Source organism: Scatophagus argus, chromosome 17 (assembly GCF_020382885.2).
Source record: "Scatophagus argus isolate fScaArg1 chromosome 17, fScaArg1.pri, whole genome shotgun sequence".
NCBI lineage: Eukaryota > Metazoa > Chordata > Actinopteri > Scatophagidae > Scatophagus > Scatophagus argus.
The window spans coordinates 15,513,628-15,646,651 of record NC_058509.1 but is presented as its reverse complement, the minus strand read 5'-3'; the positions used below and the strand labels follow the sequence as shown (position 1 = coordinate 15,646,651).

General features: G+C 41.0%; 9 protein-coding genes across 15 annotated transcripts; 5 read left to right on the top strand and 4 right to left on the bottom strand.

The window, feature by feature from the left end:
- Positions 1-24,020: 24,020 nt before the first annotated feature.
- Positions 24,021-39,514, top strand: mfsd2ab (major facilitator superfamily domain containing 2ab). Its single transcript, XM_046418520.1, has 14 exons — positions 24,021-24,281; positions 27,409-27,534; positions 28,506-28,630; positions 32,093-32,216; positions 32,699-32,777; positions 32,895-33,070; positions 33,235-33,325; positions 33,947-34,065; positions 34,636-34,719; positions 36,339-36,422; positions 36,598-36,710; positions 36,810-36,953; positions 37,367-37,543; positions 37,638-39,514. Exons 1-14 carry the CDS (start codon positions 24,192-24,194, stop codon positions 37,690-37,692), a joined length of 1,587 nt encoding a protein of 528 aa, XP_046274476.1. The 5' UTR covers positions 24,021-24,191; the 3' UTR covers positions 37,693-39,514.
- A 662-nt stretch (positions 39,515-40,176) lies between these two features.
- LOC124075109 (SOSS complex subunit C-like) lies at positions 40,177-40,861 on the top strand. Its single transcript, XM_046418521.1, has one exon. The coding sequence runs from the start codon at positions 40,401-40,403 to the stop codon at positions 40,710-40,712; it is 312 nt and encodes a 103-aa protein (XP_046274477.1). The 5' UTR covers positions 40,177-40,400; the 3' UTR covers positions 40,713-40,861.
- Positions 40,862-42,394: 1,533 nt separating this feature from the next.
- Positions 42,395-47,425, top strand: yars1 (tyrosyl-tRNA synthetase 1). Of its 2 annotated transcripts, none has more exons than XM_046418518.1 (14): positions 42,395-42,550; positions 43,220-43,286; positions 43,373-43,519; positions 43,612-43,787; positions 43,914-44,043; positions 44,276-44,356; positions 44,692-44,784; positions 44,872-45,007; positions 45,115-45,200; positions 45,317-45,452; positions 45,590-45,702; positions 46,045-46,238; positions 46,331-46,472; positions 46,614-47,425. In XM_046418518.1, the coding sequence occupies exons 2-14, from the start codon at positions 43,230-43,232 to the stop codon at positions 46,722-46,724; spliced, it is 1,602 nt and encodes a 533-aa protein (XP_046274474.1). In that variant the 5' UTR covers positions 42,395-42,550; positions 43,220-43,229; the 3' UTR covers positions 46,725-47,425. The 2 variants fall into 2 exon arrangements, with proteins under 2 accessions (XP_046274474.1, XP_046274475.1); XM_046418519.1 differs by having other exon boundaries at positions 42,404-42,550; positions 43,224-43,286.
- Positions 47,060-82,245, bottom strand: kiaa1522 (KIAA1522 ortholog). Of its 5 annotated transcripts, none has more exons than XM_046418512.1 (10): positions 81,714-82,245; positions 80,682-81,067; positions 54,827-55,006; positions 54,447-54,490; positions 54,174-54,306; positions 53,496-53,603; positions 53,237-53,403; positions 52,940-53,134; positions 49,313-52,808; positions 47,060-48,801 (listed from the first exon to the last, which is right to left on the bottom strand). In XM_046418512.1, exons 2-10 carry the CDS (start codon positions 80,911-80,913, stop codon positions 48,761-48,763), a joined length of 4,596 nt encoding a protein of 1,531 aa, XP_046274468.1. In that variant the 5' UTR covers positions 80,914-81,067; positions 81,714-82,245; the 3' UTR covers positions 47,060-48,760. The 5 variants fall into 5 exon arrangements, with proteins under 5 accessions (XP_046274468.1, XP_046274470.1, XP_046274469.1 ...); XM_046418514.1 differs by having other exon boundaries at positions 54,848-55,006; positions 81,714-82,244; XM_046418513.1 differs by having other exon boundaries at positions 52,940-53,131; positions 81,714-82,243.
- Positions 82,246-91,992: 9,747 nt separating this feature from the next.
- sync (syncoilin, intermediate filament protein) lies at positions 91,993-96,123 on the top strand. The gene is made up of 6 exons (XM_046417954.1): positions 91,993-92,125; positions 93,280-94,797; positions 94,892-95,106; positions 95,213-95,420; positions 95,594-95,718; positions 95,799-96,123. The coding sequence occupies exons 2-6, from the start codon at positions 93,343-93,345 to the stop codon at positions 95,845-95,847; spliced, it is 2,052 nt and encodes a 683-aa protein (XP_046273910.1). The 5' UTR covers positions 91,993-92,125; positions 93,280-93,342; the 3' UTR covers positions 95,848-96,123.
- A 332-nt stretch (positions 96,124-96,455) lies between these two features.
- On the bottom strand, positions 96,456-103,108 carry rbbp4 (retinoblastoma binding protein 4). Of its 2 annotated transcripts, none has more exons than XM_046417956.1 (12): positions 102,921-103,108; positions 102,145-102,292; positions 101,875-102,020; positions 101,347-101,520; positions 101,103-101,218; positions 100,777-100,937; positions 100,561-100,687; positions 100,029-100,106; positions 99,679-99,755; positions 98,445-98,502; positions 98,245-98,355; positions 96,456-97,756 (listed from the first exon to the last, which is right to left on the bottom strand). In XM_046417956.1, the coding sequence occupies exons 1-12, from the start codon at positions 102,934-102,936 to the stop codon at positions 97,694-97,696; spliced, it is 1,275 nt and encodes a 424-aa protein (XP_046273912.1). In that variant the 5' UTR covers positions 102,937-103,108; the 3' UTR covers positions 96,456-97,693. The 2 variants fall into 2 exon arrangements, with proteins under 2 accessions (XP_046273912.1, XP_046273911.1); XM_046417955.1 differs by having other exon boundaries at positions 102,145-102,295; positions 102,921-103,107.
- A 565-nt stretch (positions 103,109-103,673) lies between these two features.
- Positions 103,674-114,355, top strand: tert (telomerase reverse transcriptase). The gene is made up of 16 exons (XM_046418054.1): positions 103,674-103,965; positions 104,369-105,683; positions 105,771-105,960; positions 106,043-106,196; positions 106,309-106,476; positions 106,711-106,872; positions 107,225-107,326; positions 107,414-107,499; positions 107,843-107,959; positions 108,092-108,163; positions 109,874-110,062; positions 110,387-110,513; positions 111,666-111,727; positions 112,210-112,334; positions 112,434-112,571; positions 113,766-114,355. Exons 1-16 carry the CDS (start codon positions 103,750-103,752, stop codon positions 113,867-113,869), a joined length of 3,327 nt encoding a protein of 1,108 aa, XP_046274010.1. The 5' UTR covers positions 103,674-103,749; the 3' UTR covers positions 113,870-114,355.
- Positions 114,356-114,802: 447 nt separating this feature from the next.
- Positions 114,803-120,406, bottom strand: LOC124074788 (sodium-dependent neutral amino acid transporter B(0)AT3-like). The gene is made up of 12 exons (XM_046418053.1): positions 119,973-120,406; positions 118,888-119,028; positions 118,621-118,758; positions 117,083-117,264; positions 116,865-116,975; positions 116,655-116,767; positions 116,437-116,565; positions 116,177-116,333; positions 115,759-115,963; positions 115,503-115,662; positions 115,240-115,402; positions 114,803-115,077 (listed from the first exon to the last, which is right to left on the bottom strand). The coding sequence occupies exons 1-12, from the start codon at positions 120,112-120,114 to the stop codon at positions 114,865-114,867; spliced, it is 1,854 nt and encodes a 617-aa protein (XP_046274009.1). The 5' UTR covers positions 120,115-120,406; the 3' UTR covers positions 114,803-114,864.
- Positions 120,407-123,463: 3,057 nt separating this feature from the next.
- LOC124074882 (sodium-dependent neutral amino acid transporter B(0)AT1-like) lies at positions 123,464-132,136 on the bottom strand. The gene is made up of 12 exons (XM_046418213.1): positions 131,730-132,136; positions 129,660-129,800; positions 129,373-129,510; positions 129,095-129,276; positions 126,428-126,538; positions 126,230-126,342; positions 125,964-126,092; positions 125,574-125,730; positions 125,270-125,474; positions 125,020-125,179; positions 124,216-124,378; positions 123,464-124,043 (listed from the first exon to the last, which is right to left on the bottom strand). The coding sequence occupies exons 1-12, from the start codon at positions 131,926-131,928 to the stop codon at positions 123,861-123,863; spliced, it is 1,881 nt and encodes a 626-aa protein (XP_046274169.1). The 5' UTR covers positions 131,929-132,136; the 3' UTR covers positions 123,464-123,860.
- Positions 132,137-133,024: the final 888 nt, after the last annotated feature.

Below are 133,024 nucleotides of genomic sequence, written 5' to 3'. Positions count from 1 at the left end.
ATCAATATCAAGCTCATGATGTGGAGCCCTCCCTGTGAGAGAGTCAGTATGGAAACGCTCTGTGTCTGCCATGTCATGTGTGTCTCATCGACAGCTGCACACAGCACACGCAGACACACACGCACGCACACGCAAGCAGACACACTCTAACAACTGCTGACACTTGTCTTTCTTGCCATATGAAACCGGTTCGAGTCTTGCCTTTCTCCGAGCCATGAAATTATGCCGCAATAAATTTTGGCACACTGGCTCTTGAGGATGATGATTGAGAAACATCCTTCCTATAACTGCTCCTCAGAAGTTCCCCCTCCAGCTCGACAGCGAGGCAGACAGCGTGAAATCCTTGTCTGTCCACCTCATCTTCACACACACACACACACACACATACACACCCACCGCTTTCCCTCAACCCTATTTTCTGTCACTCATCCTCATTCTTCTTCCCTCAGTTTTACTTCTGCCTACTTTTCTCCCACCCACCCCCTTCTTGTGCTTTTATCCTCAGTCACCCCTGATCAAAAGGATTTTGACCCTACATGAAACGGGGAGACTTTGGAGGGTTATATCCTCTGTTTCCCAGGAGAGAGCCTACAAAGGCACAGAACTAACAGATTGGAGAAACAGAATCTTTCACTTTCCTTGCTTGTATCACTTTCTCTCTATGCCCGTCCTGCTCTTGATCCCTCTTTCTCATGGCTCTTTTATCTCGTCCCTCTCTGTCTTCTGCCTTGCTGCATACTTTCAGAGGCTTAATCTGCCTCTCTGCTTTGAATTAATCATTAAAAGTGAATGGCTGTACGAACTAACTCCTTCAAATGAAAAGAAAAGAAATGTCTTTTTAGATAAAGTAAGTAGATTAAGTGAGTTTATAGCCACCCTTCCCCTCCTCTTTAAATCATTTATATATACAAAATTATGCACTTTCCTGATCTGGAAATGGAAATATGATTCTGGAAAATGTTCTTTCCATGCAGATTTCTACATGAATGTGTTGTGGTGGGGCTCAGAGGGAAATAGCTAATTTACAGTAATACCCCAATGGTTTAGTGAGCCTTGTTTGCATGAAAATAGGAAGGGTAACTTGTGATGTGTGCTGAACCTCTGATCTTTCTCCTTCTATTTCTATGTAAGAAAACATTCATACACAGTACAGACATGTGAGAGACAGTCTCATAGGATTAGTGAAACATTATCCCTCATGAGGTACCAATTAAGTGGTATCTGCCCCCAGAAGCCAATTGTGTTGATCTGCATCATGCATATTAATATTTACCTTCTGGTACTGCTGATGTACAACAACTTAAAGGTCTAATGTTTAGAATTTTAGAGGTTCTATTTGCAGAAATTGAATATAATATTCATAGTCGTTTTCATTAGTATATGATCACTTGAAAAATAAGAATAATTGTTATCTTAGACCTTAGATTTTGTTACATTTTTATTTCTGCGGAGAGAGCAGGCCCTCTTCCACAGTGTCAGTCATGTTTTTACAGGAGCTCAGAATTGATGAACACTGGCTGCAGAGAGGCTCTTTCATGTTTTTGTGTTTTTGCTAATGTAGGTTTTCCGGTGTCATGGTTTTCCATTTGATAAGCCTTCAGATTCCAGGACATTTACTAATTCTCAGAAAGAAAGAAAGCGTATTTCCCAAAATTACAAGCTATTCCTTCAAGAGACAGCAGCTATGATAAAACCTAACTCCATCATCCATGACCTCAGTGTCCTGTTTGTACTGACACTGCCTTCAACTTTCTCCATTGTTTTTCACATATACACCCAAACATCTCTGGGGAGTTAAAGGTGGAGCAGCTCAGTTTTTCAGTGGAAAGAGAAATTTCCCAAAATGAAAAAGATTCTAACACTCTGTGTGTTTGAACATACAACAGTGTTTTCTCTCCACACTTCCTCTGCAGCCTTGAATATGACATGTTATGCAAGGAATTGTGTTTTATTTTAATGTGATTGCTTCTAATCATTGGATTAAATGGCTGTAATGAGCCCACGAGGGTATCACAGCAGCAGCAAGGTGCAGGATAGTTAGGCAAAGACAGAGACAAGAAGAGCAGTAAATATAAAAGAAAATGACCAAAACATGAAGGTTTATTTGAACAAACCTCTGTGTGCGTGTGTTAAATATGCATGTGTGCACTGATAAGATTTACACAATGATTTACAGCAGATGTTCAGAAATAGTTGAGCATACAAATCTGTAATATTAGCTCTCACCATGTTGTTCAGATTATAAAAGAAAAGTAGCATACAGATAGAAATTCAAATATGCAGAGGCTTGCTTTGATCACTTACTGAATATACAAATCAATTCATCGTCAACAGGAACCATAATATTGGGCAAGTTACTTTTTAAAATAAGCATAACTAAAAGCAATAATGTGCTGTTGCCTAATAAAGGCTTTCAGTCAGAAATACAGCCTCTGATTGGTTGACAGATTCAACCCATCCACAGTAGAGAGGCGAAGTCCCTCCTCTTCCAGTATCCCTTTTGGGACCATCCATCCATTTTCTGTACCCACCTTATCCATGCTGGGTCATGGGGGGGCTGGAGCCTGTTCCAGCTGACAGCTGGACTGGTAATGTAAGTAGCCAGTTAACCCAATGTGCATGTTTTTGGGGATTGTGAGAGGAAGCTGGAGCACCCAGAGAAAACAAATGCTGGCACAGAGACAACATGCAAACTCCACACAGAAGGGCCCAGACCAGGACTCTAATCCAGAACGCTCTTGCTGTGAGGTGACAGTGCTGACCACCACACCACAGTGCTGTCCATTATTAATAATAACAACAACAACAATAATAATACGTTTATTTAGATAGCACCTTTCAAAAATCAGGTTTGCAAAATGCTTAACAATCATTAAAAATAAAACTGACAAATTGTACGCTGAATAGAATGCAATAAACAAAATATAAATAGACAAATGGTGAAGGTTTAAGATTTAAGAAGTGTTATATAAATATATAGTAGATAAAAAGGAGATACATCATTTAAAACCAGTAATTTAAAGGGGACAACATCACGTAAAAACCAATCTGTAAGAGTATGTTTTGAGAAGTGATTTAAACGAAGTCACTGACTTTGTAAGCCTTCTGTCCTGGGGAAGGTCGATCCAAATCCGAGGGGCTCTGACAGCAAAAGCCCGGTCACCTTTAGTTTTTAACCTTTACTTTGGAACAACCAGAAGATCCCCACCTGAGGATCTCAGGCTTCAGACTCACTCATACGGGTTCAACAACTCTGTTAAATAAGCTGGAGCCAGACCCAGATGTGCTTTAAAAGTGATTAGTAAAATCTAAAAATCAATTCTAAAAATGGACTGACAGCCAGTGAAGGGAGGCTAGAATAGGGGTGATGTGACGCCGTCCATTAAAACCTGTGAGAAGCTGAGCTGCTGCGATACGAACTAGTTGGAGGCGTAAGAGGGACTTGTGGGAGATGCCGGACAGAAGAGAGTTGCAGTAGTCTAACCTATGGAACTATATATTTTAAAAAATACGCAAGGTTGTTAATGGCGAGAAACAAATAATATTTTGATTCCATTTGAACTGTATCATGAATTACACATATGATGTTTGTCAATTTAAAAGGTAATTTTGCAAGTCAAGAAAGTCACGGTTTGTCATAAAAATAGAAAAGTGTGAAAACAGTCAGTGAACTTCAACTCTTATCTCTCATACACGTCACCAACACCATAAAGACCTGGCACAGAAAAGGTATCAGTGTAAGTAAGCGGTAAGTAGTAATCAGTGTAAGTCTGACCATGCTGACAGCTCCAGCTATGTGAAAGGAAAATAAGAAGTAGATAAATGGAATCACAGAGGACATTCAGTGTTGGACTTATTATTATGAATTTATTTTACAGAGTCTCCAAACAGACACTGCAGTTCAAGTGCACGCCATTGTCCACAGCAGACGACGGAGCCGAGCGGTTACGCATTACTTGACATATTAAATGTAATAACATCAGCAAAATCCTGTTAGTATACTATTAGATTACTTTCTTACTGCTAAGAGTACTACATTACTGCGAGATGTTACTTTTACAGTGCGTTACTGCCAACATTGATTGCAGGTGCCAACTCACTAAAGAGGAAAAGAGCAAAGAAGGGATGGAGCTGAAGAGAGAAGTGCTGACTCGAGAGCATGTAGGTGGAGAGACGATGAGAGCCGCCCCCGCTCCACCTGACTCTGACCTTCCAGACTGATCAATGAACACCTAGTCTGAGACACACCCATCACTGTGTCTGTGGTGTCTGGGCCATCACAGGTTCACTCTGTGTAATCTGGGAGACTGGAGAGGACAAGTAACAGCTGCTACCCACTGGATGGTGTTGACCTCTGACTGACACACTAACCACATTCTCTCTCTCTCTCTCTCTCTCTCTCTCACACACACACACACACACACACACACACACACAAAGGGAGAGGATTGCCTTTCAGTCCAGATGCTCATTACATCCAGCTATTGCCCACTGAGCTGCACACACATATACACACACAGGTTCTGTTTCTCTCTCCAGCAATAGAAATAGTCTCAGTTTTACAGTTCAATAACTATTGCTCGGGAACAATGGACCATGTGGAAAAGTGGAAAATTGTTCATGTTACTTGAAGCTTTAATTGGAAATTGCTTGTTGTTGTTATGTTGAACAATCTGCAGAATATAATTTTCAGGAAATATTTCATTGGTTAAAAGAAAAAACATGAAAACAGTTCACAGCGAGTTACTTGGATTATCCAGAGTAAATGGATGCGTGTGTCGCTGCTATTTTGTAATCTAATTCTTACTGTGAACTTTACTTGTGGGGTCAAGCCAGAAATTGGAGAGATGAATATCTCACAACCTGAAAAAGTAAAACCAAAACTGTTTGTTTTATGTAATTTTGTTGAATTAAATCTTTAAAGTCCTTGAAAACCTACTTTCTCAGTCTGTTTTTAATGAGGAGTGGTGGAGTCCTACACACACTTTTCTGACGAGTTAGAACCCTTTTGAGTCTTTCATAGGAGAGATTTCTTTTCTTGTGCTTTTGCCCTTTGTCTTTTCTCCCTTGTTTGACAGGGCTCAGCTGGAAAAAAGAGATGTCACCTACCTTTGGTCACCAATCACCAAAGTTCAGCACACTTCAGTAAAAATCAATTAAATCACACACAAACAGTCCTAATGAAGTTCTTAGCTTTTACAATCAGCAAAAATATAGTATTTTTTTTTTAAATCTTTGATTGCTCCTTAATTAATTAATTATGAATACTTAATGCTATGCAGAAATATTTAGAATTTTCTGAAACTGAGCCAAGCTATTAAAATGCACGTCTGTGAACTTTCCAGTAATGTGTGTGAGAAATTTCCATTTAACTAGAAAATCAAAGCAGGTCATTCATTTTGACTGTGTTATCTGTTTACCTTCCACTAACACTCAGCGTCACAGAGCGTCATGTTTTCACATCTACATGTAACCACATATGTGGAAAAAACAGAAAAGAAAACAGCCATGTTTAATTAAATGAAAAATTGATTTTAATCAAACAGCAGCAAGGCTAATGATTAGCAGTTACAGAAAAGCATTAAGTTGGCAGAAAATCCATTCAGCCTGATGAGGATCCAACTGAACGCTGAATACTGAGACTGAACAAACCTCATTGCATTCACATGTAACAAACACACCGTGAAGTCCAGGCAGGTAAATCAGCATTCAAGTCTTTGAATGCTGATTGAAAGACAGAATCAGCATTCAAAGGCACACACACACACACACAACAACACTGATTGACAAGTTTTTGTTAGTCAGTTGCTCGTCTCCTTTCCTCAGTGACTTTTATTGCATTCTGGGCAGAAATCAATTCTGGAGGTACAGGCTGTCAGCACAGACTGTACCCTGGAGAGACAGAGACAGAGACAGAGAGGGGGAGAGAGGGAGCGAGAGAGAGAGAGAGATGGTGTGAGTGTGAGTGTGAAAAGAGAGGGGTGTGTGTGTGTGTGTGTCAGAAAGCAAGCAAATAACAAGTGTCTGCAGGAGAAGGAGAAAGGAAGAGGGGGCAAATTGAGGAGACAGATGCTGTGCAAAATAACAAATTAGGGGCGGATGTGAAGAATGTAAAAACAACTGGGGAAGGGAAGAGAAAAGGTATTATATACAAAAGGAGTGAAAGGAAAAGAGGGAGAGACAGAGGGAGGAGAAAAATAACAGCATGATGGAGATTTAGGGAGGTGAAGAAATAGCTGTTCACAAGAACAGACTTGAAGAAAAGATGCAATTACATAACTGATATTTGGCAGGACAATGTTACTGAGCATTCTTGAAGCATTACACACTGTCACACACACACACACACACACACACACACACACACACATACTGACTGATATGTACACAAACTCTGATGCACATTCAACACAGAGTACAGATAATCCCACATACATGCATACAGACCTGAGTAAATCAACACAACCAAATAGTAATAAATGCTGTTTTGCATTTATGTTGCATAACATAAATGCAAAATGTCTGGGAAATTACCTGTGTGTGCGTGTGTGCATTTGTGAGAGTGTCCGTGAGTTACAGCCAGCTGAGCTGATTGTTTTGAATGCAACAGCAGAGTCAGGATTTACTTCTGTTCTGATGGCAATCAGTGTTTTGCGTTGACAGAAAGGGCAACTCTTTTAAAGAGGACGCCATTTAATTAATGCCTCATACTCTAAAATGTGATATCCCGTTGGAAAACAAAGTTTGGTTTTGGTCATCAGGCCTTCAGGCATCCTGCAGTGTTAGTGATTAAAGATGATGCAATGATAAATATAAAAGGTGGGTTACGCACATGTGGCCTGCAGCTGGTGATGGTCAAAACTGATTGTAAACAGACAAACATTCAGTGATGTTTTTGTGATTGAAATGGACTTTTTCTCCCAGGTTTGCTTGCACCAACAGCCTTATTATAATGAAAATAAAGAAGTATATTTTAAAAATGTTCTCCATTGAATAAACTGAGCTATTCGTCCAACTTTGGAGCAGCAAAAGCAAGTTGCAAACACAACACTGACAACATTAACAAAGTGCAGTGGTTAGCACTGTCGCCTCATAGCAAGAGGGTTCCAGGTTTGAATCCCGGTCTGGGCCCTTCTATGTGGAGTTTGCATGTTCTCCCTGTGCCTGCGTGGGTTTTCTCCGGGTACTCCGGCTTCCTCCCACAATACCAAAAACATGCACATTAGGTTAATTGGCTACTCTAAATTGTCCCTAGGTATGAGTGTGAGAGTGTGTGGTTGTTTGTCTTTGCGTGTTGGCCCTGCGATTGACTGGCGACCAGTCCAGGGTGTACCCCGCCTCTCGCCCGTAGTCTGGGATAGGCTCCAGCTCCCCTGCGACCCTGAGGGATAAGCGGTATAGAAAATGGATGGATGGATGGATGATTGATTGGTGGGTGAAGTTTTAACCAACCACTGCATCCATGATAGCTTCAATTACAACAGCATCACCTCAAAACCAAATGTATATGTGTGTTTTGGTACATTGCATGAATCCCTCACCCACTCAGTTCTCTCCACAGCTGATCAGAATGTACTGTTCAGTAGTGAGACATCTAGTGGTGAGAGCTGATGCTCTGATTCCAGACTGCTTGACTGGCACACTAGCCTTGAAGGTGAAAATTCCCCAGAGACGCTAGCTCTGTTTCGTCTGTACTTTTCTTTTCTTTTTTAATTCATGCATCAAACTGCCTGTTCAGTCAAATTCTACAGCTCTGTGTCTTGTACATGATGTACCAACTGTGGATTCCACAAGAGGGCAAATAGCTGTCAAGGCAGCAACATCTTTAAAAAAAGTAATATTTCTCTTTACACACTAGAGCAAAAGCACTGTGCTAATTCAACAAAAAATTTGAACTGTAGCCTTGAAACTGTTCTCTGAACACTAACAGAACTGAAAACCTCACTTGACCTGTGAACACAGTGGAACCTTGACAGCTGATACTGAAGCTAGATAGATAGATATTTTATTGATCCCGAGGGAAATTCAAGAATAGGCTATTTATGTGCAGACAGCACAATGTTGACAAAGACTTTGTTGCAGAGCAGATGTCAAAACATCAGTTTTCAGCAGAAAAAGCAACTAAAATAAAATGAGCTCCATAAAATGCTACAGTACAAGTTGCGCTAGTTGTCTACTACTGCATCTCCTTTTGAGAATCTGGGACCTAAATGTCTCTCAGTTATCAGTTTGTAAAGACTGCTTTAAAAATGATAATGTTTCCAAGTGAGACTGCGCTATGAAAAAGCTGTAATTTTACAGATTTTACAGTAAACTGTGGAGAGAGTGTAAAATAACATAAACATCTGTAACTGTAAATAACCACTAAATTTTTTTTTCCACATAAACCGCAAAAATGCATTTACAAATCTATGTTATACTTACTTTTTATTTAATAGATAAACTGATAAATTCATGATAAGTTCAACCTTCAAAATACTTTTCTAAAAGTAAATACAATTAGTGGCATTGTTAATAACATAACATAACATATCTAATTGCAGTTTTCCCAACAAAGAAGATCAATAAAAGTGTTTTCATCAGTGTGACCTGGCTTTACAGAAACATCCCTGTCAACATTTCCTGTAAGATACCAGGGTCACAGGAGGCAGCATCAGCACCCTCTTGGACATTTCAGTCCATTAAAGTCTGAAAACAGACCGACAGGCCCCATCACTCACATTCACATTTACAGGCAGCTCTGGGTCTGGACCGACTTTCACCGACTGTTTGGACTGCGGCAGAACATACACTCAAATCTCTTTTGCTGTAAAGCGGCAGTGCTACCTCGGTTTGTGCAGGTGACACATTTAAAGTTGCACTAATCAATATTCTTATGTATAAGATGTCAACATGTAATATGAAAAGGATCTTTTGCTGTTTTCAGTGGCAGCAGACATCTTTTTTTTTTTTTACAGAAAAATGAAGAAAAATAAATAAATAAATAAAAAGATCAGATGAACCCAATGCCCACACAACTAATTTCTAATCCTAATGTCAATCTGCTGGATGTGTAAAATGGGAAATTCTTAGCCAATACAACATGTTGACTTCAACATTCTTTACTAAAAATGCATGAGGCCAAAGATGTTTAATGTAAGGGTTGAGGCGAAGGTTGGTTTCTTGTAATGCCAGTGAAGTAGTCAGGATATTCATGAGGAATGAAAGAAAGGTCTTCCTACAACGCTAAACACAGAGTCAGAAAAATTTAGAAAGATGGTGAGAGGTGTTTAGGGTTCTTTAGGAGATAAATACCAAAAGTTATTAGTCGAAACTAACTTTATTGGTTTCCAGCGTTTGTACCCTATTGACAACAAAAATCAGTAATGTATTTAATTAGCCCAAAAGTGTGGCATCTCGACTTTAGGAAGAAGCTCTTTCCTTTGTCACACCTGTAATATCTGACTCAGGTTGATAAGATTGCTGTATTTTTAAATAAAAGCCAAACTCTCACAGCTTTAAATGGAGGATGGGGTTGTTTAATATTGGTCCTGAGCTGCTCGTACAGCCTGAGGGCAGGAGAGACATGGATGTGTGGCAACCTACAGATGGGCGCCCAAACACAAACACACACTCACACACACACACACACGCGCGCACACACACACAAAGGGTCCTGCAGAGAGATCAAAAGAGTGAGCGACAAGCCAAAGCCACGGCTTGTCACCCGGGAAGACTGATAGATGCTGGCATCTGTGTTGATTGGAGAGGGGAGGAAGATGAGAGAGGAAGAGGAGATCTGTGCAATTAGCCTATCGTCCTTATTATCATTTCTATCACTCCATGCAAAACTCCATGAAAGGGCTAACTCATTTAACTAGAACAAAAATGACACAAAATAAACAATAAGCTCATGTGTTTTGTTTCCTATGTAAAAAGTAGATATAAGGGGTGAGATAGGCTTGCTTAAAGTCTGTCTAAATTACTTGTTGACAGCTTTGAGACATGCTATTTGTAATTCAAATGAACTAACACTGTCAGTGCAGATGGGATGAAAAACCACGTCTGTTTTCTTTCTCCATAGGTTCTTGTCAGAAATGTACAACCTATAAACATAGTTGCCCACACAACAGAGCAGGAGAAGTGGAGATGAAAGGAGGTGAGGGAGACCATCTCTCCTCATAATTATTCTTAATTAAGATTAATTGCCTTTTGGAGGCTGGGGTGATTCCTATTGGCCCTGTGGGTGTGATTCAAAACAAAACAAGACACAGACCGCCTCAGTATTTAGCACTGTCTCATAGTACAATGCCTAATTTATTTCAGTACGCTGGTGCATTAATCTCAGGAAAAACTCTGACAGCATTTATTTAACAACCAAATTCTGGGAGCATGTTTACAGACTGATCAATGAAAGGTAAAAAATCCTTTATTTGAAAGTAATGTAATCAATATTTTGGCCACCTATACTGCGCACACTTGTTTTGGATCGCTTTCACCCATCAGCCATCACCAGCCTTTTTTCCAGATGAAGCAGGGGGCTGCTTTCAGTGAAATAACGCCCATAAGCCCATCGTACAGTTATTGTACCGGTTATCTCAAAAACAAAAAAAGAAACAGAGCTAAAGAAACATAACATAAAAAAAAAACATAATTTCAAATGAATACTAATGTTGCTCCATATCTGCCAGACATTCAATTTGGTGACTTTTTGCTAAAAATTTTGCTATATTGCCATTTCAAGTTCATAAACACTGCAAAGAATAACCAAGATGATGTGGTGAGTTTTATTTTGCTTCTGATGAGTGTTTTACGATGATTTACAGAGTTTCTGTCAGCAGCTGCTTCTGAAGAATTTTACATTTTAAAGCTGGATCTACCTCTGTGCGGTTCCTTCCCATAACGTTGCTAGACATTTCCCTCAAGGATTACGTTGCAGCAATTCTGCTGAGGTGATGCACTGGACCATTTTTGTGTGTACGTTCACAGACACCAGCAGTAGATGTTTTTACGTCACACATTTTGGTGTTCTAGTTGCAGGTCTATTGCTTCCCCAAGATGTAACTCAGGTTTTCTATTCTAATTCTGTCCTTGCCCAAGCCTCTGTTGTAAAGTATGATTATGGCCCCTGTAATTGATAACACTTGTGCCAACAAGACTCAACTATGCAAGTAAAGTGTTATCAGGTTAAGACAGTTTTCTATTTTTCATAGATCAGAAGGCGATAGACCACCTCCAGTCATAGATGCAATCTCTTCTGCAGTGGAATGAGAGGAAAATGCAATTTTCTTTTTGTGTAATGGCAGGTGATGGTTATCAGGAGGATACTTATGTCATCTGTCTCCCAGACTAAATAACAGTGCTATGAGTATGATAATGCTTCCATGGTCATTATGATCACAAGTGCAAAGGGAGAGAAAATTATGATGTTGGAGGACTAATATGTACAGACTTTCTCTGCAACACATTTGATGACATAACTGAACTTTCAGGGCTCACCCAGAAGAATTGTGGGAATTTCTCATGCTTATTGTTTTTTGACATAAGGTCTCCTTTAAATGGCACATTGTGAGTGCTCAGTGCCCACACACAATCTGATGCTAAGGACCATATATTCATTGGGCCTTTCTGGATCCTCACTTTGCCACAAAGACTTGATGCTCTCGCTTCACCCCTCACAACCTCCTTACGTCCCCCTCCACAACCACAGAAACACCCAGTAATTGTCTCTCACCATTTCTGCTGAGGAAAGACACAATGGTTAACTTCTAACAATACCTCCTCCAGCTCCTCCTCATGTGTAGCCAAAGCGAGGCGGTCGCTGTGTGTATCTTCTCCTTATTATCTGAGGAGCATATGGCCTTCTGACATGTCAGACAGGAGGTCACTGAGTAAAAGAATTTGTGTCATTCTGGGAATCTTTCTGCCTCCTTTCTTCTTTAACAAACTTAGTTATAAGGCACTCATGCTTGAACGTGCAAGCACACACAGACACACACGCACAGCCACCATATGAAACAGATCATGTTTATCACCCCGGTGAACCTAATAAGCAGCCTTCTTAAACGAATACCATTTAATTACAGTCTATACACTGCCGCTCTGTATTTACATAATCCTCCATAGAGCGGTAGAAAGTAACTAAATACTCAGGTACTGTACTTAAACCTGCATTAACTGATTTTTAAGCTCAAAGTAGCTTATTTACACCTTGTGAATGTAAGTATTCTGTCCGCTGTTTATGGATCTCACAAACTCCTGAGGGAAATATCCGATTCTTTAGCTGCTAAATACTCCACAAGCTGAAGTCTTTGCTACACTACATTTTTTGATACATAATTACTTGGGAGATTGAGTCAGAATAAACACTCTGAAATTACAAGTTCATTTTACATTTAGATACAGCCCGCTGATGATACTTAATTCTTAAATAAAATTGGAATACATGACTTTTACTTGCAAATATGTGAGATTTCCACTGTAAATTAAGTAGTGTATCTAAATACCTCTTCTACCCTTGTCTCCCATGTGATCTCCAATACGAGCTTAAGGGTTTCCGAGTAAAGGAAAAGTTGAAAACTCAGTGACTGACATGATGACTTTTGTTCTCGGTTGCTTTCTGTTCACTTCCCTTTTTACTGACCACATGTAAATGTCAAGATTTTCAAAATAATTGTCAAGAGATAATGTACAAAATAAAACATAACAAAGCATGATACCCAAAGTGTGTATGTATATATTGTCGTATGTATTTTGCATACCATTACAATACTCCTAACACACACACACACACAGGGAGGGAGGGACGCCCTGAATGATACACACTGCCCCTATTGTAATGCTACTACCTTGGGGGGAAGGGATGAGGAGTTAAAGGTGGGGGTTGGAATGAAGACAGAAAAATGCAAATGTTTCTATAATCTTGGCCCATTGTATGTCTAAGAAACACATAAAGTAGGGAGCAGAGAGATGACAAAGAGGCAAAGGAGGGAAAGAAAGGAGCAGAAGTTTGGACCAGAAATGGTGACTTAATATGGTGACGGTGCTGTGCAAAGAGAGGGTGCACGTCGGGGCAGTGGGAGTGATCAGCCCCCAGGGACAGGCTCTGATGGTGGGCCGTGGTCTCTCAGGTGGCAGCCTCTTGCCTCTGGGCTCTGGATGGGCTTCCACATGTCAGCCGGTGACAGATGTGTGTCTCTCTCTCTGAAACAGCAATAATCCACCACTGATCAGCAGATGATACTGTAACAGAGGAGGAGGGGAGGTAATGGAGAAATACGAGAGGAGGGGGAAGGAGTGGAGTTCGTGGATATTCGGTTACTTTCCCTGAAAATGTGTGATGTAGGACTTTTTCTGTGTACTGCTCTTCTGGGTGTCTGTGCGCATGTTTGCACAGTAAATCCAACACAGTATATCTTTCCTCTCTCAGCTTACGCTCCACTCCTTGTTAGATACAGGGACCATGATGAGGTGATGATTACTGACCGTGAGCGCGTGTGTGTGCTTGTGTGTTCCAATCATGGTAGTAAATCTAACTACAGTCAGGCTGTTTTTATACTGCTGACCTCTGGGTGTATTTCTCCCATGCTGACGCTTTCTTCATCCACGGATGGGTGGGTGGGTGCTGTGATGGCATTTTTGCATGCTCATGTCTTTATGTGCATTTTTGCTTTTGTGTACACATGTTTGCAATTACAGTGTATGCGTTTATACATCCATGCGTGTTTATCTTTGTGTCCATCTGTGTGTCTTGTGGTCACATGTGCCTGTGTTTGATGTCCTCCAGGGCTGTTGATCCTCACATCAGTGAGTCTGTCAATCACTGTGATTAATCAGTTTTCTGCCCCTCCCTCCCTCATTCCAATTCAGCCCCCCTCTCCCACCCCCCACCCTTTCCTCCCAGCCCAAGCCCCCCTGTGATTAATCACTCAATCAATCGGACAGGTAGCTGTGACATCATCCAATACACCCCCCACCCCCACTTAAAGAGACACACCGAGAATCGGTGGTCATCTAAGTGAAGACAAAAGATCCATCGTGTCCCCAACAGTAATTGTATTTATATTAACTTCGTGATACAAGGATATGAGCAAGAATATAACTTTATTCCTAGCTTAGAGCTTAGAAGCTTAGAATCACAAGAATTTTGCAACCAAAAAATAAAAGAGAGAAGAGCTCTATCTATCTATCTATCTATCTATCTATCTATCTATCTATCTATCTATCTATCTATTGAGACTATAGACAAAAGTATTCAGTTTTGTTTAGGGGTTGGGCTCGGCCCCTCACTTCCGGTGAAGGGAAATCTTAATGCTTCAGCATACCAAGACATTTTGGACAATGCTATGCTTCCTACTTTGTGGCAACAGTTTGGTGAAGGCCCTTTTCTATTCCAGCATGACTGTGTCCCAGTGCACAAAGCAAAGTTCATAAAGACATGAGTTGGTATGGAAGAACTTGACTGGCCCACACAGAGCCCTGACCAAAACCCCATCCAACACCTTTGGGATGAACAGGAATGAGAATTGTGAGCCAGGCCTTTTGGTCTGACATCAGTCCCTGACCTAACAAATTCTCTACTGCATGAATGGGGAGAAATTTCCACAGAAACACAAAATATTGTGGATAGCCTTCTCAGAAGAGTGGAAGCTGTAAAGCTGCAAAGGTGTCTGTGTATTTAGAATGCAATTTCATAAAAGTTGGTGTAATGGTCAGGTGGCTCAATACATTTGTCCATATAGTGTGTCTGTCTATGTAGTGTAGTCTATCTATGGGTTGTGGCTTTCAGGGGGCACAGAGGTCAGACTCTTTGTGCATGGGGGACTTTGGTATAAATAAAATAAATAAAAAAGTGAACTCACACAATAACTTCTTACGGCTGGATGTATTTTTCATGTGTTTTACAAGATGTTAAATTTTACATAATAATATAAATATTCAGAATCCTGGTGGCAGCACCTTGCACGTCTTAAGCAAGAATATGTATCTATATCAGGTTTGCATATCTAGCATTGTACAAAGTAGCTGAAGTGAATCAGACTCATGCTTTAATAGTAGCAACAAACAGAATCTTACAACCTTGATGAGTTCCCATCATTCTCCAACCAAGTGTATTTCAGCATCAAAAGCACAACTTCAGTCCAAGGAGCAGGAAAAAGAGCACTTTTTGCAACCACCTTTGAAAAGTGGAGGAGTGCTTCTATTGTCACTGTGCATAAGAACTCCTTGTGGTGTTCATCTAAGCACTGTACACTCAGAGAGACAGGATGAACATTATAACTGACCAATACTCAATGCCCATTGCTCTTGTTTGTGTTAGAATTGCTTTGTGTGTAGTGTATAGGTCAGCCTCTGTGACACTGGACTGCCTGCTTGGTCACGTCATTCCACATATGAAAGAAAACATCCAATACGCACAAACACTACAGCTGGCAGCTTGTGCTCTGAAGGAGAAACATTTCCTGGAATAACTGTTTTACACATGAACGATCCCTACACTGCTCACCACGGCAGGAGCTTTGACTTGTACTGCTCCCTGCTGGGCATGTTGTTTTTCGGCACAGGGGATCAATTATCCCCCATCCCTTTGGCTAACATCCGAATGAGGTATCATTATGTTTCTTTAGTTCCACATCACAGCAAATTACTGTGTTGTTGCTTGTATTGCCTTCAGCAATTGGTTGCACACATTTCTTTAAACTGAGTTCAATATTTTTTTCCAGCTGTCCAATACAAAACACACATAACCTGTTTTCTGTTTTTCAGCTTGTATGTTATCTCGTTTTCTATTGCTGCTGGTCTCTGAGAGTTACCAAATATACTTTCATTGTATGCCTACAAAAAGTGGCTTATATATTCGTATTCCCTATACATGTAGGGAACACGGATGTCGAAATATACAACAGCAGCAGCTAACCTTTCATCTGCAGCCCTGTAAAGCAGTTAGTGCTGAGCCAAATCTTTCAACTCCCAAACTGCTCTTCATTTAGGACCTATGGAGGTACAAGTGAACATATATTTCTTAATTATTATTATACTACACCGTATAACTTCCAGCATGCCTTAATTTTGTAGTGTCTGGTAAAAATAATTTTATATGATGTAAAAACATCAAACAATATTATTGACACTGAATGTTCAATAGGATCATCCTATTATCTATCATTTTGTCTTCTACTAGTTTAATATATAAGAAAAGAAAAAAGAGAAGAAACAAAGGGCTCCCATCGTTCATCATACATACACATTATCAGCATTTATCATCTGTTGCCTCCAGCTGAATCATCTGACTATGTGGTAGTAAATTTCCTACCTTTTCTTCTTTTTTTTTTTACTGTTTTGAGTGGAAAATGTCAATTTAAGTCGAATTTACAGTAATGTATGATGTATGTTCAATGTTGAACATGTACATAAACAGGTGTAAAATGGACTGCAAACAAAGTTCCTACAATTTGAAAGATGTGATCATGGAACACATTTTGTGCCAAAGCAAAGAAAAGTTATTTGCAATTTCATTCCCCTCCATTAACCGACTGATGTGCCCTTGAGCAAGGAACTTAACCTCCAATTTGCTCCTCAGGCACCTGACAATGGCAGCCCACTGCTCCTGTGTGTTTCACTGCATGTTGCACGCTGTATGTGTGTGTGTGTGTTTCAATCAATGATGGGTTAAATGCAGATAACTAATTTCCCAGTTTGGGATTAATAAAGAAATATATATAAATAAAAATTAAAAAAATAAATTAAAATTAAATCCACATTGACTTCTGATGTGCTGACTGTAACATTTTGAAAAAGTAATCTTTAAACTGTAAAAATAAAATAAAATAGAATATATATTTACTGCTTGCTTGCCTGTGAAGCCCCTTCATCTCAGCAACAAAGAGACTGTAATAAAACCCAGTAGGTGGCAGCAAAGTTACAAAAATATAATGTCAGAGGAAAGGAGGAAAATACAAGGGGCAACGTCATCATTTACAGTCAGTGTACTGTATATTGTTCTGCAAGCTTTTACTAAGAGCTTCATGGAATTCATTGGAACTATTTCAGTCAGAAGAGTCGTATTTGAATGGGAAATTGTGTCCCTGGAGTCACTCCACATTAATAGAGCTGCTCCAGCCTTTCAAGCAAATCAAAAGGTAAAAGGTCGCAGCACTCATGAAGGTGTTCATTGTTGACACTTTACAATACAATTTTATAGACTTACATATTGTCCAACATCTGCCCTTTTGGTGAAATAAAACTTGTCCCACACTTCACCTCCTCTCTTTAGTGGAGTAAACCATAAAGAGCTATTAGAGGTCAGAGGGCAGGAAGCAATGACTGCAATATCTCCAGAGAGATAATTAAAAATAATGGATAACGATCCTAGATAATGGTTTACTCTTGGAGATAAGTAACTCGAGGGTGTGTTGATTGTTGAAATGTAACTGACTGCACTCATCTGAGATTTGTGCTTTACAAAACTACTTGAATGAACTTGTTACAAAACGTAAAAGAAAAGTCTATTTCCACAGATGAGCATGCACTGCCTGTGCTGTTTATTTAAAGCAACATAAACAGCACTACCTCTCTAAATACTGAGACGCTGTTCTGTATTGAGAGAAATGAGTGTGTATTGATAGATACTCTATAAATATTAGCATAAACATAGAAGCAGCAGCAGAAATGACGCACAAATCAGATCACAGAATCAATAGGCTGGCATTGAACTCATCAACTCCAATTTCCTTTGACTGCCCTTGTCTATTTTCTCCCAGGGGACACATGCCAGTGGGTGGGTGCACTTGACACACACTCAGTCACCGAGAAAGCGACACGCACGCTCACTCACACGTCACAGTTTCCATTCTAAACATAAATAAACCGTCCTAAGAGCATAACCATACACAGTCAGCTCTATGACTCTCCAGCTACTCCCGTCCACATGTTGTACAGCGTCACATGATGCGTGAGTCCCTCAATATTTTGACAGTGTTCTCTTCAGTAGCTGATACCAGCACATCTGCTGGATCACAACAAACAATCCAAGCTATTTATTGAACAACCAATAACAATAACAACACCAGATACTTATGAGAACATTTCACCTGAAACATTAGTTTCCCAATCAAAAGTAACAGTAACCTGAGGCAACATCCGGCTAAATCATTAGACAGTCACACCACAGTGACCTCTTACATGGCACTAAGCACATGATGATGATGAAAACATAACTGCATGGCATTACCAGTGAACTGAGCTCATTGTTAATGCGTGTGTGTGTGTGTGTGTGAAGAAGAAAAAGTTCAGTTTAGTTGCCTTGTTGCTTTGTATGCTAAAAATGAAGCTGTACACAACTGCTTAAATGTTTTTGAAAATGTTGATATATTTTGAATGCAAAAGTCATGATCTAAATCTAAAGTCCCCATCAACACAATCCAATAAGACTGGAACCTGCTATCATCCTCCAAATGACAGATCTATTAGTATGAAATTGCTAAAAACCTCCTTTAGTCAGGAATGTGCTATCATTTCTGATGGGCCTTCAGCCAAACAAATTCTTTTTCTATGGAGATCAGGTCAGACAAGTCGGGTGCAATAACTGGGAATAAATAACTGTTTATAGCTTTTATTTGTGTTGCTGATGTTTTCTTTCGGTTATGATCACTTTTACATTGAGCCTTTTTGTTTTATTTTATTTTCTTCATGTCAACATTGTCTTCTTTCTCACAAGTCTTCTGTTCTCGTTGTTTCCCCTCAGAGATGCATGAAATTCCCTGGAGTTTCTCTGATATCTGCATCGCCTCATCAAGATACCGTCTGCCGACACTCAGCCCTGTTGACATTAAAAACACATTTTGTGTTATGGATCTCTCTCATTGTGAGGTTTATATTATTACTGTATAGTTCTTTTCTTCTTTTCTTACCCACTTTAAGTACCTCGCTGTGCAGAGAACATCCTTGAAAAGATGTGAACTCTCAGATCACAACCCCCTGCTGTTGTGGGATGAGATTTTTCACCTTTCTTGTCTCTTTAACTTGACTATTAAGTTTCCGCTGAAGCTTTATGTTACTTGGACACTTTACATCCAGAGCTGCAACATTATATGTATGAATACATGGGCCCCTAGCTGTGAAAATTGCCTCATGCACAGGATTTAAGATCCTTTATATTCCCTACCCCAGTGACTTCAAGATACAAAAATTAAGTTCATTAATGTGACAAAATGATTATTTCTGGAAACTGAGGAACAAAGCAGTTTTAGTCAACTAGTATGCACGTCCCATATAGCATAACTTCCTGCATGAACTCACCTGAGGTCATCACAATCAGCAGATGTGAAAGCAGACAGACAGTAAACAACAGTCAATGTAAATATGGTGGCATCACCAGTGTGAGTTAAATGACATGATGTCAAAGAGGTCAGGTCACCCTGATAACGACAAGGTTCAATGTCTTTTCACTCCGAGCCACAGCGTCAAGTGATATGGACTTTGAAATAATTGCCTCAGTTTCCTCATTGTGTTGTGTTTGTCTGCTGCTGTGTATTTGCATCATGTGGGTTATGTGGGGTCATGGCACAGACAGAAGAGGAACAGGGAACAGCAGTGAGACAGAAAAAAGCATCCTTAACTGAAACACAACATGTTTGATCCTGCAGAGCACTGCAGTTGTAAATAACTTGATGGGGCACAGTCTTATCAACATTTAACTACATGTCTGTGAAATAAGTGCTATTCCACTTAATTTACTAATATGTGTGTTTAGGGTGGAAATTTCTTTTAAGCTTTGAAAGCAGTTTGTCCTTACCCCAACCAAGCAGTTTTGTCCCTAAACCTAACCTCAACCAACATAAATTTGAAAACTGAAATGTAAAGAAACATCAACTTTCAGCATATCATTGATTTTGCTGTTGCATAAAACTCATTCCTTTGGTGTGTGATGTAAGAAGCTACTTTAAATCAGAAGGTTCTGATCAACTCAGAAATGTGTTATGACCTGTTGTGGAAATTTTCCTCCTGCTGGTGAAGAATATAAATACAAATACACGTGAACAAATGGTATCTGGGTGAGAAGACAGTGAGTGAGGTGTTAATTCAGAGGAGGAAGTCATGACAGTTTCAAAGAGATTAAAATTGCCACTACAGACCACTCCAAATTTAGTGATGCATCTTTCTGCTGAAAAAACACTGAGAGAAATGAACATCAGCAAAATTTATATACCAAAATGTTTCAGTCAGCCAGTTCCTGTACTTTTGCTGAACATGAAGAATGGACGAGTATGCATTAATGGAAACTATTTGCACTCTCTGTTTGTTTCAGAAACAGCAGCATAGTGACATTTGCTCAATCAGCTTCAGAACCAACAAAGGTATTAATGTTTGGGTGTGGAAAGTGAATGAAAACAGCTTCTGATGCAAGTCACAACAGGTGCAGCTGTGATCACAGCCACAAAACCTGTGAAGTCAGATCTGTCTTACCAAGCTGGCAGAGGGCCACAGATATCATGTAGATCACATTTCATAGCTCAGAGGTATCTCAGTAAAAGCATGAATGCATCTTTTTATTTGTTTAGTCTTTTAAATGAATTGAAAAATAAATCCTCACATAGATCACAAATGCTGTCAGCTGGGTCAAACTTACCTGACAGAGTGACCCACAGAGGGAACAGCTGCTACCCATTTAATACAATGTCTTCTCCGAAACTTACTTCATGGGGAAAATACCTGACACAACAAGGCACATGACAGCATAACAGTCCCCTACAACTCCCCCTCCCCGAATGTGTGTATTCAATGTGTGTGTGTGTGTGTGTGTGTGTGTGTGTGTGTGTGTGTGTTGTATTTCCCTCCAACTGAGTTTCCACCCCACCTGCTTACTGCTGTGCATACCCAGCTGCCTGACTGACATGACGCACACAGAGTTTGACCTATTGGACGGTCTCTGCATTCACTGCATTGCAGACTTTCACACACACTGTGTTTGGTAACAAATACAGCCAGTCATGAAGCTGTACTCACACACACACACACAACAAATATATCCAGTCATACACAGTACAGTCGTGTGATGTCTATCAACAAGTAGCGAGACTTGAACAGCAGATGTCATTTCATAGCAGAGGTGGTACAAAGTACTCACATGTGCACTCAAACTAACATACACACACATCCAAAGTCCAGAAAAGCCTAAATGATTAAATCTAAGTATTGTAAAAATATCCATATAATTTTTGTTTATAAGTTCAGCATGGTAGAAGAACTTTGCACTAAATGTGACCATTTACAATGTACTTATGTAATAAAACTAGACGGAGCTTTTCTTTTTACATCTAAATACTTCAAGTTAACATTCTGAGCTCTTGCACACTGCCTGACTAGGCCCTGCTGTGCCCATGCCTGGATCAAGCTTTTCCAGTGTGACTCTGTCCTCCCTTGCACTCACTTTCCAACATGATATTCACAACACCACATGCCAAGTCACCAGACCGAAGCATTATTGCAGCTAATTTAAATATCTCTTCCGAGTTTAACACAGGGTCACAGCAGCTCCTTTGGGGATGCACATCTAACCATTTCTGGCTCTTTCTGTGGCTAAGCCAAAAGAAATGGGACAGGTAAGGTGATCCGTGAGAAAGTACCTTGTTGCATTAGGGTTAGGTCTCTCAGGGCACTGAGTGCCGTGTACGGTCTTTATCTTGCTGCAATAAAAAAAAGCATGGGACCTGGTTTTCAATCTGTCAGGACAAGCCCTCCTTGGTTTAGGTGAGCTTTAGGAAGAACAGCATATTCATTGTGTGTATTTACTAACAAGCAATACGATACCTCTTCCCGGCTAAGATGTTCAAATAAGTTCTTAAATGGTAGGAATTGAGCGAAAATGACGTGACAGTAACAGGAGAAGGGTAGATGGTGAAATAAAGCACTGCCACACACACTGCCACAAGCAAAGAAGAGTCATAAAATCACTGAACTGACTCATCTGTGTTGGTTAGACAACAATATTTATTAAAGTTAGCTAACATCAGATACGATGTAGACGTTTCACTAATATTAGTCCATCGCTCTTCATTTATTTGTACAAACTATGTTGTGAGACTGACTTGTACAAAATATCAGCTTCCCTAATCTGTTTCTTCCTTTCTTTTGTCCTCCTGGATAAGCACATCAGTCTCTGTCTGTCAGTCTTGTAATATGACCATCAGGTCTAAAAACTTGTGTCGTCCTGTTCAAAATTTGTCTCACATACAGTCATTACTTTTATTGGCAGATAATGAGATTACAGCATGCACACAACACTTTGCAACAGACCAATAAATCTTTGCTCCAGCTGTATTACAACAGATCCTTTCATTTTACTGAAATGAGATCAAAGGTGAGCAACTGTCACATGAGGGGACATTTTTTAATTATTGATTTTGTTTTAGACAGCATTTTGATGCCAACGAAGTATTTGTGTATTCCTTGCAGAGAACAAATGGAAAGACACACTCTCTATTCCGCAGTATTAGCGTCACCTAAATTTACCAACACAACTTCCATCAGGCCATAGCGTCTTATCTAATCTGCAGTATGTTGACACACATTGATCTGTCCCTACCATTACAAACTCACACTACACTACGTGTGCATATGGTCTAAACTTGACTGCACAGCTGGCAAGGTCATGGTTCAACTATTGGAAGTTTAATAATTCAGCTGGGAGGGGACCTCTTTGATTGATGATTCAGAGATAAATGTGCATTATCTGTGTATATTTAGATAGATATACTTTATTGACCCCATGCCGGGAAATTACAGTATTTAAGCTAGAGGAGGTGGCAGGTGGGTGTGCTCACACCTGAGGCATGTTTCACTATGTGAGAGGGTGGAAAAGGCCATATGACTGCATGTCCTTAAGTAAACATCGCACATATCTATATGTTTACTACTGGATACACTGATGCGTATTCAGACTCACCTCAAGAAGCTGTGTGTGTATACTGCATATGTGTACTGTAAGTTTAATGACATGTATGCTCAGCTAAAATAGGAATTTATATACGCACAGCCTCATTCCAGAGCAGAACAAATAAAGACCTCAGTCAGTGAGTTTGACTCAGGCGGTGAACTGGCATCACCCAGCAAACCGCAATGAGAAATGTTGTTGTATGTTCTACCACACATGAGTTATCTTGTGCATGCTTCCATCCAGCAGTGGAGCTAAATACGTATCCGTATTAAATGAAGTTAAAACGGTCACTTTAAGCATCCTCGGGGAAAGTGGTCACTTCGAGCTGACAGGAGTATGCAGGACTTGTTAGGGCTGAAATAAAGCATGACTGAGCAGAGAAAGCAGGTCACACACACGCACACCAAATGAATAAATAAATACAAGTATAGAAGGATTATAATAAGTGGAAAATGAAACATACATACTACAACTAACAAAACATTTATATTACTGAAAATATCTGTGTGAAAAGTAACAGCTGAATAGCCAAAGGACAAAACTGCAGAAATACTGAGGTCATGAGATGGAGCTGCCTTGGCGCACACCACACGGGTTCACATTTTTTTTTTCTTCTCAGTTAATTTTTAACTTGTGATTTCTGCATGTTTTATTTCACCACCTCAAAGTCTAAAATGCTGTTATTCTTTTAGTGGTACAAAGGTAATGGTCACATTCTGAACTTAAAAACAAAAAACAAAATCAACCTTAATTAACCTCCATATGTAAATTTGCAGGGAAGTGACTTGGGTGTCCTTAAACGGAAGCGGCAGTCCAATGGTAATACTGGAGCAGTAAGCTATGTATTTGAATATAAAGAGGCCTACGAAGCGTGTGACACTTTCAGTGACGGCGAAGCCATAACCGCCTCTCTATTTCTGACCGTCTAAAACGCACAGACACTGATAGCAGAGCTCAACGTTTATACTCGGACTGTCTTAAGAAATCTCTTCAATGAGAGATCTTATCTTTCCACGGTGGCGGATGCTCCGGGTAAGCGTGACCGGCTGTTCCCTCTGAGGGGCGGGGTCAAAAGTGGCGTGAATGGCACGTTGGAAGGGGCGGGGACCTCTCAAAATTACTACGTCCACCCTCTGTGCCACCGCGTCGCCACACGTTTCGAATAGTTTGTAAACCACGACGGGAAGATTGGACGTGTTTCTTCTAGACTCAAGACGTGTTCCAATTGTTTTACATTTTTCGTATCAACTTCAGACAAAGAAAAAACAGCTATTCTGCTATGGCAAAAGGAGAAGGAGGTGAGCAGTACTCCAACGCCAGTTTATTGAATAAACCGGGCAGCGCGGATAGCATCAAGCTCGCCAGGAAGGTGAGTTCATCAGTGAAATTCATCAATTCAAAATGGTCGTTTAGAGTCAGTTTCTTATCTAACTCAGTGCACCTGATAACACAAGGAGGAAAACGCTGCTTTAGACGGGAATTCATCTTGAACATTTGTGGATGTGTCTTGAATATTTGAATGAATGGAGGAAACCGACATATTTCCATTTCAGGGAGCGAGTCTGTCATGTACGTTAACGTAAGCTGTGTGCGAGTTTCTCGTTGTGATATTTCTAGGTGGGTGTTGACCGAAACATGTCTTATTGGCGACTCAAATTGTTAAATGAATGTAAGTGTAAGTGATATAATGATCAACCTAAGCAAATATAACTAATTTCAGTCAAAACTAACGTTGCTTTCAGCTCGTTTCCTCCTGTGATCTTCATCACGAGACATTCTTAAAATCGTTTAAATCAGATAAATCAAGGTTTCCGACGGTGTTAGGCACGGCTAAATACAGCAGGTTTTAGGCAGAATTTGTGTTTGTAAACTGTAATTATAGTGGTTTTCAGTGCACTCATTAGTCCAGCCAGATAAAGCTAAATTTAAACCATTAAAATGGTAACTAGTCGTCTTTCTTAACGACTGCAATTTACATATCATCATGTTCGTTTTATATTGGTTAGCCAGTCAGATTAGCCATACATGCTGGAATTTCTCATTTGCATGATGGATTCTACAATTATTTGAAATTTTATTAACTTAAAATTCCAGTGCCGTTTAATCAAATAGGAAATGTGAGTTTCAAAACCCGCTTAAGGGTGTTGTCGACTAATGTCAAAATCAGGAATTCAGGCTGCGTTTTTCACATGAATTTATTTGGATTTCAAATGCCAAATGTGTGTTTCAGTGCTGCGTTCAGGGACTCATCTGAACCCCACCCTCCACCCCCACAGCTGAGAAAAAGGACTCTAGTTCTCTGTTGGAATCTGCGGAAATGATCTAAATATCGAAACAAATTATTTATTGGTACACACCTTTTTTGTTTTTTTATTAATTGTAGTCGCAAAATGGGGAGCAGGAAAATTGCATCAGCATGGTGTAGTACTGAATTGTTATGTCGCAGCATGTCAGCATATCATCACTTTTCACTGTTATTTTTTTCTGTGATGCTTCCACTCGAAACTCTCCACAGTTGTTGTAGAAAATCCCCCCGTTAAGTAGGTTTTTCGAGTGCATTTTGTGGGTAATTCCCATATTTTTGGTAGCAATGAATGCAGCAGGAGGAACCCAGCAAGGCGACGTGTCAAACATCGAGGAGGCTGGCAGAGCTCAATTTCATTAAGAGCTCAAATAATTTCACATTTGTGTTTCTAATTCCAAGATTAATACAAAATATTTTACTACCTTTTGAATATCTGAAAACATGATTAGGTAATTTTACCCAAGAAAGTTTTAAGTCTGCAGTGGTAGCATATCATTACTGGTAGCACTGATAACAGAAGTAGTTTCCTTTGAGATAGTAAAAGGTTGCTAGATGTCAGGTTCACAGAACACTGTTGGATCTCCACATTAAATACTCTTTGTGTCAAGCAGGCTAAAGACATCAACAAGCACATTCCTCCTATACTGTAACTGATTTAGTTAGCGTGGTAAGGAGTGCGAAGAGAGTGACACTAATACGCTGTCATACGCTTTCCTGAAGTACTTGCATGACACAGTCGCTGCAAAGTCATGAAACTGGAAAGAGTAAAAATGTGTCTGATCTTATGTGCGCAGAAAGAACGGGTGAAGAATTACGTACAGTGAACAAGAGAAAAATGTTTTGGTTATAGAGCTTCATCAGGCGTGGACAGTTTTTCAGTGGCCACTCTGTGTTGTTTAGTTATTATGGTTTGAGGGGTAATCACACGGTGGGGTCAAGTTTGATATTTGTTCTACTATGGAGACATAACTAGGTTGTCCCAGGTGCTGTTATGGCGTTCATTGTGTTCTTTCACTGAAGTCTAAACAACTGCTTCTATATTTCAATGGCCCTGGTTTCTCATTTCAGCTAAAAAGTGTTTTGTCGCCTAAACAAAACTGGGTTGGGTGTATCAACAACACAGAGGCTGGTTCATGCAGTTGTAGTCACAGTGATGTTTTGTGTTGTGATTAAGGATGAGGCAGTGTCAGTTTTCCTCTCATGCATACTGTATACCCACATGCTGAAATGTGTGTGCAGTGCAAAGGTTACTTGTTATCTTTTATTTGGGACAAGTACAATAGCCTCTTTCTCATTCAAAACCCATAATAAAAAATATCTTTAACCAGCTGAAAAGAGGGCAAATAAGTCAAGGACTAAACAACAGCCTTTGATTGGCCAGGGAGGAGGGTGTGTTTTCATGCCTCTGTGGGTGTAGCGGTTAAACTGGCAGACATTTTTTTGGTTTTCAAGCCAGTTCAGCCTGCTGCCAAGCTGTTATCACACTGGCATTTGGTGTGAGTGACACCATGATGTTGTCATGCTCTGGCACTAATGTGGAGAGATTTGTGTCACTATTGGAGGATCTGTCTGCAGAGAAAATTATTACATCAACTGTGGAGAAAATAGAGAAGAATGAACTCTTGTCAGAAAACCAAGGGCTTCTTGTTGCCCAGTGAACAAGTTCCTGAACTCTGCCAAAAATGCTATACGATGATTAGCTTTTTGCCAGCTGAACCCTCTGTGATTAACACCATGGTGATTAAGGATTTAGGCCACATTCCTTATGAGGCGCTGAAAAATGTGTTGTTGTCTGAACCAAACTAGTGAAAATTAGGCCGAAAATTAAAGGAATCACAACTGGAAGTTTCCAGTTTATAAGCCTGGGTGATATAACTATATGCTGCTGTGTTGCATTCACCTGTAAGGATTAAGGACTTGGGGCTGTGGACACCTGAAAAGCTTCACAGATAGCTGTAAATACTTTGCCTTAAGGATGCTTTCTCCAAAAGTTGGTAAATGTTGACTGATGTTGAACATGATGTTACTTGACATACATTATCTTCTCAGTAGATAGACAGATCTCCTGTCTGCTATGTTTTCTACACTTGTGTAAAATTCTGTAATTCTGGTTCTACTTTTAGTGTTAATGTAGCTGATAATTTTACATGATTAACTGTTTTTTCCCTTTTCATTGCCGTTTTTTCCCCAGCATGAGCATAGGAAGAGGTTGTCAATCTGTAACAAGATATGCTATGCCATCGGTGGAGCACCCTACCAGATCACAGGATGTGCCCTGGGATTTTTCTTGCAGATCTATCTACTGGATGTAGCTCAGGTGAGTTGGTTGGTCTCAGACCTGTCCTTACATTTAATGCAATTTCCCAAATACAACTACCCTGGTGGCCTTTAAGGACCATCTCACTGGGCATGGAAGCATAATTGTACACCCACTACTGTCCTTCTGTGTCCTACCACAGTGTGTGTGGTGGCATTTACAGACTTGAGGACAAGGAGTTGTACATGATCCTTAGTGTGCCCTTAAATCACCTCTCTCATGAGGGCACACCCGGGATATTGTGACCACCAAGGCTCACAAACAAAGGGGGCGATTATCCTGGAAAAATGAAGAGGTGGAAAAAGTTTTTTTTGTTGTTTCCATTAGTGACTCCACAGTGGGGGTGCGCTGTATTGAAAAGCTTACAAGGCCTTGTTCTGAAAAAATGTTGAGGCGGGGAACAGTAGTTGCACAGTAAGGAGGGGCTCGCTTTAATGGGCTGTGACACTAATTTGAAGGTTAAGGCCAAAACAGCGTGTGAGTCAAGTGCTTCCCAAGGGTTTAGCTTTGTCTTGCTACCAAGGTTGTTGATTAATACTCAATTGGCTCACACAGCATGGCACAGATTGTACTGTCAGGAGTGGAGCCTGACTTCCAGTCAGACTTGTCTCCTCTGCACAGTGCTTGATAAACAGTAGACAGGCCAAACTGCCAAATTGCACTTTCACTATTTGACGTGATTCTTGCTAAGTGCTGCCTTTTGACTATCTACTTAAAACAAGCTGATAACTGCTCACTGGGAAGTCATGTTTCAAAGCTGCTGGCTGCCTCATCAAATGGCTCAACAGTTTAACTATAAAACCACCAGCATGTATAATTTGTTTGCTTGACATTTATCCATTCAGTGTGGATTGAGTACAGGTGTACATGTACAAAAACAAGATTGAATGTATGTGTGTTTTAAGCACAAAGAAGTGACCCATTGTATTGACAGCCAGTTATACTATTGCTTGTCTCTTCTCTTTTTGCAGCTGGATCCCTTCTATGCCTCCATCATCCTGTTTGTGGGCCGAGCATGGGATGCTATCACAGACCCCACAGTGGGCTTTCTCGTCTCCCGAAGCCCATGGACACGTATTGGACGCATGATGCCCTGGTAGGTTTAACTGCTAGTGAGCTACAGTCTGATACGGTTTAACTTAATGAGAAGTAGTGCTACGTTTTTCGAGCTTTTTAGTAGATCTGGGTGATTTTTCTTGAGAGCAGCCTCCTCCTCCAGCTGATGGAAATGTCTAATGGGCAGCTGCCGTCATCCCTCGATGAGTCAGAGCCATCAGTGGAAGTTTTTACAGTGTGCATATGTCGATGTTTTGGGGGCAGTTCGGGGACCGTGTCTGAATTCTCCAGGGGGTGGGGTGGCGGTGGTGTTATGATGATGCAATAACTGCTGCAGCACATTCACTGCCAAAAAGCGTCCATGTGCCCACTCACGATAACACACACACACACACACACACACACACTGCTATGCATGCAGTGCAGGCCATGAAGGAATTTAAACGGTGTACGGTGGTCCAGGCCAGACCGCGGAAGCCATAATGCAAAGGCGCTCAGCCTCTAACTAAACAAATAGAGGGGAGTCCTGCAGGCACTAGTCTTGCACATTTCCCACAGCATGGCCTTTGGTATGGCCTTGACAAATATAACTCCTGCCTGCTACTGAGCCTGCTTCTTTCAGCAAGCATGCAAACTGTTTTTCAGACAGAATTTCCCTGAGAGGTTTGAGATGCTTGATTCTTTGTATGCTCATTTTCCTCTGTTTGATGCTTCTGTTTGTACATCAAGATATTTTTTGAATTAGACATGCAAGACACCGTAAGAGTGATCCAGCTGAAAGGTGATGAAGCGAGAGAACGGCACTTTGACAGGATACATGTCTCAGGGGGTCTAAGCAGCACACATAATGAGAACCACAGGGAGATGTAGGGCGGAGGGTTTACACCAACTTATTTACTCCCCTGTCTGATTTAAAGATATAATCTCCCTAGATGCTGGTGAAATGGGTATACCTTGTGAAGGAGGGGGAGACAATTGGGAGATAAAGCCAGTCATCTGTGTTTTGTTAATATTCTCTTGGGTTTACACCTGCATAATTAATTTAGAATACTAAGGATTCACTGTTTGACTGTTGATTAGGATTAGAGGTGACAGAAAAGTATTCCTTTGATAATCAAATCAGGCTATGACAGTTGCAGATGTGCAAAACATATTGAAATCACATCTTGTTGTGCATGATGGAGGTTTTATTAGCAAATCATCCCTTTGAAAACTGCTACAAGGGATTGGAAAAATAATGATAGACTTTACAACACGGGGGCAATTTCATTCAGATAATTATTCATAAAAGTTATTAATATGCACAGTAGTTGCCGTGAACATTACTTTGAGATTTCTTCATGTATCTTCTTAAAAATTGATCATTTGATGCATATTTCTGGTTAATTAAAAGTATGCTGTTTGTAATGTGCATAACATTCTGTTGTATTAAGCAAAGCTGAACTAATGTTCAAGGGTAAAGTTAGTATATCAATGCAATTTTCAGCATACACCAAGATGCTGATGTTTGTTCTTAAAAGTGGGTCATGCCTGGTGCTGCTTGTGCAAAGCGAGATGCATCTTGACCATGTAATTGTCAGAGATGGGGTGTGGACAGAGGGCGTAGGAGTAAGGGAAGATGGGGAAATGACATGGCATGTTCAGTCACATCACGGTCACTTCAGTCGTAAAAAATCTGAGGAGACGAGTGCGGTTGCCTAAGAGCATGGCGGAAGTGGCAGCCAGGCTGCTGTATCTTTAGGAAGTGGAGGAGGTGCTCATGACAGGCTGTCCTCTCATTGGTCCAGCCCACACCACACCACACAGATCAGCCAATAGCATCTCAGAAAAGGGCCCAGAAGGATTTTTAAGGACTGGCTGAAGAATCCAGGAGGTTACTCCAGTTCAAGTTACGGAGCAGAGCCAGAATGAGCTGAACTTATGCTGCAGGGCTGCTGTAGCAGTCACAAGTGACAGACTACAGGTTTTGTGCTATTCCCTGAACACATATTTAAATTAATTTTTTCGGACAGTGACTGTTGCCCATTCGGAGTTCATATTTCTGTTTCAAAAGACACTGGCTGTCTCTCTTGCCTGATACTTCAAATTGAGTCAAGTAAGCTGAAGGCTAAGATGTGGGTGTTTTCCAGACCATTAAGTTACTTTATCACATAAATATGTGGGGGGGGGCTCATGTCATGGAGCCAAGGCCTCAAAGCCAGAGTCTTGGTTTCTTTTTTATCATTTATTACAGCTGTTCACCCACACAACCCAAAAGAAAGATGTTACATATTGCTGTATAAAACAGGTTCTCACAGCTGGTAGGCACTAGACTATATGCTGTCACAGGCTGTCTTGCTGAGATAAAATGAGCTCTCTCAAGTCAGCATGGCTATTTGGGAGGACATTTAAATTTGATTCCAGGAGGGGGTGGGAGTCTTGCCTGTACTTATATGGCCTACAGAATCACTGCAGCTCTGCAAGCAAGCATTAGCACTGACGAAAATGAAATTTAAGTAAAGGCATTTTCATGTATGGACACACAAAGTCAAAATTACCCTCCCTGTTTTAATAGGTGTTAGTCTGACTTGGCACAGAGGAAATAAGCCTTAACAGAATGCATTCCTCAATGCCCTCTATAGAGAAAACACCTGCTTTAACTTGCACACCACTCCCTACACTCCCACATTAACTCTGTCAAGCACATATTGTTCGTCTGAGTTTAGTTCAACACAGTAGATCAGGGGTGAGTCACCTGTAAAGCTGTTGAAATGCACTTTGACTGGATGTTAGTTAGCTGCTGCCACGGCGAGAAATTGCTTCATTTTATTCACGCATGTGATATATCACCTGCTCACAGTTGTATGTGATGTGATTATGATATCATGTCCTGTTTGGATGAATCAACCTGATCTAAAAGGGATTAACTGTTCCGGTAGAGACTAGATGGTCAATCGGGATGCCCAGGCTGATAATGATGAAAATTAGAAAAGAGACTAATGGAATTCTATTTCTTAGGATTTTTCTTTTCCTGTTAAAATGATGCATTGTGTAAATTACTGGAAGCTTGACAGACGAGGAGGAGGAGGAGTACAGGATGGCACAGATGTGTTTACAAAAACAAGTATAACATGTTCTTATTATCTTATCTTATTTGAACGTATGCGCACACATGTACACTTGCCTCATCACAGCATTTTTACATAACAGAATATTATCGAAGTGTCCAAAACCACAGATAACCATCAAATTGAGCCATACTTGAAGCTCGACCCGTTTGACAAACACAATGAACACTGTGTCTCCATTAATGAGAGTCAGCGTGAAGAGAAGTTGGCACAAATGGAATGAAAGCCTTCAATGGCCTTCAATTTGTTATGTAATGACTGGCCCCTCTCTTCATGAAGACTTGTAGTTGTTTACACAGTGAGAGTGTTTCACGCTCGGGTAGGATCACGTTTTCATCCACTGATGTTGTTGTTGTTGTCTTTCCCCTACCCTCCTGTCTTTTGTGCATCTGAAGGATTGTGCTCTCAACCCCTGTGGCTGTGCTTTCCTATTTCCTCATATGGTACGTTCCTCCCTTTGAGAACGGCAAAGTCATCTGGTACCTTTTCTTCTACTGCATCTTCCAGACCCTTCAGACTGTGAGTACCACACTCATGCACGCACACACTCCATGTGACTACTCTGTTGCCCACTATCGGGAAACCAAGCATTTGCATGACCCTGTATTGCACACGAGATTGTTTACCATTTAGACCCCCTCAATGACTTCATATTAGTGGTTTTATTAGTGTAAAAACAATAATTTCTTGGCGGAGAGCACAGATTTTCCTGAAGTCACTGCTAGTTGGCTGGTAACTGTTTTTCTTTTTTTTGCACAGCTTAAATGGATGAAATGTAGTATAATATTAACTGGTGAGCCTTGGTGTTATTGGTCAGAGCCAGAATTAACTTTCCTCCTCCCTCCTTTATCTAGTGCTAAGCTAAGCTAACCAGCCTCAATGGGAAGAAGCAAATTTCTCAGTGAACAATTACTTTCACTCGACTGTTCCTTTTTTTCATGCACAAATTGAAGAGCTGCATTCATTTTTCTCACCTTGTTCCTTTTTTGTCTTCAAATCAGTGCTTCCATGTGCCGTACTCTGCCCTCACCATGTTCATCAGCTCAGAGCAGAAAGAAAGAGATTCAGCCACTGCATACAGTGAGTGTCATAACCAGCATAAATTAATTGTTATCTAGATTAATCTCCTGACAGAAAAGAAAAGAGTAGAGTGTCTTCTCACCAATGACCAAACAACTCATGTTTCCCTCTGATCAGGGATGACGGTGGAGGTTCTGGGCACTCTTCTTGGTACAGCCATTCAGGGACAGATTGTGGGTATGGCGAATGCTCCGTGTCTTCCAGGACCCCGTGACCTCGCGGTAGAGCTGAGCAACTCCTCAATGTCTGTCGGACTCAATGACTCAGAGCCTGTTATTTCCCTGGAGCACACGGTAAACAGATGCACTCATTAGTCATATGTTTGATAGTAAACAATGACAACAACTTTATTGCTGTACTGTTGTAGAAAACGAATCAGTGAAAAAGCCAAAGTAGAAATTGTTAAACCAATGGCGTTTGCTAAACGCTGTCCATTTCCTCACTTATTGCTTTTTAGAAAGCCGCCTACATGATTGCTTCTGGAATCATCAGCCTAATCTATATCCTCTGCGCTGTTGTTCTCTTCTTCGGTGTGAGAGAACAAAAAGGTAAGACATCATTCGTTCAATCCAACTGGCTCCATCCTTCAGATTATTAGCAATTCCTTTAATAACCTCATTTAGTCTTGCATTCAAAGCCAAAGTGAGTGAGAGTAAAAGCTTTAAAAATGAGAACTAAATCAGAGACACTTTTGTTGATTATCACATTGTTGAGCCAAGCCTTTGAAACTGTATTATATACAACAGGAAAGTGTGAGTTTTTAGTTAAGTGGACCCGAGTCCATGGATTTTGTCACTATTGGACTTAAAACTGAAAACATCATTTTCTGGGTTTCAACTTCCTGATTGGATGCACACAAACACTTTGATGTGACTGAGTTGTATCGACATTTCCTCTCTAGGCCAATGGGAATGTGCAGTTCTAGCTGTGTGCTGTGGTGTGACTCTGCCCTGACAGGCTGTGTGAAAGCACGACAGACTTTGGGGTTAAATTAGAAACCTTGTAACCAGCGACTGGGCTAATAGAAATCCAATAAAGGACGAGCCTGAAAGGCCGCTCCTAATGTGAAATGAACGGAGAGAGGGACAGTAGTAATAAAAGAGCTGAAAATGTATTCAGTTGGGTCTAATTTTTTGCACATTTGCTCTTTTTTTCCTGCTTCCTTCCAGAGTCTTGCCATCCCAGGTCTGAGCCCATGTCTTTCTTCCAGGGGATTAAGCTGGTGATGGGGCATGGACCGTATGCCAAACTGGTCATGGTTTTCCTCTTTACCTCCCTAGCTTTCATGGTGCGTATAGCTAACACTGTGCTATATATCCTGTATGCAGGTCACATCACTTACAAATCTTTGGGTTGATGCATGTTGCACGGGAGTAGAGTCAGACAAGCTGGAAGAAGTCATGATCTTTATTCTTATGCTGCTTCTAATGTTGAGTTCACTTACAGTTTATCCTTCACATGCCCAAGTCTATGCTCAAACACACAAAACATATATAGTTTTTTATGATGCTGTTGTGTTATTATTAGAGATTGGTTTTGGTTTTAATAATTTAATTAACTGAAGTTGCTATGTTTCTGTAGCTTAGCTGAGCTACATTTCCACAAGGGGGGTGGTTTCAGTGTAATGAAGCTTCATTTAATATATATTTTCTGATAGCAGAGCCTCACTGTACTTTCTGAGTATCTTACCCAACACCTCTGATTTCATCTGGCTCATGTTAAATGTTGGGAGCCTCTGGTTGGGTTTGTGCTCCCAGCCAGAGTTTGCTTGGCGCCTGCATGATTGGCCCGAGGCGTATGTGTTTGTGTGTTTATGCAGGAGAATTTGACTGAGTGAGTCTCTGTGCTTTTCCCGTAGCTCTTGGAGGGAAACTTTGCCCTGTTCTGCAGCTACACACTGGGCTTCAGAAACGATTTCCAGAATATTCTGCTGGTCATCATGGTGAGTACACACCTCACGCACATAGAGGTGGCATCCCGCACACAGATAGGTGCACTGTTCCCATAGCAATGACCACATTTCCCTCAGTCTATGAAACTTTGAGCAGCCCATTTGTGTGGGATAAGTTAAGCCATTAGTTCTAGAGGGCAGACAAAAGCTTCCCTCCCAGGGCAAACACATAAATTGTCTTCAATTACAAGGCTGGTCTGTACTTGGTTAGAAAGCATTGACTCCTGGCTGCCCATTTCTGTGATGTGTGTCTACTCTGACTGAATGCCATCCCATTCCCACAGACAGTAAAGGAGCCACGTTTTATTATCCTTTCATTCATCTCCCTTGAAGCCTCCTCAAGAAAAGGTCCTTATATCAAAGAGTCACCTCCGATTCTGAATTAATCCCTAGATGTGCCTTCTGTATCACGCACAACACAGCTGTACAGGTTGAGAAAGTACGGGTTAGTAAGGTTGAAAAGATTACACACTTTGATCCTTTACTTCATGGAAAGGATTATGGAACCCAAAGCTGGTGACCTTTTGTTAAAGTACATTTATTTAGTGAAATTACTTTATAGGGACTTTCACCTCCTCATGAAGTTACCTGATCCTAATCCCCACCTATAATTAGATGAGATGCCAGAAGAATCCTGGAAGCACAGATCTTATTAGAACAGGGATAAGTCAAAACTAACAGGAATTATATAAGGACTTACAGATCAGACTGGGTGTCATTTAATGGTACTGAAACCGTAAAAGTCAAATGTAATGAAACACTGTGTGAGGGCAGCAGGGAGTTAAATGATTGTAAGACATGAGATTTACTGAGGAGATAAAGCCATATAATTGACAATTTTATTTGATTCGATGAAAAGGCTGATAAAGCTCACAGTGCAGACGCTGATGACTAAGCAATTAAGTTCACAGAGTGGTGGCTCTGAAGATGAAGTTCAGACACACAGCGGATGCCACACAAAACTAAAGATGCAGGTGGGAAGGAAATGAAATAACGTCACAGTGAGAAACCACATCAAACAGCTCTTGAAACCACAGACCAAAATTATTGTAACACACATGACGGAATACAGACAGAAATGATGTCTGTCAGCGTTTTGCTTATATCATGAGAAAAGGCAGGAAACTATCATTGCTCTGCAGTTTTGTGTTATCTTTACTTAAGTCAAACATGCAGGGGTCAGGGGCCAAACTGATCTGGAGGCCTCCGCCCCCCACCCCCTCTGTAGAGTCGTAGGATGACCCCTGTGGAAGTTTGTATCACTGAGTTCAGATTTTGTTTTGGGAAGAGCTGTAGAAACCATATTGTCTTCCAACGTCACTGTTGTGTTTGGCAGGTATGAGGGGTCAGATGTGCTCCTCTCTGCATCACCACACAGATGTCGTCAAAGCCACAAACACAGGACTGAAGCATTCTGAGAATGCACCTAATGTCCTATATGTTTACCGTTATGTAATGTCACACAGATGGTCCTCTTTTATTGCTCCTGCAAAGTCATATTAACTGGAAATAAACAGCCTTTTGTGGAATTGGTGCTCCCGTGGGTTTTGTGTGTCAAAACGAAACCATACAGCTGGTTAACCACACTTTGAATGTTTTCCCCTCCTCAGCTCTCCGCTACTCTGGCCATCCCCTTCTGGCAATGGTTTTTGACTCGCTTTGGGAAAAAGACTGCTGTTTATACTGGCACCTTGGTAAGGCTCACAATCCCATCCAACCTTTCCATCCAAACTTTGAAATCACACGAAGCCTGTAAGAACGACAGGAATGAAGTCGTTCAAGGAGTTGTAGGAAAACATCCCTGAGGAGACGTGTTTTGAGATGTAAATCGTGTGTTTTAGTGGTGTAATGTGTTTCTCTCCTCTCCAGTCTGTGGTTCCCTTCATAATCCTGGTGGTGTGTCTGAAGAGTAACCTGTATGTCACCTACGTTGTCTCCTTTGCTGCCGGAGTTGGAGTGGCTGCTGCCTTCCTGCTGCCTTGGTAAGTCCCCTGCTGGCTCTTCTTTTTTTTTCTTAGCAGGAATACGTCTAAAAGTATATACATGTATAACCAATCATAACACCAACTCGTGTTTTTCAGGTCTATGCTGCCTGATGTTGTTGACGATTTCCAAGTGCGTAACCCTGAGTCCACTGGCCACGAAGCTCTCTTCTACTCCTTCTATGTCTTCTTCACCAAGTTTGCCTCTGGAGTCTCCCTTGGCATTTCCACTCTCAGTTTAGAGTAAGTATTCACTTAAAATCCCACATAGCCAATATTGTGAGTAATTCCAGGAATTTTTGTAGGTATTTGGTTCAGTTTTTATCCAAAGGACTGGGATGTGATTAAGAAAAAAAGTGTAAATGAGGCTAAGCCAAATCTCTCAGTACCCAAAATCCCACATCAAAGCAAGGAATTCCTTTTGCTTTCATTAGATTAGGTACAGTAAGTCTGTAGTGTAGCATCACATGAGTGACTGTACGGCAGAGTGTTTGACCAGTCTTTGATCAGTGATTTGGTGCCTTCACATCAGTCTTGGCTTTACTAAAGAATGTATAAATATAGTAGATGTTTGCCTCAACATAAATGCTCTGCGATGCACAAATATGTGAAGTACTTCTGGTGTGAGTTTCAAAATTGTGTTTTGTCTTTTTCAGTTTCGCAGGTTACATCACTCGAGGATGCTCTCAACCAGATGAAGTAGACTTAACCTTGAAACTGCTGGTTTCCGCTGCCCCAGTTGCTCTCATCATAATCGGCCTGAGCATACTCTACACTTATCCAATCAATGAGGAGCGGAGGCAAGGCAACCGCAAACTGCTCCAAGAACAGCGGTAAGGCTGTGGTTTGAAATGTTTTACACTCGTGTGCCAGTGAAGCAGAACTCCAACTGAAGACCCTTTGCTGTCTCTTTTTTGTCTCTCACAGGATAAATGAGGCAGATTCCGAGACGGACTCAACAGAACTGGCCAACATGGTCTAGTACATTTTAGAGACTTACCAACCAATCGGGTATTTTGCACTGGGTGGGACCAACAGACTTGAGCCTGTCGGACCATACGGACACTGCCTTGTCCCATCACGCTGCTGCTGTTCCACGTCTACAACACTTGATGACAGAACAGTTCCCCGTGGCGTGAAATTTACTCCTCTCTTTTGTTCAGTCACATCTCAAACGCCTTACTTTTTCTAGAACATACTACATTTGAGTAATGCACACAAAAAAAACATCTTTTTTTTATTTTTAATTTGCACAGAACCATATGAGAACATGTTTCATTACTGCTGCCATTATCGGTGCTACTTGCCGGAGTTTTTGTCCTTATATGTTACACATCGAACATTAATGACCTTGAGCACTGTGCTGCAAACAAACCGATGGTTCTGACTGAACATTATGAGAAACTTGCACAAAGGGTGATGACGCCTTAATTTCAACCCCGTTTTGGGGTTAAATTCAAAACTGAAAAACTGACACTTGTGTCAGTCACTTGCTCTTGAGTCATTGACTTGGTGTTTATTTTGAACATGTTTAAATGTATTTTGTAATTTTAGAATTAATCCTCATAGTTTACCTAAAACAGTCAGCCAGTTTGTTTCCATCTTATTCCCATCCAAATTTTTTTTTTCCCTTACCTTAATAATGTGATGTTGGGACTAGCAGCTGAACAATAATGGTTGTGCACTAAAGGGCTCCTTCTAGTTCCCCACCAATATCCTTAGACCACTACAACAATAAAAGCATTTAATTCACATAAATAACTGCAGTGTTTATCCAGCACTCTTATAACCTCACACTCTATATAGGACAGCTTGTGAAGACATGAAATGCTTCTGTCCTCTAAATGTGGTCATTTCCATGACTACAGCTGGTACTAATTTAGCGACATCATTATTTAAATATTTTTTGGTTTTGTTTTTGATTTTACTGTTTTTGAATTCATGCTTCCCTGGAAAGTTGTGTGTCTTGCAGTAGTTAAATCTATTTAATGCCTGTAAGGTTCCAACTGACTTGGAAGTTTCGAAATGAAGAAAATGAGAAGGATGTCAAATTTAAAACCATTCACATGCCTTTTAATGCATGTTGCCATTGCTACTGTCTTTGCTCCTTGTGCATTCAAAAAGGGAAGCACTTGAGTATGGGAGGGGGAAGAGGATTGGAAGAGTTTAAGTGAACTTCTTGTTTCCCTCAAGTGTTTTTTTTTTTTTCCTTTTTTTGTATATATGTTTATTGAAAAAACAACCATGATGCTATGTGATCATCTCAGTCCCTGTCATCAACGTGTGGATTGACATGTTTCATATCCATTGATATGGAAATGTGTACATACAGTGTCATATGTTATACATAGTGTTACATCTTCGACATGTTGTTTCAGACAACTGTTTTGCCTATGTGAAAATTGTCAAATGTCATTCATTTAATTACTTCTTTCCTCCTTAGAGGTTCCTTATATACTGTACTTTTGTCATGCAATTTCTCAACACAAAGTCTGTAATTATTTAATGTCCTGTAAATGTCTTCCGGCCTTGTTTTGTCAGTGCTTTGTCTTTTATGGATCTATCGATGAACTTCCCTCATAACTTTTGAGGCTGCATCCAAATGTGTGAGCTTTAATCCTACAAGGACACACAGAAGCCTTGTGCTCATGCCTCCTTTGCATATGTATATATTGTATGTAAACCTGTAAATATCTTTGATATTTGTGGCTGCAAGTGAAATGAACTGATGTGTTGTAGTTATTTAAGAAAAGAAATGTTGAGATTAAAAAGATATTGTTAATAAATACTAATTGATAAGTGTACTGTGAAAGAATTGTCAACCTTTTTTCACCAACATATCTCAACTTTCATATAACACAAGTCTGAACTAATTTAAACAAGAACAAATGTGAGGATCAGATTTTTAATGTCTTCTAATGTCACAAGAGGATCATGTGGGAAATTAGCTGTAACCAAACACCTGCTGAAAAGATAACAGTATTTTAGTACGTACAAAACATCTGAAACTGTCCTCAAATGCACCTGGAGCAGGTTCTGAGAACAACAACAATTACTAAGTGAGCTGGTATAAGAAGCACAGTGATATTAAAAAGACTTAAAAATGGGCTCTGAAAACCTAATGAAGAACATAATGAAGAAAATCGCTGATTTCTGTCACTGCATCTACTAATCAAATAAATGAGGGAAATAATCTGATTATTACAGAGTTTAACACCTAGGAGCACTTCAGTTTACAGGAAATTAAGCACTGAAAATTAATCATAATGAACTACTGCCATCTAGCGTTAGGATTTTGTCATCATTTTATAATGATTAGCAAAAAACAAAAAACAAACAAAAAAAACTGAACTTACATCAAATGTGCATTACATCAAGTGCAATAAAGTTTTAATTATGCTTGTATTTTACAGCATAAGAAGAGGAGGAGGAAGAAAAATGAGCTTTAATTTACGTGCTTTTATTTTGAAGGATGTGCATTCAAACAGGAAGTGTTTACATTCCGCTAGCCTTCAGCAGCTAGTTCAAAGCGAGTTAATATCATAGCCATTTCTGGCTGCTTTTTTCTCCGTGTTTCTCCCAGTCTTAATCAGACTACAAAGACATTAGCTGGACAAGCTTGTTGCATAAACACATTGTTCATGGACTTGGCGAAACCTTTATTTTCTCCGCTAATTCTGTTTGCTTGACATGGCTGCTAACCCTCCCGGGCCAGGCTTTCAGAACAAGACAAGGGTGGCCATCCTGGCGGAGTTGGATAAGGAGAAGAGGCGCCTGATGCAGGGCCAGTCCATGAACAGCCCCGGAGCCAACATCCCTCTGTCGTCCAGACCCAGTCTAAAGGAGGCGAGGGACAGCGCGGAGCAGCAGCACATCGCCGCCCAGCAGAAGGCCGCTCTACAGCACGCTCACGTACACTCGTCCGGCTTCTTCATCACTCAGGACTCCTCGTTCGGGAATCTCATCCTCCCGGTGCTCCCCCGGCTGGAGCCAGACTTCTGACTCTGAACCTGTGTGTCCGGGCAAAGGCTGAAACATCCTCCATGTCCCATGCATCTGCTTTTGTATTCTTTGTCCTGTACTTACTTTAATATTGACGTAGACGTCCAAACAACTTTGTTTATAGAATAAAAATTGATATTTGAACGCGATCGGTGTTGCTCCATTTTTAGCAGGAGAGTAGATGGAGATTCATCGTCCCCAGAACGATCAGTGCTGTAAGCCCTTCTGTCAGTAATTATAGGTTTACTTATTTACTTTGTTCACTGATGATGGTACACATACGTAATGATATAAGAGTGCAGTAATTCATTAATAACATACTAATTGTCAAGCTTTTCTTAATGGGGACAAGGGTGGGCATTTTGCACCCTGAAAATGTGAATGGGCAAAGTCGGAGGATAGAGAGGGCCATTTTACATAAGACTAAGATAAACACATTTTATAGGAGACTGTATGTCTGGAGGGGGACAAAATTTGTTTATAATCCTGAAAGCTAAGGCAGGATTTTCAACAACTAAGCAAAGCACACAACTGTATCATGACACTGGACACTGGACTTGGGGGTTTCAAAGCTCCATGTTAAAGCTTTAAGGCAGTCTCTTCATTTTGGGTATGTTGACTAAATGACAGAAAATGACTCAAAGCCGCTTGACAAAATGAATGCACAGATTTCCAAAGAGCTGTACATTTGTAATTTGGAGTTTGCAGCAACATTTCTCTTTTTTCTTCTGTAGGTGAGGAGTGTTACCTTGAAGTGATAGCTTACTATAACTGAGCCACCTGGCCTCCTGTGGTTGGCGAACCCACAAAGGACAAGACGCACTGAAAGACATCTAAGATGCTTATATACTAGAACAGTTCCTGTCATAATGTGAAGCCATACCTGACACTGCACTACACAGCTGGCAGCACTTTAAAGAAATATATATATCTGCCTTTATTGCCAGTGTTAATTACCTAACATGATTATTCTTTTTGTGATATAAACAAAAGACTTAAAGCTTTATGTCCATCATTCACTATCCACAGGGCTATCTTTAAGCCAGTATGTTATACAGATTTCTTTTTGTTACACAGAAAAAAATACCTGTGGTAGATAGTAGTAGACCATAGGTTTCAAAACCGGTCTCTCACAGCAAGTTTGGATGCTATTTTCTTATAAAACTGATCAGCAGATGTGGTTAAATTAAAGTAAATCTCTGCTGCTTTTACTATCCTTTGGTTTGTCATCATTGTGTTCTTCAAACCTGCAGTTTTCCTATCATTTCTTGTTTGGCTGACAGGAGCCAAAACCCTGTACAAACAAAACTGGACCTTTGGGTTACGACATGCTGTGTTACCATACAGCAAACCATATTATTTCTCTGATATTTGCATGAAAAATTCTTTAAAAGTCACCAACACCATAAACACAGTGGAGAGGTCAAGTTCAGTTGTTTGAATTTGCTGACCTCACAGACAGCTAGCTAGCTTTTTGCAACAGGCTGTAATCATCTTTGCTTCTGTCAGCCTCAGGTGAGAATTCCATCACATTCCCACTAGAATTTGCCCACCCTCTCCAATTTAACAAAGAACCTATTTCTTTTCACGCATAATCCCTGGCTCACCACTCCAGTCCAGTTGGAGGCGGCATGGCGCCTCTAAAGTGGCTAGTAAACACAAAAGAAGATTTTGCCCGCATCATCAAATCGGCTCTGCAGTCTGCATTCGATTGCTTTAGCCTGAAGCCTAACCTGAATCGATAGCAGATGTGATGCTATCGCTGATGCAACACACTGACAGGTCCACTCAGCCGACTTTTCTCACACACGTCTCATTGATAGAAGCCAGGTTTTGAGGTGAGTAAGCAGTTTCTACAGTATGAATTGATAATAGATTGGTATCTCCGTCAAATAAACTGAAAATACGGTAATAATATGGTCACAGCTTTAATTCAAAACATCACCGGAGAGAGGTAACGTTAGATGCACATGGTTTTATTGCTAGCTTGCTAAATAGCTCTAGCTGGCTTGTTCCTTCATTAAGAGCGTGATGTTAAAGGTGAGCTGGCTAGTAAGGTAGCTAGCTTGATATCGCAAAGTTTACTGAATGGTCTATTCCCCACGTATGGAATGAACGGGGTAATTAATTGTGAACACATAGCTAACAGTAGCCAGTAGCTCCCCGTTTCGTGCTGTCTCAAGCAATTATTCCAAGCTCCTGGTCGGATTAACGTCAGCGTTACCTTATATCACTGGCTAACTTACTCAGAATACACCTTACACGTTAGAGTAACCGGAAAACTAGCGATTTATTTTTTCATTAAATGTCAAAAATTAGGATAGAATACCGCTGCTTGCTACCGACGTCCACTGGGAAATGTAGCAGGGTTGTCACTGCTGAGATGTTCAGGAGCGGCTAAGGGGAAAATAACACTGAAAGTGACCCAACAGATCTTGTGTTGTAGTCTAAAAAGACAAAATGAAATGAATTATTTGTGTTCAGTGCTTAAGCTCTTATATTCCTAGGCAGAAGACCATGGCAGATCAGCTAAGTCCGGATGAGAAGTTCCACCTCATTACCAGGAACCTCCAGGTGTGACACACAAACTAACAGTCATTCACAGTGTCAAGTCCTCCAGCAGCTTGGTCTCATTAATCTCTTGAACTTGTGTGTTGCAGGAGGTCCTGGGAGAAGAGACGCTGAAGCAGGTTCTTCAGGAGAGAGAGCTGAAGGTGTACTGGGGTACAGCAACCACGGGCAAACCCCATGTAGCTTACTTTGTCCCAATGTCCAAGATAGCAGACTTTCTCAAGGCTGGGTGTGAGGTGCGTAGATGTCATTGAGCATCTTATCTGTTGTTAAGGAATTATGATTACCAGTGGCTTACACACAAACACGTTTTCTTATTTTTCCTCAGGTCACTGTTTTGTTTGCAGACCTGCATGCCTACTTAGACAACATGAAGGCCCCCTGGGAGCTGCTGGAGCTCAGGGTAAAATACTATGAGCAGATTATCAAGGCCATGTTGGAAAGCATCGATGTGCCTCTGGATAAACTCAAGTTTGTCAAAGGAACTGACTACCAGCTCAGCAGGTCTGTTCTACTGATGGTACTCAGGGACTTCCTTGTTGTGGATTTACTTAACATTACATTCTCCAATTTGGATATGCAGCTTGTGTTTAAACTAATGTCTTATGTCTGTGTTGTCATGTTTATCAGAGAGTATACTCTGGACGTGTACCGCCTGTCCTCCATAGTGACCGAGCATGACGCTAAGAAAGCTGGAGCTGAGGTCGTCAAACAGGTGGAGCATCCACTGCTGAGTGGTCTGCTCTACCCTGGCCTGCAGGTAATAACACTGTCAGTCTATACATCAGACTTTCATTAAGGAGTAGTATAATTTGTGGTATTCTGGGTCTTCACATAGCCCCATGATAAAATTGACCATGGTTATAACATGTAATTACAGCAAAATGTTATGTCACGTATATTGACACAGATGCTAGAACCTGTTGTTTTTCATATTTTGGTATGTTGTTTTTGCTGTTATGATTTATTGAAGTGTTGATCTTTGTCCTCAGGCTCTGGATGAGGAGTACCTCAAGGTGGACGCCCAGTTTGGAGGAGTTGACCAGAGAAAGATTTTCACATTTGCAGAAAAGGTAGCGTCACCCTCCATCTTTGCACTATTTCAACCCTTCTCTGTCTCTCTCTGTCTTCTCTACATTACTGACTCCTTTCATTGTTAACACATACTTCATCCACACAGCTCTTGGGGAACTTAATCCTCAGTCTAGAAGCGGCTATGAGTTTGTTGATAGCACATGGTTTGTGTGCACTAAATTTTAGGTGTAGACATAAAAGAATTATGAAGATCATTTGGAGAAATGATGAAAAATTAATGTCACAGCAGGGTGGTCCTATGAAATATGTTCTAGAATAAAAATCTCAATGAGATTTAAAGTCTAACTAACATTTAATTTCATTTCGTCTCCAGTACCTGCCCTCTCTTGGCTATGCCAAACGCGCTCACCTGATGAACCCGATGGTACCAGGTTTGACAGGGTCCAAGATGAGTTCCTCAGAAGAAGTACGTCATGGTAAAAAAGTGTCAAGATTTGTGACATTTTCTTCTAATACTTGTGGTCAGTCTTAACATTGTATTTGTTGGTTGCAGGAGTCAAAGATTGATCTGCTGGACTCCAAAGAGGATGTGAAGAAGAAGCTGAAGAAAGCTTTCTGTGAGCCAGGCAACATTCAGAACAATGGAGTTCTGTCCTTTGTCAAATATGTGCTCTTTCCTCTACATGGAGGTAGAAAACTTCTCTTTGAATCGCCATCAGTTGTCTTGTCTTAATAATTCTCCTCCACTTCCTTCAGAATACAAAATGAGTTGATTTTTTGGATCATTCTGTTTCAGAGTTCTGCATCAAAAGAGACCCCAAATGGGGAGGAGACAAAACGTACACTGCATTTGAAGAGGTGGAGAAAGACTTTGCTGAGGAGGTAAAGGATAGACACACTTATTTGTATGAAGAATAAAATCCCTTCTTGTCCCTCCCTGAATCCTTAAATTCACCTTGTGCTGGGGTCTAACCATTGGTAATCTCAAACTCTTTTAGACCATCCATCCAGGAGACCTGAAGGCCTCAGTGGAGGTAACACTAAACCAATTGCTGGAACCAATCAGAAAGAAGTTTGAGTCTCCCGAGCTCCGCAAACTTACCAACTCTGCCTACCCCAGCGCTTCCAAGACGAGTCAGTATTTTTCCCATCATCCTCACTTTGTCCCTGTAATGGAGATATGAAGGTGTGACTAGCTCTGTACAACATGGGATGCCAACTAGCTCCATGGGAGGACTTGTCATCATTTATGTGTCTGTGTGTATGATCAGAAGGAGCAGTAAAGGGTGCCAAGGCCGGAGGAGGTGGTGGGGGTGGAGAGGATGATGAGCTGGCCCCCTCAAGACTGGACATCAGGGTGGGCAAGATCATAAGTGTGGAGAAGGTAGGATGTCAACATTCTCACTTAATGGTTGATCAAGAGATCATGAAATTGATGAGAATGGACCAGAAGTTGCTATTTTTATTATTATAATTTATTGGAAAACTAGTTAAGGAACAGCCTTAGAATTGAGCTTCAGATCAGTATCTTGTATCACAAGACAGAACACCTTTATTACAAGAGATATTGACACATTTTACTCAGTTAATTCATATACTTGTACAGCACCTGTACTGGATAGTTGTTTCAGCTGAGTACTCATTCAGCTCAAGTTGAGATGTTTCATCTGTTTTACAGCCCTCGTGCTCTGTGTTCATGTGGGTTTCTTTGTTGTCCAACTTTCAGCATCCAGATGCTGATTCGCTCTACCTGGAGAAGATTGATGTGGGAGAGCCGGAGCCAAGGACGGTAGTGAGTGGGCTGGTGGCCTATGTTTCACAGGAGGACTTACAGGACAGAATGGTGTTGGTGCTGTGCAATCTGAAACCCCAGAAGATGCGAGGGATTGAGTCTCAAGCTATGCTGCTATGTGCCTCTATGTAAGTGTTTATTCCTGTTCTGCACACAATAAGCATCCCTCAGCTTCATTTTTTCAAAATTCATCTACATTTTCTGATTGATTGATCTCTAGTGAAGGGGAGCCTAGGAGGGTGGAACCTTTGGACCCTCCAGAGGGGTCGTCACCAGGAGAAAAGGTCTTTGTCGAGGGGTATGAGACAGGCAAACCAGATGACAAACTCAACCCAAAGAAGAAGGTGTGGGAGAAACTGCAGGTATGTGTTGGACTTCACTGTCGCTCAAGAAAAGTAAACTCAAGTATGTTTTACCCTCAGAATCAGAGGAATGTTTGCATATTTCTTTTTCAATAATAAAAATTTTTTTTTGTTTGTTTGTTTTTCTTATTACCTCCCCAGGTGGACCTGAAGATATCAGACGAATGTGTAGCTCAGTGGAAAGACAAACATCTAATGACCAAACTAGGACAGATCACATGTAAGACACTCAAAGGAGGCAACATCAGCTAGATACACATAACTATCACCACTGAAGCTGCTTTGGCCAGCCACATTAAAACAAAACAAAAGAAAAAAAACCTCTTGTCTGCAAATCACCAAGGCAACCAACAGTGACTTCATCTGGATGTTTTCATGAAGAACAACATTGCTGCCAAAAGTCTGAGATGTTTGGACTGGTCTAGACAAATTCTGTTATCTTGTTGTCACTTTACTAGAAAAATAAGAGCTCTGTACAACAATTGTGTAACTAATATTCCTATTATTCATTACTCTGACTTTTTTTAAAACTTGTTCTGTGTTCTTAAAACACTTAAATATACAAATACAACATGACAGTGTTTCTGTAAAAGAAACACACAGCTTCACAGCTAATGATGGATTACTTTCTTGAATGTTGCAGTACTGCTGGTCCATGGTAGTTGCTGATAAGGAATCTCAGGTGTTTGAAAAGGGACTTAATGTTTCAGTAGTTTTCCAGAATAAAACTGCACTGTGCTGATTGCATTCACGGTAGATCTGCCAAACCTAATTAATAAGCGGTTTTATGGGTTTCGGGCATCAAATGTGTAAAAATATATCATGTATCATAAGACACATAAGACGGTTGTGTTGGAGGTAGTGTTGTACAGAAATAAATATCTGGACGTTAACTGTCATAATGCATAATAATGCATCATCTGTCATATGAAATAAACACTGGCTGAATTGTGGTCTGCAAATATACTTGTGGTAGATAAGATGCTGTGTGAGAGCTGTCTGCCACATCTTTTAATACAGAGATCAGGGAACCACATTTTTGATACACTTAAATTTTATTTATAGAAGTAGTAACTCTACATAAGTCTTTAAAATCATCAAGATGTTGATTTTTGACCCATTACAAAGAGTCAGTAAAATTCACTCACCAAAGATTTTGCTGGGGGAAAGCATTTTGTGCAAATAGTGATGAGCTGGGAAGAAAAGATTTGGGCCAAAGGTTTAGATACACTACATGTAATAAAAACACTGACCTTACACTAAGTATACTCCAGTGTATCAGTCATCCAGGGCTAATTGTCACATCCATAGCCCTAGAAGTGGTTTTCAGATGAAACAGACTGTTAAATATTTCAGATTTGGTGAGAAAAGGTGACTGACAGTGCTACTGGCGGTAACAACTATACATAAATAAATAGGGTACTTGTGTTGCTGTTTTTATGAAAACATTTCTCAGAATGTGTTGGGCTGACCTTCACAAAACACAAGAAGAGGATTGTGCTGATTATGTCGAAGCATCTAATTTACATTTTTGAAGCGGTTTTAACCAGATGCTTTTCTGAGTTTAGTCTCAATGATAAAGCACCTGTAGCTTTACAAAAGTGCCTTTGTCCTAATTGTCAAAATCTTCCTCTCATCCTAGTGAGTATGCAGTTTCCCTTTTTCCTCAAATATTATTCCTAATATGTCTACCCACACACTGAAAAGCAAGACTGAAACTGGCTGTGGCAATTTGTTTTTACTCAGATCCTTACGCAAAGAGATAAAATACTGATTTGTCCTGTAGTGGATGCCATTGTCAGCCTTTTTGGACAACACAGATCCCCATTACAAGTATGCTTTATATTACAACAGGGGAAAAAAGACTTAACAGTCAACCTCTGTACAGAAATGCTTTGTCAAGACAAAAAATTTTCTCTGAGCTGCAGTGACCACTACCTAATTCTGCCTCTGGGAGGCGATCTCATACAAACCAAATATTTACAGTTCAGTCATTGTACACCATTTCATCCTGAGGGGACTTAAAAGATCATCTATAGCTTAGAAAAATACTCCAGAATAAAGCTATCATAAGAAATTGGGAGCAACATATGATTTTTTGCATAAATATGTAGAAAGGCCTTTACAGGCTAAGGCTTTTGGAGAAGACTTAACACACACAACACTCTGATAGTTGAGTTCTACATCTCTCAGATATGTCAGTCCTTGCTGCTAGTTGTATTTTTACTTGCTTGTAGTCTTTGCTTGTTCCTCTGCCATTGTCTTTAGTTAATCACCCAAACACTCTTTCAAAACAGTGTTTCAATTGTGTCCGCTGTCACTCTTGTAGCTGAAGGGGGAGAGATGAGAAGAGGTTAGACATTATGGCATCAACCTAATGCAGTTACAGGAACACACGTAATGAGCATTTTGTCCTAATCTTATTTAGCTACTGAGACATGATCATGAGCTTCAGGTTATGGCTGACTGAAGCACATTTGCATATTTGACCAGAAAAAGCTATAAGACTTGCCAGAAGCATTAGTATACTTTTTGCATAGAATGGTGCTTGTGTGTGCAGTTTTCTCTTGTTAGTATAAAGCAAAAATATGCTCTCTAAGGCAATATTATGTCTTAGCCATTCAAGATCATGGTGATGCTAGAATTTGCATTCTGCTACTTCATGACAAGAGTGGCACATTAGCTATTGATTCATGCAGGCACTGAATCAGCCTTAATGAGTTCACACACTCAGCAGCAGTACACTGAAACACACTGATGAAGGCAGTGGCAGTCCTTCATGACTTTTGTAAAGATAATGACTGAAAAATCTCAGTTACAAATAATGTCGCTGCTCTTACTTGTTGTCTCAGGAGATGTTATTCCACTTGTATGGTGTCCTCCTATTGCTCCATTTCCTTCAAAACCAAAGTTCATCTTTGCTGAACAAACAGGACGATTCTGTGAAGGACTTAGGCTCCCATGGGGGGGTTTCTTAGCTACTGGTGGAGGAACTTTGTCAGACTTCATCCCACCATTAGAGAAAGCTGCGGCCTTTGAATGGTCAGACACCTGCATAAGCTCGGCTGCTAAGCTCTGCTTCAAACTTGCCTGAGCTTCAGGGGAGGAGGCAGCTGCAGACTCTACGACAACTTTTTTTGTGCTCCTGGAGAAGATAAAGCTGGCAGTAGAGGCTGGCGATTTGTGCAGGTCATATACTTCAGGTACTTTCAGGGACAGAGCCCCCTGTTCACTAACTCCACTGTAAGCAGATGATCTCACACCCAGTCGGGATGCAAGACCATCTCTTGAAGACATGGCTGCAGTTTTCATACGTATGGCTTCCTGTAAGCGCATGGAAGGGGTGTTTAATGTCACAGAGGATGTTTTTCCTGTCTGTGGAGGAGATTTTAGTGACAGAGACTTGCGGATGGGCTTCTGTGGAGTGTTCTGAGGTCCTGGGATTGAAAGTGGGCAGTTATCTGGAACTCCCTGGTTATCTGGAGCTCCCTGGTTTGACTTGTCCTCCACTGGAGGTTTCGCCTGATCATCAGTCATGTTAACTGACCTGAGACGAACCATTTGAAGCAGAGAGGGAGTGACTAGAGGTATATTAGCGTCTTCTTTGGGAGTGGGTGCACTTTTTTTGGAAAGGACCTCTTTGTTCCTGGCATCTCGATTTGCTACACTGGGCTGCCTTCGGAAGTTAACTCCATGGGATAAATTCTCTGCTGGTAAGGGGGGTGCTACTGGGGCAGTAACTGGAGGTTGGAAATTGATAAAAGGCTCAGAAGGAGACTGCTCTTCAATTTTCAGAGAGTCTTGCCTCAGGAAGCTGCTGGGAGTTACTGAAGCAGAGACTGATATTGGCTTCTCTGCTCTTGTAATTGATGGCAATAGAGGTGCCTCCGGTGGTGGTGGGACACTGTCAGAAACTGATAGGTTTTGCACTTGTCTGCAAGAAATCTCAATTCTGGTGTTAGCTTTTGCGAACTGTGCAACCTCCTCTGATCTGGTGTCGGTTACTGTTTGTGTAACAGCATGGGGCAAATCTGGCATTTGTTCATGTACAGATGTCCAAGTTTCACTTGAGTCCTCAGTTGTCTCTTGTGCGGGTCCTTTTGAGACACTCAGCTCTGTGATACAACTGTCCATCACATTTGGCACACTGTCTGTCTCAGCGGGTGGAGGAGGTGGGGGAAAGTCAACATCATCTCCTCCATCAAAGACAGAGTCCCCTTCCATAGGAGGGGGAGGAGGTGGCCAGCAGGAATCTACTACATAGATCTCCTCTTGTACCCTCTGTAATTCATCCGGTGGTGTAGATACTGATGAAGGAGGCGTCTTTCTTGATAGAGGAGGTGTAGGGTGGTATGCGGGAGGAGGGGTAAGTGGTGGGGAGCCCTTACAAATTTTGGGGACCTCTATAGAAAGCAACTGCATGGATGTGACTTCACTTTTGTCCATCTCATTCTCACCCTCATCAGCTAAGACTGTAGTGCCATTCTGTGAAGACAGTGTATGGTCCTCAAGTAAATCAACTTCTGTTGTTGTGGCACTACAACTCAGTTCCTTTGTCTGTTTGTCCACTGATTGCTCTGTTGACACTAATTCCTCTCTGTTCAGTACTGTCATGGGTTTCTTCATGACAGGAGGGGGATCTTTCTTAGGAATTGTCTCGTGACTCTTGGGGTCCTTCACTAAAGGAGTACTACTCAGCTCTTGTTTCTGAACATCTGCACATGCTTCCATCTCCTCACTGTTGGTAGCTGGGCATTCTTTATTCTCCAGCTCCTTGTGAAAACCTTCAGGAAATGTTGCTAACAATGTCTCAGGCTTTGCTTTGCTCTCTGACAATTCTAGGACAAATCTGTCCTTAGTTGATTCTTTTTCAACTAAAATTTGCATCTCCTTGCTGGCTTCAGTCTGGGTTCCTGCTTGTTTAACTGTGCTGTCCTGTTTGTGTGCTGGTTTTTGGGACACTTTGCTAATATTAGGATAAGGCCCACACAGGAGCTGAAAGGAACGCCTGTTGTGAACCCATGCCTCTGGTGGAGGAGGACATGGTGCTCTCACCTTGGGAGGTGGTGGGATGTTCAACAGTTCTCTGACTTCAGCACTCAAAGTAGAAGAATTGTTTTTTGGAGTTAGTTCCACAGCAGCAACAGTGGGTGTAAATCCCTGTGGAGCCAAACTGGAACTAGATGTGGAAACATCTGCATTTACAGGCTCAGATGTACTGGACGATAGAGAGGTAAGGGAGGAGGAAGGAGAAGCTGCTGAGGATGAGGCTCGAGATACTGCTCTCTCTGGTTTGACCGGTTTCTTTCTCTGTTTGGCAGGGGAGGTTGGGGACATCCCTTTTGGGGAAAGTGTCGGAGTGCCACTCTGACTGGAGTAGCCACTGGAAGGGGACATGGTCCGATCAAATTTACTCCCTTCCAAGGGAGTTTTCTGTGGTGAGGAGCTGCTGGATTGTATCATTCCTCTTACTTCATTGGAATTGGCCTGCGTGGGGCTCAGTAGACTGGAGGAAGCACCTACAGAGCTGGGTTCAGTTGAGTTTGGTACAGTGGTGGAGATCTCTACTGCAGTAACTGATTTTATCTCATCCTTTGCCCCAGTATTTTCTCCGGCATTTGCCACTTCTCCAGACACAGACTCATTGAGATCTTTGCTCTCCACCAGAACTCTGGTGTTGCACTTGATCTTATTATTATGAAGAGAGTTCGTCCTCCGTGGAGGTGCTGGGGGTTGCTTGGTCTTCATGACTGATAGACTCCGAGTGAAATTCTGTTTGGTCTTTGCATCCTCCTCAGTAGCCACTGACTCCAAAATACTAGACTCAGATCTTTGACCTATGACAACAATTTCACTTTTACAGCTGGGGCTGCTAATCATGCTAACTGAACTATGAAGACTGACAAGGTCTTGGTCTCCTCTAGACTGCTCGGTGTGGCTTTCCCGTTCATTTAAACACACTGTCTGTGAGTTACCACTACGTGCACTACCCTTAGAGGATACAGGGGAAGAGTTTGAAATAATGGTCTTTGCAGAGTGTGACTCGCTCTCGTTTGACCCCGAAGTTGATGTGGGCATTAGCGCTGAGTCGTGGGAATTGTCAATCTGGGAACCATCACCATCTGATTTTCTGGATAACAGTGGACTGACTGACAAGTCCCCAGATGCCAGGCTGCTTTTGCTGACAGTACGAACATTACCACCATGGTTTACACTGCTGCCATGTGTTCTGCTGCTACGGTCAATCTCTATGACTTCAATTGAAGCTGGCAAGACTGCATTTGGGATGATCGTGGACAAGTAGGTGGCCTGAGGAGATATGGACATCACTGGGCCCTAGATAAAAACAGGAATATGAATTTCACAGCTAAATGTCAAAAATGGTCAAGATAGTAAGATAAAAGTTTTGTAAGATTATCTAGAATTCCTGAACTTGCATAACTGATTGGAATTGATTTCATTCTTACTTGGGGTTCCTGGAGGAAGTTAAACAATGTTGAAGGAGAGAAGGAGGAGGAAGAGGTCATGCCAGGCACAGCAAGGGACTTGGGTCTCTGGGTTGAGGGGCAGAGACGGGAGCCAAAGTCTTGTTTATTGAAGGGCTCATTTTGGTACATTGTCTCAAGGTGCTTCTTCAGCAGCTGCTCATCTCTGGATGCCTGCTTAGGAATGGGGAGAGGACCATTCTTAGTGACAAAAAGACTCACAACTTGTAATGGACATTACAACTATTCTGGATGAAATATTGCTAGAGAAACCTTTACCTCCAGCTCTGAAAGGTGCACTCTTGCTCCTTCCTTGTTTGGTGCTGGAGTCCCTCCATCAACTGTTGGAATAATAACAACTCCTGGTTGGCTGTTTTTGAGCTGTCCATTGTGATTAGGGGTCTGGGTTGAATCAAGCTGCTGGAAGGTTGAGTTTCTGTGCAGTGCTGGGAAGGAGGCAGATCACTCTCAGTACCATGTTTACTGCCAAGCATACATGATGTCTACTGGTTTAGCAAGGATAATGATGTGGACATACCAAGCTCTTTATGGACCTGGTTGGGAATACCCATGATGGTGGTCCTCCTGCTCCTCTTCCTGCTCTTATCTAATCTTTTTACTGGATTTAGAGGCTTGAATGTAGAACCTGAAAGACAGAGGAAAAACTCCTGTCTCATTGCAGTGAGTGAATCTGAGGAGAGTTCAATAATGGGAGCAATGCAACATAATGCAGTGAAACCCAATAAAGTACATTGGGCTTTTCCAAAGACTTTAAAAATGCTAAAATATCAGAATACTAAGCACACTTTCTTTGCGCACACGCTCACACACATTTTGCCTTCCAGCTGTGATATGCAGAGGCAGCCGCAGTGCTGTCAGATGCTTAAAACTTTTGAGTATCCAAAAAAAGCTTCAGCTGTGTGTGTGTGTGTCTCTGTGTGTGTCAAGTTCCTTTTCCTTTGATTTCACACCACAACTGTAGAGGCACCGAGCAGCTGGGAATGAGATGTGCATGCTAAATAAGCAGAGGCCTATGACTTGCCATAAACCAGCACACTCAGGAACAAAGCTCAAGCTTTCACAGACACAAGGACTATGATTTGCTCCTATTTCCATAAGATGAACAAGATATGGATGCTTCTTTTCCAAGCATCTCTCCAAGCATATTCACACACAACCATGGACTCAAGCATACAGAAAGAGAGATGTTATTTACCTTGGCGGGTGAGCACAGGCCTGGTCAACACAGCAGAGATTACTGTAGTATCAGTATCACCGGTGGTGGATCTCGGCTCCGGAGAGGCACCGCTCTCCTTGGAACTGATGTCCTGCTCCGGAGTGTCCATGGACTGCAGGGGATACACACAATACACCCATATACACACAGAGCAGTGTTTAGTTAGGTGGTATTCTTCATGTATAGGAAGGGAATGAAGGAAGTGAATGAAAAATGATACGGTTTTATCCACAGAGCCTTTTGGACACTTACAGCAATGCTTTCATCATCAGGAAATTTCTCTCCATTCTTGCGTTCTGTGTGAAGCAGGTAGACAAGGACCAGATGAACTCAAACGCATTCATAATCATGTATATACAATATTTATCATCAGCAGTGTCATTAAAGAGAAAATATTCAATACTTTTGTATAGAAATTAGAGCATAATAAAATATAAAACCAAAACTCAATATGATAATTATCAAACTTAAAAAATGAAGAAATCTGAAATGCCTTTGATCATGGTGATAGTACTTACTATTATGTACCATGCCACAATGTTCAATTAAATATTGTGCTTAAGCTTTACTTGCATGGTTCTACATTTATTGTACATATTTAGTATAAACTGTTTGCAGTATGAACTAATAACCTTTCATTTGATGTGTCTGACCTTCCTGCTGTAGGATCTTGAGCCCCTCCTGGGCCTCAGTGTGCAGGTCCTTGAGGTACTGTGGCCTGCTGCCCTCAATGAAAACATTCTCCTGGTAGTGCTGAGAGGTTGTGTAGTGGACGGCCAAGCGCTTTTGGTCTTCAGTCCCCTTTGGCCCAACTGTTGGGGTGGTGGAAAAACAAAAGATAAGTGGAGACAGAGAAGACAAATGTAACTGGCCTATATGATAAGAAACTTTTTGCTACTGTGTGCACTTCACGGAATTATAGTAAATTCACTGGCAATAAGCTTTCAAAGGATACAAGGCTAACACTGACCATAAATATCATTCAGCTTATCACACTTCCCTCCTATTTGCTATGTTTCTACCACTTTGCTCATTTGTGCTCTCTGAAACGAAAACACCACACTTTATTCTGAAATACTTCGGCTTTCTATAGACCATTTAAACAGTACTTTCCCTTGTCCATGATACAAACATCAACACACAGACACAACAGGTGCCAAAACATTTATCAGCTTTACAGTGAATCCTCTGCACCTCCACCTGGCGTGTATGTGTGTTTATCTGTACACCTCTGACGCAGCACACTCTTCAAATCTCCTCAGCCAAGCAGTTTGGTGGACAGACGTCCCAGCTTGACCAGACTTTCAACAGTAAACTATTGCCTGGTTAATCTCCTGCAGTATCTCTCTTCTTCGCTAGTTCCTGGAGGATTAGATTATCTGGATTGTCCTCATGTAAAGATGCCACTGGACCCCCTGCTGAGGGGCTTCATGCGTGGGAACTGAACTTGGCTCTCCCTTCAAGGATAGCTACACTCAGTGACAACGGACAGCCAAAATCAGTAGACACTGAATAGAAAATTAAGATTTAAAAAATAAAAATCAAGCACTGGTCGGAGAGAGAAGTCAATCTACAGTAGGGTAAGTGGCCAAGCCAGCTTTAATTCCCCCCTTTGTCACTTTCCACACTGTGTTCTCAGTTTCACTTGGTTAGGTACCACTGTGCCGCTGTGGATGCACATACTGTTCATGTTTGTAAAGAAACAGACACCTCCTTCCACTATCCTCCCACATTCACACAGGTGAGGCAGCCCAATCACAATGGCTTCCCCTGTGTGTAGCTGTGGGAAATCTCAGGTCCCTGTGAACCTGGGACATTCAATACAAAGCAGCGACAGCACATTGTATATTACTACTACATTTAAGGTGTTGTGCTCTAACTACTAGTTGCAATTAATTGGAAAGGCAACCCTCCATGAGATTCCGACAGACCTCTGCAGGAGGTTCAGAGCTTTTGGTCCATCTAGACGACCACCAAAAAAAGTCAGTTAAGCCCTTTATCTCATTAGAGAGGACCCCCAACTTGTCTTGAACACTAATTCTTGCGTGTCAGCATGTCTGTGTTTGTGTGTTTGAGACAGAGGGACAGTGACTGGCACACAAAAAAAGCGTTCATCATCACATTTTCACACTAAAGCAAAAAAAATGAACTCATCCATCATCTCAACTGTGCAAAACAAATGTTTTAGGGTATATAAAACATTGGAAAAAGATCAGCTTAACTCCATAAACTTCAATCAAAGCACAGTTAAAGAGTATCTGTCATATAAACCAGCATTGTCTGTTAGCAGCCCAAAGTCAAAACTGCAGCGTGTCAAATTCCTCCATGTGAGTCAGCACTCACCCTTCTTCTTGAAGGCAGACAGCAGAGAGTGGATGCTCTTCTTTAAGTAGACCACCATGCCTACATCAGTGCCATGGCAAGTACAAAATGAAAATATTGTGGCAAAGCAAAGCAAGATTCCAACAAGTCCTCACTCTGTCAGTGATGAAGAAAATTCAGTTTACAGAACAACTCTGAGGATAGAAAAATGATAAAAAGTGTGACCCTAGTGTGTGAGTGAGTGAAGAAGCTCTCTAGTTATTCTGCAGAGAGTCTCAGTGACTTGGGAAGGACAAGTGCACAATAAGATCTGCTTGCAGCCAAGCAGCCTGTCCCAGCTGCCTTATCCCTCAGTCTGATACCCTGCTCCCTTCCCCCTCTGATCTCTCTCTCTTTCTCTCTCCCTCTCTCGCTCTCTATCTCTCTCCATTGCAATTCCCTCTCTATTGTCAGATGAAGACCTCCCCCCCCACAAGCAAAACGGCTGTCAAAGTTTGGCTTTCATGAGGCATCCACCCCCACTTCACTCAATATAGACAGACACGTGTGATTGTGTGCATGTGCGCACACCGTGCATGTGAATGCACAGTTAAAGCAGAGCAAATTTACCTCCTACATTTTAGAGCCTGCATAAAAAGTGACAGAGAAAAATCTGACAAAATAAATACAATTTTGTTTTCCTCCTGTCTCATCTCTTATAATTATCATGTGACGCTTTAAATTTATCCCGAGCCCTCTTAAGGAATTCCAATCTGCAGCCTGGAAAACAGCTTTTGTTACACTGAGTTTGTACTGTGTGTCTATAAAAATATTAACCATGATAACTGAATTACACAAATATCATGAAAATGAATGTATTTTAACAAAACCTAAATGAAATCATTGTTAAACTAAAATGTAACAGATGTAAGCTTTCTTCACAACTAGATTCTCAAGCAATAAATATGAAAATATTTTGCAGTAAAAGGAAACTGAACTGTAATGTTCATGTTAGACAAAAAGAAACAAAATTCTTACTTTAAATTAATTGCATTCTCCAGCTTTCCTGCACTGGAAGCATTCCTCTTTGTGTTTATTGTTATGCCAATTGTGGCTATAATAAAAGATAAAACAACACCATAATCACTGATATATTTTAGGGTTACATAGTTTCATTCATCGGTGTCCTTTCCCTAATGAAAGCCTTCAGCATCATGCATCTGTCTGACGCTCTGTCTCATTATCTCAGGGCTACAGGGGCTACATTTGACAGTAGAGGTTGTGTCCTCACAGTCAAAAGCTAAGCAACCACCACTTCAATGAACTGTAAAGTCTCTTCTGTATCACTACATCGCTCTCCCCGGTGCCTTCCCTCCCTCCTCTGTCTCTGCCAATCTCTCCTCCTTCACATCTTTCTTTTTCTCTGCCGTTCTCCTCCTGTCTGTCCCTTCGCCTTACAGCCACAGAGGTCTAGTTTGAGTTATAAATAGCTGACACATCCTCCGTTCATCATCACAGTTCCAGTGGTGCTGTGTGTGTGTGCCTACTAATGTTTCCTGACAAACTGCAGAGGGTATGAAATACAACACGACTATGGAAAAAAAAACAAAAAAACAAAAAACTAAACTAAAAAGGCTGATTCTGTGCCAAAAAAAGCAACCGATGCCATGTTACAAGACTGTTTCCCCACTAGAGAAGCAGCACTCTTGGTCCACTTGTCCTCTGAATAGATGTTTACTCCCAATAAAGTGGCACAGCAGGGAGACTACAGCTGGGTCATACACCAGGACCAGCTGGAGTGCAGTAACACAATTACCTTCATCCATATACACACCATCCCTCCGTAAACTGCACCAATGCTAAACAGAACTCCAGGCACTGGAGGACAGGTGGGGATACTAAGCTTCTTCACTGAAGAACTCTCCACCCCAGTGTCCAGGGTCAGACTGCCTGCGGGGGCTGGCAGTGGTTCAGCCTCAGGGTGAGTGGCGGCTGGAATAAGATGCGGTCTTCAGGAGAGCAGCTTTAGACATGGGACTCATGCCAGAGGATTAACTCTGCCAGTGGCTTAACCTGTCCAACTCATCACCTTACTCACATCTGACATTTGTTTTCCCTTTCTCACCACTTCTCATCTCGGTCTTCTGCTTCTCATTCTGACTCCCGTTTTTATTATTATTTTCTTTCCACCAATTTTGGACATATCCTCTGGATGATATCACTGAGGCAACTAATTTGGACTCTAACTCCTAATCCATATTAATTTGTGCAAGGCAGTTTACCGATATGGGACATGTGGGAGCTTATGTGCATATGAAAACCACATTGCTTTGCATTGATGTGGCTCTTTAAGTTCTAAATGCTCCCTTTCCTCAAAAATAAATCCCTTCCACACCCAGACCCCTCATTGCAGACCACTACCAAGTGCCAATTTTGCGGGTTTCTGGCCCAGCCTGCATACTCCCCTGTTGTTATCCAAGACCCCTCATATCAATATTCATCAGAGGGCCTAAAGAGACACCATCTGGTCTTGGGGGAGAGGCCAGAGGGGAGAGCAGGGCTTCAGATGCCTTTGATTCAGTGCACACACCACACTATTCCACTGCATAAGCAAAATAACACAGTGCATTACAATGGAGGAAAGGGCCATATGCTAACTTCATGCTAATGTGGATTTCCCAAACACTCAAATTTTGACTATAAAAAGAGAGAAACTCTAAACTGCTAAATACTACTCTTAGTTTCAGATACTGCACCTCTCAAGTTGTTTTATAGCATTTAACGTGTAGCACTAAAGATAACAACATAAATCAACTGAGGCAGGACCAGCCGTCTGTTGGAGGACTATCACAGTTCAAGCAGCCAACAAAGCAAGCCTGTTAAAATGTCAAAGGCCAAACAACACACGCCTCATTAGTAAGAGCCACATTCAGAATAACCATAATCATCTGAAACGCCATTCCCTTTCTGCTGATTTACATCTCAAGCTGTGGATTCCGGCCTGGCACTCTTCGACAGAAAACAACTGATAAGAGAGAATTTTAAAAGATGAAACTATTAAATAAATGATGTAATTAAATAAACAATGGCCATAAAACATTCTAATAAAAAGCCAGGCTAAGTTTAAATCACAATTGTATAATTAATTTATTTATATATTATTTTATCAGTGGTAACTGATTTGTAACTTTTATGGGGTGGACCAGATATCAGAGCACTACAATAGTCTCACCTGCTGGATTTAAAAGCCTTCATTAGTCTCTCTGTTACAAGACAATGTGAGCCGCCACTCCTATTCAACAGCAGAACAACATGCAAGATGCAATACTGCTAGAAAATGAAAAACATGAACTAAGCCAAATCATTTACAAAATGAGCAGACACTGACTGATACGTTTAACAAAAGGCAAATCAGTTTTACTGCAGCAGACACAGACCTCGTCTCTCCGAGGTGAGATCACACAGATAAGTTGCTCTACATCAGCACTGCCGCTGCTTGTACACACTCAGGTACCACCTTTCTCCACTAGAGAGCGCTGTACCAACTCTAACTCTGACTGGACGACAAGCGTAACGCTGCAAAAACAGCAGATCATCTGATGAGGTTTACAGTAAATAACACAGGGCCTGCTGAGTATGGACATTGTGACAATGTCCATACTCAACAGCTAAATGTAAAATAAGACTCCCGTTGGAGTGACCAAGCCCAAGCTCATACATGTACACACTTGCTGTAAAATGTAATCCAGAGACCACATGGTGAGTATTAGCTCATCTCATGTTCTCAGCTCACCTGCTCAGTTGCTGCATGGAGGAGAAAGGATGTAAACAGAGAAGCAGAGTGAGAGGGAATAAAAAGTGAGAGCTGCTCTGCCTTTGTCATAACCTCAGTATCAGTATCAGGTGAGCATGTAAGCCACTGGGCCACAGCCACTGCGTGTGCGTATTAATGTGTGTGGGGTTCAGTGTGTGCGTGCTGGGTTCATTAGAAAAACATCAAGGGGATATGAGGACGCCGGGACAGAGCTGAAAGTTTTCCATCAGGTCTCAGGCACATCTGGACAGCTTCACACAGCGTGGGGTACACAAGCACAAAAAAGGTTTGTTCACGACAGAGGCTTGGTACCGCATCTTCTTTATTTTTTGTGTTGTTTTTGATGTTTCTGGGAGATTTCCTTTAATAATTCTGAAAATAATCTGCTGAAAACGAGAACAGTGTCTTCAATAAAATCCAAATCTAACTGCAAGTCTGTGGGGCTGGCCTTGATCTTTATTTTTCTTCTTGCTACAATAAGGCAACATGTCAACTTCATGGCACAGATCTCACCTGCACAGGTGACTCCAGTTAATGGGATCAATCTGTTACTAGTTTTGGTCTTTTCATAGGATTTATTTAGTAAATTTAATTAGTAAAATATAGAATCCCACCTCTTGCCTGTAGTCAGCTGGCATATGCTAACCCCCTCTGCAACCCTGATGGATAAGCAGTATAGAAAATGGATGGATGGATAGAATTGCCATCCTTATACTTTAAATGTGCCTACACTGCATCTTTAGATATACTGTTTGAAACACAGGGGTGTGTCTGTTCACTGACCTCTGTGATTTGACCCCAAGTCTTTCTCTCCCAGTTGCTCTTTCCATCCCTACAGACAGAGCTAATGAAACTGCCAGGGTACGGGAAGTGAGGGTTAAAATGTTACCAGAAATAAACCTCCAATCTCCCCAGCAAACATGTGCACGTACATGCACACAAACACACACACATCCGGGTGTCATTATTCAGCTTGCTGCTGCTCCCCTGATTTGTATTCTATGGCTGCTGTGTTGGACCTGAGCTATGAGCTCCTCAACATTGAGTGGTGTTGTATTAACCAGGGTGAGAGCGAGTCAAACTAGCCTACATCCTCCACACATACATGTAGTGGAATCATTCTTGAATATTTTTATGATAATATCTGGCACCGCATCGTCTGCTCACATGGCCGGCACAGAATGAAATATGAGCTGTGAGATTAGACTCAATTGTTATTGGTATCTATCTGATGTGAGCTAATAGTGGCAGAGGGTGGATAAAAAAACTTACAAAATGTAAGACTTGTTCTACAGGACCCTGGAGATGATGGGAAAGTGACAACAGGAGTGATGGAAACAGAGAGGTAAGGATGGAGACAGAGGGGGGGCAAGGAAAGGTAAAGAGGAGGAGAGAAGGGTGCAGGGCAGGAGGAAGGACATAAATCACTGAGTACAGTAACTGTCACTACCCATGAATCATCTGTATTTCTGATTTCCTTTGGGTGGCTCACAAAGCCAGTGAAATAGAGAGGGAACGAGAAATGAGAAAAATGTTTTGAACAGAAATACGAGAGGGATAAAGAAGGCAAAGGACTCACATGTCTATCACATCAATATGACAGCAGTTATAAAGCAAAGAGCTGTGATGAAGTTTAGGTTTTACTGTGGGCAACAACAAGTACAACCAGGGCACCGCCCGATTTTAGTTATGGTAAATGAACGGTCGCTAAAACTAATCAACAGGCATGGTTCCTTGATGTTCATATTATACTGTGTGCCTTCCTAGACTACTCCTGGTGTCTCACTTCCTCAGCAGAGATCAACTCTGAATTTGCTCCACTTCTTAATCCTGACCTGAAGCTGGTTGTGCACCTCAGCCGAAGTGACTGATTGCACTTCAGGGCACAAACACGGAGCAGTGAGTAAGTAAGCTGCTGTGGCACCCACCTTGCTTAAAAATAGTAACCATCATTCTTTTTCTAATTACCTCTCTCTCTCTCTCTTCCTCTCTCTCCCTGATAAAGGGATTGTGTGTGTTTTTCCCCTCAGGAAGGATGAGCTGTTTTTTTTGTCCCTTGTCATTCCAATTTAAAAGCTTTTTGTGAGCCAAACTGAAAGCTCTGTAAACACAGACACAGATATGGATGCCTGACCCACTGCTCACCTCATTCATCTACAGTTTTAAAACAAGATAATAAATCTATTTGTTGCCAGTTGGTGTGGGAGTGAGAACAGGAATCCTCTAGGCAACCCTGGAAAATTAGAGGGTATTAAGAGACACAGAGGTCTTCTAACAAAACTGCTCTGAGTTCAAGTATAGGGAATACTGCAAAAAAAAGTCTGCTTTAACTCATTTTGTATGTGTTTCTGAGAGCCTCAGAAACAGATGCCAATAACTTGACAAAAACTCTGTAAAACTCCACCTCAAACTTAATGTCGATACTAGTCAGTAAAGTAACATCACCCATTTGTAGGTAGATGTACTTACTTGAGAAAAAATGTGCTGTGATGGTAGACTTTGTCAAGAATAGTAAAAAAGAGACACAAAACCCATAAATGGCTCTGGTGCTGCAGGTTATTTGAGGACACGTCTCCTGAATGGTGAATGGACTCATTTAGTTTGACTGATGAGTTAATGAGAGACCTACAGACACATCTCGCAGCAGCACAGGACAGGACAAGCCCAACGCCCTCAAGTCTGATTCCTTTTCGGACCTAAAACGTGTTGTCTTTACCCTCATATTTATGGACGTGGAGCCAGCAGCTAAACTAGTGTTTTTATAAAGATTGTTAACAGCGAGCAACAGCTGGCCTGACTCTGTTCGAAAGGAGCAAAATCCACCTACCAGCAAATCTGAAACTCAGTGATCAACACCTGACATCTTGCCAGCCTTGTTGTGAAGACTGTCAAGTATTTAGGCTGAGATGAACTTATTGCTCCTGGCTGGTGTAGGGACATGTGAGTGGTATCAGTCTTCTGATCTAACTCTCAGAAAGGGGGAAAAAATAAACAAAAAATGGCAAACTACACCTTTAAAGCAGTGTCACTTAAGTCAGGATTTATACTTTAACACTTTAATATGATTTGGTTAATTGAATTAACTCACTTCATGGGCAAGTCTTTGATTTAAATCAAGCAGAACAAAGATTTTAAGGCACAACTGCTGCTAATCCCTGTTATATTTTTTAAGCTAAATATCACTACAATTTTTACATATGAGTAACACATTCATCCGTGTTACTGTTGCCCATCATCACAAGCACTAACTCATACTTACTGTACTAGTTCGTGGTTTCATGGGTTTACTTATCTATTCCATTATCAAAAAGTCTCTTTTTGAGAATCACACTGAAGGCTGCCAAACCAAAATGTAGTATTTCTCTCCACTGCCACAGACTGAGGCAAACTTCCACTGAGATAAAGACGTCTCTTTCACAGAAAAAATTTGCTTCACATTTAGCGTCTGTTCGAACTCCCAACCTCTCCGACCTTTTCTGAACGCTAGAAAATCCAAATGTCACAGTTTGGTTCGTTTCATTAGCGAGCCAGAATGTATATCTGCATTGGACTTCCCTTTTAACCAAAATGTCATTTCCATCATTTCCTGTTCCCATACTCCACTGGAAATTATAGAGGTTGCAAAGACTTCCAGACATGCACTTCTTGGGACAATCATCCCCTTGTTCTTTTCTGTACATAGACTCTCTGTGCATTGTAACGGATTAAACTCGTGATATAGCCTCAAATTGCTGATACACAGTCGAGTTATATAGAAGCTGTTAAACGATAGAAAATATAAAAAGATGTCTTCAGGATGAAGTGCTCCTTCCGTCATCAATGATGCTTTTCAACAATATCAAGTGTGCTGATGAGAAGTGAGGAACAGATTTTACATAACTAAAACATCTGCTGAAGTACTAAACTGTGAGGTACAAGTGACAGCTTTAAGTCCATTTAACTGAGAATCACCTGAATCATACTGAACGCATTAGGCTTGAACAGATGCATCCTGTTTTCAAAACATCACATATGCACACACATAAATGCCCACAACAGTGAAAGTACTAGTTTGTTCATCAGCAGTGTAAGTGCTACAACATGTGTATGTGAGTGAGAGATATGCACAGAATGAGGATTGTGTGTGTGTGTGTTAAATTGTGCCTGCAGCTCACAGAAAACAACACCTCATTCTGCCAATTGTGAGCCCAGAAACACACTCCTCCTCGTCACTCTTCCTCAGCGAAATCCAATTATGCACGGCCGGTGAACTAAGCTTCCCTTTCGTAAACAAGTCGAAACCATTTTGACTGAATCTTTTGAAAACGCTTGTAAATCCGCTTGAAATGACGACAGCGCGTTTCAGGAAACCTGCTGCCAAATGTTGGGGTACAATGAGGCTAAGGCTGGCGCTGGCTCGACACCATCTACCAGGCACAGATACTCGAGTCCCCAGTGTAACCTCTTCACCGAAATGAGCCCAAGGTGCTGTCATTTAAGTATTACACTGATTGACATGTATGTATATATTTACTTTAGTATATTTATTGTAAAAAAAGCCTCTTTGGACCAGATTTAGACAATATAAGCTTTCAAATCAGTGTTATCTCTCATATAAAGAAGATTCTGCATGAGCTAAAATAAGATTATAAGTTTGTGAAATAATGTTCAAGTATGTGGTTGTATATCATGCATTTAAATCCTATAAGATTAAGGGAAAATTCAAGTTTGTGAATATATACATAATCTATTAAAAATAAGACGGTAACTCAATTAAATTGGAGCACAAATTACATCAACAGTGAGGCTGCACAAAGACTGAGCAAAGAGTAAAGTTTCTTGTGAACATCTGACACATCATGACACTGATGTTACACACATTTAAAAGTACACCGCAGAGGTTTTCTGTATACAAACAAAATTTGCATTCACTGCTTCTCACCTAATATAGTAATTCTTTCTACATAGTTCACAGGATCCAAATCTTATTGACCTTTATTTGAGCCCATAACTCTGAAAACAGCTAATGCATATTCAAATGCCTGATGGGAATTTTAATGAAATTCATCAGTATCAGCCTGCTGTGAACCATGTCTCACTTTGCCTGGAGGAGCTTCTAATGAACTTAAGATTTCACTGCTGTAATATGGGATTTAGGGAAGGTCTTAGAACCCTATAATGATGTAAAATGCTGATTCTGAAGCTTTTTTGTGTTGAGAAAAGCAGCATTTTTTGTGGAATAGCTGAACAGCTACTAATGGTCAAAGCTTCCTGATTTTTGGTCAAATCAATCTAAAAATATTGTCCTCAATTTTGGTTTTCTAACCCAAGATGGAACACACACAATTACTGCAGTATAGCAAACTCCATTTATTTTCATCAGTGTCAGAAGAAAATGCTAAATGAGCACTTTGGGGTTTTATTTGATGTATAACTTAATTTCCGTGAAGTTAAATCTCGGGTTTGATATTGCTTTCTTCTCCATTAGCAGAGTAGGACCCACTTGACTAAGGCTGTCACAAGTTTCAAATTACAGATTGGACACAGTGACGTTGGAAGATGCAATAAAAGATGATTTTGTTTCTGTCTCAGAATGACAAACATCAAATCTAAACCATAGCAGAAATAACGACCTTTGAGAGACAAGGTCACAAACAGGTCTGTGTGTTTGTGTGTATGTGTGCAGTTTAATGTCATGGTCTGAAGCTTTTAATTCTGTTTAGGTTGTGATGCAGGAAGCCTCTGGACTTAGCGCCATAAGAGGGCAATCCAAACACTGAGTCCCTTGATACTGGAGACTGAGATCTGATACACTGAAGTGTTCACATTTTAAGCAGCCTAAACACAAAGTCCAGTGACACAACTTGACACAAAGGAATGGTTACCTTTTCCTGTCACCTCATTTGCGTATAATATTGAAACTTTTGTAAACTTTAGGCAAGTCATTTGATCCATTGCTTATATAAAATTGTTGACTAGTGGTATGTTTTCTTTGATTAGTAAGAGTCCAAAACTGCTAAAACCACAGCTAAAATAACAGGATTTTTTTCCCCATTAGCAGCAAAATTTAAATCAGTCACGTCATCACATAGCAAAACTAACAAATATATACAATCCTTACACACTTTCTTTTTACATACATACATACAAGACCCTTAGTAATGGGTTTTGGATGATTTAGAAAGAATTGTCTTTATATTAGAGTGTCCCGGAGATTTCATCCAATGAAAAAAATAAAAAATTTCCCATGCTACATTTAAGGACCAGAGCATGCACACTAACCACAACTGTATGCTGCCAAAAAGCTCTATTCATTTTAAGTGAGAGGAAAGAAGTTCTTACTGCTAAAGTGCATGTGATCACAGGTTTAAAGGACGAAAGTAACTCCCTTCCCCTCCACAGAACACCAGCGACACTTTGGAGGCCAGAACATGATTTTACAAGTGAAAAATTGACAACGACAATCGAAATAGGAAGCGCCAAGTCAGGCAGTACTGTCATTAAGATCTTGAGAGTCTAATGTCACAGGAAGGAGCAGAGGAGTGATGAATGACAGTGCTTTTCACTGACTTTAAACAGGCTGAGGGCTTTTTACTTAAAGCACAGACAAATTAGAAAGCTGTAGATTGAGAAGAAAGGGAAAGAGAAGAGAGAAAGAAGACAGAGGTTGGTTAAAGAATAACTTCTTCATTCTTCCTATTGCTTTGTCACTTGTCCCTAAAACTAAAAAGGAAGGGGCATTGAGGTTATGTATATATGCTGTTGAAATGTACCTGTGTGTGTAGATATAGCTTGTTTGTGCAAAAAGCAGAGGTGAGCAGCGAGATGCACAAAAAGAAACAGCAACAGAACATCAAAGATCAAGGCTGGAAGACAAGATGGGGCGAGGCGTAGGAGGAGAAGACAGCAGAGACGAAAAGTCATCGTCTCTTTATCCAACTGTGTGTTGCCTAAGCTCTCTGTGGGGAGTCAGTGGCACACAGTAAATGGGATCTTCAAAGGAGGACCAAGAAGAGAGCGTCTTAGCCCCGCTTACAGAAATCAAAAGGCTTAGGCGAGCCTTACCCAGAAGGATAATGGAATATGGAATATCACACCCTGCACAAGACAGTCGTAATGAAAACAGCAGAGCAATCTGTGGGCAGCCTTGTTCTTGCCCTACAGAACGTGTTCCTCACTTCTCCTCTATCCATTATATTCTCCAGACTAAAGTCACCTTCTTTTGGTTCAGCCTTCCTAATCCTGTAATCAGTTTTCCCTTTACCTCACCTTTCAATCCTTCATTGTCTCTAAAGTCACATTTTTTGATTTTTTTTTACAGTCAAATGTGAGCAGTCAGAGTAGATCTCTGAGGAATGCTGGAAGATAAATAAGCAGCCGACAAGCCAAGGTCAACAAGATAACAGCACAAAGGAGATGAAGCAGAGAGGAGTATGAAGGGATAAGATGAAGGTCAAAAGGCAGATAAGATTTGGACAGTATGCACTAATATTTCAGTTTTAATTTTACAGTGATTCAAGATTCAAGATTATATGCATCATTCAGACATCTCTTCTTAATGCAGGGAGACACTGAGTCAGTCTATTTTGTGATGAAAGACAGCTGCAGAGCGTACAGTTATGAGAAGGTAATATAAAACATCTGGAGACCCACCAGCTGCATTGCATGAGTTCATGAAACCTCAAAAGAATGAAAGGATGACAGTGCAAAGAGAGTCTGTGACTATGAATGTTTGTGTGTGTGTGTATCTGTTTGCCTGTGTGGCTCCCTCTGCATCACTGACCACCTGTGGCTGCAGTGAGCTAAACTTATCCACCGTAGCCACCGTTCTGGCGCTCACATCACCAGATGAATAAGCATCTTGGTGACTTTGGAGCTCAGCGGGCATCATCTCAGGTCTGTACACCACATTGTTGTCTTTTAACAGTTTGCATGCAGGGAAACACATGCAGTCACTGATAACTAATATTTGACCTGATGAGCTGACAGTGTGACGTGCAAGAAAATTCAAATTGTTTTATATTTTATCTTTTATCACCAGTAAAGAAAAAATTCCCAGTTTCTATTTTCTATTTTATGTGACATCATGGTTTGGGACTGTTGGTAGGACAAAATGAACAATCTGAAGACATCACCTTGGACAGTTGAAGATTTTTCTGAGATTTTATAGTCCACACAATTAAGTGAGAAAAAAAAATCAGCAGACAATGACAATAATCGTTGCAACCCTCATAGTGACTCTTCTTCAGCACTTCATGATGGAGACAAATTGCTTCACTATTGATTGTGGCAATTATGAGTAGTTTTCAGACTCGCACCAGAGGCAGCCTCTATAGACGCCAAGCTTACACACCGTCTGTGTGATTCAGAATATTCCGAACATGATATAACATTACAGTTATTTCAGCTTTCTTTTTTTTCTAAATCCTCCTGTAAAACAAGCTTGTCAATGACTAAGCAAAATCAGTGGGAAAACATAATGTGGGAAAAAAAACCCCACACCCACGGATGACCTTGACCAAAAATACAGAAAAAAAACAAGGCACTCTTTGTGTGACATCCAGTGGACTCCTACTCTGTTAAGTCTTGTATTGCCCATTATTAACAACCTCTCAGGTGTTGTGAAGGACACAGGCAGGGTTTCTGGTTGGGAACATGGCCAAAACCATATTGCAGGAGCACAGAGTGAGGATCTAGTCACTGAGTTCATCCCCTGCATGTTTCATTACCCCACTACACACAGAAGCTGTGTTAGTGCAGCGCAGACACTCCATGTACTCTGTGGTTGCTGCCTTTTCTATGGCTGTTAGCTATGGCTTACTGGTATATAAGTAAAGTCAACAACTTGGATCCAGCTTTGAGGAGAATGGCATCAAACAGCTGCACATAAATAAACATGCAATTACAATTGCATGTTAAACAATGCAGTCTTTTCTTCTTTTACTTGTTCAGTCGGAAACATTTTGTGGTAATGTGTGACAAAAAGAAGCTACAGACATCTCAAAAAACGAGAAATTCAGCCTCATTTGTGTTTTTGTGCTGTGGACGGTTGCCCATGCGTAAGGAAATCGTGTGGAATGTAGGAATGCATTCACACCCCAAGTGTCTGAATAAACTCCCCATGAATGAGGTGAAGAGTACAGGAGAACAGAAGACGACAATCACACACACCCACAGAGACACCGACCACCCTGAGAGAAAATGAAATCAAGATGTGTTTACATGCACATTCATTATCTAGAATGAGCTCAGTCCATTTTTTTCTTGCACACAAACACAAACACCATCATGATGTTTTGATAAGAGAGAAACTCTAACTGCCCAATCAGATTTACTGATGTATGCCCCCATACCATTAACACACAGGGGTCACTAAGGTCTGCTGTTACTATGGAAACCGGTGGCGTAGGGGACCAATTTCAGCCATACTGGAGAAACACGAAGTGGGATGAAGGCCGAAATGAACTGTTAAGGCAATGATAGGTTAACCTTTATTTGCAGGCTACAATATTAAAAGCAGTTACAGAAACTAACTGCAACAGAAAACAAACCTGCCAGAAGAATGGAAGTCTGACAAGAATCGATTCGTCTTGGCCTGAGTGTTATTGCTGTTTGTTTTCCAGCCAGTGTTGGTCATATTTCATTTTGTCTAATGACACAAGCAGATAAATGCATTTAGTAATATTGTAATGCACCAACTCCAACTAATGGCCATAAACCCCGACAGCTGTCTAACAAAAAAGGCACCACAAGGACAAATTCTTCCATAAATATCTGTTCATCAAAAGTTTGAAATTTCTTTAAAAATATCAGCTTGAAATGAACATGTTGGAACAGTGGACATATTTTATCAGACTTTGCCACTGCACCAACTTAGTCTTTGGGATATGGTACATTAATGTTTGCTTAAAAATATTTTTTTAGCCACTTGGGGGATGCCCAAAAAGCTGTAATCACAACACTGACATATAATTGCCATTACTCCTTTAAACTTGCCATTTGGCGGCTGTATCCAATCCAATATTCACTCTGTTTTCAGCTTTGTCTTGGTCTCTTCCAAGTCTTCAGTGACATACCTGTCTTATTCTATTCTATTATCCAACCAATCTTGAGCCAGGGTCTGCTACGAGGTGTCTGCCTACTAAAAGGCATTTTTTTCTCGCCACTGTCGCCAAGTGCTTGCTCAAGGGGTAATGTTGGGTTCTCTATACTACAATTTAAAAGAGTTTGGTCTAGACCTGCTCTAATTGGAAAGTGTCATTAGATAACTTTTGTTGTGAATTGGTGCTATTTAAATAAACTGAATTTAATTGAACTGAATTATTCTTTAGCTGCTAAATGCTCCACTTTGTTGACCAAGAAGTCATTAAACTTGTCTGTTTCCCAGTTGATGCTCATAGTTCACAGTGTTTTGCTGAAAAGAGCCGCCTGCTGCAAACTGGAAATGAGGCTAATGAGAGTGGACTGAAGAAAAACAGTAAAGTTGAGGGTCAAAAAACCAAAATGCTGAGCTGAAAGATACCAAGGAGCTCTGTTGAGTCCAGTGATAATTGGATCAACAGAGCATGAGTGACCCTTTCACATTACAGCTATTTAATTGATCCATTAACAACAATAACAATAAAAAATATACTACTATGGCTTTGGGTTTAGAGTTTGGCACAAGTGACCTGTGTCTAGAAACTCAAAGTTCACCATTCTGTCAATAATAACCCAAGAAGCAGAAAAGAGACAGGATGGAATTACACAAGAAACACAAATGGAATAAAAATAGTCCTGGAACAGAAAACAACACCTGAGAAACAGAAAATGTCAACAGCAGATGAACATTTTCTGACAATCTGTCTGAGTCAGCTTGTGTTAAACCTGTTTGTCTGGTGGTTTTTGTTGCTCCAGGGACTCTTAACAGAGACAATGATCAGTGTGGGACAGGCTACACTGTTTTCCACTGCAGGTATAGTGGTCTGGCAATAAGAAATCACAGAATTGTAAAATATCACCCACAGGATTGCATACACAAACACTGTGGCACTGAAATACACAGAGCTTTGGGGGGGGTAAACAGTGGCAAAAAAGGGTATACTCAGTTTATTCTGTTGTCCTTCTAATCTCTCAGTGGGAAACAAATCACCAGAAAACCCAACAGAAAATAAAGCCTACTGCCCACACACAGCCCGCTTCTGCTCACTTGTGCAATAGAAGGAAGCCTTGAAGCTGACTAAGGTAAAGTCAGCATGTAAATATTGTCACTCTGCATCCTACAGCTGCTTGCTGTAGGTACTAATTCACATGCACATGACCACACTCTACCTAAGTCAGCTCCTAAAATTGCTCACATTCAGATCTGATTTTACAAACCAAATGTTACTTTCCCGACAGTCAGAATAATACTGTAAGCAAACGTTTGTGAAACCTTTGCTTCTACCCCACATATCCTGCGTTCCTCTTACCTGTTTTCTGTTTGTCTTGACGTCCAAACAGCCAGGAGCTTTTAGGTCTTTCCCTGCTGGGGCTCGGAGACGAGTGTGCAGAGAAGTTTTCCTCTGTCTGGACCTTCTTCTTTTTCTGGGCGCTGTTCCCCATTTTGGGGCAGTCCTGAAGCCCCTAAAGGGGGTCTGTCATCTTGTTGTCCTGAACCTTTACATCTGTATTCCTTCTCTTAAAACGTTCCCACAGTCCCTCTTTCTCCAACATGAAAACACACTCTTGGTCAAAGTGAATAGCACGCTCCTGAATCCCTGCGGTCAAACACTTCCTGCTGATTCTATTCTGCTGACACACACACGCACATACATACACACAGAGTACAATACAATGTATGAGTGCTAAAAACCCACTGACATTCCTATAAAGCAAACACACTCCAGCGCATTTACTCTCACATACACACAGCACATTAAACACAAAACACTCAAATCAACCCTGTTATCCAAGACACTGACACACTTCCATTCCTGTACATCCAGCTGCTGAAGCAACGGCAGCATCCAACACTGACAAGCTAACTATCTATGTGTGCGTGTGTATGTGTGTGATTGAGTGTGTGTGCAAGTGCCCCTCCCACTCTCTGCCGCTGTGATCACTGAGCGCCCTAGCCGAGCATTCACACAGCTGAGCATTCTCAGTGCTGTAGAGGGGCGAACACACACACACACACACACACATTTATCTCCATCGTATGGATTCACATGCCTTTCTCTCATGGCTGTTGGCACACTTCGTTTATGTACTTCTCTTAATTCCCTCTTTTAGCAAGCAGAGATCAGTTGTCTTTTCCAAGCCCTTATAAACCCAGCAGACAGATCCTGTCAACACATTATGGTGGAGAATACACAGTCTCACACTCACACTCAAACACACACACAAGCACAGAAAGCTGCAGACGGGGTCGCTGATGTTTATGAGTAGGAATGAGTCATAAAAAAAAGGAATAAATACTGAGATAAAAGCAAGAGTGGAAACCGAAAACAGTGTAGAGGTACTCAATAATTCAAGTGATCTTCAAAGGTGCAGCTCTCCCGTCTGGTACCTTTTGAAATTCCTCACAACACACACAAGTATAAGCATACAAATGCACTGTGCTGATAAAAACTAGATAGAGCAGGATAGATGCCCCTCGACTGGTCGGACAGATCAAAGCTTGGTGTGTGACGAGAACATTCCTGCTATGCTTAGAGAAAATACAGATGCTGAGCCAGATGGGTGAGTTAGAGAAACAGGGATGATGGGGGGATTCCAGAAAAGCAGCCGTGCTTATGTTTAACAGAGCACTAACACAATATGAGACAATATTCTGCAAACATGGAGAAGCAAATCTAGAAATCAAGAGGGCAACACTAAGGAAAAGGAACACCCAGTATTTACTGAAGCTATCATCTTCCTCATTGCTTGCAGTCTGTTTCTTTCTCAGGTATGACCCACAATGATGACGTCATGACTCTTGCTGTCCTTAAATGCTGGTGACACCACACCCAGAGCTTGTGGATCAATGGCAGTGATCCAAAATGAGGTCAGCGATACATATGGCAGAATCTAATATGAAGACCATCAGCACGTAACGCGCTGAAACTAGATTTCCTGTAAATAGAGCAAGAGGAAGGTGGTGTGATGGTGAAAAGCAAGAAAACGAAACCACACGCTGCTCATCATGGTCATCCTGATCACATTTCTTCCCATCCCTCCATCCCCCACCCCTCCCATGTGTAGAGAACTGCTGGAAGATAAAAAGCCTCCAATAAAAAGCAGATTTACTGACTGGGGGAGTCGCGAGGAGGAATTGACAATCCCTTATTTTTTTCTAGAGAATGAATCGATTTGTTGTCTAAAGAGCAGAAGGAGCTATTAGCAATTTACAAATATGAATATGAAAACATACAGTGTATAAATCTGTATGAGAGAAAGAGAAATATCAGATGAGAGAGTCTGATAACGCTCAAGCTTCCCATTGCAGAGTGTAAAATGATCTGCAATAAAACACTCACAGAGAGATGCTGCCTCTTAATGCAGCTCCACCAGAACCACACCCAATACATTTGTACTGGTGGAGTGCTCCGAGCTCACTATCTCATCTGTCATAGAGCTATGAGAGCTTAACTGGAAAGTGTGTGTGTGCCTGTTGGATTGCACCCTGACTTCACCTAGGAGCTGCAATACAGCATGGCAAACACGCCCTAGATACATTTAAATAGAGTGCGATCGCATGTGTAGGACATTTGTGTAGAGGAATGCCGTTGTTAGGGAAAGTGGTTGTCAGGGTGTTCATCACCAAGGCCTCAAGGCAGGATAAGTGCATCCACCTTTCTAAATGTTTCTGTGTGCTTCTTTTTTTAAGTGTGTACTGGGAGGTCCTGGGGAGGTCTGAGACTAGTTGGGTTAACAAAAAAGTTGCAAAATCAAATACAGGCCGTCATAGTTTCACCTATATGTTATTGACGGCATCTTTTTTCCTTAGTGCACTTCTTTACAGTTTAACTTAAACATCCAATGACTCTGCCAACATCAGCCTAGCACTCCCATCTTGTGGCAAAGCACTGCTACCACAAGAAAACCTCAAGGACCTATAGTGACATCAATGCAATGCACTCAAAACCGTGTCACCCAGACTAGCAACAGTTTCAAATTGCGTGGTATGACTCAGCCTAACTCAACTCAACACACTTTTGGTACCAGGAACGTTTCTTAGTTTCATTTTCCACTGCGGCCGGCACACCGTCAATACAGGTGACAGAATGTGGCCAATCGTAACTGCAATGACAGGCGAAACTGCCACATCCTGCCATACAAAAGCAGATGCACATACTTTATAGCAACGTCAGTGTAAGCCCTCTACAGGCAAGAAAATTAATGACTGGTACAAATGCAGATTTTTCCTTGTTGTCACTTCTGTTTGTACTGGCGTGTTTGTGGTATAAACTTGCAACTGTAAAGCGTTTTGTTATGTGCAGCGTATTTTGGGCTGAATACTGGGAAAACTTCACACAGCTCTCTGTGCCACTGAGTCCTCTGTCCCTGGCTAGTCAAAAGAGTGAGGGGACACTACCCTAATATAACTTGGGCCCAAAAATATGAAGAAATGAAGAACTTTAAAAATATATTCCATGTATACTGGCTGAAGTTCTCCTGAATATCTTAACTGCAGACTTTTTCTCTGGCAAATGGACGTTTGAAGTACTTGTCAGATGGGCAAACGGCTTCAGAGAAATCCTCCAGCATCAGATATCGGGGAGCTGTGTCCAAGAATTTCTGAAACTTTCAAAAACCAACAATTCAACAGTCACACCCGCTTCATGCTGTGACTCACCCTACGTGTGAAGGTAAGGGAGTAACTGGTAAGGCTTGAACTCCTCTCTTTAGCTCTATTTTATCATTTGGAACACAACTATTTCTGTCACTTTTTCCTCCACTGTTTTATTTTAGATAACCAGTGATAAAGATGTTAAGGGTAAAACCTCATCCATACACACTAAACAGCAACTATAAAAAACAAACAAACAAAAAACAACAAAAAAACTGCAGCTAGAATACTCATTGCCTTTAGATGGAGCAAATGTTGAAATTGAAACAGTAAATACTTTCCTTTCCTTTCTTATTGTTGCAGAGAATCTACAGCCTGCTAAATATAAATATGTCAGTTTGAGCCTGTGAGGCCACAACAGGCCAGCAGATGATATGCCATAGTAAATAAAGTGGCACTGAAGTCAACAGAAAATATATGGTCCCAAATGCGACTTGGCTCAAGAGTGAATTCCTCAGTTACGTTGTCATTGTTTGGTCTATTCTTCTCTTCACTGAGAAAAAAAGAAGTCAGACAGAGAGAGCACACAGCTGGATCAGGTAAACTCTGTTCAACAGGTGTATCCATTACACCAAGTTATGTAACAGGAGCCACACACACGGTCTTGAGGGGAAATTGGTTGTATATCCATCTGTATACATACTCCTACTTCCTCACACACTGATGTCTTCCAGCTGCTCCCCCCTCCCATCAAACGCACTGCAAGTCCTACAAAACAACACATTAGCTCTTATCCCAGAAACAGTAACAGTGCAGAAAAGCTTTGGATGTTGATCACGAGTAATTTTAGTAACCCTTCTTACAAATTTAAATGTGTATCTATGGGTTATTTGCACGTGCCTTACTCTTAAATTTGGTTTAAAAAATGCATGTATGTGCATGTGTATTCCCATGAAGGTGAAATTAAATCTGATTAAGATACATATGAACAGTGGGGAGGCTTCACTCTGACATCTTATTTGAACCCTATTGTTGCCTCTCAGTATTGCTGCCACAGCAACATGCTACTCACAGTACTGTTGCCTGGGAGACGTTTACCTCACCTGCGTGGCTTTAGGTTTGTGGTGATGGATGAGGGTAGAAGGTATCTGCTTACCCAGGTAAAATTACCGCGCTCATCAAAGTGTGTGTATGTGTGTGGTGAATGTTTTTCACAGGGGACATTGTGTGGTGGCATTAAACTTTCACACTCCTCCCTCTCTGCTGTGTGCCTTTCTTTGCCCTCCACTTGCTGCCTTCATCCTGTCAAACTGTATTAAAGTGGTCCTGAGTTGTGGCCTGTAATAGAACTAAGGCTGTATACAACGTTCTCTATGTAATGAGATGTTTGCTCTTCAGTTACTCTGCTTGGTCTCTAATCTACATTATAGTTTGTGAATCTACACACCCTGACTGTTTTGTGATGTGGCAGCCACACACATACGCACGCATGCAAACAGAAAAACGCAAGCGAAGAATGGGATCCATTACAAACAAGGTTTTTATGACACAATGAACAGCATTCTCATACAGACACGTACACACAAATGACTTCACAGATGTAGAAAACAATGACTACACACATGGACGCACATGTGGAATCTCGGGGATTGTGTGAAATGACCTCAGCGCTCAAACAGCCAGCAGCTGAAGATGGGTTGTGCCGGACAAAGCAGGTAGCTGCGCTCTATACACCCTTGTCTGCGTGTGTGTGTGTGTGTGTTGAGGTGACGTAATGAGCGCTGGCACTGGGTTGGCGCCGCCCAAAGCCAAGTAATATGCTACTGACACACAAACACAGAGATACCCTCTGATACAGGGTAGCACTCGGTCACACGCCCTCACACATCACTGCAGACGTCCACACAACTTTAAACACACGCTGATTACACAGTAATAAGCAGTGAAGACCAACACACCCACAGCAGTGCTGAAAAGAGGGAATTAAGCAAGCTGAAAAGCAAATCAAAAACAGTAATATGCAGTAATGAATAGGCAAAGAGACTGAGAAAATGTGAGAGAAACAGAGATAGGTGTGTGTGTGTGTGTGTGTGTTTGTGAGTGTGTGCTAAGAGGTCACTCTAATTAAAAAAGCATTGAGAGACTGTTCCCTAAGAGTTCTCTCGAGGCTGAATGGGGCATTGTGATTCGTTGTAATCTCTCTTCTTCATCGCATAACTCTAGGCCCAATCTGGCATCCAGGCGGCCACGCACGCACACGTGCACGCTGACAGACCTTGACACAAAAACAAGGCTGATGCATGCCCCCCAATAATTTTGCACCCTCAAAGTGTATATATATATATATATATATATATATATATATATGCATACATATATGGGACAAATCTGACAAGCAGGTAGTGCTGGACTGCAGAGCTCTGGATTACTGACAAGCAGATCTGAGCCAGTCATGCAGGGATGACACAGCCAGTGTAAACCCACCAACAAAGACTCAGTGAGAGCTACACACTGCTGCATAAGCAAGAAAGTTCACCAGCTCATTTGAAGATAGGGATGTGACAGTATGTGTATTCCTCCTGTTCCATTTGGTACAGGATGTACAGTTTGGTATGCACCCAAAGAATTACTCTCAAAATACCGTATTTGTGTTTAAGTTACCACTCACATGTGTGGAACAGAAATTGTAGAGCACAGATTTTCCCCATGTTAGCCATGTTCATGGATAGTCATTGCCTCCATATGACAAATTAAGACAAATTTAAAAATAAGACAAAACAGCCTAAGATTGCAGGATCTTCCCATGACATTTGAGCCATGTTTCCACCAAGTTCAACCGCCAGTTCGGTTCAGCTCATTACACTTTAGTACGCTTATTTCTGCGTTCCCACTGTCAGTTGTGGCAACAATAGAACCACTCCACTCCATCCCGTTTTTCGTTGCCCCTTCGCTGAGGCTTCGGGTGAGCTGAGCCAATGCTAAAAGTTGTAGTTAAACGGCTGCAGAGCACTGATTATAAACCTTGTATAAAAAGCACTAGGTGCAGTGCTTTGGGAATTATCAACAGGTCAGAGCCTTACAATGCCTCAAACTCTTACAACTGTTAAATGTTTCCATGAATTGGGGGACCATGTGCTGTTGTCATTTGAAATATCATTACAACACACCCTAAAAGCTATGCAGCTGCTCAATCTGGACGTATGGGTCTGTAAACCATAAGCCAGTGTAGTCACATAGACCAGACAGAACAGGGACTGCATGAGTACATGTGCAGTATACATGTACTGTTATGACTTACGCTTTGTCTTCTCAGGTTGATAAAGTCACCCAGCGGGTTAAGGAAGAATGAACTGCAAGAGGACAGTAATTATAGTTATTTATTGGTGGGAAAACAAGCTTTCCTTACTTTCCGTGTCAGAGACAAAGTGCCAGTGAAAACAATATAATTTAACCTAATAATTAGTTCACACACACAGAGGTGAGACAATGGCTGTTCAACTTACACAGACCACCTGTGTAAGTTGACAGCAAGTCAGCTTTGACAAGATCAAGTCAACAGTTCACAGCTGACTTTGGACTATTGTGAGAGTTAAGAAAAAACAGAAGAGGACTTCATGGCAACATTTTCTCCTCAAAATAAAATGTTCAACTAATAGTAAACACATCTACAGTTATATTAGCACCACCATCTACTCATAGTCATAGTCAGCACATGAACCAAAACGATACACCCTGCATTAAGTAAAACCCAAAATGCTGTAAAACAAAGAGAGACTACAGTGAAGGAACAAGAACCTCAGCCACACTATCTATTTTGAATTTTGAGCTATTTTGAATCTGCAAGTCCTGGCTGTGTGTTCAAGATCACCTGTAGTCTGTTTCTGGGACATACTTGACAGTGGCCTATTTCAGTCTTCTGAAAAATCTGAAATAAATCTGAACCAAAATACTAAAAAAAAAACCAAAAAAAGAAAGAAAGAAAGAAATACGGTTCCCACACATTCTTGCCATCTGTGTTTGACCACATCCTCTGCTGGGGAATTATTAGCCCTACTACTAGTTAATCTTTGGTTTCAAATGGAGTCACTGTCTGTTACCCGTCCAGTATTCACAGTTTGCATTAGACCTTACAAAACCACAATGTATTGCATAATAAGGGATCATGGAAGTCCCTTTTAGATGGAACGAGCACAAAAACCACAGAAGACTAAAAAAGGTTTGAAAGACTGAGAATCTGGATATCCAAGATTTGTTGGATAGTTACTACAGTGACACACACACAATGACAGAAGAGAAAAGGATGGCTTTAGTGGTGGGACAAAAACAGGAAATGGGGACTATGGGTAATCTCTGTGCTGCCAACCAAGCAAATGCATCAGTAAACAGAAAGAGGGATTAGACCCCTGTTTCAGTCTACGGGTGAGTGTGTGTGTTACTTTGCCAAGTGATAAATTTACAGACTAATGTCCTAATGATAACCAAATCCTTATCATCTTTGCATCTTAATCCAAAACATTTCTCAGAAACATCGTGACCATACCGTCTGTGATCATGACAGTCAAAACAAGACAGAATTATACAGTAGAGCTGCCAAACAAGCAAACCATAGCTTCAAAACTCTGATCCTCTAAAATGAAACGTGACATGAGATATCCAGGAAGAAACTTCTCTCACTGATAATTGAGATTCTTCAAAATTATCCCTTTTTCAACTAATGAACACAATAAATTCCCTCGTTTGAAAGCAGTTTCAGTGAAGTTTTTCAAGTTTCTGTTAAGTTTTTTTTCTCTTAAATTTGCTTAAATTTATTTTTTGACTACTTGTGTGCAGTGCAAAAAGCTGTTGACACAACACAGACGTGAACATATGAAGTAATCATGGCAGACATATTAGCTAACTCTTGTGCACTTGTACATGGGGAAACATTGGCATTCATTTGTAGCTGTGTTCCTGACTGCCTGGCGAGGTTTGACTTTTTTTTTTTTTCTACTTTTTGTTCCACAAACTCATGAGAGAAATATCTGGCTTTTTAACAGCCAAATGCTCAGCTATGTCCGTAAAAGCTCTTTTACACCGGATATGTTGCATAAAAGGGCTTTATCCGAGTTTTTCCACTTAAAACAGTTGACTAAGGTTCATCACAATAAACCAGAACAGTGAATTTACAGATCATAAAACCAAAACAATGAGTTGAAAGATGCTAAAATGCTCCACAGTGCTGAGAGAGACTGCAGACTCATGTTATATTTCTCTGTGGGTTCATCACTATGAGCGACAGCTTTAACATTACATGTAATCGTTTGATCCATTGCTAATGTAAAAACATTGTTTCAGCTGCATTAATGACATCACACAATAACAGTACATCTGTTAGTTCAGAGTTAGATATGAGTTTCCCTGTTTGTAATACAGACTGAACTACAATGAGTGAATTTCCTAAAACTCAGCCTCCTCTAGTCAACTGTTTTTCATCAACACAAATTTTAATAAGCCTTTGATGATCAATGAATGTTGAGAAAGCCTTGAAAAACACTTCATAGTGTGTCATTTTCAGTGACCTAGGAGCTAAAGCTTCACCCTACCTACCATTAGTCTGTACAGAAACATCAGCTGAACACCTAAAATAAATAAAAGATTAAGTACATCTTGACCCACTCACCTTTAGCAGGTTCATGGTTTTGAACTCCCAGTTTGGTATCCACTGCACCATTACCAGTTCGGTTCAGCCCATTAGCGATGCTCTTCTTCTTCCGGCTTCCCTTCAACCAGCTGAAGGCTTGTCCCAGGGAGCTTCCCGGCTTCTTCTGCCCACGCTGAGCTCTTGCCTCTCTAGCTAAGATCTCAGTGATGTCCCTGGGCACCAGGTCGCCTGTTGACCTCCTCCGGGACATCCTGGAGGTCCTAGGAGCTAAGGGCTGGTATCTCCCGGATCGGTACGTCTTCTGTCAGGAACAAGTCAAAGGGACTGAAATCTCTCTGCTCTCCAGGATTCGACGTCCCTCTGAGACCTCACTCAGTGCCTCTGTTTTCCCTGTCTGTCACCACCTGGGACAACAATGAGATCAGCAGGATGAGTGAGAGAGAGCAAGACGAAAAGACAGAAAAATAGGATAAAAATGCCATAAAAAGCCAGAGAGAGGATAGTGACATGAGAGTAGATGCATTAGAAAAGGGAGACGAACTGAAGTAAGTAAAAATGGCATGGTGTTTTTTCAAACTAAAGAGGGAAATTTTAAGAAGATAAAAGGCTTAAATAGGAAAATATACTACCCTGTTAACAATGTATCAAGCACATTTGCACATTACCCTACTAAGATTTTCCCTCCACTCCTCTGCCCCCACTCTCTCCCTTTCTCTATTCTCTCATTTTTGTGTATGTAGAAGACAAGCCCCAGGGAGGAGAGCTGGACCTCTGCAACGTTTATGTATGTGTGTGTATGCATGTGTGACATGTGGTTCACATCAGCAGAAAAGTGTGTATGGCTGAGTTAGAGAAGAGAAAGAAACTCAATTCAATAGAACTGGCAGTGGGAAAAAAATACTTCAAATGCATACTTTCTACTTCATAAACACATTTAAAGAACACAAATGAATACATGCACTTCGTCAAGCTGCTTGATGTCACATTAGCAAACAAAGCAAAATATGTTCAATAAAATGGTAAGAAAGGACAAAACAGTATGGAACTTACTCAGCGAGCTTGCTGTCCTCTTCTCCGCTCCCCTCTTTTCTCTCAGCCTGAGAACGGCTTTGCAGAGAGTGTGTGTGCATGTGTATGTGTGTGTTTAGCAGAGTGAATGAAGCTCCATGCTCTCTGAGTCCCTCCCTCTGTATGAGAGCCGGCCTCTGTTCCCACCTCTCACAGTGGTGTTAGGAGTTAGCCACACTATACCAGTGCTAGCTGCTTCTCCTCTAGACAGCTGGCAGTCAGAACATTAGCTTCAGCATGGAGTTTTTCACTTGAGCTGCATTAGCAACATTAGTAGTTTCTTGTCCTGCTGTTGGCTTTCCTTTTGTCCTTGCTATTAGCCACCTCTCCGGGGATCAGGTGCAGCCATCCCAGTCTCCCTCAGCGGGGGTACCCCTGGGTCGTGAGGCGTTATGGCAGCTTGGAATGAAAAATACACACCTTGGACCGGTGTAGCCATAGATAGATCACCCTATAAGCCAAAACAGAAGAGAGAATGTCTGTTGTAACTCTTGTGTAGTTTTCACAGAGGGGATTTTCTTTGAGTAACAAAAAGGAAAACTGATGACAAAGTTTCCTGGGAAACAACTCAGCAGCCCAGTGTTAGAAAGATGTCCTGATGCAAAGGTGAAGACGTTCAGCTGTTTTTCTGCAGATAAGAAGGAGTGGCTTTTTTTCCCCTGTCACTGTGTGGCCAGGTAGAAACCTGATACCCCTTGTTAAACATGATAAACACACACACACACAGACAGACAGGTAGGGCTAGCCATAAGGGACCAGTTACCTTTAAGTCATGTCCAGTAGTCCTGAACCTCAAGCCCACACAAGCTCTGTCGCTGAACTCTGTGGTGAGTTTCAAATTGCACTGTAGCAGAGACCAGACAAGCTGACATCACTGTATGTGGGGGAGACGCTTGTCAGAAGTGGGTGGAGTGCACATGTGTGTTGTGGGACTGGCTCATCTCGTTTGAACATGGAGAGAACCCACTGGGGTAAGGAAGGGGAAGCAAGAGGACATAAGGTGGGGGAGGTGTAGCAGCCTTGGGGGAACAGACTGAGAAACACCTGTGACTGCAGTCCACAATACAATTTCTCAAATAGCAACAAGAGGCTTCATGTAACTATTTCTATGTTGACTGAACAGAGCTGCATTTTGTAAAATTGTAATATCTGTACCCATAAAACTGAAACTGAGATATTGCTGTTAAACATGGAAACCCCCTCCTCCCAACAGAAATATCCTTGAAGAGAATACAGCCACATGTAAAGTAACTCAAAAACCTGGGGTTTTAGCTTTCATAGCCACAATGAAAAGCAATAAAAACCTTACAAAGCACCTGGCTTAACAAAAAAAAAAGAAATTTTACACTCAGTTTTCCAGCCAGTCCAGAGACTTTCTTTTCTGTCTTCTCAGCTAAAACCACTATCAACTACTGACTGAAAATCGATTCTAACCAGATCAGCATGCTAAATATTACCTAACTCTTGCACTGTCATATTCACAAGTTTCATCTATTGTCAGTGAACTGTGGGACAGTGTCTTCATTTAGCTCCGGAGATGAGGCAAACCAAATTACCTGTCTGCTGGGATTCCAGGGCTAAATCTGGCACCTGACCTAAGGATATCACTGTCAGTATGACACGTGCTGCAACTTTAATGGCCTTCTTGCCTCAAGTTGATCATACACCCTCAATTAGTAATCATACATCTGTAGTGAATTTGCATAATACACTAAATATTATGTCAAATAAACATGCAGCAGTTTCCCTTAAAATCATTGCAATTTTATTTGTTTTTTATATCAAAAAAGAACACAAAAATCTGACCCTCTGCACGGGTCAGATGAGTGATGATCCATGACTTCTCTGTGTGTGGATATGTCTTTTTGGACGCAAGTGGAAGGGGAATCCATACTGAGCACATGTGTTGGGAGGAGTTAAGTGAGTCATAGTTTAGTTCACTCATGCCTAACAGATTGAAATGTTTAAACGTTTCCATGGTGATACAATAAAAAACAGCCACCCTCTGTATGTCTGCGAGGGAGCGGTACAGTCTCTGTGCAAGTGTGTGTGCAGAAAGAGGTACAAAATCATTAACCACCAGAACACTCTGAGCCTACTGGGGAATGTATCACCGATCCTCCCTGTTTCCCCGTGTGTCCCTCTTTCTCCACCTCGATTTTTCTCGCTCAACTGTTGTAGCTACATGTGCTGGCTATGTTGACATGCACGCCCATATACTTTTCAAGGTTTCCTCTCACTAAAGAGCATATACCATTTTAATAATACCTTTGTTTGGAAGGTACAACTTAAGATAATTTTAGAATAAGATATACCACATAAGAGGCAATTGGACTCATTGCCTATATAGTTTCAACAAACTTAGTTCAATATCATTAGTGGAGGGATACAGACACGCAGGAATTCTCCTAATTCATGGACACATGAATTCAGCACAATCAGCACATCATCTCATCTCACTGAAGGTCAGCAGGTATTTCACACCCTTATGTACCCGATGCACAAAGCCTTTGTGAGATAAGTCTGCATTCCATGTGGACATAATTATAGAGATATTCAGGAACTGCTTCTGTGTAATTATTCACAGAAAATGAGTTACAATGTGGAATACTGTGTGCTTAAAAAACATGCCCACTGCCCAAGACAAGTTTGTAAACTGTCTGTAATCCATAACAGCCAGCATATGAAGCCTATGGTGCCTCACAAATACAGGTGGTGCATAAGGACAAAATCCTGTGTCACAAATACGGCCATTTTGATTTCACACCACAATATTGGTATCTACCATGATATAGTAAATTTTTGAAAAAATCAACAAGGGTATGGTTTATCGATAAAATAACCACATCCTAATGGCGTTTCTTGGCTAATCCTGCAGCTCTTTGAGGCACAGCAATGCTTTAAAGCAGACATTAAGAGTCTCCCCTCGCACTGTAGAATCATCAGAAACACTACCAACAGCAACACCAATGTTCTGTCATTGACCTGTGTGTATGTGTTAGATGGAACTGAAAGAAGGCTGCAGGCAGGAAATCCGTACTGCCGGTTGGGATAAACCCAGTTCTCTTGGACCAGCATTATCATTCCCGACCTGCTTTTGTGCTGTGACAGACGCATTCTTTCTGCGCTGACTGCTTCACTCCATCCATTTCCCAAACAAAAGCATACAATACTGAAACTGCATCAAAAAACACCAAAACAGGTCTCAACTTTTCTGTTGTTTTGCTCCAAAAGTTCTATAACATGTGTGCATGTTCATTCCCTATGCATTTCGAAGAACCAATGAGTAATCAAAAGCCCTGAAAAAAGAACAAAACTCTCCAAAATTACATTCCACAGCCCACTATTTATAACAACAACCAACTAAGAGGATGGGAGGGATCTAAAGGGAGGCCAAAGAGAAGGAGAAATGTGGACAGAGAGGGAATTGTGGTTTGAAATATTAGTTTTAGAGAGAAGAGGGAGAGGTTCCAGGTTGATACTCAGCTGTGAAACACACAGAGGGGATTCCTCTGTGCAACAGAGACAGCTTTGTCTCACCAGTCTATGACTGGAATAGATGTTACAGTCTCTGTTGGCAGTGAGTTCTGGTTGAAAAAGGAGTCTTGAAAGAGGAATGAACAAAAGTGAAAACCAAAGTGGTTCAAGTAAAAAAAAAAAAAAAAAGTAAAAAGGTGGAGCTAAAAAAAAAAAAAAAAAAACCTCTCTGACCCCACTGCACTTTAGTTTGCTCTGTCTGGACACGTTGCCCTGGGTGGTAGGGACAGCGACTCACTGTCCATATCACATTCCTAAGTTATACAGTTGTAAGAGCAGGAGGGACGTGTCCATTTCATTGCCTTCATGAAACAAGGGAAAAAGAGGAGAAATAATGTTGAGTCATGTCTCTGGTGAGTGGGCTAAGCGAGATGAGATCTTCAGGAAAAAAGAAAATATGGGTTGAACCTGCTGAAAATGAAGCTGTAAGAGTTGGCTGTCTGTTTAATGGGGCCTCTAGGGAACAATTTTGTCCAACAGCCAGATGACAAAGACAATAAGGCTGAAGGAGGGTCGTTTGTTTGTACCTAAAAAAGCAGCATTCTTGAAACAGTACAGTTTGTGATTCTTAAAGTTACTACACTATTATTCCAAAGAACGGGTGTGTAATTCAACCCCCGGTAACAAATCACAGAACATACCTATATTCCACGAATAATGGAGAATGTATTTCCATTCTGTAATCTATGTTCACTTCTGTCATCAGTTACTTCTTCTTGAGCGTGGAGTCGTAACTTTGACCTTAGAACAGTGTTTCTCCCCATCTGATACTATCTAGAGATGAGGAGGAGGAAGGGATTTCCATGTGTGTATAACCCCATCACAGATCATCTTTGTGACCCTTAAGCCATCCATCAGGTTTTATTAGCCAATCAGTGTTTGCTTCTGCCTAGACAAGTTGAAGATGGCCTGATAATGGCTCTTGCTTGAAGTTGACATCGCCTTTCCTACGTATACATACAGAGACATAAATTAAATAAAGGTAATGCATTTTTAGAAATGGACCGCGCCGGAGCTTGCGCTTTCATTAGAAGATTAAACAACAAAACACAGTCAGAACAAACATGCAAAGCCCTTTGCGTCTGACGTTCTGTGAAATGTCTGCACAGTGGACAGTAAAATATTTCCCAGAATCCAGGAGTGTTCAGAGCCAAAACACACTGACTTTGTACAGAGCCAAATCATACACACAGGAAGATTTACACACACAGACTTAGACACAATTTACTCTAACAAAACCATGCAGAAATATTAAGGCCTCGATGTAAAATACTTGTTAAACTTGTTTATAGTTGGACCCTGTCTCTTTAAGCTTTGGTTGATGCCAGATTAACTGACCAGTTCAAACCCTAACCAAACTTAATACCTTGTTTAGTCTTGGAGTTAATTATGGTTGGTTACTCCATCTACATTTATCACATAAATCTCTTCATTTTCTTTTATAAAATATTTATTCTCATTGATTCATTTTAAATCTATCAATTTTATTCTTTTTGTAACGTACATTTGACAACAATTTAACACTAATTAGAAAACTACTCTGCACAGGACATATTCCACAACACCAGTGTTCTCTTCCGCAAAGATAAAAAAAAATAGAATAAAATATAGAAAATATATCCTTATATGCAACACTGTAAGCTTGTCAAGTAAAAAAGAAACAGTGAACATGTTATGGTAAGAGCGAACTGTTCCTTTAAAAACATGACATGAAATATTTTTGCAGCAGGAATTCCTGAGAGGGTGTGGTTGCTGGGTTGTTTGGGACTGGACAAAAACAGGCCACAAGTTTCCATCCAATCATCCAACTAGCTCTCTTTCTTTCTTTCTTTCTTTGTCTCCCCTTCTCTCCGTTTGTAGAGGAACTATCTGCCTGTTTTCACTCTCTCCGGGGGGTCGTTTAAATGAGGCACTGACGTCACAGCCAGGAAACCTGAGGTGACCTCTGTCAAATCTTTATTAAAATAACAGGATTGGCACTCGCACAACATCTCATTATGAGAGCTGAAAACAAAGTGGTGATTTCTCTGCGGTAAAACCATTCCTGAAAACAACAGGGATTAAGAGCATACTTGTGCAGTCTAGGAGTGTGGAAGAAGGTATTTGTTAACTTTTTAAAAGTCATAAAACTTATTTCATTGTAAGTAGTAATCTTAATATTTACTGTAGTACTTCAAACTAACATTTACACCATACCATTTACTGTCCTAAAACAGCAAATTACAGCTCATTTAAAGGATGCAAACACTCACGGACATGGACACATCCACACATACTGTACACACTCGCACACGACAGGCAGTGACTCGTAGCAGCAACAACAATGACTTTCCTTCTGGGCTTTATATGTTTGGGTTTAGAGCGAGCTTCATGTGACAGAGTGTCCTCTTGGAGCCTTTATGATAAATGGTTGTGCTAAAGTGGCTCCAGTAAGAGCTGGGTGAGCCTCTACTGGACAGAGATGAATAAGACGAGAGGAATGCTACAATTTATACAGACTAGCATGGTGTCTGTCTCTTTCTCCTGCTGGACCCAAGTGAGACCCGTGTATACTAATGCTGAAAGAAAACTCTATACTCTATAGCTCTATAGCTATGCTGGCAGCTCTGTGAGGCTGTGCTTTGGCACAGTGGTACTTTGAGCTAAATGCTAACACATGAAATATTATGTTTTGTTTTATCATTTAAATACAGTTTTACAGGATTATTAAAATTATTGCAATTAATTCTGAGGGGACATGAACTTCTGTACCAAAGTTGGTGACATTTCATTTCACTCAAAACCATAAATCATAGTGGTGCTAATCAGGGGATCATCAAAGTCAGAGGATATGTGGTCTGAGAACCATGAATCTGCATGTAAAGTTTTGCATATCCATCTGGTAAATCCAAAGATATTTCACAAGATGAATGAGGACTTAGTAGCACCACAGGACAAGACAAATCGCTCCGTTGACAGATTATTATTATTTTTTAGGTGAGAAAAATGATAACAAATCTTATCAGATGACTGATTAGACCCCGATGAAAGGAATACTATCGGCCTACAGCAAATGCAGACATCACACAACAGGTTTGTACACGCAACCTTTCACATGCACAAACAACCTGTTCAACACATAAGAACACTGGTAGGAATGGAGTCTTTAATTAAATCTAAAATTGTGAGAAGTCTAGAAGTGAATATCTCCTGATGGTGTCATTGCTGACAAAGTTTTTATTGTTGATGAAGTCTGTCGCCCGTGACTGAACCCACACTATGACCCTCACTGATTGAACACATGATCTCATCTCTCCATAGCAGCTGTTTTCATCTGCAGTGCCCCTTCATGGGAAATGCTTCTGACTGCGCAACAGTATAAAGGTGATACACTCAACAATGAACAACTGGCAGAAAGGTTGATGCAATACCCAAGCAAACAAAAAGCTAGGCTCTGTCCCAACACTTAATGATAAAGAATACAAACAAACAAAAAAAACTGTTGGGAAGGGCAGAAATTCCCTACATAGGTAGTTTTGAGAGTAATTTAAAAAAATAACAAATCAAAGCGTTGTGGGAACTGCCTTTTTAGGGGTTAATGTGTCTGTCACCTTTAAATAGAGGACACATGCTTAATCCAGAACAGTGGAAAAACACACTGAAGAAGGTACACGATGGCCCCTACTTTATTATATAGAGTGATCCCTTAAGACCATGAAAAGCCAGCTGGTACAAACACTGGGTGGGTGATGACAGTAAGAAGATGGTGGCTGACAATTATGTAGCAGAGGCACTCTCTTTAAAATAAACACCAGATAAGGTCACTGTCATTAAAACTCACTTAGGGACAGTGAGACAATGCTGTTTGATCCATGACGTGACAGACAGCAGAGAACAAAGTGAGAGAACAGAAATTGGAGTTTGGAAACAGTCATGTCTCCAGCTCAACTGAAAAAAGCAATGGGAAACTGAAAAAACAACGTTCGCTCCTACCACAACAAAAAATGCCAAGATACCCTTGAGCACTGCATTTTCTCTCATATCTCAGCAGAAGACTGATTGTACTGCAAAGCAGCATTTTTATTGAAACTTAAACTAGAACTACTGAATTGTCTTCTAAATTTAATTTTTTTCACCTAACTAAAACACATGCCCAACACTACCTCATTTAGCGTTAGGACGTGTTAGGATGTTAGATGTGTGCCATTTTATGAACTACTATTTTGTAATGTCTTAACATCACTTTATTTCAAAATCACACAAAGAAAAATCTTCAATTTCTAAAGATCAAACATGAGGTCAACAAAAGTGAACAACCAGAATGGGACCACCCTTAAGGTAATACATGTGATCAAAATATGATCAAAAATATGTGCCTTACATCCAAGTACCCTACATAAACTGTTGCAAACTGGAATTATATTAAAAAGAGGCATTAATGTGCCCAATGGTAGACACAGGTGTTGATACAAGAAGATTTTAATCTGAAACTGACCCCAGAACAGATTTTAGTAAATAACACAGTACACTGATCTGCATAGGTGGTCCTCCACCAAACCTCAATCATGAGCCAAGAAATGATTTACTGCCAGACTTAAATGTCAAAAAAAAAAGGTTTGAAATTTGAACAACATGAACTTCAGAAGCCTTTCGCATTTCACATGTCATACCAAAAGAAACTAATGAAACAGAAAAATAATGTTGAACAGAAAGAGAGAGAAGAGAAACAGGAGGAAGAGGAGGACACAGTGACAGGGCGTTCTGGTGAGCTTGGACGGTAAGTCAATGTCCAGCATATGGCCTATCTCAGTGGGACATTTAGTCCTCAACCACAACGCCCCCTGAAACATTTGGTTTCTCCCTTGTTCTACTCTACACCCACACACACACACAGTAATGATCTCTCCATCCTCTGTGAAGGAAATGATAGAAAATAGGCAAAGAGGAACTGAACAGATGATGATTTTTATGGCAGGAAAGTGAGGGAGAGTCTCAAAGTCTCTCTTACTAATGTCCCAGCGGTTGCTTTGGTTTGCATCAGCACAACAGTGTTGAAACACATAATCCCTGGACACTTCACGAAAATTACCATCTCTCTCCCAAAGCCTAGACTTGCCAAAACACAGACTCACAGTGGTCAACAAGGGTAAATAAGATAAACATTACATCTTTTCTTGAGCACAAGGGACATAATCTTGTCATTGTAACACTGAATCAGAAAGTCAAAGGAATGAGCGTCACTGTTTCAGAGCAAATAAATGTGCATTTCAGGAAAACATGTCATGTAAATACTCTGAAGTGGCACTAAGTTAGTCTCGGACAATTCTGTTCATTTTATAGCACACAAAAGCTAAACAGCTTTCGGTCATCCTCTTCCTACATCGTAATCACTGTGTAAACCCTGAATTAGCCTTGAATGGCAAATTTAAGAAAGTAACAAGACAGACAAACATAGAAAAAAGGGTGAAGTTGCCAACAGCATTAAGGTAAACGTATATAATATCTGTCATTTAACCTTGTTACAATCCAAAACAATTACTAGTACTTTAACATCCCTGCAGAATGTAGAATCCAGAAAAAAAGCCTAGAGAAAGAACGTGTTGAGAGGTTGAAACTGTAACTAAACTAGCTGTCTAAAGTTACACAGTTTTTCCTCTTTGTTACCCTTAGGAGGAGAAATTAAAATGAAATTGTGAGGCCATCTAGTGGTGTCTGGCTGCTTTGTGTTCCTAATGAGAAATAAAAGTGTGTAATGAAAGATATGAAATACACAAAGTAAGACAAAAAAAACAAAAAAAAAAACCCACCCACAAATATATTTACTATCAAATAATAAACTGCAGTCACTTAAAAATAAAATTGACAAAACGTGATTTGGGGAGTTAAACCTTTTTAGTCTTTGCGTCTCGAGATAAAGGCAACATCAGAAACTGCTTTTCACTGATCTTTCTCAGCATTTTACCATCTCCATTGTCCTTTTCCCTTTCTTCTACACCTGCCACATCTTTTCATGTCTTCTACAGCCCCTCTGGCCTCTCTTCAACTACAGAGAACCACCTGGGGTTCATTGTCAGGGTCAGAAGTTTAGGTGAAAACCAATCCTCCCGTGGGATGCGACCAGGAAAGTGCAAGGAGCTATTTAAAGACTTCTCGATAATGAGATGGCATGTGTGGTATCCTGGAGCCACGTTCTCATTCATGATAAACACAAACACACCATAAACCCTCCACACATGTCCACCTCTCACCAGTCGTAATAAATGCATCCAGCTGTAACTCCAGCAGTCATCTAGTTATAACAAAAATACATCTGTGTCCTATGATCCACTGATGCAAAAAAGGGATGATCCTATCAAGCTTTTGTTAAAATTTGTTAAAATATAAACCATGAACTTTTCTTTCTAATGCAGTTAGCTGTGATATCATGAAACAAAGTAGATTATTCCCTGCATATGAAGATCACTTGATTGATTTGGCTATTGTGTAATTTTTCAACAAATATGAAGTACGACAATTTGGATATAAACCAAATATGGCTACCAGGTGTTCTGTATAATTCTAGATCTATTTTGGCAAATCCTCCTCTGGGTTGAAACAGCCTTCTTTATTCTCCCAGCCCAGTGTTTATTAATAAACCTAAACATGTTTAAGGTAGTCATGGTCACACATAGCTTCAAACTAGCTCAGAGAGGGGCTGGGTCAACCGTCTTTATTCCCCCTCCTCTTCCTCCTCCTCCTCGCACAGTTCATGTGTACACACACGGCTCCCACTCACTCTTGATTGCTCCCAGTGCTGTCCTTTGAATCGCAGCTCATTTCTAACAGATTCATCGTGAGGATATCATGTAATGACAGAAAAAACAAGCTCAGACAAAGAAGTAAGTACAATTAGAGTTCATGTTTACATTTGATGGTTTGTGTGTTTATGTCGATCAAATTTGAATGTAAAGCGTTGAAGAAAACCAAACACTAACCACTCATGCCACTCTCGAGAGACTTTCAAAAATTTCTAATAAGCAACTCTGTGAATTCATTTAGCTGGTCAAAATTAGACATGCACTCTGTTAAGTTTAAAAGAAAGTTCATTTTTTATGTTTAATATAAAACAAAAAGTAACTCTTCAGAATACTGGGCAAATATAGGCCAGTCCTGACTTTGGGGTGGTGGAGGTCCAAAGGAATGTGACTTGTGCCTGTGCCTGTCTCGCATTAAGACAGCTGGTGAGTCTCCGAGTGCTTTGGTCAGCCATGCATAGCACAACACTGTCCAGTCACCGAGGACACACAAAAGGGAGTTGTTGATGCTATAGATTTTTTTTACTTTGACCTACTTTAACACAAACTCTACAGCTGAGTCTTGAATTTTGGCTGAGGAGGTCTGGCAAGGAAGCAGCAGCTATCACATGTCACACTTGTCTTCCATGCCCTTTCTACATTACTAATCTCAGCTACACTACAGTACTGGGTCAATTTGATCCATTTACTCTCTGAAAGTCTCTGGCCAGTGTTGGCAAACACTTCAATGGATACATTTACAGCTACAGTATTCAACAGGGGAGAGTGAAAATGCCCATCCATCAGCACTGTGACATGTTATGATAATCTGTTCTCTAATGTAATCTGTGTAATGCCACTTACTGGAGCTTCAGACAAAGCGGTTTGTACATGTTTACCTTGGTACTGTTGCGATGTTCATGTGAATGCACGAGTAGGCTTGGTTGAGGTGGATGTCTGATCATTGCCAGACAGTAAGTTGGTCCTTTGGGCATCCAGACAGGCGGGACAGCTGCTTGGAGCACACCCTGTGACAAAATCACCCCTTGCCCAGCTCTGCATGCCAGCATGTGCTAACGACATCAGCATAGTTTACAAAGATGCCTGGCCAAAATATTAACCCTAGCTCCTCTGTTGACATGTCAACAATGCATTCCAGGCCTAGTATTTGTGCCAAGCAACACGACTGCCAAAAACTACAGCTACCACGCTTAATATGCATCAGTTACAGTCTAACATATGAATCTGCTTTTGTCAAGGGATGAGAGGGTTGTGAAGGAGATTTCCATATCAAAAGTGACTACAAGACTTACGCTAAACCAATGGAGGACCTGGACGACAGCATTTCATCAACCAGGTTCGAAGCCCTTTTCATTAAAGAAGAAGAGGTGGACGGAGACAGAACCCCAATGGAGCAAAGAGAGTGTAACTCAGCACAATCTGGGCTCACCATCACACAGCTGAATCAATGTGTTTTAATTAAACCATACCTACAAGAGATGGATGACTTACTGAAAAGCTGCGAGGAGCTCACTGGTATCCCTTTTAGCTCTCACTTCTCAGATAGCTACAATGAAACAAGCCTGAATGAATCAACTCATTACCACAGCAAAGATGAAGATGCAATGAAGAGTCATGGAGGAAGAAGTATGTCTCCCCAAGCATATCTTTTCACAAGCTATATTGACACAAACATGGATGGGGCTGAAACAGAAAACCAGCAAGCACAAGGTCAGTCGCAAGGCTTGGCTACTATCATCAACAGGTGTGAAGTGACCAGAGATGTTTCCCACCAAAGAAAAATGCCTCTCACTTCTGTGGGTCACAAACTCAGTGACACCATGGTGGAGTATGAAGGCCAGTTGATGGGGATGTTGGCCATGCTGGAGAGCTGTATGGAAGAGGCTGGGATGGACTCTGAGCCCCAGGACTGGAGTACAGACGCAAGCCAAGAATATGTACACATAAGTAAGAATCCTCATCTTTGTGGGGGTAATACACTAGTGCCCATTCAGCAAGAGAGGCCAGTAAAGTTGGAGACTGAGCCGATGCAATTAGAATCATCATGGGCTGGTCAACATGCATGGGGAGAGAGGAAAAGCAATTTGAAAACAGAAGATGGGGTTCGTGATGCTCAATTCAGGTTTTCAGAACCATCTATGCCTTTAAGTGGTATAGAAAATGACCCTCTGTACCTTGAGTCAACAAAGACAGGATCTATTCCTATTTATGAAGACACATACACCAAGGAACATGTAACTGGGCTTGAATCAGGGGACACTGAATTGCCAGCTGAAGAAGGACAGGAGACCAAGATGGACACCACTGATCTGGGATCTGGCATGAATGACATAGCTGAACTAGGGTCTCAAATGGAGAAGTGCATAGAGGAGGTACAGCAATTAGAGAGGAGGAGGAAGGAGCTGCTGGCAGAGGTGATGGAATTGAGAGGGAATAAAGACAGGGAGGAGGCAGAAGGCAGCAATGAAGAGGAGATGGAGGAGCCAACTGATATCAAAGTGGCAGAGCTGATGAATCTCCTGAAGCAGGAGGAAGAGGGGAGAAGAGAGGAGAGGAAGAGGGAGATTCAGAGCCTCAGAGAGGAGAGAGCAGAGGAGGAGAGGAGGATGTGGAAGGTGAACCTGGAGAAACAAGGGCTGCAGGAGGAGCTCAGAAAGCTCAAGATGAGGCTATTCACTATGGCCAGGGATTGTGCTCACAACCAGATTGCCCTGAACACCCAGCATCGTGAAGTGGAGGTACTAAAGAGGGAAGAGGTAAGAGGCTCCCCAAGAAAAATAAATTAAAAATTATGTTCTGCACATTTCTAAGAAAACCTCTACATAAAAGCTCTTTCTTTCTATCTCCCAGGAGAAGCTGCAGTCGCTGGTGCTCCAGCTGACCGAAGAGGTCTCCCAACTCAGGACAGCCCAAAAGCAACAGCTTTTTGACCTACAAGAACAGCTTCATGCCCATAGCTCCAGTCAGACCTCCAACACCCAAGACGAACTGGCTCAGTGCAGGAGGCACTCCTGTGGGGACATCCAGCAGTATCTGCAGGGTGGACTGAGAGCGCTGGAGGACAGGTGCTCTCACCATCCACTACTGGTTTTGTCTGACTAAAAATCATGTTATTTTTCAGTCACAATAATTGCTCTCAATTGTCACATTGTCAATAATTGTCTTGGTCAGGTATGAACCCATTTTGCTTGCGTTGCTGAAGAGGAGGGAGGTAACAGCTGGAGCCCTGGCGAAAGCCAAAGAACAGGCCCAGGAGCTGAGGACTCAGCTGAGACCCCTACAGGAGGAGATCCAAAAACTGAAGCTCCAGAAAGCTTGTTTGGAAGAAAAACTTAAATTAATGCACATACAGAGGAGAGAGGATGTGGGGCAGTACAAGGTAAGCAAAATGGCAGGTAGAGGGAATGTGTAAAATGGGCATGAAAGAGGCAAAGACAGGCAATAAATAGAATGCAGGCGCAAAAGGCAAGGGAGCCTATTAAGTAGACCTTTAGCTGTACATCAGTAACAGTAACTGTCACACAAAGCAATAAATACATGCCGTCCTCACAGGAGATGGTGTACTGTCTGGAGGAGAGCAGCAGAGAGCTCAAGACTGAGTTAAAAATTCAGAAAAGAAAAACCAAAGAGATAGAGGACTTGAGAGACAGCCTTACCAAACAACTGATGCTGTACAGGTAAGATTTGTTGATCTATCCTTGATCATAATTTCTAAAACATTTGGGAAATTGCTATAATTAAGACACTTTTATTACAGAGCTGCCATTGAGGACCATAACAAGTGTGAAGAAGAGGAGAGGACATGAATTTTATGTTCAAGATTTAAAAATTGAAGTGATTTTATTAAAAATTGATGTTTTGTTTTTTGTTTTTTTTAAATTGAACGTAGTGAACTCCAAGGTTCTATTAATGCACTTTACATAAAGTAAGACATGCTGTTATTCAAAAAAAAAAAAAAAATAGATGAATACAAAGTTTGAATGAAGTTTTTTTTTTTAGAGCAGTCTGTCACTGTGAACAAGACTGTAGCTTTTCAAAAGGTTTTTGTCATGAATAAAGACTTTGTGTTTGTTGTAACCTGAGTGTGACCAATGAGTTAATGTCTCTGCACGAACAGCGCAGAGGGGCTCATGCACTTATAAGGGCAACAGGGCTGAAGAGCTAAACAGTGCGGCACAGAGTAACAGAGTGAGAGTACATTTGGCAGACAAGAAAGCACCAAGACGTCACCTCAGACACATAAAAAGGTCTGAGCAAAGTGTCATGGGGAATAACCAACTCTTTCACTAAAAGGATTATTAACAACTGTTTAAAAATACTTCTAAGCTTAGCAAGACACTGAACCTACTAAGAAACTATGAAGTGACACATTCATATTGAAAAATGTTGAAAACAGATCTAGGGGACCCAGGACTAATGAAACACATTTTTATTAAGAATGCACTCACCTTACAAATATTGAACATACAAAAAGTTCAACCACTAATCTATCACAAAAACATTTAAATGATTATGACAAAGGTGAGGGGAGGTGGGACTACAAATGGAAAATGCAAATTCACTCCAAAGTTGTAATTTCATTCAGAAGTAGCTGGTGTAAAAATCAGATTCCAGAACAATAAGGTGATGACCAAACTGGGGCACAAATGAGATATTTTTAGGACAATAAGCTAGCAAAAAAATAAAACTAAATAAAAATGGTATCCTTTCCCACTGTATTTAGTAGGAAAGATTACAGTTGGCATTTCTTTCCAGGGTCAAATGACTCTGCAGTAGACATGTTTATTTATCATCTCCAGCTCAGATTGGCAGTGATGAAAATAGAACACCCGCTTAGAAATGTGTTAAGGTTCCGAACACTTGCATACAAATAGTTTTCCATCCTTCTCAGTTCAAGCAGAGCTTGAACCTTAGTTAGTCATTTAGTCTGTGTTGAGTTTGAAAGAGAGACTGAAGTAAAAGAGCTGAAAAAAGTAACCACCATAATATTTTCATTGCTCGCCAAGCTACTGTGTACTGTTCCCCATTTGTGATGTCGAACTACACACACCAGGCGGAGAAAAAAAATATCTACAGGCAGAGACAAAAAAAGTCAATCAACTGTTTTGGCAGGTTTACCAACATGCGAATTTTGGGTAAAACAGTGAATGTCACAGTTCATGATGCCAAAAAGCTGGAATACAATTTACTTTACAGGTTATTTTTTCGCAATATTTCCTACTTGTGCAGAGCAAGCTGTTCTTTAACAGCATGTTACTTTAATTATTTCTTTTTGTAGGTTGTCAGTATGATTATCACCTTACGTTCTAGAAATGCATTTTATCAATTACTGAAAAAGCAGTGACTAAAATATTTTAGTGTAGATGTGGGAGCCAATTTTGTTACAAAAATACATCTTTTATAAGCACTGCAAATAACATGGGCGAGATTCTTCAAGCAATAAATTACTCAGATAAAGAGAAATCCTAATTTTTAAGCATTCCAAAAGGGACCAGGGCTACACATTTTATTGTCTTTCTTGTATTTACAGTGATTTATGGCATGTCCCACCAGTACAGAGGGATGGGAACAAGTAGCTGCACTAAACTACTTGTGTGGGAATTTGTGATGAGGTTTTAGGTTGAGATACACAGCAGGTAGTACTGTGTACTGTTATGCTGTGGCTTCAGGGTCTGTTGTACCCTCTGGATCTTCATCATTGTAGATGTTCTCAGCCTAAAAGGAGAATCAGTGTGTCATTCACTCGGCCATACTGTCAAATCAGTGAAATTTTTTTATGTCAGCAAGGGCTGCCTGTAGCAAGAGTCAAATCTTATCAAGACAAGACTACCACACGCTTATCTGCTAGCTTTTCTTACATCTATCACAGTACAGTCTTACAGGAAAGATGGAAGTTTTAATAGTATGAGAAGGTATCGCAAAGTGAAAAAAGTAAACAGACATTTGGGTTAGAGGACTTCTCACTGTCACCTTTCTTTCTTTTGATCACTTGGCCCTGATACATTCACTCCAAATGTTAAATGAAAAATCGATCTTGACTGAGACTTTCTCTTTGCAGTCACTAGCTGAATATGTTGCTGCAAAATGTATCTTGCACATTGTTGAGGAGAATTAACTTCCTCTATGACAAAACAATACAAAGCTAACTCTATAGTTATAGATAGTTACAGTGCATTAGAAAGATGTGGTCTTAGTTGTCTTACCATTTGCCAAACTTGCATAATGTTGTCTTCAGACACAGAGCAGATGACCCAGGGCTCGTTGGGGTTCCAGGAGAAGTCAGAGATTTTGGCCGTGTGGCCTCCATGGATAAACTAAAAAAAAGAAAAGCCATCAATGTCATTATTATGTTAAGATTATGTTATCAATAATAGAGAAATCAGCAGGCTTCAATTAGACTCACCAGTAGCTCAGGTGGGCCATCCTCTGCATCTTCTGGTGACTGCTCCTCTCCAATTTTACTATAAAGCAGACAAAACAGTTAAAATGGGATGGCTGTGGTTGAGGAGGTAGTGCAGGTCGTGCACTAATCGAAAGGTTCGTGGTTCGTTCTCCAGTTCTGGCTGCATGTTGTGTCCTTGGGCTGGAGATACTGGACCCCAAATTGCTCCCGATGGTTGTTTCAGTCTCTGCGCACATATGTGTGAAAAAGTGAGCATAGATATCTTACGTTGTATCGGTTCTGATGAGCATGTCAGCACCCTTTGGTGCATTTGTGAATGGGTGAATGTGGATAGTGCTGTACCACTTTGAGGAAATGGTTTGGACATTTGCAATTCAAATGTCCACTGGGGATGTTTAAGAGGCAAAGAGTCTTCAAGTAGTCTGTTCTTTAGCAGTCACAGGGTAGATCCAAAGTCTCTTCATATTTATTCACTCCTCAATACAGGTAGTTCTGGCCCGCTGTCTTGCAGGATGTTCCAATGCTCTAATCTCTGCTCCAAGGAGCTCGGACTGAGGAGCTCGGATGGATCTCCAAGGAACCATGAGCAAGGATACACACAAGCAAACTTCATGGAAGATTTTGAGCTGAACAAAATACCACACTGTGCCCCTACATTTGGCACATTTGAATGAGAAGGCAAAAAAACAGCAGCTCCTGTTCCTTAAGTCCCTGTTAGTTTCTTTTTTGTAATGAATCGTGGTAACTGAGACGTGCCTACATTTAGGACTCCAAAGTGCAATGATATTTTATGCAAGAAGACAGAGATCCTGAAAACTGTCATGTTTCGATTAAGTTTCTTTCATCTACAACCTGTTTTATGCCATAAAGCTCACCGACAGTGTAAATTCATTTAATACACAAACCAATGAATGTGTCTAAATGAAGTCATAAAGTATGGGAGGATGGAGGCTACCATTTGTGTTGGTGCGAATTTAATAGTAACAACAGACACGAGCACCTTTATGCAGCAGATTCAGCTTTGCAATCATCATCAGAAATGAACACCGCTTCCTGTAGAAAGGACATTTTGTCCATTCATCTCTCTGATACATCCCAAGCCTATGACATTGAATCCACACTTCCCTCACATCCCTCTTTCCCTTGCATCTTAGTCAAAGAAATGTAGCTCCAATTTCATAGACTTGGGATCCATAGAGCCGTTAGTTTCAATGACTGTGCTACAGCACGTTACCTGAGGTCCCAGACGTTGAGACGACGGTCTGTTCCACTGGATGCCAGTATGGTCTCATTATGAGGTGACCACTGAACCTGCAATAGTCAGTCACAAAATTCAAATTAGGTCACCCTGCAGCGCCAGACAGAATACTGAAACTCTTGTCTCAAAGAGGTTGTCAGGAGCATTAATCTCAGAGTGAGCAAGTGCTGATGTTTCAAACTTAAACATCAAAAATTCTTCAAAAGGACAATTTGAGAGATTTCAGTCAATAATGGCACGAACATGAGCCAATCTCTTCCATTGTCTTTTAACAGATTTGCATCCTATACTTTTTCAAAAAATGTGAAGAATGATAAATATCTTACCTGGAAGATCTCATCTTTGTGTGACTCAAAGGAATGCAGCTTCAATTTCAAGTTTCTCAAGTCCCACAGAGCAACAGTCTGCGAGCAAGACAGACATATTACACATAACTTTCTGAACACTGCAGTTACAAAACCGCAACAATATTATCAGTGTTCATTTATGGCTTATTCACATCTGTAGGTCGGTTCATTTGGTCCTGACTAAAGGGGAAAAAGGGTCCGGTTCCTGTTCATACTGTCTTGTTTTACAAATGAACCAAGTAAAGTAAACAAAGTTATGTAGACTGACATTTTTGGCAATTGTCATCCTGCAACAAAAGCACATCATCAGGACCCATGTGGGGAAATCAAACTCCCATGACTGATGGAAGTTTATGCAACACTAGTTCTAGAAGTTAGTTAACAGTTAATTTTTCCATGTAAGTATAAGTTGACACCATTAGTCAACAAGCAGCAGGCACATATTACAGAGTTAAATCCCATGCTGTAAACTAAAAAGCAACAATAAAGATGTTGCAGGATATTGCATTACCTTGTCTGCAGACCCAGAGGCAAGGATGAACTCGCTGTAAGGGTTAAATGACAAACAGTTGACCTCTGCTGTGTGGGCGTCTACTGCATGGCTGGGTTTGGAGGTGTTGTTCGATCGAGTGTCCCAACTGAAGTGAAAAATGACAGGTATCATTCCATGGACGCTGCAAAACCACATAACTTTCAGGGGAATTTTGCTTATACTCAAGTTTCTAACATCATGAGCTTCTGGTCATCTGCAACAGAGCCGAAGAGTGACTCATGGAGCAAGTGCCAGGAGACGTCTTCCACCACAGCAGTGTGACCCGTGAAGATCGTCTTCGCATCTACTATCTTTCCCTCCTTTGGCACTGCACTTATGTCCCACAGACAGACTGTCTAGATTAGGAAAGATGACATAAAAACTCATCAGTAATCAAAATCTCATGAAATGCAGCATGAGTTCATTGTGAGAAATATGTTTAAATTGCCATCTCAATTAAATTCCCCAAATACGGAAAGATGCTAGATAACAACACAGGAATGACCCAGCTTTTCTCTTACATGGTCATCTGACGCACTAAGCAGAGAGCCAGACAAATTCGGATTCCAGGAGAGACCATAACCTTCTTTCTGATGGCCTCTGAGACGCAGATCTGGACGACACTCTCCTGAAGCATCTGCAGACAATGATATTAATGCACAGTGTCCGAATCTATCATAGAGTACGCATACAGTCGAAATGAGCTGGTCATCATGATGTGTCACAGTCATCATGATGTGTTTGTATTGTGTATGATCTAGGTACCTGGCTTGGAGGGGTGCTTGGTATAGTCAAACACCAACACGTCTGAGGTAGGGGTCTTTGTGGCGATGATGCAGGGGTTTTGGGGCATATAGCGAGCCCGGTTTACCTCTCCTTCATGGCTGATCTTGATTTCTATCTCAATCTTGCCACTTACTGAGCCAAAGCCTCCAAATTCTGCAAGGAAATACGTTAATAGTATATGGACACGATATGGAGCACACTACATACTTTTTTTGGTTGAAGGCAATTGACTTATGGAAGGTAACTCTAATCTGTCCAAATCAGTCTAATCATAAAGGTCACTGAACATAGCAATGAGGCATCGCTATGTTACATGCTACAATTGTATGCAAATCACTTTTTTTTTTTTCAATAAATGTCTTTTACTCCACTTTATCCAGTCATTTTAGTATTATTTTTTACCCCATGTTAATCAGCTTACAACAAGATTAATGTCATGTTTCTTTAAAATGTATGGAGCTTCTACAAATAAGCAACACATGATATATGACTGTACAACTCTCTAACCTCCTTTTTCACTGTCATAATGTGAAGCATCAAACTGGGCGTCATCATTGGGCAGCTGGACACTGGCAATAACCAGGTGATTCTGTTCATCGGATGTGTGAGTGCCCAACACCAGCCGGTGCACACTGTAATCCTTCCCCTCTGGCCTGGCAAGCAGGAAAAAAATCTTTATCATTAGTGCCATTCACACTTATTGAGAGTGTGAGTGAGAGAGTGCATATCGGTATACATGTGCGAAAACTACCACAGGCGCATTGTAAAAGTCTGTACCTGGAGACGTCAGGCAGCCACTGGGCAGTGAGGCTGGGCCACTCTAAAGCATGGGTCATAACCAGGTCATACAGGAAGGGTGTATTTTTCTTCCAGATCTTGTACTCCTCATTTATCACCCTCTCCTCAACTGCATCATCAAATGCACCTGCTGAGGGAGCACAGATAGTGATGACAGGACCAATGTTAAATGATCGATCCACTGATCCACAACAGTTTCAGCTTTCATTTACCTGAAACACTTGTAAGATGTGTCGAAAGCTTACATTGACTGAGAATGCTAGTAAATAAATATCATGGAATTGCCGGTATGCCTACTATAATCAATGCATTAATGACAATTACATTTATTTCTACGGCGCTCGGTCAATAGCTCTTTACGATTGTGTTTGCAGACGACAAATGTCTCATAAATTAATCCATGGCCTGACTAGTGTTCAGTATGTAGCAGTATCTTTACAGAAACGCCGATGCTAGCTTAACTAGCTCTCACCCTAACCTATAACAATTTACAAAATACAGTCGCGCTGCGGCCTCACTTGCAACTACGACACATGGTAGCAGGCGTCAACTGGTGTCAAATACTGCGAAAACAAAAACTACAAACTAAAACCGGGGTTGTTAACGGCTCAGACAACGAAAGTTTACCCGGCTTTTGTTATAACTGATAAAGGCCAGCTCCGGAGTCACAGCAGCTAGAGACAGCCTAAGCTAGTTAATACATGTCATATAACACTATTATATGTTGCTGACAACAATAAAAGTCTTCACTTTACCTTCCTTGTCCGCCATTGCAACTGCAGACCACAGAACCTTAAGTTTAGCTGAGCTGTGGAGACAAAGAGCCTTGTGGCAGGCTCTCTTCTATGCTCTGTTTAAACACACAACGAACGACGCTAAGGCGCTAAGCTAACAGCTAACAGAGTAGCGCACTGTGAGAGACGTAAGTGCATTCGCGCGCTCAGGAGAAGAGGGGGGGGGGGACCCTTCCACCAATCAGAGTGCAGCTCGGGGCACTTGTGACGCTGCCGTCAAGCAGCTACATCACACAGTAAGTGAAGTCGGAAACAGTGCTTCCGTAAAAGATTTCCAAAAAGACATTACCATAAAATATTTCTCTCTGATGAGTGCTCAGTGGCAATGCTACACAGCATGGTAGTATTAAAAACGTGTATGTCATTTTGTATCAGTACTGACCCTTTGATTTTCAACGTGAGCTCAAACAAAACAATTATGAATGATTGCCAAACACATTAATTAATGTGAACTTATTTTAAAAACGTAAAGTTTATTCATACACGACTGATTCTATTGTGACCTCACCCAATTCAAAAGCAACTATAACCATATTCGTTAAAAAGATAACTTAAATACTGTTTTCTCTAATACTAAAATTTCTCCGGTTCTAAAAACTACTCATGAAAAAAAGACAACATCCCTTTCTTCTTGACTATTGGTCAATTGTGAATTCGCAGCTGAGTATGGGGGTATCTGATTGGACACTTGGAAGACGCGGGTCCTTAAAAGCTCAAGGCATACTTACTAACCGCCTTGTTTGCCATGTCCTGAGTAGTATCACTACTGTCGCTTGTTCATGCTGTCAGGATGTCAACAGCTGATATGTCCCGTGTTCTTGGCATTCTCCGGTCACTGTATCAGTATGTTCAGACACTAGAGGAGTTTGCGGACAGCACTGTGTTCAGAGAAGGACAGAAAGCAGTGCTTATTGAACAGTCCGACACAAATCGCTTCAAATCATTCGTCCGGGGTGTTTATGTATGCTTTGACAAGGAATTACAGCAAGTACCAAGCTGCAATCAGGTAACCTTACCTGGAATAAAAACTGTCAGTTTCTTGGAGTTGACACCATGACGCATGTACTAATGTAAATCTTTGGTACAGTAATGTTAACAAGCTTGCTGTGATGTAGTAGGGTTGTGGGGTCCCCCTTGCGTTTTGTTTAAAAACATACTGAGGCAGGATATTTTAGCTGCAGTTAAATATTTAGCTGTAATTAAAGGTGGCTGACTGTAAATTATTCACGCAGATTACTAAATGAGCACTGAGCTTCAAAGTAAATGCATCTTATTGGAAAACTTTCTAAGAGAATACATTTGAGGTTTTCTTGTTGCAAAAAGAAAGGAACATGTCAAGATTTAATAATGATATTCAAATGAGAGTTATTTCTTATGTTGATGTTATTGTATTTTATATTTTTCTACAGATCTGCACTCTACCTGAACTGCTGGCCTTTGTTCTTAACAGGCTGAAGAGAAAAAGAAAAAGAAACATCTTGGCGCATGGCTACAATTTTCTGTCCCTGGCTCAGGAGGAGCGGGATGCAGACCACTTCAAATTTCAAGGAGATGTGACTCAAAGTGCTGCCTACATCCATGGCAGCGACCTATGGAAGAAAGTCACAACGCGTCTCGGCACAGACCTCACACGGTACCTGTTGGAGAGCTGCTCGGTGTTTATGGCAGTGCCTCCTTCATGTGTTTTCCAGGTGTGTGGCATTCCTGTGTATGACAGAGTGTCCGTCACAACTGCTTCTCCTGGGTTTTATCTGCAGCCTCGGTCCAGAAAGCGTAACGTCGTTCAGTTTGGAGGGTACCGAAATGCAGTGACCCTGAAAAGAAGACGAGAAGTTGCAAGTCGTATTAGCAAGAAGAGGAACAGAACAGATGTGATTGTGAATAAGAGGAAAAGAAAGAGAGAAACTGATTATAAAGATGAAGAAGAGATTATGACTTCTTCAAGAAAGAGGAGAAGAGTTGGAGATGAAGAACTTGAACAGGAAATGAAACAGCTTTGCCCCCGTCAAACACTGGAGACAGGGCAGCCTGTATCTGTGGAACCAACACTGTCTTTAAAGCCTTTGGAAGACAGCGCTTCTGGTTCCAAACAGCCTGTTGAAATGCAAACAACCATACTGCCATTGGAGGGAGGACCCAGTTGGAGATCAGGGATGTTTCCCCCTTTGCCTCCCTCTCAGTGTTTTATCCGCACATTAGGATTCCTGTATGGGGGAAGGGGAATGCGTGGTTTCCTTCTCAACAGGAAGAAGAAGGGTGTTGATGGATGCAGAAGGTTGCAAGGGCATGATTTGGTACGAACGGTCTTCTTTGAGGGCTTGCCTTATCTAAACGGGCTTGAGAGGAAGCCAAAAAAACTCCCCCGACGCTTTTTTAACGTGGTCCCCCTGTTCAGTCAGCTGTTGCGTCAACACAGGAGATGTCCCTACAGTAGAATACTGCAGAGAATGTGCCCCCTGGTGGAGGGGAAAGATGCAGGACAGGGGGAATTAAGCTCCCTCTTGCCTCAACACTGTGCACCTCATCGGGTCTACCTCTTTGTCAAGGAATGCCTTTCTGCTGTGATACCTCAGGAGCTGTGGGGCTCTGACCACAATCGGCTTCTTTTCTTTGTCAGGGTCAGGGCCTTCTTGCGCAGTGGCAAGTTTGAGAAGCTCTCACTGGCTGAACTGATGTGGAAAATGAAGGTGAATGACTGTGACTGGTTGAAGATCAGTAAGACAGGTAAGATTGTCAGAGGATGTAAGGTGTTTTTTCGCCTGTTACGTGATTTTTGGCTGAATTAATTAACCAAACCACTCTCATCTGCAGGCAGGTTCCCGCCCAGTGAGCTCTCATACCGGACACAGATCCTGGGTCAGTTTCTGGCTTGGCTACTGGATGGCTATGTAGTGGGTCTGGTTCGAGCCTGTTTCTATGTCACTGAGAGTGTTGGCCAGAAATACGCTGCCAGGTTTTACAGACAGGAAATCTGGGCAAAACTGCAGGACTTGGCCTTCAGGTACACATGCATCCACACACCTGCAAAATCTTGTACGTGTACCGTCATGGACAGAAGCTCACAAACCATTTTTGTGATTTAGAGGTCATCTCTCCAAGGGCCAGATGGAGGAGTTGACTCCGGCTCAGGTGGCGTCCCTCCCCAAAGCCACCGTCATCTCCCGCCTTCGCTTCATTCCCAAAACCGATGGCATGAGGCCTATCACACGAGTCATGGGAGCAGATGCCAAAACAAGGGTGCAGTCTGTTTAGTGTTCATTTAACTTCTCCCTTACATATCCGTGAGCTGTGTGCTGTTACACATTATGACTGCGTGCACAGTTTTTGGGACATATCTTTTCCTCTGCAGCTCTATCAAGGGCGGGTCCGGGACTTGCTGGATATGCTGCGGGCCTGTGTGCGCTCCAATCCATCCCTCCTGGGCTCCACGGTGTGGGGGATGACCGATATCCACAAAGTGTTGAGCTCTATAGCTCCGGCCCAGAAGGACAAGCCACAACCCCTCTACTTTGTTAAGGTTGGTTGTAGTTCTTGCTTAATTATCCTGAATGACATGCACTTCTACTCCTTGCAATGCTGCTGCTACAGAAAGCATTAAAGTGTAGTTTTGGCACACTTAATGGGAAATAATTTTCAACCAGCCTTCTATCATTACAGTGTGGTTGGTATATGCAAATGAGCAATGATGAGCAATGATGAGCAATGAGCATTTTTGTATGTTGGGCCTTTCTGAGTTTTATGTGCATTTAAGGTGGATGTGAGTGGAGCCTATGAGAGTCTGCCTCATGACAAACTTGTTGAGGTGATCGGTCAGGCTCTGTCGCCTGTCCAGGATGAACTCTTTACCATCCGCCACTACGCCAAGATCTGGGCCGATTCCCACGAAGGCCTGAAAAAAGCCTTTGTTAGACAGGTAACGTCATCCACATGCACACTGTACATCCGGGTTCATCAACTACATTTGTCCAAAGGTCAGAATTCTTTGAAGCACACAGTGTGGGGGGTCCAGATTTTCAAACAACTCCACTTCTGACTAACAATTACTCTCAGGACAAGCTGGGCCTCTTCCACTGCTGAGTAAGGTTAAATGTGTGCATTTTCTGAATTTATTATTATTCTGCATGCTGGACGGGAGACTTTGACAGGCCGGATGTGGCCCGCAGGCCACCAGTTGATGATCACTGCAGTACAAACAGTATGCTCATGTCTATGTACACTGACAATATTTGGCTCTGTTGGAGACTTTCTCATGTATTTGATTACAGGCTGATTTCCTGGAAGATAACATGGGATCCACCAACATGAAAGGGTTTGTGATGTCATTGCAGAAAAGAGGAAAAGTTCATCACACCATACTGGTTGAGAAGGTGAGTGTGACCTTGGCTATTTCTTTAAAAAAGGATGTTTGATAAGGCTTTTTAACCAAAGAATTTCATTCCTTTCCTTTTGCTCAGCATTTCTGCTCTGATCTTTGTGGCAGAGAGACGTTACAATTCTTCACCCAAATGCTAACTGGCAGCGTTGTTCAGTTTGGGAAGAAGTAAGCATCACAGACATTGAAAAAAACGACATGACTGTGTTTAAACATCACCACAAATACACTGTACACCATTGTTACTTAATTTGCCTCTTTTTGCTTGCAGTCAGTCCCAAAATAATTGCTGAAAAATTATATTCATTTCAACATCATATTATGCCTCTGATAGAATGATACTATAATAGAATATATGGTATAATAATAATAATATGGCAAGTACACCCTTTCAAAGAACAATAAACTTTTAATTCTTGCAAAATATTGAGATATTGAGGTTAATAAGATACGTATGTATAAGTCAATAATTATTGTGACAGACCTACCGTCATATTTCTCTGTGTTTCAGAACTTACCGTCAGTGCCGCGGGATTCCTCAGGGTTCAGTTGTGTCCAGTCTGCTGTGCTGTCTCTGCTATGGTCACATGGAGAGCATCCTATTCAAAGATTTTACTCAAAAGAAAGGGTACAGCACACACATTTCAGTCAGCTTCCACAGATGTAGTAACTCATGTGCAGCAGCAGAGGGCGGTCTTTCTCTACTGTAGCTTGTACCTCGTCACTGAATGTGTTATTTCTCCCCGTCCGTTTCGTGTAGATGTTTGTTGAGACTGGTGGATGACTTTCTTCTGATCACTCCAGACTTGCATGAAGCACAAACATTTCTCAGGTATGACACACACCAGATTTTACACACATATGACATGAAAATTCATTATTAACTACACTATTAATCAGGCTTCGGATGAATACGAAGTGTATGTATATATTTTTTAAGAATCTGTAAGATTAAATTAATATAATAATAACAAAATGATAATCATTATTTGTAGAGCTCTTTTAAAATCCAAGATATGAAATGTTTCAAACTCAACAATCCCAATGAGCAAGTAGCAGCCTGTATTGGATACTGTTTACTGTTTACCATCCATAAAATGTTGTCATCTTTGAGAATTTTGGTGTAAGTGATGAAATCAGTTAAAACAGTGTGTTCAAACAGCTGGTAAATGCTGGCACGTTAAGACGTACTTTAGACAGGCTGCTACAGTGATGCTGCAACAGGCATTTTACACTTTTATCAAGGAAAGAACTAACTTAATGTACTGCATTTAATGCTGAATTTACAAGAAGATGCAGATGATATAGTATTTGTCATAGCCGTGTCTCCTCCATCAGCAACTGTCAAAACTGCTCAATTTTTAAGGGAGTCTGGGGATATTGTGGTTACTGGATCACTGGGGAAATCTGTTGAAACATACAGTCTGTTCACAAACATCTGCTGCTTACTTTAGCACATAAGACAGCCCATACACTTAGTTTGCACTGCAGTGAACCAAATGGAAATCAAACAGTGTTCCTTCCATTATGCCTGTAGTTGTGGCTCCCTGCTGTTTCACAGAGGACATCATTTGAGTGGGTGATCCTTCAGTGTGGCTCAGGACACATTTGTGTACACACTACTAAAAGTATGTGGTCATATGTGGCCCAGATCGATTCCCAGTGTGGTCTTAGCAATCTGTTATCACATGCTTATTCAGTGTCTTGGGTGTATTCAGACCTGTTCCAGAGCTCCCCACTGGTGATCGGATCACTCAGGACCTCATCTGAATAGAGCCAAAAATGCCTCTCTCAGGGATTTCAAGCTACCATCATCCTGATACTAAAAGGTCAAGGATGTGGCAACGAGCCCAAAAAAAAAAAGGAAAAAAAAAGATGAAATTACAGCAATGACGTGAATAGCCTTGAAAGCAGACTCATAAATTTTTTCCTGAAACATGCTCTGGCCTGATAAACTTGAAGTGGTATGACCACACCTCTTCTGGTTAAAGGCCTAACAGCTGGGTTTTATATAATCTGTATTCTATAAATAGATTTCTAAGATATATTTATCTTTATTTATATATATATATATATATATATATATATATATATATATATATATATATATATATATATATATATATATATATTACACATAATGACACATGATTGTGCAAATTTTGTGATATTCTGCTCAAAGCTTAAATTTAGTTTGATTTTTAAATACCATTAAACAAAACAAAACAGATTTCTTGCAAAAAGTTAGCAGAGAGCCAGTAGATGTCAGAATTTATTTTTCAAGGCTCATTATCAAGAGGATTTGTTGGTAATTTTCTTCTGAAATTACCACCCCTATTCTGATACATCTGTTGCTATGAGAAAGCGATAAACTATTAGAGAAATATAGACAAGGTTTGAACTTCACTTTCTTTTCAAAGGTGGTAGTATCTGTAGTGCATGCAGGGCTACATGTGAGTGAGGTCAGGAGACAGATTTAACATAACATGGAGCTGAAGCTTTAATTTATCAGTTGATACTTGTGCTTGTACGTTTTGTGTAGGATCTTGCTGGCCGGGGTACCACAGTATGGTCTGGTGGTCAACCCACAGAAGGTGGTGGTTAATTTTCAGGTGTCAGGAAACATGAGCTCATGTCCCGGCATTCGTGTGCTTCCCCCTCGCTGCCTCTTCCCCTGGTGTGGACTGCTGCTTGACACGCACTCACTTGATGTCTACAAAGACTATTCTAGGTGAGGCGTCCTGTCAGATGTAATTATGTTGTAGAATTATTAACTCAAGTGTGCTTCTTGTGTGAAAAGTTATCGGGCTTGTGGTGGTCTTTATGGTTTGTCATAGACTGAGATGCCCCCCTCACCCCACCACCAGCATGTACTTTGTACCTCATTCTTACAGGCATTTCCCAGTCTGGCATGGATGACTGATTCTTACACAAAAAATGCAGAAAACATAGAAAAGTAAACGTTATAACTACATCTTATTTTTTTTCCATGGCAAGTTCACGTTATTGTTGCTTTTTCTTTTTGGGTTTACATTTTGCTTTCTGTCTGTCACAGCTATGCAGGCCTGTCCTTGCGCTACAGCCTTACTTTGGGCTCTTTCCACTCTGCTGGACAGCAGATGAGGAGGAAACTGATGGCTGTCCTCAGACTCAAGTGTCATGCCTTGTTCTTGGACTTGAAGGTCAGGGAATGGGTATCAATACTACAAGTAAAATCAACAGTACTATCAACAGCACTCATTGTTCAGTAAAATGTTCCCTTTCAGTCTTGGACAATTATATATGATGTTTATGGATTAATATTGCTGCGTCAGTAACGTGTATATTACATATTGCTGCTGTTGATGTTTAAGGCTGAGCACATTTTAACCACCTTATGTTGGTTTAATCTGTAGAAATGCATCATATTCTATAAGATCATCATATGTTTAGCATGGCTGTCCCGTGAGAACCACATGTCTCATGAGTTCAGACAAACAGCCTGTTTTCAGCTTTGTAATGATGTGTTTTCCAGCTAACTGAAGTATTTTTCATTTAGTAGTTTGTTTTGCTTAAGAAGTAGGATAATTTACTCTTCAGTTCATCAGAAAAATTCAGAGTTGCCAAATCTGAAGATATATTCTTTTTCCTGAACAGGAAACATATAAAAAAATAAATTAAAGTAGCTAAACCGGTCAAAGACAAATATAGTGGAGTAAAAAGTATATTAGTCTCATCAACTATTGGATGGATTAGAATTTTGGTCCAGACATTGACAGAGTACTGCCTCAGAGTTGCTAGCATGACTGTAGACTCTTAGCCTAGTTGCCATAGGCACACTTATATTCAAACTACAATCTTTAAAAAAAATATAAGAGTGGATATATATGTCTTATGTGTCTTGTTGAGTCTGTTCAAAAGGACCCTTCACCACACTGTATTTTCAAATTACCTGCAAAACAAACATACTTTACCTGTGTCCCAGTTAAGGGCCAGCTTCCAAATGAAGCTACTGTTAAACAGCAACAAAGTGGTAAATAACAGTTATAAACGTGTCAATTTCCATGATAGCTGAGTTTATGAGTCGTGACGTTACACTTCAACACATAACAGGCAAACAATGAAGCAGGTAGTCAATATCAGCATGGAGAATAAATGAAGTGAAACAGGTCAAGGAACAGAGGATAGAACTGGTCGATATTGCCTTTTTTATATTTCATGTAATTATTAAACAGAGCTTTCCTTTTTTCATGTGATTGATGATTGAGAGGTCCATACCCAGTAAGTCCAACATATTTAGTCCCTTTCTGCACCTTTGCTTTTGTGCTGGCTATAATCATAGATTTCCTTCTCAGACTAATTCTCTTGAGGCAGTCTACAAGAACATCTACAAGCTGCTGCTGCTTCATGCACTCAGGTAAAGTCAGTGACTCTCCTCTACCTCCCTCTACCTCCTCTACCCTCCTCTACCCTCCTCTACCTCCCTCTACCTCCTCTACCCAAACTGAAAGTGCAACTTTCATTATGCAATGCAAGTCATCACATAGGTGCCGGTATTTGTGCATATTACTTTGTATTTCCGCCTTACCTACTCACATTACATAAATGAAATGAGCACTTCTAATAATTAGTTGTCACTACCCACTTGAGGTACTGAAATATGGTTGTGATAAACACAAATCATTAACTTGACACACACAACTTCCCCACGTGTATGTGCTCACTGACATTGACTTTATGAAGTAAAGGTAGTTCTGCTGTTTAAAATTATTTCAGTGTTGTTGTCAATCAATATCTGCATTGAGAACTACTTGTAATGCCTATGTAAATATGTGAGTGTGCAGGGCTTGTCTTTTATTCTGTTTTATGTCTTTTATTCATTTTTATGTTTCTCCTTAGGTTCCATGTGTGTGCTCAGAGTTTGCCCTTTGGTCAGACAGTTGCTAAGAACCCTGTGTACTTCCTGCAGATGATATGGGATATGGCCGAGTACGCAAATCACCTCATCAGGCTCAGCAACAAAGGCAACATTTTCCCTTTGTACATCTGAAAAAAAAAGATTTAGGCAGTATCAAGTTCAGAATGTATTTTCAACATTTTCATGTCTCTTCCCCTTTGCCCAGGACTGAGTTTAGGCAGTGAGGCTCAGACGGGCATTGTGCAGTATGAAGCAGTGGAGCTGCTTTTCTGTCTTTCCTTCTTGCTGGTGCTGTCACAGCACCGTTCTCTCTATAAGGATCTGCTGTCACTCCTGCACAAACGTATGTACCCTCAGGACACACTCACACATAATCAGAACTAACCCATGGCAGCACAAGGTGACAAGACATGACTACAGTACAACTGAGAGTTACAGTTTTACTTGAATTAAAGTAAAGTACCATATATGTATTGTAGTATTTTCTTTTAAAAATACTTTATGGTATTTAAGTAGCCCTGGGGAAATACTACTGTGTTTACTTGACAAGATTTAAACACATATTAGGTCATTAATGTTAACTCAACATGGAGTCAAACAAATAACATTTGTCTTTAAAATGTAGTGGAGTGAAAGTCAGGATGTTCCCATAAAAAAAAACACAAAAAAACAAGTTAGTCAAGTAACTTACAGATACTCAAAAAAATTGTATTTAAGTACTGAACTCAAGTAAAATATGCTTAATATTCTTGCAGCTATGATGGCTACAGGTACTCAATCAGCTACATCACTGATCAAACTGAATGTTGTTATTAGCATTTCTGCCGAACGGTAGATCCCTGAATTACTCACAGTGACATATGGACGATATTAGCCATTAGACTGAGCCGTTCATCTACCAGTAACAGAATAATATCTTAATTGCAAATATCAATCTGCCCTGACGTAAAAATGTTCAGCAAACTCCTACATGTGTATGTGAAAGGGTTTTGTGCTTTTGGAGTGGTTTGTGTATGCATGCCTCTCCCAGCTAAAGTTATCAGTATTGTCTTGTTGCTGTAGTAAGTAGGCAGAAATGCAGGCAAATTTCCAAGGTGTAACAGTCCACAAAAAGCACAGTCACAGTTTGGGATATTTTTGGTTGGAGTAAAAGAAACAAAACAAATAAATTACTTTTTTTTTTTTTTAAATTAAACAGTGGTTAACTGAACATACTATGGTTCTGTTAAAAAAAAAAACAAAACAAACAAACTCAATGATTGTTCAACCATTCACAACCTACTAAAAAAGAAAAAGTAAAATTTTCTTAGAATTGTCCTTGACACATCCTCGCAGCAATTTTACAGGAAGGCCAATCCCTTTGAATGTGGACTTTGCGCCCAGACCAAATCTAGATACACGATTTTAGTTAGACACAAGTTAATTTATTGTAACCTTTAACTTGATTTTACACAAGTTCAAAAATGTTCAAGTGCATGAACTTTACAGTTCATTGCCAAAGAAAGAAAAACATATTCTGCTGTCATCCTTTTCACAGGGAAGCGCAGTCTTGAGCGACGTCTGGGGGACCTGAGGCTGGCCAGGGTCCGACAGGCCACTAACCCGAGGACCCCAGTCGACTTTGTGGCCATCCAGACCTAAGAGTACCAGCTAGCCCCAGTTACAGCTCCCAATACAACCATGAAACCCCCCCCCCCCAGATTAAAAATATTTAAAAAAATCCATTGAAAATATAGACACTGAGATATTTACCCAATTTCAAAATTTAGACGTCTCATTCTCAGTTTTTGATGGAAATGAGATAAGCAGTATGTTGAAACCAGGCACTTTGGACTTATCTGATCTGTCAGTGTGCCAAAGATGTTGTAATGAATGTGCAGTTTAACAATGCTGGAAAATCTTGTGGAGGGAAAGAGGGAAACACAGCCCTCAGACATCTGATATAAAACACTTAAGTGATAAACCTTTACCATCAGCAGCAATATGCACGCCCTGTAAAACAACAACAACTAGAACAATAAAAATGGATGATTCAGAGCCATCCAGCTACTGTACCAGATGGCGTCTAATCCCACAGTGTGTTGTCTCTTTGGACTTTGATTTACACTTGTGGTAGTTTTCCATGAAGAACACAGGATGTCACTTTGAAAATAAATAAAATAAACTGTAGTTTGAGAAATATGTCAGCTATCACGCAAATAAATCATCATCAAATCAAATAATAAATACAAACAAATCAATCATTTTTGTGCAAGATCTTTTGCTTTCAGGTTTCGAAGTAGTATACTGATGATAATCTTTTAGTAAGCTCTCAGAAATCAAAGTTCTCTCTGTGAAAAGAAGAAGGCTTATGACCTTGCAGAAACATTCTGTGGCACTGAAAAGGAGTGTGTTTAGTAAATGTGTAATCAATGCGCTGGGTGCTTTAAATTGAATGTTACTTACATCATGTACTCGGCACAACAAATTGACAAAGGAAATACAGTTTTGTTATTGAGGAAAGAAATGTGAGTTTAGTGTGATTATATATAAGCTGTCTGGTGAATTAATATGGAAATTCCACGAAGGAAGTGATAACCCCCAGGATGTATGGCACATTTATGTCCAGGAATCCAGTAACGTTTTTATTTGCAGGCTCACTCCTTGTTCTGTTCTCGCGTTTCAACCTCAAAGCCGTCATTGCAGTAGGGGTTTAGGTCAGCATTGGGAGTGGACCTCCTCCTTTTACGGCAGATGAGTCTGTAGACAGCCACCAGAGGGATGGAGATCACAGGTACCACACAGAGGAGGATGATTATGGCAAACACCCAGTTGGGGTAAAACTTCTCTTCAGTTTGGGGGAATTTTTCCTTAAGAGAAAGAAGTGAAACATTTATACAATATTCTAACGTCTCATTTGATAAGTTAAAACTACTGAGTACTGTTTACATGTTGTACTGCGATGGATAGTACTTGAACATTATTACTTTTACTTTATAACATTTCCTTGTCAGTACACATGACTTGCTTACATAAGCTGGATTCCATGCAGGATAGGTGGGGTGTGTCTTTGCCTGGACTGCCACATAAGCAATGAACACCACCAAGAGCATTACAGGGCTGATAACCATCCAGCATGCCTTCCAGTAAATGTTGGGCCTTGATCCAGTCATGAAATAGATGTCTTCACTAAAACTGTTGGAGAACAAGGCAAATGAATCCAATGTAATGTCCCTCATAACATTACAGATATATACTGTGTTGTACTGGGGAAGAGCAGGAAAAAAAAACATACTTTTTCATTCCACGGATATATATGACTCCTATAATCTCAAATAACGCAATGATGAGCAGAGGCACTGAGCCCACATAGCCGTTAAAGACCTCCACCCAGTAGTTCCCCGAACCCAGTACGAAGATGAGAGACGTCAAGAAGGATATCAAGCAGATGATCGCTGAAGAAGTGACAGGAAAAAAAAAACACTTTTTTTTTCAATACTCAAAAGTTTATCCTTCTGATTTTAGAACAACTTAACCTAATTAGCATGTACCTGTTAAGGCTTCATGGGGGATCCACTTGGGTACTAGCTTGAGGTCTTTTATGGGTGCGAGGACTCCCTCGATGTTGCCAAACATGGAGGAGAGGCCTAAGCTGAAGAGCATGACGAAAAACAATATGGCCCATATCTGTGAGCCTGGCATCTCTATCACTGCTTCTGTGAAGATGATAAAAGCCAGGCCGGTACCTGATGCGCTCTGGGGGAGGAAGATGAAAGAGATGCATGAAATTAATGATGAAGCATGAACTGACTGTGTTTGTTTGACCGGCACATTCTGTACTGTACTCAAGAAGGAGAGGGGAGGTGAGAGCAGAGGACAGGCAGGATTTATGAGAAGAGGGAAATTAGAAAAAGGATTGTCAGACAAAAAGAGTGCATAAGGTTGGATGTGTTTTGAAAGTAACAATACCTGGCTAAGGAAGTCTTGAAGATTACACTCCCTCAGCTGCAAGCTAGCCATCTGAGCTGGGAATGTACTATTCAGATCGGCAAGCCACGCATCATAGTTATCAAGTGTTATATTCTGGTCTGAAATGTGGAAGTGGTTGGTCAGAGTCAAGATGTTTCTGCAGATGGGATACAAAAATAAAAACAAAACAAACATTGCCATTGGTATCAGCAACAGAAAAGAAGCTTTAGACTTAAATGGAATATTTGTGCAATACATACTCTGTTCGACAGGAGTTGTAGCCAAGGGTAGCTTTAAATCCCAGGATAGAGAATATGGGAATGGAGGCATAAAGAGATGTTGCACTATTTATCACTCCTACCAGAACAGCATCCCTCTCACAGTTGTTTCTAAGGGACAGAGAGAACATACAGCTTTGTAAGTCACTGCATGGATCATCCCAATTTAACTGAGGGAGTTGAGGAGATTTAGCCTTTACTTCTCTTCATTATAGCTGGAGAAAGCTATGAGACCTCCGAAGGCCACAGAGAGAGAGAAGAAGATCTGGGTGGCAGCATCCAACCACACCCGAGGGTCCTTCAGTGTATCCCACTACAGCAAGCATAAAAACAACACTTCAGGTCATTGTGTTTGGGATACAAGATATAATCTTACATCACCTATAGTGACAACAAGTGACCAAACTCACATTAGGAGTGAAGAGGTACAACAGTCCATCAGTAGCTCCAGGCAAAGTGAGGCCACGGATCAGAAAAATAGTCAGCACCAAGTAAGGGAATGTGGCTGTCACATACACTGCCTGAAAGATGCAAACATATGATGTGCTGCTCATCAGGTCTTTCTGCAGCTTATTGTGATTGTCAGGCTGGCACAAAGAAACAAGACTTTTTCAGCGGTTAAACAGACCTTTCCCATGGAGCTGATGCCTTTGACGAAGCAGATGTAGACCACACACCAGGCGCTGGCCAGACACACCACCAACCACCACTGCAAGGAGCCGCTGGTCTCGATGTCAGGTGTAACATTCAAGGTCTCACGGTACCAGAAGTAATTTACTGAAGTGCTCTTCTCACACTCCCAGTTGTATTCTGTATGGATGCACACATAAGCCAAAAGCAATGACAATATGACATCTAAAAATTTCTGTAAGGGCTTAGTCTTCAAGTCTTCTGGTTTAAACATATGTTAACTTTTGTAACAGAGCTTAGTTCATGTACTTGTGGAGTCCAGTATTAGCATGATTTTTGCTGGTCATTAAGAGACGTCTTTTTGCATTTAAAAACTATTTATCACATATTTAATTACTTTTTAGCAGCAGACAAAACAAAAGAGTTTGTATAAGTAAAGTTTGTATTGGAAATACTTAAATTACATAATTTAATGTGTCAGTTTATTTGTTTGTTTTCATCATGACCAGTAGGTTGAGGGATGAAGCTCCTTTGGAGTTTGGTGCAAATTTCCCTTTTAGATTAAGGTATTTAATTGAAATATCATCATATATTTCATGCTGATCTTATTTATTTACACTAAAATACAACAGAAGAAAAGAGCAATTAGCAAACACATGCTCTAGAAGTGGCATAAATACAGGACTTAAAGTTCTCCACCATATCTCATTTCATTTCTCATTCAATTTAGTACATTGTACATGTTTCCTCCTGAACAACATTCAGGCTGACAATTTTTCTTGCTTTAATCCTTGAATATAAAGTTACTTACTAGACAATAATGTTCGTGCTGGGATTCTGCATTTTTTTGGTTCGATAGGAAAAACTAACTACTAACCCTAATCCATATACACTTGCTCAGCTTGTAAAGTTGGAGAAATTTACTTATACTTTTAAATGTATTCAAGGTCTCACATTATTGCTATTAAATGCCTAAAATGTGATAATATCAGTTTGTAAAAGGGGGTGATTTATTTTAATTCAATATATTTTCTCTCTCAAGTATTTTATTTAAATACATTTAATGGACAAGTAGTGTAATTTGAAAAGAAATGCTTCTTGATGTATTTGTGCCCATCCCTGTTTATCTGAATGAAACGTCTTATCTCCTTGTATGATTACTGAAAACAAATGAGACCATGGTTTGTGCTCTTTGCCCATCACGAGTTCTGCCATCTGTCACTGAGCAAAACTCAGGAAAGCGTGCTCTTTTTATTTTATGTTGTTTTGTTATACCATAAAACAATTTAATAGTTTTCCAGTTAAATCTGACCAGAAATGCCACATAGAGTCTGCTAGTTAGACACTCCTCTCAGTGACAGCCTTTGAACGCAAATAAACTAAGTGAATTTGATACATTCAAGTTTTCTATGTACGTTATACTGAGCCGCTGTCGGGCAGTACTTCTGTTGTTACTGTCACTGTGGTGGTTACAATCTGTGAGTCGTGATAAATATGCCAAGAGCAGCTAGGACGGCTGATGGGCTGTCTTGTTACCTGTGCGGTTATCATTGAGAGGACACTGGGTCCACGGCAGGGGGTTCTGGAAAGAATGAAAGAAGTACCAAAGCACCCAGGCTAGGATGGTGTTGTAGAAAATGCTCACCAGGAATGACACGCACAAGGAGGCAATTCCTACACACAGGAAATAAATGAGAGACAGCATTGTCCATGCCACCATAAATGTTTTGTGCTCATGAAATAATGAAGTCTCTGACAAATCAAAATTCTAATAGATTTTTTTAATAGTTATAGACCACCCACCGACTCCAACTATTAATGGCGAGATGGAGTTCCAGACACCAATGGTGCCCATGCGGAGCCTCTGTCCTATGGCCAGCTCCAGGTAGAGCAGAGGAAGGCCTTGAAACACCAGTGCAATCAGGTAGGGGATGAGGAATGCACCTGAAGACATGAAGTAAATGTTTACCTCACAGGCAGAGCAAACTGATTAGAATGTCTTTATCCACATACTTTGCAGAGAATTGTTTAAATAAGGATGTGGATGTTTGAAACATCTTCATGGAACAAATGACAGCTAATTTTAACTTTGTTAATCATGCCATAAGAATTCAAATTTCAAGCCAAGTTAAAATAAGTTAACTGCAATGCTAAAGGATGCCCAGAAATTAATTTTTGCCCTAGGTGATCAATGAATTTTTTTCTTCCAAGTGGCCAAAAGCACAAGTGGAGTCAGGCTAGTAACAATAGCACTGCCTCAAATAACATAGATCTAAAGGCTAAAGGTTATCAAGAAAAAAAAAAAGGGCTAATTGATCACGAAGCTGAGGTCAAATAGAGGCTCAGCTGAGTGTAACACTGCCTGTGGGAATCAGGAATCTCAGTGTCAATATGTGAAGTTGATAGACCCTTTGCACATTTTCGGGACTAGCTGTTTACACAGCTTAACCCTGGTCCAGGTCCCTCAGGATTCTGTGGCTTATCTCACTGGGAAATAAGAGGAAGTAAATACAGGACTTGGTGCGATCGAGCAGAAACCATCACTGATGTTCACTGTTATCAATCAAACATATTTAAGGTTCAACATTTCCAGAGCACGGTGGTAATGACTGACCTACTTGTCCATTTCTTGTTGACTACTAAAACTTAAACAGAAAGAATTCAATTGCGGCCAAGACTGAAGTATCAGAATCAGAATCAGAATTCCTTTATTTATCCCTGAAGGGAAATTCTTTAATCCAATAATTGGATTAAAAAAATCTAACAAATGTGATAAAATACTTCACCTCTGAGCACTTACTTAATGAAGTTATGATGAGGATGATTTACAATTGAGGAAATGTAATACAGCTCATACAGTACAATAGCATCATATAATGGCATCTCACCTCCTCCATAGATTTGGCATAGGTAGGGAAAACGCCAGACGTTTCCAACCCCCACCGCAAAGCCAATACATGTTAACAGGTATTGAACCTTGTTGTCCCATTTGGGTCTCTCCTCCATCTCAGATGCTTCTGTTTTTCCCATCCTCAGTTGGCAAAAAGGCTCAGCAAAAGTCCAGGTCTGTTATAAGGATGCAGCTCTGCTAATCCTAACATACACGTCAGAGCTACAGTGGAATATATTTGTATCTAGTCCAGAATTCTTCACCTGATTTTACCTCAGAGTATGTCAGAGTTAATGAGTGGTTTAGTCTAAGTTCTCTTCTCTCATCTGTCTTGCTCTGTTTAGTGGGGTGTTCTTCAAATGTCCTGTCAGTGACAGCTTTGAGTCTGAGCTACAGCTTTGTTTTGGTTTTTATAAAGAAACCCGGAGGGGAGTGACAACATCAGGTATGAGGATTCAAACCTACCTGCTTGTTTATAATGAGAAGGGGTGTGCCCTGAGTAATGGATAACCTAGTGATGCTGTTTCAGTTTACACTGACCCAAACTATTCAGATGCAGTGAACAAAAAGACACAATGACAGTTGTGTAACGATTAAGCCATATCTTTATTCAGTTAATAAAACTTTACCCACACAGGAAGGTTTGTACACTGAAATTAAACAGGGAGTTTTTTACAGAGAGTGAAAGCATATGGGTGCTTAAAATGATTTTTTAAGCAAAAAGGAGCAGAAAAAGTAATTACAGTTGAATAAAACTGTATTAACAGTAAAATCAATGTTTTAACTTGTGTAAAAGCACAAGTTCCAGAGAGAGAAACTATTTCATAATCTCAGCCCACAAATGAACTTCACAGAATTTTTTAATACAAGAAGCCTTGACTAGGCTCACACTTGGCACCATTAGTCAACACAAGTATTCCAGAGCAAGCCAGTGAAGGTTTTACATTCCCAAAACCTATTCCAGTATGTTATCAGCTCTTTTTTACTCCTGTTATATTTCAGTCTTTTGTACAAGGCAATTTCTTACTGCTTAGTGGACGTCTTGAGCAGACCTGAGATCAGCATGTTACAGTAGTCCAGTCTACTGTTTGCAAATACATGACAAATTTATCTGAGAGGAGGGAAAAAAAGCTTGTGGTGTGCGGCAGAATGTGGCTTAAAAGAACATTCAGTAAAAACAAAAAACATGATGTTTGTAACCCTGAGCTCAGTCAGGGTTATTCGTTGTTACCAGTAACAATAACAACCAGTAATTCTTGTAATCAAGAGTTCTTGAAGGACCTTATATATTAAAAACAAAAAAACAGACTTTACAAAGAGCATTGACAAACAGAGAGTAAAAGCAGGATACTCAGGAAGACCACATAACAACAGAAAGCCAAGAAGTCACGATAGTGCGAGCTTTATCTCCCCAGGCAGGCGATAAATTCATTTCTTGTTAATACCAAAACAGTTCTGTGGATGAAACAAAAATGAGACAAGAAAAATTTCAAGAAAATATAAACCTATTTCATGAGTGCTTGTGAAACTGAATATAATTATGCTAAGGCTTTTATGTGGAATTATGTATCTGATGTTATACTTGTCACAAAATCCGAGCATTCTTGACATTACTGTTTTATCCGACCTATCAAACCTAACTAACAAAAGAAATTCTTGTTAATGGCATCAAACAGTGATCTGCACCCGCCTGCTGCTGAAGCTTTCATATTTATTCAGTTTCTGCGTGTGCTGCCTTCGGGTGCTCCAGTCCAAAGCCATGCAGGTTAGATGAGTTTCTTATTCATCCACTTAAATCTGAGTGTCGTCTTTCTATATGAATTAGTAGTGTGATCGACTGTTGATCTGTCCAGGCTGTACCCTGCTTTTTCCAACATGAACAGGTAGGCAATCTACACATACTGAAGGAGTTTAAATATTTGGAAGATAGCAACTTGATTTTAGTCAAACAGAAACTCATAGCAGCCTGAGATAAACTTTTAAATATGTTTCTGCGAGAAAGAAATCTTGATTCACAAGATCAAAGCAAACTGTACAGGAGGATTGTGTTGTACATAAAATAGAAATGAGGCTGACACAAACTCTAAATGTAAATAAATTTACTTCGAAATATATCATTTGAATAAAAATCTTTTCCAGATGCACGATTCTTTCTGCTGAACTGATATAGTTTCAAACAGTTGTGTGTTTCTGCCACCCACTGGTCTAAATATGCTGTGTGCAGAATGAACATCTCTGAGTATGAACACGCATTATCACTCCAGTACTTCAAATGCCTTCACTAGTTCCCAGTGCAATAGAATCAACTTCTGTATTCTACTTGCAGTCTCAAAAGCAATAAAATAAACAATCAATAAAATGACAAAATAAATGTGAAGAAAGAGAATTTAGCAGATTCATTTTTAAAAGATTAAAGATTAACAAACACCGTCACAAAATGTTTAGAAAGCAGTTGATGTGTTTGCGTATTTCTTTATTCCTCCCCCTGACCAATTTACAGAGCTAAGAGGACAAAGTATTTCTCCCACTGTCTCTGCAAGTCCTTCTACCTGGCTTTCCTGCAGAGGCAGCTTTAGCTGACTTTTCTTATGTTCTCTCTTTTGATGGACTTGATGAGCTTATATTGAGATGGTTTGTGTTCTCTGTAGATGCAGGCTACCAAAGCTATCTTAGCATTCTCTATCAGGCCCTCTCTAGTCTTCCTTTGTGTCTTCAATGTGTGTGAGGTTCAGCAGAATGATTCAGCTTTTCTCCTTGCTCAAGAAGATATGCTCCACCATCTCATTTTCAGTCCCAGTTCTTCTGGTGCCGTGGTTTGTAGAAGTTCTTATCCTGACCTTTTAAAAAGTTTTTCCAGGACATGCCGGATGATGGATTCTTTGACCAAAGCTTTGTCTGTGATCAGATCTGCCTTCACAATGTCATAGTCTCCAATCATAAGCTAGAGCGGACAAAGCTGAGGTGGTTTGAGGCTTTGAAATCCAACTTTAAGATGTTTTGCATCAGTGTCAGAGACAAGTCCCAGTTAGACTTTTTGTCAGGAGCCAGAGCTGCAGTTTCTGCCCTCTCAAAGAAAATGTACAATTTGTCTACCTACAAGGCATCCTGGTTAGCTTGGGTTCCCAATATTTTTCTGACCTCGTCACTTTAATCAGACCTCTCAGATCAACATGTGGTTTGTGTGCTTAGAATAAAATCTGCTGTGGATGAACTTGGTTACTTCTCTCTGGAACAAACTGCTTCTTAATGTGAGGTCTGTCCACATTTAGAAGGCAGTCATGGTTGTTGTGTGTGTCTCAGTGGCAGTTTTGCTCCATTTAAATAACTAAACTACTAAGAGGGTGCCCTTAAGTGAAAGTAATAGTTTGACATTTAGAATAGAGGTGACTGGCATTAGATTACCTTAGCTTACCTTAGCATAACATTGGATACAAGACCTAACTGTGTAATGTCCTCCTAACAGGACCGCTACATTTCACCAGTGAACAATCCTCTTAAAACCAGCTATGATAGTGTCCTTAATTTTTAAGTAATTCCAAACTGAAAGCAATTCATGTAGTGCGACAAAAATATTTTAATTGCAACTTCCTCCAGGTATACAGTATCAGTAGATGAAAAACACTATGTTCTGTCTTTGTCTCTAATAAAGAAAGATAGACTACAGAAGAACCATGAAATTGCATAAAACATGAGCAGAAATATGGAGAATTTACTAAAGTGCATCAAAAAGTCCACTATTCTGCCTTATTCTGCCTTGTGCATGGATATAAATACACAAATAACTGTTTGCAGTGATAATTTAAATAATATGATTTCTTTTTTTTCATAAAGCAACACAACAAATTAAATAATCTTGTATTTTGTTGCATTCTGAAATGTATGCCTTTTAAACACCTTTGGACATTGGGCTCATTTTTTGTCCAAATGCTGTTTTCTTCTTGCAGCAAACAAAGACCAGCCTACATAACGCATACAGAGGCACTGCCAGACTGGGGATTCCTGCCAAAACAAAGATGGCTGCATTGATCCATGAAGGGTATGGTACTGATGTCATAGACGGGAACTTTATCTGTAAACCACAAAGCATAATCATTTGTTAGAATTTTATATAGTATTTCAGCATTTATTAAATAGTATTGTTAACATTTACCATAAAGATGTTTAAAGTGCATCATGAATTTGTCTATTTTTTTCATTGAGGCAACAACTTGTCTTGACTTGTGAGCAACTTGTCTGCTTACAGAGTTAGGATCCCAGACTAAATAGGTCAGCTCCTCTTGGGCTTGTGTCACCAAGTAGAACACTAAAATAACCAGAACGATGAGAGGACTGATGAACCTCCATGATAACTGCCAGAAGATGCAGGGTTTTTGTCCAATCATGAACTCCAAGTCCTCATTGAACCTGCCACACAAAAGGGTTTTTGTTTTTACTGTACTTCATAACTTTTTTAATCAGCATTGGAGTACCAATATGTATGTCCTAGCCAGGCATTAGTACAGTGCAGTATAAAGAGAGCAACTGAATGACACTAAATGGCCCATAAAACAGAGGGAGATTTTCCTCAAGAAGGAACACCTTCAACGTTACACAGAGTTTGGTCTCCTTTCAAGTGAGTTTAAAGCTCACTTCTGCAGAACTTATTTTGAAAAAGAGTTTCCATCTCATCCAACTCTTTCTTCAGTTGGATGAGGCAATTCAGTTATGCAATTTCCATCAAACCTTTCTAATGGGTTATTTAAAATGCAGATAAAAAATGTTTTACAGTTTAGATTTTTTTTCTTTCCATTTTCCAGAATAAAAAAATACTGATCTTGCAGCATTATAATTAACATTTCATGAAAGGATTCTAGCCATGGGCATAGCATTTTCCTCAATAACAAGTAAAGACTGATGACTGCCTGTTCAAACACAAACAGCAGGACTTTCTTTATTCTTTTTACCTCAGAGTGCAGATGTGAGACTGCTAATATGGTAAATTTGCCTACTAGTATGCTGTACGACATCATACATGACTACAGTATACACTGATTTTACACACGAACCTGTCTATTCCATAGATGTAAACCACAGCAATCATCTCAAATAATCCAATAGTCAGCAGTGGAATTGATCCGGCAAAGTTGTCAAAGAGAGTGACCCAATAAATTCCCGAATGCTGTGCGAACAGGAGGGAGATGATGAAAGCAACAATACAAGTTACTCCTGAAACACACAAAAACGAAAATCAGATGACAAATTCACCTGGGATTACAAAACCATTGTGGAAATTGTTTTAACTATAAAACAGAATACCAGTTAGCGCTTCTTGGGGCCATTTTTGGGGTAACACATTCAGGTCTTTCAGTGGGACCACCACCCCCTCAATGTTACCAAACAGGGTTGAGAGTCCCAAACAGAGAAGCATCACAAAGAAGAGGACAGACCAGACTGGAGAACCAGGCATCTTGGTGATGGCTTCTGTGAACACAATGAAGGCCAGACCTGTTCCCTCCACACCCTGCACAAACACACACATTAGGCATAATACAGATAAGACTAATAAACAAAAACAGCTTGTTATTTTTTCATTTCTGACATTAATCATCAACACAGTCACCTCACTGAGAAGTTTCTGCATGTCACAGGTTTTGATGTCCAGTCCAAAAACAATATCGGGATTGGAGCTGTTAAAATAATTAAAGGCTGCGTCGTAGTTGTCTTTTGTGATGCTGTCTTCAGGAAGGTCAAATGCATTTAACAATGTCACGATGTTACTAGGGAGAAAATATGAAACATTAATAACTCTACATTAAAGGAGTCAACATTACAAATGTTTTTGAACTTTGAGGTATGTACACATAGTTGAAGAATTTGAGTTACTGGTGGAAAATCTGCATTTTCTTCATCAAGTTTTCGGAACTAAAAGTATTTGAAAATATATATAAAAAACATTTTTAGGAATACTTTGTTTCAAAAATATTGAAACCCACACGTTGTTGCTACTCACTTGCTGATACAGTTGTCATATTTCTCTGTGGCCCTGAAGCCAATGATGGTGTAGGTGACTGTGGCAGCATAGATTGAGGTAAAGCCAGTTACAGCTGACAGGATCACAGCATCTTGCATACAATTGTTGCTTAGTGGAAAAAAGCAAAAGATTCAGGACTTACCTATCTAAAAATGGCTACTATATTTATTTTTCATTGAAATGAGCTAAATAAGAAAGAGGGAACTGCGGTGTGAAACGACAGGGCTTCAATAAATGTGTCTTACTGAACGGGGTTGTAGCTTGAGAAGGAGATGAGGCCTCCCCAAGCTAAGCTAAAGGCATAAAAGACCTGGGCACCTGCATCCAGCCAAGTAGTTGGTTTAATCAGTTCATCCACCTGCAAGAGCAAGACATACAGTGAGTGTGATATGTCTATGAACATATATACCTAGCTTTTTCCACAATAGCAATTTGTAACATACGTCTGGTGTGAAGAGGAACTTTATTCCACTCAGGGCGCCTTTAAGAGTCAGTCCTCGAATCAGGAAGATGGCCAGCACTATGTAAGGCAGAATGGCTGTGACATACACTGCCTGAGGTCATGACGAGAAAAGAAAAACAAATAAATGTGATGATTCAGAAATACATATGGCTTTACTGACCATTTGACAAAACATTTCATCTATATCTGAATATATACACGAGAGATATACATACGAGGGAAAAGATATAATCCCTCCATCGTGTCCTGGGTCTGCTCTGGGGTCTCCTCTCAGTTGGACATGTCTGAAACAACTCCCCAAGGAGATGTCCAGGTGACATCCCAACCGGGTGACCAAACCACCTCAACTGGAGCAGCAGCTCTACCCTTAGCCCCTCCCGGATGTCTAAGCTCTTCATCCTATTTTTAAGGCTGAGCCGGGCCACCCTGCGGAGGACACTCATTTCGTTCGCTTGTATCCACAACCTTGTTCTTTCGGCCACTACCCACAGCTCATGATCATAGGTGAGGGTTGGAATGTAGACTGACCGGTAAATAAAGAACTCTCCTCCAACCTGGCATGAGCAATCCACCCTTTTCGGGCTGAGAACCATGGCCTTGGATTTAGAGGTATTGCTTCATACTCGGCTGCAAACCATCCCAGTGTGAACTGGAGGTCACTGCTCGATGGCGCCAATAGGACCACATCATCCCCAAAAAGCAGAAATGGAAGGTGACTGAAACCGACACCCTCCGTCACTTGGCTGTGCCTTGAAATTCTGTTCATAATTTTTATGAACAGATCCGGTGACAGAGTCCAACCCTAACAGGAAACGAGTTTGACATACTGCCGGTAATGGGAACCAAGCTCTCACTACTCGCAATACAGAGACTGGGTGGCCTGTAACAGCTGACCAACCACCCCATATTTCAGGAGGACCCCCCACAGGATGCCCTGACTCGGTGACTTGGTCATAAGCCTTCTACAAGTCCACAAAAGCACCCTTTAAAGGGAGACCACCACCCAGTTTGCCACTCTAGGGGCACTGTCCTTGATGACCATGCAATGTTACAGAGGCGTGTCAGCCATGACAGCCCCACAACATCTAGAGCCTTGAGGTACTCTGGATGGATCTCATCCAACCCTGGCACACAGCCGCTGCAGAGTTGTTTAACCGCCTCAGCAACTTCTGCCTCAATGATGGGAGATTCTCCCACCGAGCCCCCCAGTTCTGTTTCCTCCACGGAATGTGTGTTGGTGGAATTAAGGAGATTCTCGAAGTATTCCTTCCACCGCTCCCACTTCCACTGTAAACAGTGTGAACAAAATGCAGCTTCCCTTTCCTGAGTTGCTGGATGGTTTGCCAGAATACTATCGAGGCCGACTGCAAGTCTTCCTCCATGGTCTCACCGAACTCTTCCCACACCCAGGTTTTTCCTTCCGTGACTTCCCAATCTGTGCATTCTCTGGCCTGCCAGTAGCTGTCAGCTCCCTCAGTGGTCCTACATGCCCTGTAGGACACCTTCTTCAGCTTGACGGCACATTTCACCCTCGGTGTCCACGAGTGGGTTCGAGGATTTCTGCCGTGATTAGCACCAAAGACCTTCTGATCGCATGTCCCCCCACCACCCTCAGGATGCAGTCAAAGCTCTGCCTTAGGTAGGAGTTGAAGATCACTCTGACTGAGTCCTCAGCCAGGTATGCCAGGTCTATCCGACTTCCTCCCCCTGCCACCTGATCCACTGCTCCTCTCTTCATACGAGTGTCCAGAACATACAGTCGCAGATCCGCTGCCAGGTGCACTTGTGGACACTTGTGTTTGAACATGGGGGTAGTTATGGACAAACTGTGAGTAGCACAGAAGTCCAATAACTTAACACCACTCAGGTTCAGATCAGGTCGGCCGTCCCCCCAATCACACCCCTCCAGGTCACACTGTCATTGCCCACATGAGCATTGAAGTCCCCCAGTAGAACAATGGAATCCCCGGTGCATCTTCCAAAAAGGGAGGGTACTCTGAGCTGTCATTTGGTGCATAAGCACAAACAACAGTCATGACTTGTTCCCTGACCTGAAGGCGCAGGGAAGCAACCCTTTCGCTCACTGGGATAAACCCCAACATACTGGACGAGAGCTGTGGGGCTATAAGTAAGCCCACTCCTGCCCTCCGCCTCTCACCTAAGGCAATTCCAGAGAAGTGAAGAGTTCATCCCCTCACAAGGAGACTGGTTCCAGAGCCCAAGCAGTGCGTAGAAGTGAGCCCGACTATATCTAGCCGGTATCTCTCAACCTCTTCCACAAGCTCAGGCTCCTTCCCCACCAGTGAGGTGACATTCCATGTCCCAACAGCTAGCTTCACTAACTGGGGCTTGGACCATCAAGGTCTCCGCCTCTGTCTGCCGCCTTATCCACACTGCAATTAACCCCTTCGACTCCTTGGAGGCCAATGGGACAGACCCATGTCCTTGCTTCAGACTGGGCCTGACCGGGCCCCATGGGTGAAGGCCCGGCCACCAGGCGCTCACTGACAGGCCCCTTCCACAGGCCTGGCTCCAGGGCGGGGCTCTGCTAACCCCAACCTTTAATCTGCTGGGCATGTTTGTAATTGTATACTGAAGTTATATGCACAAAACGGAACAAAACGAAAAAAAAGGCAGCTTAACAAACCTTGCCTGAAGTACTGATCCCCCGTATGTAGCAGATAGCAACGACCGTCCAGGCAGCTAACAGGCAGAGTACTATGGGCCAGTGAATTCCTCCAGAGTCAGCTATAGAGGTTGAACTATTGAGAGTCACTCGGTAAAAGTAGTAATCCACAGTGGAGCTCCGCTGACACTCTGGCACAAAAGCTGCAGGGGCAACAAATATACCAAACAAAGATGTAATTTGGGTGCTTTAGTGTGCATGTGTAAGCATAGGTTGATAATGTGTGTATATTCAAATACCTGTGCCATTGTCATTGAGAGGACACTGAGTCCAAGGCAGCGGGTCTTGAAAGGAATTGAAGAAATACCACATGATCCAGGCTATTAAGGTGTTGTAGTACAGTCCAATCAATAAGGAAACGAGCATGGACGCTACACCTGAATAAGATAGGATCGTTAACTGATAGCCATTATCACCTTTGTGTTGCTGTGGTGCCAAGGCTATTTTTAGCAACCGTTTTGACATCATTGTTCATTGTCAAAATCATTGTCAAATAGCAAATTGTTTTTTGGCCTGTTTTACGTACCAACACCAGTCAAATAAGGGTGGATGGCCCTCCACACTCCCACACTGCCTTTCCTGAGACGCTGGCCGATGGCAAACTCCAGCAGCAGGAGAGGCATTCCTTCCAGCACCAGCAGGATCAAGTAAGGAATCAAAAAGGCACCTGTAATTTGTTCAGTCAGTAACACAATTATACATCCGTATTGCTAAATTTATGACAATCATAGACTTTTTCAGTATCTTGTATATGAACATTTTTTAGTAGGTGTTTAATATTAATTTGAGTATGGGCTGTAAAAACACACAGTGCCCAGCCTGTGAGTGATGCATAATATTAATAATTACCCTTGTGACCACCTGTCCTGCTCTGCCTGTCTTGCCTTTCTTTATGGGGAAATACAGTATTACAGAATGCAAGCACTGTGGTAGTGACAACAATGACCTAACTTGCAGACAAGGCTGGTGTTCACTTTTCTTGGGACACAACAGTTGAGACGCTGCAGTGGCATGTTGTTCTACTGATTTTTATTAATGCTTACTGTGCTTATATTTTTGATCAGTTTCTTCATTTTTATCCACTCTATTCAGCTGAGCAAAGTGCATAGAACAAAAACAACATCTACAGTTGTCTGTGAACAGCTTCTTCCTTTGAAACCATGCGGATATTATAACGCCAGTCATGACTTATTTTTTCCAACTGAAATTACTAAAAAAAGTACTGTTGGGGGCGGCACGGTGGTGCAGTGGTTAGCACTGTCGCCTCATAGCAAGAGGGTTCCAGGTTCGAATCCCGGTCTGTGCTCTTCTATGTGGAGTTTGCATGTTCTCCCTGTGCCTGCGTGGGCTTCCTCCCAAAAACATGCACATAGGTTAATTGGCTACTCTAAATTTGCCCCTAGGTGTGAGTGTGAAAGTGTGTGGTTGTCTGTCTTGGCCCTGCGATTGACTGGCGACCAGTCCAGGGTATACCCTGCCTCTCGCCTGTAATCAGCTGGGATAGGGATCCCCGCAACCCTGACGGATAATCGGTATAGAAAATGGATGGATGGAAGTACTGTTGGGTTCTGGTATTGAATTCCATGCACTGTTCAAAAGCCTACTCTACAGCCAGGGTTATGTTTGGGCTACTGTGGAAATATGGTGGTGCAACATTTTGGACCTCGTGGAAGAGGACCCGCTCCATCTGTAGATATAAAAGGCTCATTAATGAAAACACAATGATTCCTATTTTCAGGTGATTATACATATATAAAAACATAATTATTAAAATCATATCAATTTCTGCCAGTAGAACCTTGTAAATCCTGTACACTGAATTTGTACTGAACTTGTACTGTGCACTAATCTGTATGTAATTTGTATCACAGATTGCTTTTACTCAGTTTTGCAGTGTGTGCTCCAGATTTCCACACCATAACCATCACTGTGTGGCAGCTATGTTAAAAAGGGGTTTAGTGCAAGTTACTGGTATTTATTGTGAGCAAACACAACTAATAAGCTAGCAGAAAAGCTTGAGAGTAGTTGTTTTATTCCCCACAAATTGGGGCAATTGTGTATGTAATGCTACAATCATGCAATATATTTCTGTTATTACCGTTTCCGATTTGTGAATAGCATGTCAGCTGAAAACCAAACACCCCATATCAAAGTCCATCATTCAGCACAATAAAAACACAAATTCAATGGATACAGTGTTATATTTTACAATCTTATGTAGTATTCCTAACCTCTATAAACTCATCTTTGCAAGTTTACAACTGTCCTGGGTTGTGAGGGACACTGAACCTCAATCATACAAGGAAATCTTGACTTGACGTAAGAATAGCATAAAAGTTTGGACATCTAATTTAGGTTTAGAGCCTCAGTATTTGAAAGGCATAATGACTTACCTAGCACAGCCACTTAAAAATGAAAATAAACACAAATCACAACATTAGCCTTATAATGCTAATTCTGTACCAGAAAAAGTTCCTCCAGGAAAATCATTTTTCAAAGATACACAAAATACCAAAGGGTATGTAGTTGGGTATTTCTTTGTACTTCAATTACACAATAACCTTAACCATAAGATGTCCCTTTACCATGAGCTTACCTCCTCCGTGACTTTGACACAAGTAAGGGAATCGCCACACATTGCCAATCCCAATGCAGAAGCCCACACAAGTTAGGATATACTGGGCTTTGTTGTCCCACTTGGGTCTGTCCCCAGTCTCCTCCTTCTCCATCCTTTCTAGGTCTTCATAGGAAAGGATCCTCTGATCCAGTCCTGGGTTAGGAAGTACAAGTCTCATGGCGGCCCCACTGAAGCTGAGATGTTACTCTTTCGTTCTTAGAAGTCTAAGTGAGGGCTTCAGTGTACACACTCGGCAATCTTGAAACAAGTTTATGATCTTTTACTTTATTGGTGCAGTCCATAGATTACCCAGTGTACACTTTGGACTTGTGTTTTTATAACGAACATCTAAATTTTTAAAGGCTGGGAATGGGGACCTCCCCTCATGGAAAGCTTGGAAAGAGGCATCCTCACCCCTCAATTAATTTACTTACTTAGTTTTTCTAGTGTCCTTGTTATCTATGGGATCATGATAATATTGTTCGATAGAACAGTCACTCAGCAATTGAGCAAAGATAGCGTAATATTGCTCTTTGACACAACTTTAGATTACACCAAATGCATGAAACAAATTTGTCCTCAGGCATTCATTTATTTGTTTATTTATTTTGATTTATGAACTATTTGTTAAGTAGCTATTCACACATGTACATTTTAGTTACTCTTCTAAAAAATGATATAATAACTACTATTTTTCACTTGCACTCACTGTTCCTCCCCTAGGTTCCTCCCCTCACTGAGCCCCCCTAGGTTTTCCCGCTTCCCATTTGAAAGCTTAAAGATAAAAAGAGAGTACCCCACCTCTTATCTAATTGGAGTCTGCTGTGCTGTAGTCATATGGTTGTGTGACCCTGAGGCTGATAATGGGGCAGATTACTGTTAAGTCATTGATGATGACAAGGAGTGCACATAACTGTTGCTCCACCAGTATTAGAAATATATAAGAAGGAGACCTCCAGGGAGGTCCTGGAGAAGAAAACCTGTGCATGTCACTGGATTTCAGAGAGAGTAGAAGGTAAGTTAAGTTTAGAAGGTAAGTTAAATCTGAGAGTAGAAATTATTTATAATTATTCTGGCCATTGTTCATAATTAAAATGTGAAGATATTGTCTATTATTCTGTTTACCTTCTGATATCTGTCAAACATTGCAATGCAATGCAGCTGGGCAAAGTGGGACTCTCCCTCTGAGTTACATAATTTCAGAGGCTCCCCAAAGTTCCAGCCAACTAGTAATGTTTTTGCTTTGTTAGGGATTCAGCACTAAAACGCAATAT

Bases quoted from the DNA above. Each gene is read 5' to 3' on its own strand.
- mfsd2ab (XM_046418520.1), top strand. From the start codon at position 24,192: ATGGCAAAAGGAGAAGGAGGTGAGCAGTACTCCAACGCCAGTTTATTG. The intron at 27,535-28,505 runs GTGAGTTGGTTG...CTCTTTTTGCAG, and splicing joins ATCTACTGGATGTAGCTCAG to CTGGATCCCTTCTATGCCTC. The intron at 28,631-32,092 runs GTAGGTTTAACT...GTGCATCTGAAG, and splicing joins ATTGGACGCATGATGCCCTG to GATTGTGCTCTCAACCCCTG.
- LOC124075109 (XM_046418521.1), top strand. From the start codon at position 40,401: ATGGCTGCTAACCCTCCCGGGCCAGGCTTTCAGAACAAGACAAGGGTG.
- yars1 (XM_046418518.1), top strand. From the start codon at position 43,230: ATGGCAGATCAGCTAAGTCCGGATGAGAAGTTCCACCTCATTACCAGG. The intron at 44,044-44,275 runs GTAATAACACTG...CTTTGTCCTCAG, and splicing joins TGCTCTACCCTGGCCTGCAG to GCTCTGGATGAGGAGTACCT. The intron at 45,453-45,589 runs GTCAGTATTTTT...GTGTATGATCAG, and splicing joins CCCCAGCGCTTCCAAGACGA to AAGGAGCAGTAAAGGGTGCC.
- kiaa1522 (XM_046418512.1), bottom strand. From the start codon at position 80,913: ATGTCCCGGAGGAGGTCAACAGGCGACCTGGTGCCCAGGGACATCACT. The intron at 54,307-54,446 runs GTAAGTGTCCAA...TATCCCCTGCAG, and splicing joins CTGATGATGAAAGCATTGCT to TCCATGGACACTCCGGAGCA. The intron at 52,809-52,939 runs GTAAGAATGAAA...GTTTTTATCTAG, and splicing joins ACTTCCTCCAGGAACCCCAA to GGCCCAGTGATGTCCATATC.
- sync (XM_046417954.1), top strand. From the start codon at position 93,343: ATGGAGGACCTGGACGACAGCATTTCATCAACCAGGTTCGAAGCCCTT. The intron at 94,798-94,891 runs GTAAGAGGCTCC...TCTATCTCCCAG, and splicing joins AGGTACTAAAGAGGGAAGAG to GAGAAGCTGCAGTCGCTGGT. The intron at 95,421-95,593 runs GTAAGCAAAATG...CCGTCCTCACAG, and splicing joins AGGATGTGGGGCAGTACAAG to GAGATGGTGTACTGTCTGGA.
- rbbp4 (XM_046417955.1), bottom strand. The intron at 101,521-101,874 runs GTTAGAGAGTTG...ATTTCCTTGCAG, and splicing joins TTATGACAGTGAAAAAGGAG to AATTTGGAGGCTTTGGCTCA. The intron at 97,757-98,244 runs GTAAGACAACTA...TTCTCCTTTTAG, and splicing joins TTATGCAAGTTTGGCAAATG to GCTGAGAACATCTACAATGA.
- tert (XM_046418054.1), top strand. From the start codon at position 103,750: ATGTCAACAGCTGATATGTCCCGTGTTCTTGGCATTCTCCGGTCACTG. The intron at 106,197-106,308 runs GTGCAGTCTGTT...TTTCCTCTGCAG, and splicing joins GAGCAGATGCCAAAACAAGG to CTCTATCAAGGGCGGGTCCG. The intron at 108,164-109,873 runs GTATGACACACA...CGTTTTGTGTAG, and splicing joins GAAGCACAAACATTTCTCAG to GATCTTGCTGGCCGGGGTAC.
- LOC124074788 (XM_046418053.1), bottom strand. From the start codon at position 120,114: ATGGGAAAAACAGAAGCATCTGAGATGGAGGAGAGACCCAAATGGGAC. The intron at 116,334-116,436 runs GTATGTATTGCA...TCCCATCTGCAG, and splicing joins TACAACTCCTGTCGAACAGA to AAACATCTTGACTCTGACCA. The intron at 115,078-115,239 runs GTAAGCAAGTCA...CTTTCTCTTAAG, and splicing joins CTGCATGGAATCCAGCTTAT to GAAAAATTCCCCCAAACTGA.
- LOC124074882 (XM_046418213.1), bottom strand. From the start codon at position 131,928: ATGAGACTTGTACTTCCTAACCCAGGACTGGATCAGAGGATCCTTTCC. The intron at 129,511-129,659 runs GTACGTAAAACA...TATCTTATTCAG, and splicing joins CCCTTATTTGACTGGTGTTG to GTGTAGCGTCCATGCTCGTT. The intron at 129,277-129,372 runs GTATTTGAATAT...TTGCCCCTGCAG, and splicing joins TCTCAATGACAATGGCACAG to CTTTTGTGCCAGAGTGTCAG.